Source organism: Schistocerca piceifrons, chromosome 4 (genome assembly GCF_021461385.2).
Source record: "Schistocerca piceifrons isolate TAMUIC-IGC-003096 chromosome 4, iqSchPice1.1, whole genome shotgun sequence".
NCBI classification, from domain to species: domain Eukaryota; kingdom Metazoa; phylum Arthropoda; class Insecta; order Orthoptera; family Acrididae; genus Schistocerca; species Schistocerca piceifrons.
The window spans coordinates 141,563,633-141,707,811 of record NC_060141.1 but is presented as its reverse complement, the minus strand read 5'-3'; the positions used below and the strand labels follow the sequence as shown (position 1 = coordinate 141,707,811).

At 39.6% G+C, this 144,179-nt stretch overlaps 2 protein-coding genes across 3 annotated transcripts; one reads left to right on the top strand and one right to left on the bottom strand.

The window, feature by feature from the left end:
- Nucleotides 1-6,428: 6,428 nt before the first annotated feature.
- Nucleotides 6,429-7,208, bottom strand: LOC124795678 (secreted RxLR effector protein 161-like). Its single transcript, XM_047259758.1, has one exon. The coding sequence runs from the start codon at nucleotides 7,206-7,208 to the stop codon at nucleotides 6,429-6,431; it is 780 nt and encodes a 259-aa protein (XP_047115714.1).
- Nucleotides 7,209-35,059: 27,851 nt separating this feature from the next.
- Nucleotides 35,060-124,389, top strand: LOC124794973 (diphthine methyl ester synthase). Of its 2 annotated transcripts, none has more exons than XM_047258704.1 (5): nucleotides 35,060-35,487; nucleotides 35,563-35,796; nucleotides 92,753-92,873; nucleotides 113,031-113,171; nucleotides 124,077-124,389. In XM_047258704.1, exons 1-5 carry the CDS (start codon nucleotides 35,353-35,355, stop codon nucleotides 124,280-124,282), a joined length of 837 nt encoding a protein of 278 aa, XP_047114660.1. In that variant the 5' UTR covers nucleotides 35,060-35,352; the 3' UTR covers nucleotides 124,283-124,389. The 2 variants fall into 2 exon arrangements, with proteins under 2 accessions (XP_047114660.1, XP_047114659.1); XM_047258703.1 differs by having other exon boundaries at nucleotides 35,063-35,487; nucleotides 124,074-124,389.
- Nucleotides 124,390-144,179: the final 19,790 nt, after the last annotated feature.

Genomic DNA, 144,179 nt, shown 5'->3' with positions numbered 1-144,179 from the left:
TGTTTAAAAGGAGAAGCTATCACTGTCAGCAGTCCCTCACTCACAAGGATCAGATCTAGATCTCCAGTTGCACTAAAGAGGAGACATCATCTTACATTGTCAATTGAATCAGCCCAAACAGAGTGGTATGAGTTAAAGTCTCCACAGAAAAGGAAGGGGGATGAAGCTCATTAAATAATTGGTGCCAGATTTTGCTACTGGTCATGGCCCTACCAGATTTGACACATGTACGTTATAATGAAGTTGCCATTTGAGGTTTCTATTTCTGTCACTGCGGCTTCAAACCTCTGATTTTAAGTTAAATTTTATTTTGTTGTAACTGAAGTTGTTCTTAATTAAGAGTGCTGCTCTTGTCTTTACTAAATTGAATCCTTTGAAATGAACTGGTGTTTGTGTCTTGAATCACGTTTGTTAATAGACACAGTGACGATATTATAATTATTCAGTTCTTTTTCCAGGATTTCCGCATTAAAAATTATTTACCTACAATTCGTCACAGCATATTAAGGGCCATCTTGAGATGTGTAGATGCATCTCTCTGACTGTTGTCCAGTTTTAGTTTCTGCATAAAGCTGGTGCAACTATATTCTAGTTATCTGCACACTCTATATTGTCTTTATTAGAAGTAGTTAACTGTGTTGTTAAATTTAATATATCTGTTGGCGATGCACGAACAATTTATTTCGTATGTGTATATGTGCACAGTAAAGCGTACTCCACAGAATTCAATGGGCCCCTATGACAGTGTTTTGTGTAATCTGGGATGTTATCTTAACAACATACTGTAATGTGTTCTACATAGTTAAAATATCGCTGCCTTGTTCCTTTATTTTCGTACTGAGAATTAATTATTTCATTGCGCTATTTCCAAGAACAGCAGCTTTTCGATCGGTGCTGTTGACTAAATGTTTGTGACTCATGAGATATAGAGACAAGTGACCATAGAACATAAGGATTCTGTGAAACTGGAGAAGCGGGGACATTTACGAGGGCTGGGACTTAAATAGTGTCAACTACTTATTCACAATCAATACAAAAGAGTTACATTTTTGCACCTGTTACTGTTCTTCAAAGTAGTCACCAGGGTTGTGTAGAACCCGTTGCCAGCGATGTGGAAGACATAGTATCTGTTATAGTTCAATTGTTTTATCTTGGCGGCTCGCGCATGCCCGCCCAGACGCGGGAGATTGCTGCATTGCCAGTTGCACACGACGCACGCGCCAATAGAAGCAGCGCCATAGTATAGCATAGTTCGCCAGCTTACGTTTAGGGGGGAGCGCGCAGTTCATGAAGTAAAGCTACCACGGCCGCATTAACCCTTTCGCTGCTACAAAGAAGTGCTCCCTGCATTCCGCGCTGTGCGCGATTTTGTCACTGCACTGCTCGCCTGTGCAGACACATCGTGTTCCGACTGCTTTGACACTCTTATCAATCGATTCCACAAAACCAATTTGGCCCAAAAATTAGATTTTTACACATCTTCTTGACTGATACCTTCCCCCCATAAATGACTTAATTTTGTTTCGATGTTCAACACAGTTATTTTGCAGCTTTAAATATAGTAAACCATTGCACGAAATTTTGAAGAGTTTGCAGAGGTAAAAGTCCATAGAGTATACAGTAAATTTTATATGAAATTTAGGTATCTTGTCCACATTTCATTCTCAACATTGTGGCAACTAAAATCGACCATACGGAAAGTATACGCTATGGACTTCTACCTCTGCAAACTCTTCAAAATTTCGTGCAATGGTTTACTATATTTAATGCTGCATAATAACTGCGTTGAACATCGAAACAAAATTAAGTCATTTATGGGGGGAAGGTATCAGTCAAGAAGACGTGTAAAAATCAAATTTTTGGGCCAAATAGTTTTTGTGAAATCGAATGATAAGTGTATCAATGCCGTGGGAACACCATGTGTCTGCACAGGCGAGCAGTGCAGTGATGGCAAAATCGCGCACAGCGCGGAATGCGGCGAGCACGTGTCTGCAGCAGTGAAAGGGTTAATAAAGAGACAAGGCACTAGGAATTTCAAAAAATTGCATTCAAACGAATATAATTCGTGAAGTAAGGCACTTCGATATTGTTTTTAAATAATGAAAATATTAAGCACCACACAAGGTTGAACCTTTCGCTTAGCAGCCCAACACCTTTACCGTTACGCTAACGCACCTCGTCTAACTACATACCGTCATGAGTGAGTACATAACGCAATGAGGACTATAATACGTAATGCAAAATATTGACAAACATTGTTGGTATGACTACGAATTACTCACGCTTCATCGAAGTACAATAGGAAATAAACAATTACCGCTGTTCTTTATTGCGAAAAAGCGGTTCGTGAGAGCGATACAAACACCTACCCTTGCTATCGCCTGAATTAGGAGTCTTATTGCTTGTTTGGTTTAATTAATTAATAAAATATGAAGCAATTGGTATAAAGAATGCTTTTTCCAAACTTTCTATAAAAGAATGTCTGCTATCAAGAAATTGCTTTTGTTCTATTACTTTATTTATGACTGAACGTTTCTAAAACTGAAGACACTCGTCCATGCTCTGCACTGCAGTCGGGATGTGGCAACGTTGTTCTCTGTTCATTGGCTGACTGTGTTTTGTGACGTCAGATGCGCAGAACGAACCTAAACTCGGCCGCCAACATAAATGACGCGCACTTTAGCAGAGCCTGTTCTGTTGATAGTGTGAATGGAGTGGTCTACTGCCTGTAGAATCTCTGGAACAGTTCTGAAGCGAATGCCAAGAATTGGTTCCTTCATCTTTGGAATCAAATCAAAGTCACAAGGACTTAAGTCCAGGGAGTATGGTGTATTGTGCAGTACTTCCCAGTCCCGACGACTGAACAGAGCAGCCACAGCTTGCACTGTAGGCGCCCACACGTTGTTGTGCAAAATGATGGGTGGGTTGTGTAGAAAGTGTCGCCGCTTGTTTCGCAAGTAGGTGATGCTCCAAAAACGAGCAGTGATGCTGTGCATTGATGGTCTGCGATGGAGGAACATAATGCGTTAGGATAAAACCATAACAATCATACACGAGAACCACTACAACCGTAGACCGCTCCATTCACACCATCAACAGAACAACCTCTACTAATGGTGTACTGAGCCTTCCACATCACTGGCAACGGGTTCTACACAATGCTGGTGACTACTTTGAAGGAAAGTAACAGGTGCAAACATGTAACTCTTTTGCATCAGTTGTGAATAAATAGTTGCCACTATTTAAGTCCAGCCTTCGTACATAGATCAAGATAGGCTTTGTAGGTTTTGGTCTATTAGACTGTGAAACCTTGAATCTTTGATGTGTGTAGTGAGGGAGAGAAAATTCCTTGTCCCAGACCAATCTACTCCTACAGTGGTTTCCTGCCATTACATTATATGGTCTGTGATGTACATATTCTTCAGCTCCCTTGAATGAGTTGTTGAGGGTAGTTGAAGTTTTTTGAACCTTCTGCTATTTACTGTACATGGGACAGACTTTGTCCTCCGAAGTGTGATTTCCTTTATAATCAACACAACAGGTTATTTGAATTATACATTCTATTGCCTCATGGTTACCTATACATGATACTGATTAAATAAGTGACCGTATCTAAAATATGCAAGCACTATCTCGTTAGTCGAATGTATCATGTAACTGTACATTGCATACCATAAGTTGTACCATAATATAACAAGAAATGTGATGCAAACGTGAGAACACACGATTGTCAAGGAATGTTACTCATTGTGCCTGAGTGATTTAATCCTATGATTATCTCATATAAAACTACATATGTAACTGAAGTTGTAGACTGTATAGCTTCCTTCAGCTCATATTCTGACAAATCAGTGTCTATATTTCTCATAACTCCTTGGCTGTGAGTCCTGTTGTTTGGTGTATATGCTATCATCTGTTTGTGATGTAGAGTGTTGTCTTCCACAAATCTATTTGAAGCCTCCCTTGTGACAGATTGCTTCGGATCCTATTCTGTAAACCTTAAAATTGGTGATTTTTGTGTTTATTTCAGAGCTTGAGGTGAACATTAATTTCCCCAAAGCAGTGGGATGGTATTTACTTACATTGCTGTTGATTCCACGGATAAACACATAAAAGGGCCATCTTCTTCAATCTGATACCTGTTGGTACCCTACATTGTATTCATATTTGAGTTGTGATTTTTACTTTGTACAGTTTGTATTTCTTTCAGATGTTGTTCACTTGCAGAATTAACACCCTTCAATGGCACTAAAGTAAACATGATTTGACTTTTATTTGGTCCTGTTGATTACATATTGTACAAGTGTACTAGTTATATAGTACAGTCAAGTGAAATTGTGCAGTACTACACATTCACATACTTTATATCCCATTTTATTTTTAAGAACAATTATTTATTGTAATATTAGAATCCACAATTTACTAACATACATTTAAGTGAATGATTAAAGTAATAAAATAAATCAAACTACACATTTTATCCTAATGGCATATATAAATAAATAAATTTACATTTTTAATTTAAAATACAAAATTTCTCTTGTGAGTATTTATTTTGAGCCTAAAGACGTAAACAAATTTACATTTATCATCGTTATAAAATTAAAGTAAAATATTTGGTCTTCATGATACAAGTGTCACATTTTTTCTTTTATGGCTGTTGTTTTATCTAAGTGGTTTTTCTCTACTATTACATTAAAGTATGCCTTATTACTCTAATAATTCATTCATTTTATAAAATATTTTTCTATGAGGAACATTTTTAATTTCCTATTGAATACAAATATTTATTAATTTCCTTTCTTATGTTGATAGGAACGTGATTGTATACTTTTATACTTGACTCAATACTGTGTACTTTCGTGAAAGTAGCAGAGCCTCCTTGGAAATTTTTCTCTTGTCTTGTGTTGTTGTAGTGAATGTCAAAATTTGTCTGAAAAAATTTCCTGCTGTTGGCTATAAACATCATTAGGAAACATATATATTGATTTGTAACAGTAAATATCCTGACAGACCTAAAGACATCCCTGCAGGATGCCCTGTTAGGGGCCAACTGCACAGTTTAAATTCCTTAGGAAGATTACAGGAGATCCTCATTGGGTATCTTCTGAAATTTAGTTCACCTAGAACTTCATCTGTTAGGCTAAACATAGCTCTCTTTGTGGTGAATCGATTATGAAGGCCAAACTGTGTGGGTGTGAGTAAACCATTTTGTATACTGTGGCTATAAATTCTATCATAGACTATTCTCTCAAATGAACTGGCAGTAGAGAGATGGGCCGATAGCTGGATACATCCCTTGTTCCATTTTTGCGGTCTGGCATCACTATTACATGTTCTAGTCTGTCTGGAAATATCCCAATTTTCATTGATTGGTTACATGAGCACAATGTAATTAAGTCTGCACATGATTTTAGAATCCTACTTTGTTACAGCATTATGTCCAGAAGATAGAGAGCTTTTAACTAATTTTGTGATTTATATCAGTTTCTTTATGAGCTGTGCTTTTGAAATGAAGCACTACAGTTGGAGTGATTTGCATGTGATTAAGTAGCTCTATAACTTGTGTGGGAGACTGTTTATTATGGTTCCCAGTTTTTTCAGCTACAGTGAGGAAAAATGTAGTGAACTCTGAGGCTGCAACTTATTCTTTTCTGTATCATCTCACTTTTTATGAGGTTCCATATAGTTTTTACTTAATTGTTTGAATTTCTAATTTTCTGTAAATAATTCATGTGCCTGACCTTCCTTATTGTACATGTTAGAATTTTACAGTATTTTTGTAATGTAATTTCGCTGCTGGGTTTGTACTAGTCCTCTGTTCTATATGGAGATTCCTCTTTTTGGCACATTATATGTTAATGGCTGTTGTTGACCACTCTTTCATTCTGTTACCAGTTGGTTTGATTTTAACCTGTCTTCGGCGGAAGCAGCTTCAAAATATTTGATGAATACATTCAGGAATGAATTTAATTTCTCATTGTTCTGACTGCCTGGTAAACTTTCTCCTATAGTTCACGATGTAAGCAATACCTGGACAAGCTAGTAGATTCGGTTTTTATTGTTCTAACGTGTTTAACTTGAGTGTGGCCATTTCCTGTTTTCCTGCTGACGAGTTTTAACGTTATCTTTTGACCATCATGATCACACAGACCATTTATTACATACTGAGTTTTTACTTCACAATAATTTGTGGGGCCAAAAAACTATTAGATATTGACTCTATTTAGTCCTCTGTGAGATTATAAAGTTGACCTTTTAATCAAATACGCAATACACCATATTTGCCAGGGACACATTTTTTTAGAGACCATTAATTCAGCGATGTACATAACGAAGATCAAGGAGAATACATAAACTACCATACATATAACACACCAAAGAGTAAAATATGAATGTTCCCAACACCCCCACAAGTTCTCAAGATGTCAATTCGTGAACTCTGAAAGTCCCACAGCTTGACAGCACCACTGATGTTTACGTTTAGGCAGTACCTTTGTCAAAAAATCAGCTTGCTGCTTATCAATATTTACAGGTTTCACACTGAATTTTCGTGTTTTAATTAAATCACGAATATAGTGGTGCCTCACGTCAATGTGTTTCGTTCGAGGGTGATGCACACCATTGTGACACAGTGCAATGGCATCTCTATTATCACAGCATACACTTACTGACTTTTCACTATGCGTAACACACAATTCACGAAGCAATCCTTGAAGGTATACCGCTTTTTGCCCTGCTGCTGATAGCGCCATATACTCAGCTTCTGTAGTTGATAGAGCGACGGTTTGTTGTCTTTTTGAAGTCCAGGAAACTGCTGTCCCAGCTAACTTGAAGATATAGCCGGTTGTTGATAGCCACTGATGGAGGTCTGATGCATAATCAGCATCACAGAAACTTTCAATTTCAGTTGTTCCACTTTTTCGGAAAGTTTGTCCTACATTGACTGTGCCTTTAATATACTGCATAATTCGTTTCACAGCTTCCCAATGGATTTTCCGATAATTAGAATTGAATCTGCTTAGAACCTCCACAGCATATGAAACGTACGGTCTTGTGCTTTGAGCTAAATACAGTAGTGATCCTACGGCTTGCTGATAAGGAATGCGATGTAACACAAGGTTTTCCTCATCTGTCAATTTATTTTCACATTTTTGCAGGTTAGAACCAGGTTCAAATGGATATGCAACCGGAGTACAATGTTCCATACCAAATTTCTTGAGTATGTTTGTTGCATATTTGCTTTAATCAATACTAATCGTCCCTTGTTTCCTGTTTTATTCTCATGCCAAGACACCAACTAAGTTCACCAAGATCTCTCATATTAAACTGATTCATTAATCCTTTCTTCAATTCTTTCTTCCATCTATTATTTCTATTAGAGAAAATGATCATGTCGTCTACATAAACAGCTATAATTAGTATATTTTGTGTCTCAATTCTGAAGTAAATGCAAGAATCATATTATGCCTTCTGTAGGTTCATTTTATGTAATGTCGCGTCTAATTTCATATTCGAAACGCGTGACGCCTGTTTTGGACCATAAATTGCCTTCTTCAGCTTGCAAACCTTCATCTCCTCCCCCTTCTTCAGGTAGCCTTCAGGTTGACGAATGTAAACTTCTTCATTGAGATCACCATACAGGAATGCAATTTGAACATCCATATGTTCAATGTCAAGATCAAATTCAGCTGATAAAACTGACAGGATGCGAAGTGAAGAATGACGAACGACAGGCGAGAACGTTTCTCGAAAGTCTATTCCTGGTATTTGAGAATAACTTTTTGCTACAAAACGAGCCTTATAACGTTCAATTTCACCATTTGATATTTCTTTCACCTTGAACATGTAACCTCCGCGTGACACAGTACTCGTTAAAGCCTGTACTATGGTGAGCGGGGTTCACCTTATGAGAAAGGAATTTTGTATAGATATCGACTGCATGTACCTGAATGGTGGCAAATCAGACTTACACCCACTCTGTAATAACAATGATCCATCAAGCAAGTTAGAAATGCAATTACACGTCAGAATGGACCAAAAGCAACACTGAAGATGCCACCAATTTGATAATAATACGGTCGCCAGCCTAATTAGGCATTAACTGAGTTTCTTCCCTGTACAAGTTGGTAGATATTCATGCAAAACAACAAGTAGTAACACTGCATAATACAGAAGAATTTTAGAACCAGAAAATCTATTGAACTGATAGTTTCACATTCTGTACTGATATGGAAGAACCATGAATACATAACACTACACTATAATGTATACTACAAAACTATATACTCTCTATTAATCTGATTAAAATCGGGGATAGGTTACCCTAGAAATTGCACTTCCGTGCCACACACACAAAATGTCAATTTTGATAAAGATAAAACACTGATAAATTTTGACTTTTATATTGACTTTAACTTTTGCTGGTCAAACCAATTTAGAACACTTCAGAATTCAAATGAATACAAAAAGGGGGGACCCTGAAACTGTTATGATAGCTGTATTAAAAAAAGTGATTACTGAATTTATTATGCGTTCAAGATTTTCAGTATATAAATTACTACTGTTTTCATCTTATTTCCTGCTCATTTAAATGCCTTTAAGTCTGTCTCGAAATAATAAACTCCATTACTATATCAATACTAAAGTTATCTTTCAACTTCGTTAGACCTTTGTTATTCATTTACTGGTTCATTAACAAATCATTTCTTTAAACACTATTCTAACATAGCTAGTTCTGCAAATAATTATTATTAACACAAATTTTGATTTTCATTTTGGGACACTCAGATTGCACAACATTTGGAAAGGACCCTGTCTAGGTTAGTTGTGAGGATAATTAAATGATGGGAGAGTTTTGGTAAAATTTAGGTAATTATTGCACAGTTCACGCTCTGATCCATAAGAATACAGTACTAAAGGTTTCAACCTGCTAGTATCGATGTGGCAGTTGGCAGGCAGCGAGATGGCAAGGCACAGAGCACACATACAACCTGAGGCTCTTGTTGTATCGGCACTTTAATTCTTCTTAGCGTCACAATACTTTTCCATTAAGTGCCTGTGGAATTTTGACATGCTGTGTGGGCAATGGAACGGCATACCCGAGGCTCAGTGAAGCTATGTCTTCCAGGAGAGCCTCCGTGCTCCAGAAGGTGTTGCTCAAACCAGTGCCAAACTCCAACTCCAACTGCTGAGCCCATTGTGCTGTACAGTGCCCGTGCGCATTTTCCCGCATTCGCCTGCCATCCACCTTTTACTGCTCCCTGACAGACCGGGTATTCACCTGAGGGTTTGCATTCTACATATCCTAACACATTGCCTACATATGGACCAGACGCACAGTAACAATTTTAAACATCTTACAACAGTCTCAACACTTGTTACATTTCAATTCTATTAGAATATTACTTGACATTTGACATCAACATTAATATTCACATTGAAACTTGTTTACAGTTTTCTTAACACAATGGCATGAAACAAAAAAGAAATGAAACAAGAATATCAATTACACAAGTTTATCGAAAAATCAGAAGAAAAAATATTATTTATATATACAATAGTACAGCATCATTGTTGTTAAGATCACCCATTTCGAATTATTTACCTTCCTGTCTGTTGGTAAATCAGTCAAAATCCATGTTTCATTTTCAAGTAAAGATTTATATTCATTATCTAAGGCTTCCTTCCATTTTTCACAGTCATCACAATTCTCTGCTTCTTCATACGAATTTGGTTCAGAAATACAAGCAAGTCAAGTAAAATCATCATTAAAATATTTAGTATCTGGTTTTCTTTCAAGTGATGATTTTCTAATTTCCGGTTGCATTTCTGGCTACGCAACTTCCGTGTGACTATGTACGTTGCTATTTGCAGTTTTCTCAGTGTCACTTTGTGCTAATTCAAGATAAACTGCATTTCTGTCAACTTCAGCAGGTTGTGTCAGTTCAGTTGCCTCTTCAATGATGTTAGATGCTGGCGCTAGTTGATGACTGTCTATACGATTATCGTCAATTGGGTTACTGTTTGGAATACTGTTTCCACAAGTGCACTTAGAGTTTTCGATTAATTGCGCATCATGGGCTTTCACAGTTGTCTTTGGTGAATTTGGATCAGTCAGACGATATGTTTTAAAATACTCGCAATATTCAATAAAGATAAGTTCCTTAGATTTGTCTTCTAATTTCATCCTTTTTCTTTTGGTATATGTACAAATGCTCGACATCCAAAGATTCCTAACTGACTCAGATTTATCCGAAGACCACTCCATAATTCCTCACGAGTGACATTCTTAACAGCTTTTGTTGGAGATCGATTCTTCAAATAAATTGGTATGTTTACAGTTTCAGCCCAAAATTTTCTACTTTCTATGAATGTATCACAGACTTCTGTTGTTGATTTTAGGATATAACCAAAAGATATTCTTGACATAACATCCGTAAAAGTGAGAAGATATTGTGATCCTCCCCACAAAGCCATGCTCATTGGTCCGCAAACATCAGGATGCACAATGTCAAGTAGATCTGTTGCTCTTCTGCTTGATGTTTAGGAAAAGTTTGTCGAGACTGTTCACCTTTTATGCAGGGAATACATGGATCTAAATTGACGTTCATCCAGTTCAGACCATCAGCCATTTTTTCTTTTAATAAATACATGCTTACACGATTCAAATGTCCCAATCTTCGAAGCCACAATTCATAACTGTCAATTTCTACAACATTTGCGTAATGATGCACTTCATCTAATCGATATACCATTTATTTGAGTTGCAGTTGCTACTATTGTTCCAGAAACAATTACATCACTTTTAGTGTATACACCACACTGCACATTGTCAAACAATACACACAATTCACGTCTTGTCATCTGCCCTAACGGACAGTAGGTTGCAAGCAAGGCTTGGAACATACGCAACATCATTAGCAGTTATCTATTTATCCTTGTCGTCACAAGTAACTCGAATATGAACATCGCCTGAAGACTGCTATTATCTGCTACTGTCGCTTTAGCAGCTGTGGTCGATTGGAAAGTGTTGAACGAGTCTCTTTGATTCATCATGTGTCGTGAACACCCGGAATCCACATACCAGCCATCACTATGATGCAAAGATGCAGTTAGAGCCATTAACACAGTTTCGTTTTCAGTTCTCACTGCATTCGCAGAATTTGAAAATTTACTTGGTTTCTTCTTTGTTCTACACTCATTCGCCTTGTGACCAGGTTTCTGACATTTATAACACTTAAAAGGCTTGATACTTCGCACAGCACGTTGGATATTCGTCTTCTGGTGTTTAGTGTCCTGCTTACTAGCTGCCAGCGCCGAATCTGTGGTCTCATTTCTGGATGCAAACTGAGGTTTCGTCGATTCTTGAATTAAACGCTGACTTACTAAATCACTAGTAATCTTGACACCCAAATTCTCAATTGCCATAATCAAGGGTTGGAAGTCTGCTGGAAGTCCAATTAGCATAATTGCAGCTTGAAATCATCGCCTATTTTCTTACCAATGCTTCGAATTTGTTGAGCAAGTGACATAAGTTTCGGCAAATACGCCTCCATATTTTTCTCAGAAGCCAATTGTACATTCATTAAGCGTTGTAACAGCCCAGTATAACTAGACAAACTTTTATCTTCAAATGCAGATTGTAAATTTTGCCATGCTTCTCTAGCAATCATTGCTCCACGAAGTTTTGGATACACAGATGAATTTACAGATAAACATATTTTCGATAATGCTTTCTGTACATTCTTCTCATCTTCGTCAGTGCCAGCAATTGTGTCCCACAGTCCCTAATGTTTCAGGTACATTTCCATTGTGAATTTACAGTTGTTTTAGTTTGTCATACCGGTCAACTTTTCAAAATTAAACAGTAATTGTCCACCAAAAACCATCTTGAATACGTTCAGATAGTTAAACAAATAAATCCTGAAAGTTTCTCTGCCAAACTAAAATTATGGAACCTTGATTTATCAGTTTATTTGTTTGGTATGGAAAGTTCACTAATCTCCACTGGGCCCATAACCTATTAGATATTGACACTAATTAGTCCTCTGTGAGATTATAATGTTGACCTTTTAATCAAATATGCAGTACACCATATTACCAGGAACACACATTTTTAGAGACCATTTATTCAGCGATGTACCAAACAAATATCAAGGAGAAAACATAAACTACCATACATATAACACATCAAAGAGTAAAATATGAATGTTCCCAACAAAAACATTTTATCACCACCCATCTAGGAAAAGAAAAGTGACAGTCGTATCTGTGTTGATAGATGCCTGATTCGTCACCTAGTTTCTTTGTTATTGAGGTATTACCTCTAGTCTTTTCTGCTTTAGTTAGTCGTTTCTTTCTAGCATATGTATTGCCGTGAATCTCGTAGATTGATCGACCTTCATAGCCATGTTCAGAAGAGCTTCAGCACACTGTAAATCACGAGTGTGTAACCCACGTCAGGGGAGCAACCACCTCCTTTCACGAAAGGTCCACTGTCCATATCTAGTGCCCCACCAATTAGTTCGATTATGTAAACTTTTGATCTTTGTATAAAAATTGCCCTCCCGTGACTTGTTCCTTAAGTGACCTTTCTTCTGTATTTACTACTAACTAAACTTGGGAATTCATCTATGGTAATCCTGTTTCTTCAGTAGCTACTCAAAGATCTCCTGCATATATTTTGTTCTAGCGCTACATGCGTTTTGCTCTGTTTGAAGAACAATCAATACGGTAGTGCAGAGATCATTCCGCCAGTCTCACTGAATTACACTAGAAGATTATAACTGAACTTCTTTAGCAATGCATAATACAGAACACTGTGCTAATAATGACATAGTTGGAATCCATCAGTTTAGTTATCAATATAGCTGCGAGTAGTGCAAAATGGCAGGAATGTCGTATGAATCTTGTCATAACCTTAGCTAGTTAACTCTGGGTACATTTCAGTTGATGTTAGAACGATTATTGGCGTTTCATATATGTACGTAGGTTATCCGTCGCTATTAGAAATATTATCCTCGCAGATCCAACAAAGTACACGGTACTTCGCCACAGCACTCTTTAAGTAAAATGTTAACAACGTGTGTTTTTAAGTATGAAGTAATATGTAAACTGAATAATGAAGGTTAAATTCGAAGCTTAATTTCTTGTACTGCTCACTTAATAGAATAAGTGTACAGCCTTGTAATAAAACAAAAAATATACGTAATGTGACAGATTCGTTTACTCCTGTCTTGTACAAAATAGTCTTATTGGGGAAAGTGTGAGTATGCTAATCCAAGTTTTATGTGAGATTTGGAAAACTGCTCGATTTATCCAGCTACAGGTTGACAGTGTTACATTTCTGGGACTAAACTCGTTGACAAATTCAATTGGGAAGGGCATAGCACAAAACTGATAAAGCTCCTAAACAAGTCTGTATTTGCAGTGAGAATGATGTCAGATGTAGGAGACATAAACATAAAAAAGCTTACATACTTTCATTCTATTATTTAATAAGGGATCATACTCTGGGGTAACTCATCAAACGGTGCGAAAGTTTTTAACATGTAAAAGTGTGTAGTAAAAATCGTTTGTGGTATAAATTCAATAACATCATGTAGGAGCCTGTTCGTGGAACTTCGTATTCCTACCACTGCTTCCTAGTATATCTATTTCTTAATGAAATTTGTTGCAAGTATTTCCAACCAATAGCTCAATACATAATATCAACATTAGAAATAGGAACAGCAATCTACATAAAGACCTAAAATCACTTACCTTGGTCCAAAAAGGGTCCAAGGTACAGGAACAGTCATTTTCAATAAACTGCCAGCAAGTCAGCAACCATTAAAAACCTGGTTTTAGATAAAGTTCGGTTTTCAGAGAGTTTGAAAGACTTTTTGATACAGAAGTGTCCGATTCTACCCGTCTACTTTGACCTATGACGTCACCAATATAGCGGAAATGGCTATTCTTAAGTGTCACCTATGACGTCACTACAAACGCAAGGCAACAAAAACGCAGATACATATAAATAAGACAATAACATCTCACTCCAAAAATGCAATCAAACTAATGGGACAACTGCAGGAAGTTGGGTGTTTTAGGACGAGGACAAGCTAAATATAATAAAAAAAAACACACCTCGATCTCAAAACACAAAATGACGAACAAAAAGAAAAAAATTAAAACATTACGCCACATCAACAAAATCTACAGGAATTGGACACTTCCCTTGAACCATATAGGTCAATCATAGATGACGATACCAAAACACCAATACCTAAAACTAAAACTATGCAAATTGGAATCAGACATTTCCCTTGGCCTATAAAGGTCAACCACAGAAGACGATACCAATACACCAACACCTACAACAACGAAAATTGGAATCGGTCATTTCCGGTGAACTATATAGGTCCACCACAACTATTGATGCCAAAAAAACCAACACCTAAAACTGTGAAAAATAAAACCAAAACCACAACCTAAAAAATCCACAAATCAAACATCCCTACATAAATTAAAACACATTCAATACTCCATAAATACACAAAACATCACAACTAGAAAAAAAGTTAATTACCATCAACATATTCCAGTGCTGCAAACTAGATCGGCCAGCCCAACTGCCCCCCTTCCCCTCCATCTCCCCCCCCCCGCACACACACACACACACACACACACACACACACACACACACACACACACACACACACATTAAACGTCTTACCGCAATACAAACAACAAACCAAAAACGCCTAACGAAAACGCAGAAAAAAACCTTGATAATTCATTGGAAAAACTTCCAAATCTTACGTTTGGAATTACAAACACGGCCGTCAATGACTTCATAGATCCAACACCAAGGCTCAAATAACACACACACACACACACACACACACACACACACACACACGCCAGAAGGCACCATGAAACACAACAAGGCGACATCCACAAACACAACCTACTCATAAACACCATGTCGTAATGACATTCATGCACCAGAACACCTTTATGTCAAAGCAGATGAGTGGAATCGGACGCTTCCATTGACCCCTCCTCCTACTCTGTAGATGAATATCTTAACAGAGACTGTTAGACCAGCTTAAGTAAAAATTTTGCTATATTACGGATTTGACAGCACTTGGTCACAACAGTCAAGATCAGGTACCCCTGTATGATAAATTTATTAAAAGTGCATAACTATGTTTTATCTTGAAAGTGTATCAATTCTGTAAATATTAGCAGTTACTGTAATATATTCACATATCTTGTCACTCTACTGACAAATGATGAGGATAATAATTATTATATTCAAATGTTTTATGTTATAATTTATGATATGTTATTTGTCATTCACGATTTCCAAAGCAGTACGAAAATATTTGTTCGCTCCAGTAACTATCCTCTCTGGAAATATCACCGGTGTCTACGACCTTTGCCTGGAGTCACCGAGTCAGGAACACAGACACGGTTATTCCATTACCAACTTGTGGGTTACCTGTAGAGAGAGCGAGAACTGTGAGCCAATAACGATAACTGGCACTGAAAAATACCAATTTCTGACAGTTATTTCCATAGTCGGTCGAATTCCTTATCGTAACTCTCTTTGTACTACCCGTCCATGCTAATTTGAAGTATAAGGCGCTGGCTCAAGGGAACGATCGGACTTCTTAATGCCTGTACTTCAGCTCCTATTAGCCACTGCTCTAACATTAACTTAAATTGTTTGTGCTAAAGGAACGAAGGCATACGAAATAGTACACAGTTTGTAAGAACAGATGGCGCGCAGTCTCACAGTTATTCCCCTTACCTATAGAACGTCTTCCAAATGGTATATCTCTCTCCTTCGTAGCCTGATCTCCGATAAGTTGACGCGAAAGCGTAGTACGATATTCGGTCAACAGATGTCGCGATACACTGTTGGCAGTTATTGAAATAACTGCCAGTATCAGATGAACGGTTATCGCAGTAACCGTTACATCTCAGTAACCGGTGATTTTTATCAGTTATTTTTTGCAACCTCTACCACAGTTTAACATAACAGTCGCGACAGTCACTGCTGTAAAAGTTGTTGCCGTTTGCCAGATGGAGCGACACTAGCGCTCCAAGCGGCAGGTAAGGTGAACGTCAGACGCGTCGTAAGCATAATGTTTGTTTGCATCTATTTCCTACGTAATTTCCGAATTATTTGAGTTATTTTCTTGCCTCCAAGGGGTTGTGTAGTATCAGAAGGCATATATGTTTCTAAAAATGATTCTAAAATAAGCGCAAGTATGGACAAAAATCATGAATAGAGTGGCAAGCTACAACAAATTCGTGAAGGAACACTTGTGACATTGGACAGAATTGCAGCTCACCACGTTGATATCAAAAGAATATAAACACACAGATTCACATGTAAGAAGCACAGACATGTACCACTACAAGCAAAAACGATCGACAGCTCGTTTATCTTTCTGTAGGCCTACTGCGTTTGTCATTGTCGCCTGTTGCCACAAGTACGACCTTCATCTTTATATTCATGGAGGTAAGAATAAGGGGAGGTGGCGCTACGTATCCCAGCCGTTCTACGTTTTGAAGCCATGGGGGCGTGGCTTGCTGCCATGAAACTCTGACCAAAACATTGCCAGTGTGCTATAGCGCTGCGAGTATTACAGTCGCTAATTGCACCATATACGCATGTAACGTCATCAGATTGGTTGTTTCAAAGTTTTTGTTTAAAATAAAATCTCGTAAAGGCGAAATTCCGCGTCTCTTCTGATTAAAAATAGTTTTTAATGTAATATTACGAATAGCTAGTCTTCAATGTAAACGATACAATTTTGTTAATTCAGTAATAAACATGTATCACAAAGTAAATAATAGATACTGAAAACTAAGTTAACTATACCCTCCCTCCAAAGCCCCATAAATACCTCTTGTTTGTAATACGTACTGGGACATTTCAGTTACGTTGCACTAATGGGAAACACTGTTCATTACCACCAATATTTACTGAAATACGGTACATAGAATGGCAAATCTACACAGTGTCCTGTTTAGGCCTGTGCTTTGGCTCTAAGCACTATGGGACTTAACATCTATGGTCATCAGTCCCCTAGACCTTAGAACTACTTAAACCTAACTAACCTAAGGACATCACACAACACCCAGTCATCACGAGGCAGAGAAAATCCCTGACCCCGCCGGGAATCGAACCCGGGTGTGGGAAGTGAGAACGCTGCCGCACGACCACGAGCTGCGGACAGGCCTGTACTTTACGCCAGTTAATGTAGTGTTAGCTTTTAATTTGGTACATGATGAAGACAAAGTGAGTTACTCAACACTTCGATTATCGACGATATGTACGTATTATACTGAAACGTGAACTTGAAAACTAAGAATTTAATTCTTTGAATTAACGTACCATTTGCAAATGTTTTTTGTGTGTAGGGAAAACTGATGCTACAGCATTTTCTCGGAGCCTTACTGTTGAAAGGGAAGTTCGGTCTATGTCCTCTTCTCGGAAATGCTGAGAACATATAGTGCTCCATTTAGACGCACGCCAATTCTTCCTCCTCACGGCATTCTCCCACAGAGCTTTCCAACTTTCATTTTTGGAAATTAAAACCATACAGGAGAAAAACACGCTATAGTACAAGAACCGATGTAGCACACGTTCATTCACAATGAAGTTGTAAAATCACACTTAACGAGACAACTTACACATGAAATGTTATTCCCTTCGATTTCGCATCACTATCAGAACGATTCTTACATCCGAACACCACACAAGTCACCATAATAGCGCAAAATCCTTCCAAAAGCGAACGACAAGCCTATGCACACAAGCTTACAGCAGCAATGTTTTGGTCTGACTGAGATGGCTACCCTCGGCTTCACATAGCTTCACAGCTGTGACGTCACGGCGTCTCCCTCTATTCTTACCTCCATGTTTATATTATTCTAAGTGGGACAAGCAACTGCCAAATAGTGAGAGAAATATGCTGAAAACATTATAATGAGCTGATCACACTACATTTCACGAAAAACCAAATATTTGAATAATTTTCAAACAATCTGTCAGTGAACAAGGTGCTGACAAAATAATGTCATCACACGAAAGAAGAAAGTGAAATTAAATGACTAACAACAGAAGTGAACGAAATACATACCAAAGAAATCAGCAGCCCAAATGAGCCAACTTTTTCAGTTTCTTATTTGCTTTCTTGTTGTTAGAAACTAAGTCTTGATTCCAATATTTGAACCGGTAAACGAGTATCACTTTAACAAATATCTTGATTAACAGCAGCTTAGTTTCTTCGCAACATCCAGGAGGAAAACTTGGGACAGCCATCAACAAGTCCACATATAATTCACCACAGTTTTTCTTGTGAGAATGTTCATCAAAAACTGAAGCCATCTGATTTTCACAATCCCTCAAAAATAAACAAACATTTTCACTGCAAATAACCAAGCTTCCAAAATTGTCTTCATAACTTCTGAAATGGCAATAAAATTTGTCATTTGCATCTAAGTCCTGGCTGTTGTCTATAAGTAGATTCCTGCACTTGACACAATTATGTAAAGAAAAAAGTTTCTTCAATATGTAACCAAACACATATCTCATACTGTTTTGTTCTCCAAGGTCTGCTGGAACTTTCACATTTGGTAGCCTTGTTGCAGAACTTGTATCACTAATGCATAACAAAGATGAGACCTTTAATGTTTGACCAGATTTCATGTCCAGTATTGCTTGACCCCAGTCAATTCCTTCACAATTACTGCTTGCCACATTAGAAGAGTTTATCAGTTTGCTAATGTGCAGTTGTTAAATGCAGCACAAAACTGTGTTGGAGATGGGTTGCTGCAAAAACCACCTCTCTGCCTTATAGTTGAAAAAAATTTTCCAATGTGTCTTGGTTAATTTTACGTGAGAATAAGTACAATTTTGTTCCAGTCAGTACCTCAGCAGCAAGCATTTCCACAGCACATATATTGCTTAGAAGCCTCTTTACACATTTTATCCTCAGGGAGTAATCCTTCCCATCACAGCCTACAAATTTCCAAGAGTGAATCCATGGCTTCATCACATGTAGAACATCCAGATGATCTGAATCACTCCTAATACAGTTCCTTATATGCACAGGCCCTTTCACACTATGTATTAAAGATATCAAGAATGTCATTAACTTTCTGACAAAAGTCTGAAGTGCAAATTGCAGATAATGGCATACTACCACAAAATACAAGTGTGTCAATACCAGCTGTCACTGTGTGGCTTAACACACGAACTGTAGTACCCACTTTCATTTTTGAAAAAGCTGGCAGTTCGACAGCTTTTTTTTTAGTCAGCTTGGGAGCTAACTTGTATTTCCTGTGCAAGTCATTTGAATAGAACTGCGAAATGTCCTTCCAAAAAGCAGTACCAACCAAACCATCATTTGATGTATGAATTATATCATACCTAAACAGGTTGTTTCTGATACTCTTAAACAAATGTGGGGTGTCATAGAAGAAATAGATCTTCTGCTCCTCATATACCAAACTTGGATTCTCTTGTGTAATTCCCAGTCTCTTTCTCCACTCCACAAATTTTGAACCCTGATTGGTCACACAGGTCTTCACAACCAAGCCAATTTCGACAAGTCTTTTGACTACTTCATAAAATATAGCAGTCAAATGCATAGCTCTCACTGTTCCTTTACAAAAACAGTACAGCAATGGTTGTTTGAAACATGAAAAAATGCCATTAATCATTATCACCAACACACTGTTGGCAATTTTAGCTGTGCGTGTAAACCACAAGTCCTCAAAACCAATAACAGTGTCAGAAGTGCTGTCATACGTCAAATTTGCCATTAGAGACATTTCATCCAATGACACATTCACAAGTTTATCATTATCAGAAAAATGTTGCACCTTTTGCTTTAAAAGATGGAATATATTGTCACTTATCCCACATTTTATTTGTATGCCTTCCACATACCTTTGTAATGTACGCACTGATGGAAGCATAAAACATTCTGACAAAAACCTGTATGCCTGAGTGCTGTAATATAATAAATTTAGAGCAAACAGCTTATTTCCGTCTTTCCATCTTGCAGCACGTTTCTCTTTCAATGGAATGCTAATCTGGCTTAACAACAAGTCTAGGGCATCTTTTTTTAAATATCGGGATCCTGTAGTCTACAACATTCATTTGTCCTTTTTCACTTGATCCTTCCGATACAGTTTCTCTCGCTGTCTGTAGGCAGTTTCCTTGTCCCGTAATAGTTTCGCTCGAAGTCTGGAGATTTGCACATTCTGACACTTCACACGCTTTTGTAAGAGACGAACAGCTGCACTTAATCTAACCACTTCATCGTCAAAGCAGGTCTGCGTTGATGATTCACACGAATCTGGCACTGATATATGGAGAGTCTAACCGGCTGCTTCTGTCAACGCACCGCAGTTAGCAGTGCCATCTGTTGAGCAAAGTTCATACTACGCTATGCGCTACCGAGTCAAACTGCGATTTCTGTGACCAATCGCAACTAAGATTGGCAAGTAGCAAGTAAAAAGCGCAGTTAACATTCTTTTTCTAGTGGCATCCGTTGACTTCGTTATGAGAGCCTTGTGCCTCAAGAGATCGATGTGTTGTGTGTGCATATGAAGGGCTTATTTCAATAGTGGTACAAGTCCATTTTTGTTCATTTTGAGATACAGAGTCGTAAAGTTAAATGAGCGCTGAAAAATCTGCAGTTGAGATACCAGAAATATTCAAGCATATGGCTTCTTGCTAGAAATGAACCTTTATTTATGTTTGTTTGGATCATTAATTTCAGAGGCATTATAGACAGAAAAGTGGAGGTAATGGACTTGTACCACTATTGATATAAGCCGTTCATATTATACGACGACATGCACATTCAGCATCAGTTATGGTTGGTCAAACACAGCTGTGACTCTGAATGTATTATATTAATAAGAAGCAACATTGCCTTTTTCTCCTGAAAATATCAAGTAACCTAACAAATGTGTTTGATTCTGCTTCCAATATGACAGTTTTGGTTAATACTCTGCATACCTACAGGACTTTGCAATGTTAACACAGCAGAACTCAGACATCTGTATAAGTGTAGTGAAATGAAAACAGTATTATTGAGTCATATGAATGCCTCACTTTTGTTCCGACACAGTTCAAAACTCGGGAGAAAAGTTTTACACCTGGTGTTCTGTATGGCAACTTCACACACAAGAACTTTTTGCCGACACTACTACCACCTACATAAGTAACCTTTTCCTGTGTGTTACTTTCAAGTAATGCACTTAAGGTATTCCTGATTTAACTGGTAGATCTGTACTTCCCACTTTCATATCAACAGCCTCAAAATGCATACTGTAGACTTCCAGATATGTTACAGGTCAGTGTCACACCAAGATTGTGGAGAAAGGGGGGGGGGGCGGCATGTCACACTCCAACAAGTGTTTACCAATAAATAAGTGTCGGAAAATTACGAGAATAGGACGGCTTAACATGTGGAAAATGAGATTTTCATTATTCACTCACTGTATTTAACATTTATTATTCCTTTAAAATCACACAACAACTTCAATAAAACACAGTTTAATCACTCATCTGCACAATTATGTCACTTTTAAACTGCAAATCCTCTAAGAGCTGTCTTGAATCTTCACGAGTCTCTCTCAACAGCCTTGATGTGGATAGATACGTACAGCAACCAGTGATCAGACTCAGAACAGTGTCTGCAAAATCACAAGGATTATTAAACAATTAATGCTGTCACTAATTACAAGCAACTGACAGAGTAGTATTACTAATATTTGCTGTAATGAAAGCCACTCAATGGGGTATATTTCACATTTGCAAGAACGATCTCACTGAAGTAAGTTCATCGAAACACTTAGAAACTAACCTCTCGTCTGACGAAAACGATCTAAAGACGCAGTGGCAATTTCTCCAGATCTGTTGACGATGATATTTTGAGTTATCACTTTACTGAGTGAAATGTAGTTCGGGTACCTGTGAACATAACAATATGTTAGAATTCACTTTCTAAACACGAACTATTAAGGTACTGTATGGCTATTTACATATTAATTACACTATTAATATTTTCACAGTTGTTTCTTTAATACAAAATTAAAGCCAACGGAAGATCAAACGTAGAACATACTTACCAATGACAGGTTTGTTGAGATGCAATTTTGTGTGGACACATGTAACTTTTTCATACGGTGGTAAATCGCAGAAGTCACAGAAATCGCAGAAGTTGCAGAAATCACTGAAGTAGCAGAAATCGCAGATGTAGCAGAAATCGCGGAGGTAGCAGAAATAGCAGTGGCGGAGGGACACACGACCTAGGTTCCATAACTGCGACAAATCACAGTTAAGAATAACAGATACTGATAAGTAGCATTCACAGAAATCACTGATATCGGAAAATCGCAGTTAAGCCCATCACTACTACTTGTGACTCTTAGTTGCGACTTGTCACGGAAATCGCAGTTGGACTCGATAGCGTGTCGCAGAGATGAGCGTAGTACCAACTTTGGCCAACAGATGGCACTGTTAACTGCGCTTTTTCAACGAGTTAAAATTTTTAGTTGCTACCAACGAGTTAAAATTTCATAGAGTGGCTATAGGTCCGCCATGTGTGAAGCAAATTGAAGTTCTGTCCGCCATGTTTTCTTTAGTCAAGGCATTCGTCTGCTGTGTCCCGCCCCCTTGTAACTGCGTTTGACTTACTTGAAATAGCCCCTACTAGCTTTATTTTTTCTAAAACAAGCAATAGACAGCAGTGATTTCAGTGTACACTGACAGCAAAAAGGGATGCTTTTGTCGAAATATGCCTAAACTTTTCGATGTAGATAACACTACAAGACAACTCAAATAAGTCTGTCCAACGTTACTTGTTGCCCATAAATTAATGCAATTAGAGCAGGTACCACCAGAATATTACGGTGAAACTCCTAAACACGCTGTGGTTAACTATTAGAAACAGTAATGGGCGCAGAAATGCGATATTTTTGTCGCTATTTCAAAGTAAACAGTCAAAGCCTCAAAAACCAGTACACCTTGAACGAGAATATTATTTGAAATATGTGTTACAAGTAGTTAACACAAGCATAGTAATTCAATAATAATTATAATCTACAAGAAAAGTAAAATAATTTATTTATATTTAATTTTTACAATGTTTTAACTGACATTCGTATTTTTTCGGTCTTTTCACTGACCTTTAAATAAAATAAGCTTCGTGTATAGATGTCTCACAACTTTACCTCTCTGCTCAGATGATTTTGATTTGCATAAGTGATTTATTCGACATACAAAAAAATGTTTGAGCAGCAGTTTTATCAGTTTAACATGATGGGTTTCTTCACCAAATTCAGTTTCTGTAAAAAGATGTTCATTGTTTATAAATAACCTCAACAAAACGTTTTTCTGACATTTCAGGATTATGTCCTCATTATTTCTGAAAACCTTCTCAGCAACATTACAAAGTTTAACAACATCATTAGCTGGATTGATTAAACTGTTTTTCACATCTTTCACTGCAATCAATCCAGTTCTTTTAGCCTCAATACAAGCAAAAATACCTTCTAAGCAGTCAGTACAGTTAATTTTGTTTGTCACCTGTCTCACTATACACAGCCTCTTATTTTTTCCCCATCCCAAACAAGGTCCTTCTTAATAGCCATCTCATCAAACATCAATGTTGCAAAAATTTGGGTTGTGCTATTCTCAACTTCAGAGCCAATTTTAGTGAAACCCTCCTCAGTAAAACCTGGATGGCCACCCACTGACATTGCCCAACGGCGAAGCGTTCTTAGGTAGGGTAATTTCACAAATTTTCGTAAGTAGCTGTATGCCTTGGCAGAATAAATAGTGTAGGGTCAGGGCAACTTTCCTTATTTGCTGAGAATAATGGCATACTTTAGCAATGCACTGAAGTTCCAATAGCTCCTTCAACAAACCAACTACATGTTCACTGTTTAACATATCAGAAACTGAACTACATAGCCTTCTTCTCAAACCAGCAACTAAAGTCTGTAACTGCACTATTCTTCTTTTGTGTCGTACACTAAGTTGCTTCATTTGCTTTATCCGCTTCTTTAGTCGCACATTCTCTACTTGTACTCTGTTATAGTGTGTTTTCAACTTCTTAGCGCTTGGTAGACAGTAATTGTGATCAGCAGAAACAGATGTGGGTCCGACAGGCACTGAAAGAATGCAGTTACATCATAAGTTTAAAACAGAGTTACACCATAAGATTATAATAGAAAGTATGTAATTCAAAGTAATAAGAACACCGAGTAAAATTAAATTATTGACTTACTTTGTGCTAATGATGTCACTGTAACAGCACTATCTTGCAAATTGTCGAAAGATCGCTTTCTGGGTTGTGGTCGTAATACTTTATCTTGCTTTTGTAAATGTGATGGAAAGTTAAAGATAGTAGGTACTGCTTTTGACAAAAGGCGCCTCTGGACATTTGTGTGGTACATATATTTCTCTTCAAAATGAGCTGAACAGAGGTAACTGGCTGTAGTAGGAAACCAGTTTTCTCGCTTCATATTTATAACCCATCTTTTTGTAATTTCCTTATCTTTTAAAGGAAATCTGTAATCAACGATAAATAAATCACTTTCCTGCATTTGTCTTAAGCATAATTACAGTTCCAATGCAAATGACTCTTTAATAAACATTCAAAAACGTGTGTCGTATTTCGGTACTAATATACTTTTTTATAATATGAAATATTTATTGTTTTATCGCTGCGATTTGTGCAGTTGAACGCTGAACACACTGCAGGCATGTTGACTTTATATTTTGTAACAAAAAAGTCAACTAGAAAAGTTAAATATTGCAGTAATATCACAACAGCTGACACACTTCCAACACAAACAACAGTGACGCTCTCCTGATGTTTTGACTAAGGAGAACATGGCGGCCGAGTTAGCGTTGGTTGCCGCTAGGAGCGCTGTAACTAGTATCTCAGCCAAGAAGCGTCTCGCGGGCCCTGAGGAATCATGACGTCACATCATGACATGACGTCGTCTCTCACGCTAGCCAATATCGCTGGTAGTTTTTGTGAGAAGCGTCTCGCGGGCCCCGAGGAATCATGACGTCATATCATGGCATGACGTCGTCTCTCATGCAAGCCAATATCGCTGGTAGTTTTCGAAACGCGGATATTCTTTGAACATGGCATGCTGATGCCTTGTGGATTTGTGTATGATGGCGGGATTTGTGTGCGTTAAAGCTTTTCAATCACGGAAAAAAATTGAGGAAATACAGAAGCGTCCGATCTTACCCGTCGGCTTTGACCCATGACGTCACAAATGTAGCGGAAACGACTATAAACGACAATTCCAATATGGCGGATATAAAAACATCGCATACGTATCATCCAATATGGCGGATATAAAAACATCGCATACGTATTATAAACACTGAAATACACAAGTTTCACAAAAAGGCTAATGACTCTAACGGGACAAGCGTGGGAAATTGGGGGTTTTTGGGTGGGGACAAACTAAATATACACAAATGTAGCCACCGACCGCCATACAAAACCACGCAAAACAACGAAATAAATCAACATCACAAAACTGACCAAATACCAAAAAACACATTCCTATCCAGAATCGGACACTTCCCTTGACCTATGTAGCTCAACAGAACCTACCGATCACATCCTCCAATACAAAAAAAAAAAAAAAACGAACACTTCCCTTACACCTACATACATTTACAACAGCTCCCAATCACATAAATTACGATCGAACACTTCCGTTGACCTATATAGCTCAACAGAACCTACCGATCACATCCCCCAACAACAACCTAAAAAACCAACACTTCCCTTACACCTACATACATCTACAACAGCTCCCAATCACATAAATTACGATCGAACAAAGATAATAATAAACAAGTGGTACTCGAGGCCAGGCAGGGGGGTGCTGCGCCCCCCCCTGACCCCCCCCCCCCCCCGCCAAAAAAAAACCTCCCAACCTAACCTCGTATTCAGGGCTACGCTACAGATCAATGTGTAGGTCCCTAACGTCACGGGTCAAAGCCGACGCGTGAGATCGGATGTTTCTGTTGACACAAAACACACATCAAAAACAAAAAAAACGGAACTTACCTCAAAAAAGTTCCAGCCCCACAAACTAGATTGGCCACCACAATCACACACAAATGCACCCTAACTAACCACTTTCGGCCTATACATTTTACCCACAGCCCTTAAAAAAACCCGAAAAATGCAATAGGCCTCTGGGACACTCTTCCGCTAACAGTACTCATCTAAATGAGACTGAAGGTTGGAAGAGCGCCTCTTCCCCCTCCCAAGAACTGACTTAACCGCCCCCCACATCCCCTCAATTGTGTTAGTGCAAGCCCCAGTATCATAATTCTTAAATTCTAGACTGTGGTTCACTACTAAATGATTAAATCCCCTGTCACCCAACCCAACCCCCTATAAGAAGAAAAAGCATCAGAAACTATTGTGGACCCGGGCTCTACATACTCCTCAATTAACCCCACTAATTCAGCCTTCGACCTCCCCTCCACAACCCTAAAAACACATTCAGTACCCCCACCCCCGTGAACAACAGCCCCCCACACCCAAAGACCAGCCACAGACTTCCCCCTCCCATACTTCCTTTTACCAAACTGCGACTCGTCCACCTCCACAAGCACCCCATGCCCACCCAACTTACCCCTGTACTTAATAAATTCCGAACACACTTCACGACAAAAGGAATACCAGTCTAAAACAGTCCTCTCACTCACACCAGTCTCAAACCCCCTCCCAAGAACTGACTTAACCGCCCCCCACATCCCCTCAATTGTGTTAGTGCAAGCCCCAGTATCATAATTCTTAAATTCTAGACTGTGGTTCACTACTAAATGATTAAATCCCCTGTCACCCAACCCCCTATAAGAAGAAAAAGCATCAGAAACTATTGTGGACCCGGGCTCTACATACTCCTCAATTAACCCCACTAATTCAGCCTTCGACCTCCCCTCCACAACCCTAAAAACACATTCAGTACCCCCACCCCCGTGAACAACAGCCCCCCACACCCAAAGACCAGCCACAGACTTCCCCCTCCCATACTTCCTTTTACCAAACTGCGACTCGTCCACCTCCACAAGCACCCCATGCCCACCCAACTTACCCCTGTACTTAATAAATTCCGAACACACTTCACGACAAAAGGAATACCAGTCTAAAACAGTCCTCTCACTCACACCAGTCTCAAATGCGCAAAAACTCTGTGGGCATCTATAACAAAAATAATATGTAATAAGCACAATCTCACGCATGCCCAATCTAGACTTCTCGAACCAGGTACCACGCCTTATAGAACGCCATACGCCATCTTTCCGGCAACACCACATGTATCCGTCGCTGGTCCGAGAGGCCGGAACTTTAACCAATTTCATCCCCTCAAGGCAAAGAGAACACTTAACAACTTTGGCGATTAAACCGAATAGTTGTAAGAACTTGATAAGTTCTAACGCTGTCTCGCCCATCATCGCCCTCAACCGAACACTATTAAGGTGGTCTTTCATATCCATTCCTAAACAAAAAACCACAACCAAATACACTCAATAACAAACTCACCCGACATACAGCAATGAGCATTAAATTAAAACAAACGAAAACCATGAACACACCACCAGAGAGCACCACAAACAAAAACAAGACTAAACTCCGCGCCTTAATGACGTCACACACCACAACACGCTTACGTCGCGGGTCAAAGCAGACGAGTAAGATCGGAGGTTTCTGTTGACCCAAAATTGATAATACTTGCTGCAAAAGGACGTGTTTGCAGACGAGAAAGGATAGTTTATATTCCAGACAATGGATGGTAAGTAACTTCCGTTAGTAATCTTATCATGCGCAAGAAAAGTAAAATGTATGGTAAATCTACAGAAATTTCATTCTTTGTGCCTATAGTATTCTGGTGCATTATGTTACTCAGTAAAGTTTCTTTCAATGCATCTATGTGGATTATTTGTGATAACGGCGTATTCTCATAACAAATGGCTTCGGTATTTAAGTTGCAATCATCGTAACTTTTTTCTGATCAAAAATTGTGTAGTAACTGTATTCTAACAGTAACCTGCACATTTGAAAACTTTTGAATGTTCACAATTAATCATTGTTCATAGTCAGTATTTTTGACAGTAAAATAGATATGAATTGCAGTGACTGAATCCAGGTTTGTGCGTGGTGTAATGTGTTTTTGTAATGGATGTTTCAGAGTTTCTGAAGTGAAAGTCCAAGGAAGAGAAGACAACGAGAAGTAGCTTTTTTGTCTGTTTCATGGTTTATAGGCCTACTGGGGAAACTCGCCATGTAAAAAAACGAGTAACGCATCCAGCTTGGTACCTCCATGGTGATGTGGAAATCCGAGCATTGTTAATAAAGAAATTAAATCTGTGTGTGTCTTTCCTTTGATTCCTTTATCATGTTGCTTATAGTAGACCAAATTTAATTAAAATACCCAGGTGATAATTTCAACATAAATTGGACTATGTGTGTAGCTGCTTCTCACAGGCAAAGTATAAATATTCACCATCCCATGGCATGCGTGTTCACTAGTCAGTTATGGCAAAAGAAATCACTGACTCAAAGCATAATTTTCTTGGTAGACATAATTGGAAATGGCCTTTTTAGTTATAAGTTTACATTATTAGATTATAGCACTCCCTGAGAGATTATCTTCTGCATTTCTTGGCCCTGACATGATTGGGTCTGGAATACAGCATTAAGTGTGCTGCTCTGCTGTCAGCAGCATGGTAGTCAATGTGTTAAGCAGTCGTTTAGGAACTAGTGTGAAGTATATGCATCTGTACAGCCTTGGCTAAAAAGATACAGCTAGAATGCTAATTACTGTTTCAGGAATTATCCTTTACACAGTTAAATATATTATGTTAAATATGTATCTAAAACTGAATTCATGAATAACTTTGTAGTCATTTAAATAAAAATACCGCAAACCGAAAAATTGTCTTGAAATGGTAAGGGATATATAAAATATAAGTAAATATTTTTCCTCGGTAAGATTAAAGTGTAAAATTGCTGATACCTGGTTGTTACCATGAGATCAGTGCTGGCCCCGGCAGAGCAATCTGCTGTGACCACCGGCACCTTCATGCCAGCCAACGGGTTAATACACAAAACAGGGCAGTGCGAGACTTGGTCCGTAATTGTCATTGGTTGAAGCAACTAAAATTAAATTTCTGAGGTATGCTGCAACTGTGTTATTGGTATATTCCCCAGCATGATTTAAAATCTTTGCATTGAAATGGCACTGACAGTGTGTAATATATTTTGCAACCGAGAATAGATAAAAATTTATGTGGGAATGTATTTCAAGAACCCCTTTCAAACCAAACCTGACAATTATATTGACACACCAGTAAACCCACCTGAATGGCACATTGGGTTACACAAGCATTAGCTGTAGAATAGGTAATTTACACAGAAAACTTTTCATACAAATTTTATTGTAAAGCACACTGAAGTTAAGGGGAAGATGCAATGCCTAGATGAGATAAATATGGACACACAATAACTCGTTTTGCTCAGATATATGGAAAATTAACTGTAGTATTATATGATGTATAACATATATATATGACATATAACACATCTGAGGTGCCAATTTGTGGAGAGGAGAGATTACATTGAACCTGTTGTGTATGGTGCATATTTTGTTGCAGTGCTGTAACTAATGATGTCATCCAGATTTCAAAAATAGGCGTCTTGTAATGAAACTCTCATCAGTTTTAATATATAAAAATAAAGATGCCTGAAAATGGAAGCTGAATAGGACTTTAAATTAAATAGCAAAAATTATCTTGTTTTGCACATTCACTGCAGCTGACACTTAAAAGCTCGTGGCTAGTAGCTCTTATTGACCTTTGTGTCAGCCACAGTGAACATGTTGAAGATTTTGAAGTAACAAAGTAGTTGTTGATATTCTGGTATTAATGGATGGCAGCAGGAAACACAGCAATGAAATAATGTGAATGACTTAAACCAGGAATTAAACAAGTCTACATAGCTTTGAACACAGTCATTTCACACTTCTTAGTCACTGCATATTTGTGTGCTGTAACTAATACAGCAACCTTTCATTTTCTCATCTTTGATCTGGGACACATGTCACATCTTACTTATTTTCTTAGGGCAACTCTAGGTTTACTAGATCCACATTTCAGAATTCTGGTAATTGTAGTCCTACTTCATGCTGAAAGTGTGGGTTGATAGCTGTCTCTTCAGATATGATCTCATCAATTGCCATTTCAGAAACTTGAAGGAAAAATGTGATTATTAAATTTTCTGTCAGTGATGAATATATCACTAATGTATATACCACACAAATATTCATGATGCTATAGAATAGTGCAGGGCCATCTTCTGGAACACCTGCTGGGTAGACTAAACAGTGCACTTCGCATCCAGTGCATCAATTTCTTCATAGGTAGTGTCATAGTACACTACTATCTCAGGCTTGATTGTTGCGATGCTCAGTGAAACAGCATTATGCCTTGAAGACACTAAACTAACAGCCTTCTTAAGTTTTTGAATGAAGGGTATAAGTAAGTAATATATCCAAAAACAATTAAGTTTTACATTTTGCTGTAAAAACTCGTTTTGAATCTTTCCTTTTATTATTATTTTGTACATGTGTGACCTTTTTGTGTCCTCTTCCCAGTTTGACAAGTACATCTGATTTACTTAATGAGCATATTTATGGTTACAAACAAAAAAAAAGAAAAAACATGTGACAATGCAACCTGCGAACAAAGATCATCTTCCAAAACTTTACGAGCCTAGGAAGTAAGCACAATGATTTGGACATAATAGCATGTTTTAATAAACCAGATGTTTCAGTTATTACTGAGCACTGGTATACCAAAAAAGAACCTTATTATGCACCAATTAACAAAAAATTTCTGCTTGTCTTTCAATAGGGATATCAAACCTTATGGTAATGTTGCAAAAGTGCCAATAGTTGGTGCTCAATTCCTTACATGTTGAAGGTGTTACTGAACTTTTTGCTATAGATGGGAAAGCTAATCTCTATCAATTGCCTGTAGAGAGAGATAGTAAATACTCTGGGAAAACGGCTGGGTAATAATACTGATAATTGTTCACAGTTTAATAAAACCTTATCTAACACAAATCAGTTTTCACTCTTAAGAATGGCGAGTAGCATACACTGATCTAAAATTACTGATATGTAATACAGGCTACCCAGGACTTTGTACTGGGATACTTTCTTTTGTCGATTTATGTAAATGACAAAATACTGCTCCCCAAATTCAAGGATAGTTCTGTATGCTGATGCTACATCTATTGCATGCAAGTGTAAAGGTCATGAGCAACTACAAAAACTATGAAACTGTATTACAAATGAAATAATTCAGTATTTCTATGAAAGTCATCTCACTGTCAGCACAAGATAGCAGCAGTAATGGATTTTCACCCCACAAGACAGATTTTGAAATTCAGTTGTGCACTGGAACTGATATTGTCATCAAAGAAAACTGCTGCTTGGTTGCAGTTAAACTTTCTATATTTAACATGTTATAATATGGAAACTAATTACTGTACAAGAACACAACTTGGTAGCATTAATGTCAAGGACATGAGCAAGAGAAATAATGCAGAATCAATTCAATTGAAACACTTTTAATGTTTCCAGAATGAGAAACATCCCCCAGGCTGTGGCTAAGCCATGTCTCCGCTGTATCCTTTCTTTCAGGAGTGCTAGTTCTGCAAGGTTCGCAGGAGAGCTTCTGTAAAGTTTGGAAGGTAGGAGACGAGATATTGGCAGAAGTAAAACTGTGAGTACCGAGCGTGAGTCGTTCTTCGGTAGCTCAGATGGTAGAGCACTTGCCCGCGAAAGGCAAAGGTCCCGAGTTCGAGTCTCAGTCGGGCACAAAGTTTTAATCTGCCAGGAAGTTTCACTTTTAATGTGCTGCTACAGTACACCACACCAGTACCATTACTGGTAACGGTGATGGAGGCTGCTATGAAAAGCTTGCGATTTTATTCAAATCTGATGTGGCAAGTTAACAAAACTTTTTATCCATGTGAGTAAAATTATTGTGTAAAATTGATAGCGCAACGAGTCTTTTCAGGGCCCTTCGGAGTCTTTCACTTACATGTCAACATATTTACTCCCTAATAGTATTTGTTGTTCATAATAGGGGTAATTTTACTCTGTTCAGTGAAATGAACTTGCAAAATTCTGGAAGTAAAACAATGTCCATGTAGACTATACATCCCTGCCTACGATTCAGAATGGAATATCACATTCTGGTCGAAAGTCTTTAACAGGTTGCTGCTAGACATCAGGCAGAAAACTGAAAATCCTAAGGTAATAAAAAAATACAAAGTAAAAAAAAATATTTTATTAGCTTCTCCTTCTATAATTATAATTAAACATAATGTTTCGGCTCACGAATGCAATTGCTAGTTAATGTTAACACTAAGGTTCAAATTAACAGGATTTTAATGTTACCATTATATGTACAGCTGACAATACTCATTGTAAAATTATGAAATGACTTGTACAAAGTATGAGAGAAAAACAGCACTTGAATTAAAAAAAAAAAACACAACCTTTCTAGCTTTCAGGGTTGTTACTTCCTTCCTCTGGGAAGATGAATATAGTTTGTGACTGGAAATGAGGGGAAGATCACTTACACCACCCATATAGAACAATTATGTGACACATTCATGAGTACTGCTCCAGTGTTTGAGATCCAGGTCAGATTTAAGCAACACATTGAAGCAACTCAGAGTGTGGATGCTATATAGGTTACCAGTAGTTTCAAAATATGTGCGAGTATAATGAAGATGCTTGGCAAACACATGTGAGAATCCCTGGAGGGAAAATAATGTTCTTTTTGTACAACGCTATTGAGAAAATTTAGAAGGCATGAGAAATCTGGGCTCGGGTGGTAGATAGCCTTTCTTCCCTCTCTCTATTTGCGAGTGGAACAGGAAAGAAAATGATTTGTAGTGGTACAAGGTACCCCTCCACCAGGTACCATTTGGTTGCTTGTGTAGTATGTATGTACATCAAAATACGGAAGAAAATTGTGACTGCCTACTACATTAACAAGTAATAGTTGAACTAACCTAAGCTTTGTGATTTACTTCAAATGTTTTGTCCCACTGATACACTCTGACAATCAGTGACTTGCATCTATAGCAGTCTTACAATTTGGAGATGTCAGTAGGCTTACTGCTTAGATCTATTAATATTCCCTCATTGAGCTCTTTTTATATTAAGATCACATAAACTGGATTTTTGAGAAACTATATACAGGGAGATGTGATTGGCATATAGCTGTTTGTTTACAGAAAAACAGCGATCAAAATTTAAGCATATCGATAATGCACACTGGGCAAGAGCACATATCTGGGCTAGAGCACTATACTGGATTTCCCCCCCTATCCCTAGAAACCTTGGCTGGAGTAATAACTATTTGTAGCATAGTCTGAGGTGTACATTAGGTTGAAAAGCGATAATTTCGTCGACAGTTGTGGAACACAGCGAATGAGAAATAACGGTCGTGATAACAGACAGACGTGTGGCTTTGCCTAATATTCGTTTGCGGCGTATTTAAATGCACTTTCCCACATTTAATGCATTTCTCACAATAAAAAAATAAAACTACTGGGTCATCCCCAAAAAACATATATTAGAAAATGAACAATCATCCGACGTGTTTTGATGCATATTACTTACAGATATCGTACACAAACTGGAAAAATGCAATGGGCGTTCCACTACGTATCCTTTACCATATTGGATTTGTTTTTCCGCATTTGCTACTGCTGGTATGGGTTCAAAGACAAATTCGTGCTGCAAACGTCTCAGTGGTAGTTAGCCTACATTGGTAAGCTGCAGTTAATGCGTTAAAAACATTTATACACATTGTCCTCAATGCGTAATATGTGTTATGCTATAAATCACTCTGCCTTTCGACCAATAATTTGTTATCAGTTGGCTTCAATCAATCACGTAAGACTCTAATGTGTAACTTTCACTAGGCTGCGGATTATTATGTCACCATAATCGAGATTATTCGCATTCAAACCTTCTTTCTACATTTAATTCTGTTAATGGAAGCTTCATTCAAACAATCTGGATTGATTTGACGTTCCAAAACAATAGCTGATGGCAAGTCTGTATAAACGCTGTGGCCAACGTGTGACGTCTCTTACGTCAACAGAGTTGTTTACAGGTCTAGTCACCAGGCAACGCTGTCACGCTTTCAGCCTTACTGATGACGTCATGATCGATTCCTCGGGGCCCGCGAGACGCACGTATCTCAGCCACTCTATGAAATTTTAACTCGTTGGTTGCTACTTGCGACTTCTAGTCGCGACTTGTCACTGAAATCGCAGAAAGCAGTACGGAATTCGGCCAACAGATGGCTCACGGCGTTGAATGTGAAATGCTACTTGCGACTGCTAACTGTGACTGAAATCGCAGTTAGATTTTGTAAAGTTGTTATTGTGATATCTGTGACTTCTCAGTCACTGTGATTTCTAACAGAAACGCGATTTCCTGCCCACCACTACTTCTGTGTCATAGGACTGTTTTACTGCTTTAGATTGCCTGTCGAATCTTTGTGGCAGTTTCCTCTTCATCGTCAGTTGAGGTGGCTTATTTGGAATGTCAAACACTGTGGGTACTGCATTCCACGCGAGTTTGTTGTTGTCTGCGTTCATGAACTGGTTTTGTTCGAAATGTAGCGAACAAAACCTAGCGTATTATTCATGTAAACTGGGTCTTTCTTCATAAGGTCTTCTCGTCTGCTACTAACAAGCCTTTTTCTGCTCCTAAAAGTTGTGTCTTCTTCCTGTTGTTGCTGCAATTTATTGCGCTACAAACTCTCCCGCCAGTAAAATCCATTGTATAAAACGAAATAAACAACCACTATTCTCTTTCACGATCGCGCCGAACTCACAGTGACGCCGCAGTGTAACCTACCGGCCGCTTGGGGCGCTGTAGGCAACAAAATCGAGGCGAAGTGTCGCGACTCGCGAGTGTTGACTGTGCTTGACTGCTTGTATTAAGTGGCTAATGGCTTCACTGGTGGAAGTCTATGTTTCGTAACCTGAGTGTTCAGAATGTGAATTCATTTGCGCTCTTAGTCAAATAAATAAGTTGTGGTATACTAACAGTACGACTAAGTGTTTGAAGTTCTTTCATTTGTTCATTCATCCATCCGTCCATCCAAGTTTGAAACCTTGCGAGTTAGTCTGTTTTTTAGTATCCTAGATTCTTATATGATCCGGGATAGTATCCAGAATGCTCTACGTGGTTGGTTTGGGGCTGAGCGATGTGAAAGATATCACAGTAAAAGGGTTAGAAGTGGTCAGAAGGGCTGATAGAGTGTACCTCGAAGCGTACACATCTATTTTGTGTGATGGGAAGGAGGCGTTAGTACGTTCAAGTTAATTGTGTTTTGAATGAAACCAGTTTTTGTTTTCTTTGTAAGTAATTGATAAAACTTTGCAGGAACAATTTTACGGCCGTGACCTGATTATTGCGGATCGTGATTTAGTTGAACAACGGTCGTCCGAGATCTTGGAAGCAGCCGATGTTAAAGATGTTGCTTTTCTGGTCGTGGGCGATCCGTTCGGCGCTACAACACACACAGATTTAGTACTTCGAGCGAAAGAAGCAGGGGTTGAATGTAAAGTAATTCACAATGCTTCTATACTGTCAGCGATAGGATGCTGCGGTCTACAGGTACAGCTGTAGTAATTTCTATTTTTCTCGTATATAATGCCCTTATATGAGGATTTTCAGTGGCTCAGGTGGAGAGGAGGTTAAATGATCTTGCATATATTAATTATAAGCAAGTTGGCAATAATAACACACAACATATGTGGGAGTACGACAGTTTGTCATTGAACATAAAGATTTGTTCTGTGGTATTTTCAAAAGGCAAAAAAGAAATGCAAGGATATTGTGAACGATAGATATTGGACACCTTGTATGCACAGCTGCATATAATGTGATTTTCAAGTGACAAATTTGAACATAATACACTGTTGTTGTTGTTGTGTTGTTGTTGTTGTTGTGGTCTTCAGTCCTGAGACTGGTTTGATGCAGCTCTCCATGCTACTTTATCCTGTGCAAGCCTCTTCATCTCCCAGTACCTAATGCAGCCTACATCCTTCTGAATCTGCTTAGTGTATTCATCTGTTGGTCTCCCTCTACGATTTTTACCCTCCACACTGACCTCCAATGCTAAATTTGTGATCCTTTGATGCCTCAAAACATGTCCTACCAACCGGTCCCTTCTTCTTGTCAAGTTGTGCCACAAACTCTTCTACCCACTTCTATTCAATACCTCCTCATTAGTTATGTGATCTACCCATCTAATCTTCAGCATTCTTCTGTAGCACCACATTTTGAAAGCTTCTATTCTCTTCTTGTCTAAACTATTTATCATCCATGTTTCACTTCCATACATGGCTACACTCCATACAAATACTTTCAGAAAAGACTTCCTGACACTTCAATCTATACTCAATGTTAACAAATTTCTCTTCTTCAGAAACGCTTTCCTTGCCATTGCCAGTCTTCATTTTGTATCCTCCCTACTTCGACCATCATCAGTTATTTTGCTACCCAAATAGCAAAACTCCTTTACTACTTTGTGTCTCATTTCCTAATCTAATTCCCTCAGCATCACCCGACTTAATTCGGCTACATTCCATTATCCTCGATTTGCTTTTGTTGATGTTCATCTTATACCCTCCTTTTAAGACGGTGTCCATTCCGTTCAGCTGCTCTTCCAAGTCTTTTGCTGTCTCTGACAGAATTACAATGTCATCGGCAAACCTTAAAGTTTTTATTTCTTCTCCATAGATTTTAATACCTACTCCGAATTTTTCTTTTGTTTCCTTCACTGCTTGCTCAATATACAGATTGAACAACATCGGGGAGAGGCTACAACCCTGTCTCACTCCCTTCCCAACCACTGCTTCCCTTTCATGGTCCTCGACTCTTAAAACTGCCACCTGATTTCTGTAGAAATTGTAAATAGCCTTTCGCTCCCTGTATTTTACCCCTGCCACCTTCAGAATTTGAAAGAGAGTATTCCAGTCAACATTGTCAAAAGCTTTCTGTAAGTCTATAAATGCTAGAAACATAGATTTGCCTTTCCTTAATCTTTCTTCTAAGATAAGTTGTAGGGTCAGTATTGCCTCACGTGTTCCAACATTTCTACGGAATCCAAACTGATCTTCCCTGAGGTTGCCTTCTACCAGTTTTTCCATTCGTCTGTAAATAATTCGAGTTAGTATTTTGCAGCTGTGACTCATTAAACTGATAGATAATACACTAAGGACACATACACTATCAAGATAACGGGGCTATTCTCATACTCTATTCACTGGGGTTTTTGATGTGGAAAAAAACCAGTTTACATAAACGTGACTAAAGTCACCTCGAGCAGTATCAACATGCTTCATTCAACAAGTTATAACTAATTCAGTACTCATTCTTGCCTTAATTGAACCAGTACTTCATGTTACAGGGTTCATTAAACTGCTGTTAATTCATTGCAAGTTCTGCAGTGTAATTATCAAATTCCAAATGTTGGTGCTGGTTAATAATTGTAGGTCAGTACACATGGTAGTAATAAGATTCACAATTTCCTCTCAAGATGATGAGGAGGAGGAGGAGGCTTGCTGGATCATACCCAATGTTTCGACCATGGCACAGCCAGCCATCAGGCACGTTGATGTACTCCCATAGTTGTGCATGGCAATAAGGCTTATTCTGTGATCAAAGTATTGCCTATGTGTGGCCTGGTGATCAGTATATGAATTAAAACAGCGTTGAGTGGAGTAGCATTTGCTTATAATGAATGACTTTCCACAAAAATATGTGAGCGCTGTAAAGAACGAAGTGTGGCAAGAAGTTCTTGCAAAGGTAATGGTCTGCCATACCAAAAGATATCAATTTTCTTTTAACATAAATACTGTGCACAAATTTTATATGACCAAGATGATACAATTGTGTTGATTTATGAAGTAATGTAATGAGGTTACTTGAATAGGTTAATATTTTATTATGTTGACTACTACAAACACAGTGATTGATGTTTCACCGCCAGGCCCGGCCATGGTGCCAAATGTGAGATCCTGATGGGGCCAGTGATGGCAGTGAAGATGTTAAGTAAAAGTGTTTCCCATGACTAGGCTAAATACTTATCCTAGCACATTTTCCTTCTTTATGATTTGTCTTCCCTTCTCCATCCCCTTGTCTTGATCTAGCCAGCTCAGCTCTCTGCTGGTTATTTGTTTAATTTAATTTTTTGCCTTCTCCTATTTTCTTTTCCATAACACTGGGTTACATCCAGCTTCTCAACTAGGTGTACATTGCTTATTTTACTGTTATTCCTCAATAACCTAGAACAACTGAATTTAACTTATATGATGTGGCAACCACCATGTTGAGTAATTTAAGGATTTTAGCTTGATCATCATCAGTTTTGATGGATTTTGCACTGAATATATCTAAAAGACTTGCATAAACTTGAGCTGATTTTCAGGTCCATATATAAATTGGTGTAGATCATCTTCTGCTGAAGCACTACAGTCCTTGGAGAGCCTTGACTTTATCAATTTTCCACCATACTTCTCAGTTTTTTCAACTGTTTTCTACCCTTGGACTACCATACTGGTGAGATTTTCTATTACATCATCAATCAGCTTTCTTCTAGGTCTCTTTTCACTAAGCTGGATGGGTCACACTTCTCATCATTTTCTTAAATTGTATTCTATCTTCCGCCATTCCTTTCACGTGCCCTGGCCATCATATTCAGTATAATTTGACAAATTTTACTATATTTCTTCCTTGTATTAATGCCTATAGCTCAGTAATATGATGTATCTTCCAGCCTTCTTCCTCCTTTATTGGACAAGAAATTTTATGTAATACCTTTAGTGCAAGGGTTCTTAAAGTATTCCTGTCATCTTTTGACCCATATGTGACAACTGTGTGAACTCGAGTGTTAATTATATACTAAGAGTTTCATCCTTTTGGAACAAGACTGGTTCTGAAGGGATGTAAATAAGCAAAGTAAGCTCTGTTCTCTGACTGCAAGATATTAAGGACCCCAAGTAATTAAAAAAGGACAGTCCTTTGAAACACATCCTATTTATATTTATCATCATCAAATCATCCTGAATTCTTTTGTTTCTTCTCACATCTATTATTTCTTCTGCAGCATCATTAATTGTTTTTATCAATCCCGCTCCACCTTGCACCTAATCCTGCTGGAGGCTCTTCATTGCTCAATTTAGTGTTAGTTGGTATTATTTTGATTTCATTGGGAGTTTTAAGTTTTTCTATATTACATTTCATCCTCGTTTTTGGTTCTGTTTTTGTTTAGCAATGGTAGTTTCTTTCTCAACCACAAAGTGATCTGAGTTACAATTTGGCCCTTTGCAGTTCTGTATGTCTATCGTTCAGGTGGATTGGCTGGGATTCACTAAAGTATGGCAAAGCTGGTTGACTATTTCAATGACTGCAGGATTTCATGCACACAGACAAATCCTTTTGTGTGGGAAGCAGGTGCTCTTAATTATTGTGTTATTCTTTGCTGCAAATTGGCACTGTAGAACTCCTTTCTCGTTGTTTTCTTTGTGCTATGATTGTCCTCCAGAGACTCCTTGTTGTTGCTCATTATTCCCTATTTTTGTATTGGAATGACGTACTACTAACATCAAATCATTCTTAGGTACTACATAACAAACTTTTTTCAGGTCTACATAGAGCTGCTTTTATATATATATATATCTGGTGCATGTGCATTTATTACTGATATGTTCCCAAATTTCCCTTTTATTGGCTGGCCACACACGAACAAATTTAGCAGTGGGCTAAATATATTTTCAATGGATTCTTGAACACTTGCAGCCCCTAACTGTGTGTTAGTGGAGACACGACCCTCCAACCACCTAGCCACAGACTCTGTTGCAACTTCTGAAATCTGTTGCCGATGGCCTCTAGCCTGTTGAACATGCACCACAGTCATGGGTCCATGGATAAATTGTGGAAATATGGCAATTTGCCCCCACACACAAATGGACCTGGCCTGCGGATGGATTGGTGAGACTAGATCCGACAGGCGGGGCCTGTACATTAGTGGGAAATAACAGGCTTCAGATTGCGTGGCCAAAGCCATCAGAGATACCAGCATTACAGGCCCACAGTTCTGACCCATCATAGAAATCCACTTGTGTGTGGCCAGCTGCTCCAAGTTTGCACATTCTTTTATTTATGGGTTCAATTTCTAATAAGCCTTTCCTAGTTTTCTTCACTATTATAAACCCTGTTCCAAACTGGCTGATTCTTTCCTCTGGCCCACTAGATACCAGTGAGTTCTCAGGTTTGTCAGTCTGCCCGATCCCATGCCTTTTTATTCCTTGTAGCTGTACATCATACACACAAACTGAATGTGAACCAACTGCATGTACAGTTACACATTACCTGGAATATAATTCACAAAATTATGAAAATCCAATTTCAGTCAATTTATTTTTTAACCAATAAACACTTTTTCATATAGCTCAGTAGCAAGTAATGTTCTCTCAGAACTTTTTCTCTGTCTACTCTAATGGAAATAGCTCTTTCTCTGTGGACAAATTTGACTAAGTTATTGAGCTTAATAAATTTCCAAAATTCAATGCCAAATGTTTTAAGCCCACTTCTTTTCATGCTTTCCCTTTGCATTGTCCCAGTCAGTATTGCTTTTTTTCTGTTTCATTCCTTTGTGAAACACAAAATTCATCCAGTCTTTTTCATGGACCAGTCCTGGGGAATTATGGTCAAAATAGGATTCCTGTATGATTTGTATATAACTTTTAATTTTTTTATCAGCTTGCAATCGGTTGCTACAATTCACTATGATCAGGTCCATGAAGTTCATCAGTTTTCTTCATAATTGCATTTTCAACATGATGCATATTTTACTTTTTAGTGGAGACTATAATAATAGAATCTTCAACATGAGGCAGATTTTGCATTTTAGGGAAGACTAGTGCTTCTTGATAGAAGCATATACACTCCTGGAAATTGAAATAAGAACACCGTGAATTCATTGTCCCAGGAAGGGGAAACTTTATTGACACATTCCTGGGGTCAGATACATCACATGATCACACCGACAGAACCACAGGCACATAGACACAGGCAACAGAGCATGCACAATGTCGGCACTAGTACAGTGTATATCCACCTTTCGCAGCAATGCAGGCTGCTATTCTCCCATGGAGACGATCGTAGAGATGCTGGATGTAGTCCTGTGGAACGGCTTGCCATGCCATTTCCACCTGGCGCCTCAGTTGGACCAGCATTCGTGCTGGACGTGCAGACCGCGTGAGACGACGCTTCATCCAGTCCCAAACATGCTCAATGGGGGACAGATCCGGAGATCTTGCTGGCCAGGGTAGTTGACTTACACCTTCTAGAGCACGTTTGGTGGCACGGGATACATGCGGACGTGCATTGTCCTGTTGGAACAGCAAGTTCCCTTGCCGGTCTAGGAATGGTAGAACGATGGGTTCGATGACGGTTTGGATGTACCGTGCACTATTCAGTGTCCCCTCGACGATCACCAGTGGTGTACGGCCAGTGTAGGAGATCGCTCCCCACACCATGATGCCGAGTGTTGGCCCTGTGTGCCTCGGTCGTATGCAGTCCTGATTGTGGCGCTCACCTGCACGGCGCCAAACACGCATACGACCATCATTGGCACCAAGGCAGAAGCGACTCTCATCGCTGAAGACACGTCTCCATTCGTCCCTCCATTCACACCTGTCGCGACACCACTGGAGGCGGGCTGCACGATGTTGGGGCGTGAGCGGAAGACGTCCTAACGGTGTGCGGGACCGTAGCCCAGCTTCATGGAGACGATTGCGAATGGTCCTCGCCGATACCCCAGGAGCAACAGTGTCCCTAATTTGCTGGGAAGTGGCGGTGCGGTCCCCTACGGCACTGTGTAGGATCCTACGGTCTTGGTGTGCGTCGCTGCGGTCCGGTCCCTGGTCGACGGGCACGTGCACCTTCCGCCGACCACTGGCGACAACATCGATGTACTGTGGAGACCTCACGCCCCACGTGTTGAGCAATTCGGCGGTACGTCCACCCGGCCTCCCACATGCCCACTATACGCCCTCGCTCAAAGTCCGTCAACTGCACATACGGTTCACGTCCACGCTGTCGCGGCATGCTACCAGTGTTAAAGACTGCGATGGAGCTCCGTATGCCACGGCAAACTGGCTGACACTGACGGCGGCGGTGCACAAATGCTGCACAGCTAGCGCCATTCGACGGCCAACACCGCAGTTCCTGGTGTGTCCGCTGTGCCGTGCGTGTGATCATTGCTTGTACAGCCCTCTCGCAGTGTCCGGAGCAAGTATGGTGGGTCTGACACACCGGTGTCAATGTGTTCTTTTTTCCATTTCCAGGAGTGTATGAGCATATCCAAACATAAATCACCTTGTCCATTAAGCAGCTGTTGTTCTTCTAAAGAAAATTCTTTTAAGGTTTTGTACACAGTTAAATGGCAAACAGAATTTACAACATTTTCAAAACTACAAGAATTTAACTGGTCTACTTTAATTCCATACCACAAATTCACTTCTGACATTGCTATGACAAGTTTCAAGTCACTACAGGCAGTAACCGTTTTTTGGAATCTTAAACTCAATGTATAGAATAATTCATGACATCAATGAAGCCGTAAGGCAATACTGCTTCAAACACATTTTGCAAAAGAAACAGGAGTCAGGCATGAGTTAACAAACAGTATGTAAATGTACAGATAAAAGCCCAATACTTGAACAAAATTTCAGATGAGGTGGCCTTGGAACAAAAATAAGCGTTTCACGTAGATGTAAATGAGTTCTTTTCAGCACTATTAAAAATTAGAAAATCAGAGGTGACAGTTTTAAGATACATGGTACCAAAGATAGGCAAAATTGGTACTTTTGGCATTTTTGGCTATATTTGGTATCTGTTAACAAAATGGTAACATGTGTCGGAAAGTTCATAATTCATTAACTTCCTGACTGCAGAGAGACACTACCCTGACAGATGGTCACGTTTCCGGTGCCCTTTAATCCCTACTTAGCTGTCATTAAAATATGGGGAAAATTTTTAAGCAAGCCTCAAAAGAGATTTGCCATGAGCATTGCTTTCTGATCTTCATATGTGTCTGCAGAATGAATTTTCACTCTGCAGTGGTGTGTGCGGTGATTTGAAACTTCATGGCAGATTAAAACTGTTGTGCCAGATGAGACTCAAACCCTGGATCTTTGCCTTTTCCATGCAAGTGCTCTATCAACTGAACTATGTAAGCATGACTCGTGTTCCATCCTCACAGCTTTACATCCACCAGTACCTTTTTCCTGTCTTCGAAACTTTGTGGGCGTTCTTGTGCATATCTGTGGGACTAACAATTCAGAAAGAAAGGAGTTTTCATCCCTTCCAGAAATGAAGACATGAGGCTATGCTAATGCTAAATCTATTACCACAACCTTAATTTTGTATTCTGCAACTCAACCAAACTGTCACTTCCGAACCTAACCTTGACTAGTATTAGGTTATCACTACAACAAAATTTCAGGGAGGGGGACTATCGCGCACTAGCCCAACTTTGACATTGGGAATTTTCTCTGTAGCAGATACCTATAATTCATCTGCATATTCTTAAGTTTTAAGTTCTTATATAATCATGTGTCCCATTACTCTGTTTGCTTGCTTTCTGGCCTTGTTTCAATGTTACATCTATCCTGTCTTGTCTGAGCCTCCTATGTTAGTTGTATGTTTTCTTCCTCTGTCCCAGTTTCTGTTTGCACATGGTTGACTGTTTTGCTGTTTTCTGCCACATTCCGGTTTTTGTGTTTGTGTATGAATTTGAAGAATGTTATCCTTGCATTATTTGTAAATGTATGCACCATTGTGTTTGATGGGTATGGAATGATGATAATTAAAAACATGATGGAGTGCAAAGTAATGCATATATGAAAAAAACGTACTAGTGAAAAATGTGTTAACGTTAGGTGTGAAATAGTGTGTCCCAGAGAGAGAGCATGGCATCAGTACTGTAGTAATGGAACTGTTCGTAGGAAAATTCAGTTTAAAATTAAATAATAGCAAGAAAGAAATCCAATAACAGTAATTTCATTATCTTCCATAAACATTTCCATCATATGCACAGTGCTTTAGAGAGTAGTGTTTGTGATTGATAATGGTATAACTTACTATAATGTAAGCACTCACAATCTTCTAAAGGTTTTGTTTAATTGATAGGCACATAAAAAGGAACTACTCCAATATCAGTTTTAAACAATCTTTCAGTTCAGTTTTTCATGTCCTATACAGAGTTTTTCAGTATCACAGTGCTGTTACATGATGTTTTCCAGTGCAGATAATGAAAGCTGGAAGTATAGTCATTGAAAATAATTGCATAACTTGAAAAGTTACAGCTGTTATCAATTTGAAGATTGGTTTTTGCATCACAGTGCTTTAGTAGGTGTGATCTTATTGGTGGTAGTATGCCTTTGCTTTCCTTAGACCTCTGTAAAACTTATCTAGCCAGTTATAGTGAGACCTACAGTGTGATATGGTCCCTGAATGCAGAGATCTTCCTGCCCTCGACTACGCCATGGTAAGGATTTCAGATCAAAAGATGAAGAGAAAAGTTGTTTGCCAAGTATTTGGTGTGCTCTAGCGTGGGCAAAGACTCCTTTGAGATGAGTAAACCATTGTTCTTTATTGCATGCACTGAAGACAAGTTTTTTGTATCTCCAGGTACTTGAAAGATGACGGTGAACATGATGAACAGTCTAAGATGTGTGTCTTTCATCAAGCTTTGCCATGTACTGGCTATAACTATGCCTGAAATAAATCCAGAGGCTCATCTATGTTAGGGATTTCATTCTACGAATGACGATGAATTGCGCAAAGTCCCATGGTGTGAACTTCATCTCAACCCTCCACTATCACCATACACACATAAAATGTTTGAGGTTTGGGCATATTTTTTCATACTGTACCTGTGAGCCCCAACTATGTGGACTACGGAAGGATAAATACAAGAGGGAACTATCTTCTGTGTGAATTAACTGCTCAGGAATGCACTCACATGGATCACCAGCCTGTCCTGCATTTGAGAAGGAGAAAGGGATGCAAAATAGAAAATGATCAACTGTTTGATATACCTAGATGATGGAAGGAAATCTAAAAGACTTCACCATTTTGTAATCTCATGTAGGTGAGTTAATATTGTGACAGTCTTTGACATAATCTAGGTAAGGTGATCAATACTTTACCTCCAAGTCCTAGTGCCATCGCCACACAAACAACTCATGTAATAGAGAAGACATCTCCTCTAGGGTCCAAAACTTAACTATCATTTAAAACCACCTGATCACTGCAGCCAGATAATCACAATTTTTCTGTGGTATCCCCAGAAGAAAGATCCCCCAACTGTGGTTCCTCCCTTCGAGATCCACAAAAGGCTCATACCAATGCACTTATCTTCTGTTTCTGCATTGAAAGGAGTATAGCTGTCACATCCATGATACTTTATAAGCCACTCTTCCTCCCTTGGGTGTACGAAGTCGTGAGGACATAGGGAAACTTGGTCATTTTAGGGTGGGTATTCATTCAGTAAAGCCTGGGATTCCAAGGCTGGTGAAGACTGTCTTGTATAATTATAAACTCTGGATGTGCTTCAGCAATTACTTTGTGCACTTTGGAGTATTGTTTGTCACAAGGATAAAGGATCTTAGCTTGTTGTTGTTGTTGTTGTGGTCCTCAGTCCTGAGACTGGTTTGATGCAGCTCTCCACGCTACTCTATCCTGTGCAAGCTTTTTCATCTCCCAGTACCTACTGCAACCTACATCCTTCTGAATCTGCTTAGTGTATTCATCTCTTGGTCTCCCTCTACGATTTTTACCCTCCACGCTGCCCTCCAATACTAAATTGGTGATCCCTTGATGCCTCAGAACATGTCCTACCAACCGATCCCTTCTTCTGGTCAAGTTGTGCCACAAACTTCTCTTCTCCCCAATCCTATTCAATACTTCCTCATTAGTTATTTGATCTACCCATCTAATCTTCAGCATTCTTCTGTAGCACCACATTTCGAAAGCTTCTATTCTCTTCTTGTCCAAACTAGTTATCGTCCATGTCTCACTTCCATACATGGCTACACTCCATGCATATACTTTCAGAAATGACTTCCTGACACTTAAATCTATTCCCTTAACAGATTTCTCTTCTTCAGAAACACTTTCCTTGCCATTGCCAGTCTTCATTTTATATCCTCTCTACTTCGACCATCATCAGTTATTTTGCTCCCCAAATAGCAAAACTCCTTTACTACTTTAAGTGTCTCATTTCCTAATCTAATTCCCTCAGCATCACCCGACTTAATTAGACTACATTCCATTATCCTTGTTTTGCTTTTGTTGATGTTCATCCCATTCAACTGCTCTTCCAAGTCCTTTGCTGTCTCTGACAGAATTACAATGTCATTGGCAAACCTCAACGTTTTTATTTCTTCTCCATGAATTTTAATACCTACTCCTAATTTTCCTTTTGTTTCCTTTACTGCTTGCTCAATATACATATTGAACAACATCGGGGAGAGGCTACAACCCTGTCTTACTCCCTTCCCAACCGCTGCTTCCCTTACACGCCCCTCGACTCTTATAACTGCCATCTGGTTTCTGTACAAATTGTAAATAGCCTTTCGCTCCCTGTATTTTACCCCTGCCACCTTTAGAATTTGAAAGAGAGTATTCCAATCAACATTGTCAAAAGCTTTCTCTAAGTCTACAAATGCTAGAAACGTTGGTTTGCCTTTCCTTAATCTTTCTTCTAAGATAAGTCGTAAGGTCAGTATTGCCTCACGTGTTCCAGTGTTTCTACGGAATCCAAACTGATCTTCCCCGAGGTTGGCTTCTTCTAGTTTTTCCATTCGTCTGTAAAGAATTCGTGTTAGTATTTTGCAGCTGTGACTTATTAAGCTGATAGTTCGGTAATTTTCACAGCTGTCAACACCCGCTTTCTTTGGGATTGGAATTATTATATTCTTCTTGAAGTCTGAGGGTATTTCGCCTGTTTCATACATCTTGCTCACCAGATGGTAGAGTTTTGTCAGGACTGGCTCTCCCACGGCCATCAGTAGTTCCAATGGAATATTGTCTACTCCGGGGGCCTTGTTTCAACTCAGGTCTTTCAGTGCTCTGTCAAACTCTTCACGCAGTATCATATCTCCCATTTCATCTTCATCTACATCCTCTTCCATTTCCATAATATTGTCCTCAAGTACATCGCCCTTGTATAGACCCTCTGTATACTCCTTCCACCTTTCTGCTTTCCCTTCTTTGCTTAGAACTGGGTTTCCATCTGAGCTCTTGATATTCATACAAGTCGTTCTCTTATCTCCAAAGGTCTCTTTAATTTTCCTGTAGGCGGTATCTATCTTACCCCTAGTGAGATAGGCCTCTACATCCTTACATTTGTCCTCTAGCCATCCCTGCTTAGCCATTTTGCACTTCCTGTCGATCTCATTTTTGAGACGTTTGTATTCCTTTTTGCCTGTTTCACTTACTGCATTTTTATATTTTCTCCTTTCATCAATTAAATTCAGCATTTCTTCTGTTACCCAAGGATTTCTACTAGCCCTCGTCTTTTTACCTACCTGATACTCTGCTGCCTTCACTACTTCATCCCACAAAGCTACCCATTCTTCTTCTACTGTATTTATTTCCCCCATTCCTGTCAATTGCTCCCTTATGCTCTCCCTGAATCTCTGTACAACCTCTGGTTCTTTTAGTTTATCCAGGTCCCATCTCCTTAAATTCCCACCTTTTTGCAGTTTCTTCAGTTTTAATCTACAGGTCATAACCAATAGATTGTGGTCAGAATCCACATCTGCCCCTGGAAATGTCTTACAATTTAAAACCTGGTTCCTAAATCTCTGTCTTACCATTATATAATCTATCTGATACCTTTTAGTATCTCCAGGGTTCTTCCATGTATACAACCTTCTTTCATGATTCTTAAACCAAGTGTTAGTTATGATTATGTTGTGCTCTGTGCAAAATTCTAACAGACGGCTTCCTCTTTCATTTTTTAGCCCCAATCCATATTCACCTACTATGTTTCCTTCTCTCCCTTTTCCTACACTCGAATTCCAGTCACCCATGACTATTAAATTTTCGTCTCCCTTCACAATCTGAATAATTTCTTTTATTTCATCATACATTTCTTCAATTTCTTTGTCATCTGCAGAGCTAGTTGGCATATAAACTTGTACTACTGTAGTAGGTGTGGGCTTCGTATCTACCTTGGCCACAATAATGCGTTCACTATGCTGTTTGTAGTAGCTTACCCGCATTCCTATTTTCCTACTCATTATTAAACCTACTCCTGCATTACCCCTATTTGATTTTGTGTTTATAACCCTGTAGTCACCTGACCAGAAGTCTTGTTCCTCCTGCCACTGAACTTCACTAATTCCCACTATATCTAACTTCAACCTATCCATTTCCCTTTTTAAATTTTCTAACCTACCTGCCCGATTAAGGGATCTGACGTTCCACGCTCCGATCCGTAGAATGCCAGTTTTCTTTCTCCTGATAACGACGTCCTCCTGAGTAGTCCCCGCCCAGAGATCCGAATGGGGGACTATTTTACCTCCGGAATATTTTACCCAAGAGGACGCTATCATCATGTAATCATACAGTAAAGCTGCATGCCCTCGGGAAAAATTACGGCTGTAGTTTCCCCTTGCTTTCAGCCGTTCGCAGTACCAGCACAGCAAGGCCGTTTTGGTTATTGTTACAAGGCCAGATCAGTCAATCATCCAGACTGTTGCCCTTGCAACTACTGAAAAGGCGGCTGCCCCTCTTCAGGAACCACACGTTTGTCTGGCCTCTCAACAGATACCCCTCCGTTGTGATTGCACCTACGGTACGGCTATCTGTATCGCTGAGGCACGCAAGCCTCCCCACCAACGGCAAGGTCCCTGGTTCATGGGGAGCCCAAATTTGAAAGTAGGTTGCAGTGGTTTTTGGTTGCCGTTAACTACTAATTCTAACCTCCTGCCTTTTATTTTACTGATTAAAATAATAGTGTGTATTTCTGCATCATTGCAAACTACCTCACCTCTGCAACTTATCCTGTACTGGCAGCTATGAAATATTCTCAAATCCAACTTTCTTCTAACCAGTAGAATGTCCTCCTTCATAGACATGAATGTATTGAGCCTTGTTGTAAAGCATGCAACTACTTCATGTACAATGCACATACAGGCATAACCCATTGACTCTTTCAGATGTACAATTTATCCAACTCTGTATAGACCTGTCAAATTAATGGTATTTTCTCTTCTGTGACATCACCCTGTCATGGTCTTACACTATGTGATCAAAAGTATCCAGACATCTGGCTGAAAATGACTTTAAAGTTTGTGGCGCCCTCCATCGGTACTGATGGAATTCGATATAGTGTTGGCCCACCCTTAGCTGTGATGACAGCTTCCACACTCACAGGCATATGTTCAATCAGGTACTGGAAGGTTTCTTGGGTAATGGCAGCCCATTCTTCACAGACTACTGCACTGAGAAGATGTCAGTCGGTGAGGCCTGTCATGAAGTTGGCATTCCAAAGCATCCCAAAGGTGCTCTATAGGATTCAGGTCAGGATTCTGTGCAGGCCAGCCCATTACAGGGATGCTATTGTTGTGTAACCACTCCACCACAAGCCGTGCATTATGAACAGGTTCTCGGTCATGTTGAAAGATTCAGTTGCCATTTCCGAATTGCTCTTCAACAGTGGGAAGCAAGAAGGTGCTTAAAACATCAGTGTAGGCCTGTGCTGTGATAGTGCTATGCAAAACAACAAGGGGTGCAAGCACCCTCCATGAAAAACATGACCACATCATAATACCACCGCCTCCGAATTTTACGGTTGGCACTACACAGGCTGGCAGATGATGTTCACCGGGCATTTGCCATACTCACACCCTGCCATCGGATTGCCTCATTGTGTACGCTGATTCGTCACTCTGCGCAACGTTTTTCCACTGTTCAATCGTTCAGTGTTTACGCTCCTTACACCGAGCGAGGTGTTGTTTGGCATTTACCGGCATGATATGTGGCTTGTGAGCAGCCGCTTGACCATAAAATCCAAGCTTTCTCGCCTCCCACCTAACTGTCATGGTCTGGATAGATGTCTACCTATTACACATTATGACCCTCTGCAACTGTCAGAGGTCTCTGTCAGTCAGCAGACAAGGTCATCCTGTGTGCTTTCATACTGTACGTGTCCCTTCATGTTTCCACTTCAATGTCACATTGGAAACAGTGGACTTAGGGATGTTTAGGAGTGTGGAAATCTCGCATGTGGGCGTATGACACAAGAGACTCCAAATCACCTCACCACGTTTGAAGTCTGTGAGTTCTGCGGAGCACCCCATTCTGCTCTCTCAGGATGTCTAATGATTACTGAGGTCTCTGATATGGAGTACCTGGCAGTAGGTGGCAGCACAATGCACCTGATATGAAAAACATATGTTTGTGGACGTGTCCGGATACTTTTGATCATGGCACACAGCACATCTCATAGGTGGGACATTGCAAAAACTGCTCTTGTAGTCCCATCTTAAACTCATGTGGCATCCATCTGCATCAGAATACCCTACATGCACAAATAGCAAAAACTCTCAAACAGTGTGTCCTCCTAAATTACTTAACTAAAATAAAGAATACTTACATGGGTAGCACTCATCATTCGTTGATGTTGTCCAACACATCACTTTCATTGAGTGATACATTATAACACATATCTCTCTCCTTAGGCAAATGATTTGGAAAATTGAAAACCATTGACATGTGCCTTTTATACTAAATGTTGTTTCGTGTTATTCGATTTTAAAGTCTTAAATCACTACATAGTCATTCCATTTCTTATTCCTTACATTTGAATCACCCACAAGGAATTGTTAGTGACTGTTGTCATGTAACTGACATGGAGTTATTTCTGTCAGATTACATGAACATGTCAACCAGGTAAATCCCTCATTTGATATGCACCGAATGAGGTGGTGCAGTGGTTAGCACACTGGACTCACATTTGGGAGGACGACGGGTCAAACCTGTGTCCAGCCATCCTGATTTAGGAGTGAGGTGGTGCAGTGGTTAGCAAGCACATTGGACTCACATTCAGGAGGACAATGGTTCAAACCCGTGTCCAGCCATCCTGATTTAGGTTTTCCGTGATTTCCCAAAATCACTTCAGGCAAATGTTGGAATGGTTCCTTTGAAGGGGAACAGCAACTTCCTTCCCCATCCTTTCCTAATCTGATGGGACCCATGACCTCACTGTTTGGTCCCCTCCCCCAATTCAACCACCAGCCATTTGATATCCATATCATCCACTATTTCTTTATACTGGGTGATCAAAAAGTCAGTATAAATTTGAAAACTGAATAAATCACGGAATAATGTAGATAGAGAGGTACAAATTGACACACATGCTTGGAATGACATGGGGTTTTATTAGAACAAAAAAAATACAAACGTTCAAAAAATGTCCGACAGATGGTGCTTCATCTGATCAGAATAGCAATAATTAGCATAACAAAGTAAGACAAAGCAAAGATGATGTTCTTTACAGGTAACGCTCCGGATGTTGTCTTTCAGTATCCCTAAAGATATCGGTCGATCACGATACACTTGCGACTTCAGGTAACCCCAAAGCCAATAATTGCACGGACTGAGGTCTGGGGACCTGGGAAGCCAAGCATGGCGAAAGTGGCGGCTGAGCACACGATCATCACCAAACGACGTGCGCAAGAGGTCTTTCAAGCGTCTAGCAATATGGGGTGTTTTTTTTTTTTTTTTTTTTTTTCTTCTAATAAAACCCCATGTCATTCCAAGCATGTGTGTCAATTTTTACCCCTCTATCTACATTATTCCGTGGTTTATTAAGTTTTCAAATTTATACTGAGTTTTTGATCACTCGGTACGTATGGGCTAGCCACAAAGAGGACTGTCAAACATTTCACAGCTCTATGATTCCAGATAAAGCACAGTTTAAACAGAGTTTGAAAGACTTTTTGATAGGCAACTCCTTCTACTCCATAGATGAATATCTTATTAGAGACTGGTAAGCCAGCTTACGAAAGAATATCTCTTAGATTTCAGTTTTGATAGCACTTTGTCACAATGGTCACAATTAGGTATTTTGTGTTTGATAAATTTATTAATAGTGCATAACAATGTTTCATTCTGACAGTGTGTTAATTCTGTAAATATTAGCTGTTCCGGTTTACCGCATTGTATTTACCTATTTCGACAGTCTCCTGACAGATGATCAGGGTACTAAGTATTATATTCAAATGTTTTATGTTATACTTTCCGACATGTTGCACACCCAAGCGAATCGTCTCATTTTTTGAGTCTGTGGAACGAAAACTGAATCTAATCTCTAATCTAATCTAGTTTAAATTATCATCTCTTCAGTTACGCAAGAATATTCATCACACTCAATACCAAATATCCTCTCCTGTTAACCAATTTAGTATTACCTTAACTTCATCTGGTTAATAAATTTCCAAAATAAATTAGGCATTGTTATCTGTACCTCTTACTTGGTTTCACCTTCCCTTTTAATAAGCTAAGAAGGAAAAAAACATATTTACAAGTCAAGCTAGCCTCTTCTACCAATTTTTATGGACCCAACCATGTAGATTTAGGGTACCAAAGAGAGTATAAATTCCCATAGTCCAAAACTCATATGCATACTATGCATATATAAGGTGCCAAGGAGATCCAAGTATCTTTTTTCAATTAACTAGTTTTTCACCAGACATGTCTGGAATGCATCACGGCAGATATAGGTGTGTAACACTTGTATCTGTTGTATGATTACCGCAAACCAGAGGAGTCATGCACTGAGGTAACAAATGTCATGAGATACCTCCTAGTACTGTATTTTTTGGACTGTGAGATGCACATTAATTTGTAAGCAATTTAAAAAAATAACGTTTTTACCGTTTTTATTATTACACTGCAAAACCAGACTAAAACAAAATTCGTTGTTTATAAAACTGAACTGACCTTTAAAAGCCTGAAAGTGTCATCTGAACTTACTCCTCCTCCTCCTCCTCCTCCTCCTCCTCCTCATCATCATCATCATCATCATCATCATTGTTGTCCTCTTCATATATAAGATGGTCTTCACTGCCATCAAGAGTGTTACTTATGCTGAACTTCTTAAAATATTTAACAATAATGTTGTCTTTCACTCTAGAAAATGTCTGTTTTATCCTCTGACTCACTTGTTTGATTGTAGGTAATTTTAGAGCTGCTTTTGGCTTGAATTCATGTTGTGTTTCATCCAACATCAATTTTTTTCCTTTCCTCTCCCGTATACACTTTAAATAGTTTATTTATCAAGACATGAAGAGGTTGCAATTGTGAAGTAAGTCCTCCCAGAATACAGATTGCCAGATAGAGATAGGTTTCCCATGGCATTGAATTTATGGCCATTTTTAAAACTGGAAGTAATTTTAAGTCAAACATGGGACATTTTTATATTAATTTTGAGTATAAGACTCCTTAATTTTGACGGCAATTTTTCAAAGAAAAAGGTAAGTCTTATAGTCCATAAATACGGTATTGTGTCGGACCACCTTTTGCCCACTACAGTGCAGCGACTTGACATGGCATGACTCAACAAGTCATTGGAAGTCCAGTGCAGAAGTATTGAACCATGCTGCCTCTACAGACATCCATGATTGCGAAAGTGCTGCCAGTGCTAGATTTTGTGTATGAACTGATCTCTAGGTTACGTTCCATAAATGTCTCGTAGGATTCATGTAAGGTGATCTGGGTCACCAAATCATTAGCTTGAATTGTCCATAATATTCTTCAAACCAGTCGTGAAGAGTTGTGACTCGGTGACATGGGACATTGTGATCAATAAAAATTCTATTGTTTTTTGGGAACATGAAGTCCATGAATGGCTCCAAATGGTCTTCAAACAGCTGAACATAATTTTCAGCCATTGATTGTGTAATCTCTCTGCTCTTTCCTATTTCAAGCTATTGTTCACAATAAGCAAAGTCTTTTCTGAAGATTTGAGAGGAGTAAGATTACAATAAACTTTTTAGTTTACTTATCTTTTCTTGTAGAGTTGGCTCCAGTTATTCTTGTCTAGGTGTCTGATTCTTGAAGCTGAAATTCTCATGTTTTAGGTCCTCGTGTTTGACTTGATCTACATAATTTTGAAGATTGTTGATGCAGAATTTTTGTTTTTACATTAGTATAGTTTGTCACATTTTAGTATATCATACAGTCTTTTTAATGTTCACTTTAACAAAGTTGAAATTACATTGTTGCCCAAAATACAAAAATTTGTCCGATCACATCAGAGGCATGCTTACTACTACTTCACTCTCTGTGGTAATCATCATATTCCAAAGGGTGTACAGTTTTCTTGACAAATGAATTTCTATTAATTTTGATTATTATTTCATAAATGAATCCAGAAATAAACAGAAATTTTAAGTGTTCCACACAATTCATAATTTCAAATTGTTTCGTTAAAAAAAACTATTGTAACTGTACATTCAGAGCTAGTGCTTATTGCTAGTGATATCCAGAAATAAAGTAAACCCTTTTCATAAATTTTAGCTTGAAATATAACATATTGTATATAAAATTATATGAAACTTTTCAGAAAAGCAGCAGAGATAATATTGACCTGTCCAGAATTCGAAAAATAATGGTGGTATCGACAACTACTGTATCGTTACAATATCCCCCTATAAGGTTTGCCACCCCCATGAACCATAGACCTTGCCGTTGGTGGGGAGGCTTGCGTGCCTCAGCGATACATATAGCTGTACCGTAGGTGCAACCACAACGGAGGGGTATCTGTTGAGAGGCCAGACAAACGTATGGTTCCTGAAGAGGGGCAGCAGCCTTTTCAGTAGTTGCAGGGGCAACAATCTGGATGATTGACTGATCTGGCCTTGTAACAATAACCAAAACGGCCTTGCTGTGCTGGTACTGCGCATGGCTGAAAGCAAGGGGAAACTACGGCCGTAATTTTTCCCGAGGGCATGCAGCTTTACTGTATGGATAAATGATGATGGCATTCTCTTGGGTAAAATATTCCGGAGGTAAAATAGTCCCCCATTCGGATCTCTGGGCGGGGACTACTCAAGAGGATGTCGTTATCAGGAGAAAGAAAACTGGCGTTCTACGGATCGGAGCGTGGAATGTCAGATCCCTTAATCGGGCAGGTAGGTTAGAAAATTTAAAAAGGGAAATGGATAGGTTAAAGTTAGATATAGTGGGAATTAGTGAAGTTCAGTGGCAGGAGGAACAAGACTTTCGGTCAGGTGAATGCAGGGTTATAAATACAAAATCAAATAGGGGTAATGAAGGAGTAGGTGTAATAATGAATAAAACAATAGGAATGCGGGTAAGCTACTACAAACAGCACAGCGAACGCATTGTTGTGGCCAAGATACACACGAAGCCCACACCTATGACAGTAGTACAAGTCTATATGCCAACTAGCTCTGCAGATGACGAAGAAATTGAAGAAATGTATGATGAAATAAAAGAAATTATTCAGGTAGTGAAGGGAGACGAAAATTTAATAGTCATGGGTGACTGGAATTCGGTAGTAGGAAAAGGGAGAGAAGGAAACGTAGTAGGTGAATATGGATTGGGGGTAAGAAATGAAAGAGGAAGCCGCCTGGTGGAATTTTGCACAGAGCACAATTTAATTATAGCTAACACTTGGTTCAAGAATCATAAAAGAAGGTTTTATACATGGAAGAAGCCTGGAGATACTGACAGGTTTCAGATAGATTATATAATTGTAAGACAGAGATTTAGGTACCAGATTTTAAATTGTAAGACATTTCCAGGGGCAGATGTGGATTCTGACCACAATCTATTGGTTATGAACTGTAGATTAAAACTGAAGGAACTGCAAAAAGTTGGGAATTCAAGGAGATGGGACCTGGATAAACTGACTAAACCAGAGGTTGTACAGAGTTTCAGGGAGAGCATAAGGGAACAATTGACAAGAATGGGGGAAAGAAATACAGTAGAAGAAGAATGGGTAGCTTTTAGGATGAAGTAGTGAAGGCAGCAGAGGATAAAGTACGTAAAAAGATGAGGGCTAATAATAATCCTTGGGTAACAGAAGAAATATTGAATTTAATTGATGAAAGGAGAAAACATAAAAATGCAGTATATGAAGCAGGCAAAAAGGAATACAAATGTCTCAACAGGAAGTGCAAAATGGCTAAGCAGGCATGGCTAGAGGACAAATGTAAGGATGTAGAGGCTTATATCACTAGAGGTGAGATAGATACTGCCTACAGGAAAATTAGAGAGACCTGTGGAGAAAAGATATAAACTTGTACGAATATCAAGAGCTCAGATAGAAACCCAGTTCTAAGCAAAGAAGGGAAAGCAGAAAGGTGGAAGGAGTATATAGAGGGTCTATACAAGGGCGATGTACTTGAGGACAATATTATGGAAATGGAAGAGGATGTAGATGTAGATGAAATGGGAGATATGATACTGCATGAAGAGTTTGACAGAGCACTGAAAGACCTGAGTCGAAACAAGGCCCCGGGAGTAGACAACATTCCATTAGAACTACTGACAGCCTTGGGAGACCCAGTCCTGACAAAACCCTACTATCTGATGAGCAAAATGCATGAGACAGGCGAAATACCCTCAGACTTCAAGAAGAATACAGTAATTCCAACCCCAAAGAAAGCAGGCGTTGACAGATGTGAAAATTACCGAACTATCAGTTTAATAAGTCACGGCTGCAAAATACTAACACGAATTCTTTACAGACGAATGGAAAAACTAGTAGAAGCCAACCTCGGGGAAGATCAGTTTGGATTCCGTAGAAATATGGAAACACGTGAGGCAATACTGACCCTACGACTTATTTTAGAAGCTAGATTAAGAAAAGGCAAACCTACGTTTCTAGCATTTGTAGACTTAGAGAAAGTTTTTGACAATGTTGACTGGAATACTCACTTTCAAATTCTGAAGGTGGCAGGGGTAAAATACAGGGAGCGAAAGGCTATTTACAATTTGTACAGAAACCAGATGGTAATTATAAGAGTCGAGGGACATGAAAGGGAAGCAGTTGTTGGGAAGGGAGTGAGGCAGGGTTGTAGCCTGTCCCCGATGTTTTTCAATCTGTATATTGAGCAAGCAGTAAAGGAAACAAAAGAAAAATTCGGAGTAGGTATTAAAATCCATGGAGAACAAATAAAAACGTTGAGGTTTGCCAATGACATTGTAATTCTGTCAGAGACAGCAAAAGACTTGGAAGAGCAGTTGAACGGAATGGACAGTGTCTTGAAAGGAGGATATAAGATGAACATCAACAAAAGCAAAACGAGGATAATGGAATGTAGTCGAATTAAGTCGGGTGATGCTGAGGGAATTAGATTAAGAAATGAGACACTTACGGTAGTAAAGGACTTTTGCTATTTGGGGAGCAAAATAACTGATGATGGTCGAAGTAGAGAGGATATAAAATGAAGACTGGCAATGGCAAGGAAAGTGTTTCTGAAGAAGAGAAATCTGTTAAGGGAATAGATTTAAGTGTCAGGAAGTCATTTCTGAAAGTATATGCATGGAGTGTAGCCATGTATGGAAGTGAGACATGGACGATAACTAGTTTGGACAAGAAGAGAATAGAAGCTTTCGAAATGTGGTGCTACAGAAGAATGCTGAAGATTAGATGGGTAGATCACATATCTAATGAGGAGGTACTGAATAGGATTGGAGAGAAGAGGAGTTTGCGGCACAACTTTATTAGAAGAAGGGATCGGTTAGTAGGACATGTTCTGAGGCATCAAAGGATCACACATTTAGTATTGGAGGGCAGCGTGGAGGGTAAAAATCGTAGAGGGAGTCCAAGAGATGAATACACTAAGCAGATTCAGAAGGATGTAGGCTGCAGTAGGTACTGGGAGACGAAGAAGCTTGCACAGGATAGAGTAGCGTGGAGAGCTGCATTAAACCAGTCTCAGGACTGAAGATCACAACCACAACAAGGTTTGCCAAATGGTGTACAAAATGATGCCAAAAGATAGAATACAGGTGTATAGAAGTATCTAATATATAACATATTACAGAAAATGTAAGAAAAATATCTACTATAGAAGTCATAATTTGTACATATATGAGGACATGGCATTCAGATTTTCACATGTGTGGAATATTCTGTCTCAAGACAAATGATAGAAAGTCGAATCATCAACATTACAGTGCTAAGATATAGAAATAAGTGCAGAGGCAATGTAAATTACTAGAATTACAAATTGCAGGTTTATGTCCATAAACTCGCATCTTCAAAAGCATCAAAAGAGAGAGAGAAAAAAAGAAAAATACAGAGACGAAGTGTACGGCGAGTGAGCTGCTTTTGAAAACTCACGATGACGCGTACAGACCAGAAGAGTATAACCAGTCGCAAGTAGGAGTACAGCACAAAATAAATCTGCCACATAAACCAGAGTATGTAAGGATATGTTGACTCATGAAAGGAGAAAATAACGAAAAAATATTAGATCCTATTTACGGTGTGGGGACCGACCCATGAAGCCAAACTCATTTTTAATATATATATAGGCACACACACACACACACACACACACACACACACACACTATGAATATAATAGACTGAAACATTCCACGTGGGAAAAAAATATATCTAAAAACAAAGATGATGTGACTTACCAAACGAAAGCACTGGTAGGTTGATAGACACACAAACATACACACAAAATTCAAGCTTTCGCAACAAACGGTTGCTTCATCAGGAAAGAGGGAAGGAGAGGGAAAGACGAAAGGATGTGGGTTTTAAGGGAGAGGGTAAGGAGTCATTCCAATCCCGGGAGCGGAAAGACTTACCTCGGGGAAAAAAGGACAGGTATACACTCGCGCTTGCGCGCGCGCCACACACACACACACACACACACACACACACACACACACACACACAAGCAGACATTTGTAAAGGCAAACTCTTTGCCTTTACAGATGTCTGCTTGTACCTGTGTATGTGCGGATGGATGTGTGTGTGTGTGTGTGTGTGTGTGTGTGTGTGTGTGTGTGTGTGTGCACGTGAGTGTATACCTGTCCTTTTTTACCCCTGAGATAAGTCTTTCCGCTCCCGGGATTGGAATGACTCCTTACCCTCACCCTTAAAACCCACTTCCTTCCATCTTTCCCTCTCCTTCCCTCTTTCCTGATGAGGCAACAGTTTGTTGCGAAAGCTTGAATTTTGTGTGTATGTTTGTGTTTGTTTGTGTGTCTATCGACCTGCCAGCGCTTTCGTTCGGTAAGTCACCTCATCTTTGTTTTTATATACAATTTATCCCACGTGGAATGTTTCCCTCTATTATATATATATATATATATATATATATATAATTTTTCCCACGTGGAATGTTTCCTTCCATTATATATATATATATATATATATATATATATGAGAGCATTCAGTGAAATGAATGACTATTAACTGATTAACTGAACAGAGCCTCATTTTATCATATTCTGATAATTATTTACAACATGGTTCATAGAATATACTCCTGAAATTTTTAAGTTTTCACATTTCTGTGTTGAACATAACAAATCATTAGTCATAGGACATCAACCTTCCACATCATTATTTAAAGTTACATAATGTATTGGGAAGCTAATCCCCCTGCTTGAAAAAACATACAATTATGTGGAATAACACTGTCCATAGCGGTGAATTCTTTTCTTAAAAAAATAGTTCCTTGAAATTTATATAAATACAAGAATTTTGCATATAGGATAATTTCTTGGCTAACTATTTACAAATTTCAGGCACAAGACTGATTTATTTGACAAATGCTTGAGTACATTACCCAGCCCTACGATCTCTTTGTAAGTAGAATGGACCAGCAAGGGTGCAGACATCCAAGAGTGTGGGAGTGGATCCACCCACATCTTTCAGTTTCCTCCCTAGATTTCTTTTCACGCAGTCCAATGGATAGGTAACTTCCTGTCTAGCTTTCACATCGAATCCTGAAACATTGTTTTGTGTACTAAGTATGCAGTTCAGTACCTCCCTCACATCATGCAGCATGTGTTTTGCCTACCTATATTGAAAAAAAAAAAAAAAAAAAAAAAAAAAAAAAAAAAAAAAAAAAAAAAAAAAAAAAAAAAGAAAGAAAGTATAATGGCTCACTTCAGAATGGATTAAAAACTGTTCACATATATGATACATTAATAAACAGAGCTATATGCAACGAAAAAATGAACTATTAAGGTAATATACAGAGATATACTAAAGGTGTCTCAAGTAACATCTATTTATCTATTAGCAGATTAGAAGAAATATGTACCCAAGCGAGGCAAGTTGGACTGTGCTGATGCAGCATCCGACAAATGCCTACAAAATGAGGTATGGACCATAGTCTACAATGTACTGACATAAGAATTCTGTGTTTAACATATATATGTGTTCGGTTTGCGCATAAGAAACTTTAAGATTAATGTTCCTAATATGTACAGTACACATGAATAAAACAAGTTTTCACTCAAGTTACCATGACTTTATCCAAAAGAGTTCATGACAATTAAATTTCATTGTTCTTTGCAGAGTACACAGAAAATCTACCCATTTAGTCACATGGCATATATGTATCAATTTCTAACGCACAAATCTATTACAAAATGGAATTATATAGTTGTATGAACCTGCAAATATACCGTATATTTTCTTTCAGACTAGTGATCACTAAGCATCCATGTTCAATGGTCTTGTCGTCTATATTAAAAGTTAAAAGTAACCTGAGATTTTACCAGTTTGCTTTGCTTACCTGTAGCTCCTCTTTATCTTTACACCCACAACAGGCATTTCCACAAAATTCTTGCTTTACTGGTTCTTGTCTCTAAATTGTTCAGATATACCACAAACTGGGCTACCTGTATCAATCAAACAGTTACCTTCCCACTGATCAATCGTAATTTAAATGTGAGGACACCAAAAATCTGAATCATCCTCACTGTTGTCAGACACTTAATACAAAAGATCACTTTAAATTTCATCAAATGCTACATCCACACTGTCTTCTAAAGCTTTTATCAACTGTACAGGTATCGTAACATTACTTTGATTGCTCATGTTATCGGGTAAAGATTGAACACAATGAGTAGATTCCATGGCACAACTAACATCACTTGTTACAGAAGGAACACAAAGCACATTACTGTCGAAATTACGCTTCCTGCTTAGATCCTCTTTCACTTCATTCCACCAATTGGGATAAAAATTCTACCTAACCACAGCTAACTTATTCCAGAATGCACCTTTATCTATATTGTCAACAATCTGGTCCCAAACAAACTTCAAAGAGTTTTCACCTTTATTCTCCAGGCTCACAGATACCTGACATTTACTATTTGGGTCATGACATTAATGAAAAACTGTTTTGACTGGACTGGTATTCCATGACCCTCACTTACATCACATACATCACTTACCTTACCTCTATTGTCAACATCATTTACAAATAACTCTGAAACTTCATTATTCTTAAACATCACAAATAGCTGATACTCATCGTCATAATATTCCTCCAAAATTACTTCATCAACAACATCACTATCAATACAAGTTTCATCTCCATCGAAGTCACTTACCGCACCTACATTCATTTGCAATAAGCCACCATTCTCAAACTTCCCAAACTTAGTTACTTCGAAGCTCTCATTCATATCTTCACCAAAAATATCACCTGGTTCAGATCCAATAGAGTCATCACGTGGTTTACGTATATCTGTTTCCTGACAAAGAGAAAAAATCATTAGTACGTACTACATCAAAATCCTCACTACTCTCATATTCTGGTCTGTGATTATCATTTACATCACCATCATTAAACATAATATCCGAAAACTTTTGATCAAAATGTACATGAGAAATCTGATATTCCTCCTGTTCAATTTCAGATAGATGTGCCATACCATTGACACTGTTATTATTGTCTAATTGCAAGTGTAACTTAAGGGTCCTGTGCTTGTTACATTTCCTCACCCAAATCCATTGGACCTTCATTGATGGGAACTGCTGTTTCCTGAGTAGTTACTTCTGTGATTGTTTCTTCTATTAAAATGCCCATGGTTGTCTCCTTTATTCCTACCCTGCTGATGTTCAGAATTTCTCTCTCTATTGAAGTTTTGATCCTGCTAGGAGTTACCATTATCTCTGTTTGTGTGATTACTCTCATTGTGATTACTATCATTCTGAATATTATGGTACATACTTCTTTCTACTGCTCTATTCAGCCTGTCAACATATCATAAAAATTGTTCAAGACAGTCATCAGGTCCGTGTTCTAAATCCCATTGCGATCTTTCTGGTAATCAACTTTTAAGTGCATCAGTCAAGGTCATTTCGTCAAACGGTTTGTCAAGGTGCGCTAATTTGTTAAGTTAGTTTTTAAAATACTCTTTCAAAATGCCATCCCTATTTCTATTATTAGGACCATTTAAAAAATCCACTTTTGATTCTCCCCTGTTCAGCTTCAGACAAACATTTGTTTAAAAAACTTTTCTCAAAACTCTGATATGTTTACCCACTGACTTAAATTTAAATTTACCCATGATGGAAAATCACCTTCAAGAAATCTTCCAACAAGTTTAATTTTTTGATTGTCATCAATGCCTGACACAGAACTATTTCTGCAGTGGTGCAGAAAATCTGCTGGATGTAAATTATCTGAGGGAAAACTTTTGATAGGAGTGTTAGACCATGCAATACCATTGTTTGCACACAGATTTTTGTGAATGCAAATTTACTGAACTGCTGAAATTTTTTCTGATCCAAAACAGTTACATTAATTTGAATATTGTTTTCTACATTTAAAATTTTTTAGTTTAAACTGCCGATATTTTTTTTCCCCACTACATCCCTCTGTTCAACTCTGATGTCATCAGCATTCTTTGACTGTTTCACTGACTCGGCTACAAACTCATTTTACAAAACAATAAATTTATTTTCTAAAACATCAACTTTTCCATTCACACTTTTGAACCCCTCTGACAGCCCATTTTTTAACTCTGAAACTTGATTACTAAGTTGACCTATCTGATCTTGTACTCTGTCCATTTTGCTGTTGTTTTTGGTTCTTATTTCAGTTAAATGACCATTAACTGCTGTAAATTTGCTATTCTTATCTGTCTTCATTTCCCCTAGTTTTGCCAAAATTAACTGCAAAATATCAGTTTTTATTGTTTCTTTACTGACTATGATTTCACTCGACTCAAACATGTCCTGACGGGATCCTCCAGCTATCGTTTCTACCTCACTTTTTCTTTCGTCCCTGCTCATTATGTTAACAAGCACATGAGTCCACTAACAAATTAACTTCACAATAGTTTGTACTTATCTTTCCTTTTTGATGTCCCTGGTTGTAGTTGTAAAGTCCTCTTCACTTTCATTCGATCCAGTCCATCATTATTGGTAGTAGGGGAACCTGGCCTAAAATAACACACCCTAAGCAAAACTGACTCTGTACTCAATATGTATTTATATTTGTTTTTACAAAGTTTCAAACACGAAGATAACTAACAAACACGTTTTAGTACACAAGATATTTTAAAAAAGAAAATATTTTTTGCAGAAAATTAGCATTGCAAAATTACTTCAGTGTTTCATTTTACCCTAGTTACTGGGGGTAAAATGAAACACGTGTAGGTCATTTTATCGTAGTAAAAAATCATGTTTTAAGTATTCAGTCTTTGCATATGTCACATGCAAATCTCTTAGCTGTCCTAGGAAGACCTGCGCATTCAGCATGTGTCCACATGGCACATTTTACACACGGCAGCCAAGTCTCCCTAGGCTTAGAACAACTAAAAAGGTCATTGCAGTAAATACAAGGAGCATCATACTCGTCAGCATCTCCAGCCAAAATATGTGCTTCGTCTTCACTTTCATTCCTGAATGTCAGTTGTCTTTTTGCATTTCTTCCTGCTTTTCTCTCTTCTAATGCTCACTTTCCCACAATCTTTGCTTGTAAATTTAATAGATATGGACTACTGGTTAAAATTTGGGAACCATCCTGTTTTCTTTTGCTTCAAACATAAGATCCAGAAGCTGATGGGACTGGTAATATATCCTGTGGTGAAACTCGGATATGTTGGGTCTTGGAACAGTATGTTTCCCTTAGACCTGGTAGAGGGTTATCTGGACTATTCTCACTATTTTCATTAGAACCATATGGAAGTGTAACGTCATCTTTTGAAGTAGAGTCATTCTGGATACATTGTTCTTCTGAATGTGTTGGCTCAACTATATTCTCCATTGTACTTCTCCATTGCCAGTCTCTTCATGCTCTTCATCAATGTTTGTTACTAAAGAAGGCAAAAATTCTGCTTTGTAAATATTTGTGGGTTGAATGGCCAAATTCCGGTTTTGCTGAAACCACTTAAGGCATTACTAATAGTAGAAGCTTTCCCATATGCCTCACAAAATATTTCAGCTACCTGAAATTGAGTTATCACTCTTCCAGGATGATTTTTAACCACATTGTGGCAGACTGATCATAGTAAGTCTTCAGGGGACCATAGAAACATACGTCTAGAGGTTGCAGCTTGTGTGTGCAATGAGGAGGAAAAGAAATCAAAATTATGCTGTTTTCTCTGGCGTAAGTGACTACTTCTAAGCCTTTACGCGTACTATGTCCATCTAATAGTAATAAAACCTTGTTATCTTTGCTTCCATTTGCACACTTTTGATAATGTTTAAGCCAAGTGAGAAATGAATCTTCCGCCATGCAGCTAGACTCACTAGGCAGCCCTAGTGATCCTGTAGGTGGCCCACTAAAAGCTCGTGCTTCCATCTTTTCATTGGAAAAAGTAGAGTTGGCGGGATAAAGTTTCCTGATGAACTCGTGCGACATACAACAGTAACATGCTGTCCTCTCACTGTACTGGTGATTGTCCCAACTTGTTTTTTACCAGTTGCCGCAAACACTTTTTGAGGTTTCTGCACTGTTTAAAGTGCTGAGTCGTCAACATTCCATACTCTAGCGAGCTCAATTTTTTTTTTTTTTCTGTAATGTTTGTTCAAGAATGTTAAAAACCTTTTCTACTTGCAGTTTGTTAGAAGACTGGGCTCTAGCTGCTGAATTGGGCTCTGGTTTTCTGAGAGAAATGTCTGTATTTCTCTTTCAAAATCCCCTAAGCCAATCCCAGCCTGCCAGTTCATCTTTTTTGCTGAATCTGTGAGGTACTCTTATTTTGCTCTGATAACTTAAAAGCTAATTTTCATGTATTGTTACATGTAAGACCAGACATTCGAGATTCTAAATCGTTTATGTGATCGACCAGTAATGTTCCAAGTCTCTTAGAAAATGTAGGAATGAATCGTCCCAAGCCTTTGCCTGCTCCACTGATACGTTTGTTTTTTCCCATAACTCTTCGACATAACGTAGCTTCTGGAACACCAGATGTCTTTGAAGCTTTTAGCCATCCCATATCTTTTCTTTCAATAGCTTGAATAGCTTGTTTCATTGAGTCTTCATTCCATAACTGATGAATCTGTCTCTCTCTTGTAGGTCCCAACCATTTGTGCTGAAAAGAAGCTGAGTATTAAACATCTATTGTTTTATGATCCTACATAGACAACATACTTAAAGTTAGGCATATGATATTATATTGCATCAAATACTATCAGCCAGCAGTTATAGCCCAAGCCTACAAATATTTCTGTATATAAAACATTTACGATATATAATTTCATCATCTTATTAACACTGTTTTGTTGTTTTTAGTGTTATAATTAATTTTAATACGTAAACACTACAATAAACATTCAAAATATACTATTTATTTGCCAGGGTAAAATGGCACACTATAGATGGGTAAAATGACCCACTGTTTCACTATACCCAAGTAACTGGTGTATCATTTTACCCTGGACAGCCATTTTGTACTCGGAATAACAGATGCATGACCAGCTTATGTCTATCAACAAAACTTTGTAGTCGACAAACAAGAAATACAGTTCCATGACCTTAACTTACATTTTTGATAACAATATAATAAAGCATATGTTTAGAGCATTATGTGACTTAAACCGGTATTACTCTATCTAATTTCTTTGTCAAAGATTTGATCAAAGATGTGATCAAATATATTTGACAAAGATCTTTGACGTAGCGCTAGAAGGGGTATTACGCTGTCATCATATTTTTCGTCAAAGTTCAAGATGGCTGACAACGACAACTTGTTATTAACCGCAGCAGTTGCATGTGGAAGAGAAGCGGGGAGGGTGGGGCGGGGGGGGGGGGGGGGGAGGAAACATACCTGGGTGAAGCCGTGGGTTTTATGATGACACGATAAAAGCATTCAACAAAACTTGTTACGTGAGCTTATAGTGGAGGACGTCAAGTTGTACATCAATTACTTAAGAATGGATGAGCATAAATTTCTGTCTGTGCTCAATGAAGTGTATCCTCATATCACAAAGCACAATGTTCACTTAAGAATTGCTACATCTGCAGAAGACAGGCTCACTGTAGCACTCCGATTCCTTGCTACAGGAGAGGGTTGGGTCGGGTCCGGGTCCGGGTCCGGGTCCGGGTCCAGTCTCCAATCTTCTTAATCAATTTTTGTATTCTGCGTGCCTCACGTTGTAAAGTGCCTCATCAGCTTCATACATCTCTATTAATTTTGTAGTTGTCGGCACACACCAATTGTATTTACCTGCAATGTTTATAAAAACACTACAGACGACAGAATGCTGCAGCGATGCTAGCGCTTCATGTGGTAACATGTCACATTACAGTGAACAGACGACAAGCGACTTCTTTGATCAAATCTACAGCGAGGTTCTAGATTTGATCAAATATTGGACAACATTTAACAAAGTTCCCTATTACACCATCAAATATCTTTGACAAAGATATTGGACAAAGATATTTGACAAAGAAATTTGATAGTGTAATACCGGCCTTACCGGTATTGGATCAGCACACAAGAGGTGCACGCCATCAACACAGTACCACTACTACCAACTTATGAATTGCGCACTACACTAGATTTAAAGCGGAGTATCATGGTATTTGAGAAACAAGTGGTGTGTCATTTTATCCTAGTATTTCATTTTAGGCCAGGTGCCCCTACATTGTCACTGTTGGGCAGCCTTCAGTTTTTGATCCATGTGATTGAAAATTTATTGGTAAGTAAATTTCAAAATTCAACGAAATAAACCACTTTCTGCAACAGAATTTTTTTTTTAATTAGTCAATTAATCACGGACGTCAACCCTACTTGTAATTTCCCCTCTCCTTCCTATTTTCAGCTACTGTCCACAATAAGCAAAGTCTTTTCTGAAGATTTGAGAGGAGTAAGATTACAATAAATTTTTTAGCTCACTTATCTTTCCTTGTAGAGTTGGCTTCAGTTCTTGTCTAGGGGTCTGATTCTTGAAGATGAGATTCTCACATTTTAGGTGCTCGGTTGAACTGATCTAAATCATTTTGAAGATCGTTGTTGCAGAATTTTTGTTTTTATGGTAGTATATTTTGTTACATTTTAGTATATCATACAGTCTTTCGAATTTTCATATGAACAAAGCCGAAATTACATTGTTTGCCCAGAATACAAAAATTTGTCTGATTACATCAGAGGCATGCGTACAGCTACTTCACTCTGTGGTAATAACCATTTTCCAAAGGGTTTACAGTTTTTCTTGACAAATGAATTTCTATTAATTTTGATTATTATTTCATAAATGAATCCAGAAATAAACATAGTAAATGGTACTAGATTGCATAATTAATAAAATAAATTTTAAGTGTGGCAACAGTTCGTAATTTCTGAAACAAGCAAAAAAAAAAAAAAATAAAAAAATAAAAAAGTTGACTGCACATTCAGAGCTTAGTACTTATCGATTGTAATATCTGAAAATAAAGTAATTCCTTTTCATAAATTTTAGCTTGAAATATAATGTGTATAAAATTATATGAAAGTTTTCATACAAGCAGCTGAGGTAATATTGACCTATTCAAAATTCGATAAATAATACTGGTATCAACAACTATTGTTGAGGAGAAGTAATGCTAGAGGAGGATGTCTCGTTACAATTGGTTCAGTTGGACCAGAGAACCCAGTCTATTCCATGTAAACACAGCCCAAACCATTATGAAGCACCACCAGCTTGCATAGTGTCTTGTTGAAATCCTGGGTCCACGGCCACACTCAAACAGTACCATTGGCTCTTACCAACTGAAATCATGACTCATCTGATCAGCCCAGAATCTTCCAGGTCTAACTGATATGGTCGTGAGCCCAGAAGAGGCGTTGCAGGTGATGTATTGTTAGCAAAGGCACTCACATCTGTCATTTGCTGCCATAGCCCATTAATGTCAAGTTTCACCACATTGTCCTAATGGATATGTTCATCATATGTCCCACGTTGATTTCTGTGGTTGTTTCACTCAGCGTTGCTTCTTTGTTAGGACTGACAACTCTACACAAATGCTGCTGCTCTCGTCACTAAGTAAAGGCCCTTGCCCACTATGTTGTCCACTGTGAGAGGTATTGCCTGAAATTTTATATTCTCAGCACACTCTTGACACTGTTGATTTCAGAATATTGAATTCCTAATGATTTCTGAAATGGAATGTTCCACGTGTCTGGCTCCAACCATTCCATGTTCAAAGTGTGCTAATTCCTGTTGTGTGGTCATAATCACATCAAAAACCTTCTGTATGTGATACTACCGCCATATGTGCATGTTGCTATTCCATGACTTCTGTCACCTCAGTGTATACTTAGAATACCTTTATTAGGGTAATCAAGTAAGGTGATGGACTCAATGAGCTCTTCAGCTAATTTTATTCAGAAATCAGTAAAGTGGACTTTTTGCGTCACTTTATGTAGCAGTGCATAGCCATTGAAAACTGCGACATTAAATTAGCATATTTCCTCATGACTTACAACAAGAGTGATTGATCTTGTTTCTTAAAGCCATTCATTGCATTGTTATAATCAATAACAGCCTGTTCTTCTACCCCCCCTCCCCTAGGGGCAAGAATAGGCCTGCGGTATTCCTGCCTGTCGTAAGAGGTGACTAAAAGGCGTCTCAAACGTTTCGGCCCTTATGTGATGGTCCCCTCTTGGGTTTGACCATATTTCAAAATTATTCCGAAGAGCGAGCCAATTGGGGAAGGGCGCCTTACTTGGTGCGTTGTGTCCATCATGCATTGAGACCTTTAGCCAGCTTATTTGTCGTTGCATTGCAGTCCCACTCGCTCTCCATCTCTTGGGCGAAGATACATTCCTGGGTGCAATTTCCACCATGCACTCTGCAGTGTCGCTTTCTGCGCTGACAATGACCATGGACCACTTGCCACCTAATATCCAGCACGGTAGCCAGTCCGTTGTGGTGGGGCCACCATGCACCCTGTTGGTTGTAGCCCCCTGACAATACAGGAATCGCTCTACTGATGCCTGTGCCATTACCTCCACACATATGCCAAGGAGTAGATGCTATCTCCCTGGGGCATCGGGACTCCCGGCAATGGCCATCCTGCCAGGTGGCCCTTGCTGTGGCTGGGTGGCACCCATGGGGAGGGCCCTTGGTCAGAGTAGGTGGCATCAGGGTGGATGATATGCAATGAAGTGTGGCACATCTTCTCTTGCTGGTGGCCAACCACCAGCAGTCTTTAAGCGTTCGAGGGCTCACTTTAATGCAAACATGTATGACCCCAAATCGTTCCCCTCCCTGGCCACACCATAGGAGGAACAAAAGGCTATGAATGACAGTGAGACGTATTCGCCTAAGTATCTAGTCTGTACAAGAGCTGATGGGGAATCATTTGTGTCCATGAAGCCTCAGTTCTTCATAGAGCATGTAGAGGACAAGTTTGGGGAGGTGGAGGGCTTGTCAAAAATGCGGTCCGGGTCAGTCTTCATAAAAACAGCATCCTCTGCCCAGTCACACGCATTACTCACTTATAAGAAGCTCGAGGATGTTTCTGTTAATATCAGGCCCCATAAAATCTTAAATATGGTCCAGGGCATTGTCTTCCACATGGACCTTCTTTTACAGTCTGATGAGCTGCGTGCCAACTTAGAGTGATGAGGTGTCCATTTCATCCGGCATGTCCACCAGGGTCCGAGGGATAATCAGGTTTCCACCGGTGCCTTCACCTGAGAAGGTGAAGGTGGTGGTCTACTGCTGTGATGTCAAGCCATGTATCCCTCCCTCAATGCGGTGCTTCAAGTGTTGGAAGTTCGACAATATGTCTTCCCGCTGTGCTTCCAGCCTCATATGTCGTGATTGTGGTTGTCCATCCCATCCTGATACTCTATGTGCCCCGCCACCCATCTGTGTCAACCGCGGAGAGCACCATCCCCCTTGCTCACCAGACTGTAAGATTCTACAGAAGGAACGGAAAATAATGGAATACAAGACCCTGGACCGACTGACCTACACCGAGGCTAAATGGAAATTTGAACGGCTTCATCCTGTGTGCATGACATCATCTTATGCTGCCACTGTCACTCCTTTTACAGCTACATCCATTGCACCACAAACAGTCAGCTCTTAGAGCTGAAGGACCACACCTGCCCCCTTAATGGTGGGGGGCACTTCCCTCCCTGTTGCTCCCGCACCACCTACCTCAGGAGCAGCACCCCCACAACCATCGGGGACACCGGTCCCCACTTCTAAGCCAGAGACGCATAAGTCTTCTTCGGCTTCTCTCGCTAGGAAGGGATCCCTTGGGTCACTCCCTTCCTAGGTTCCTACCAGTGGCAAACCAGACACCTGCCAGGGGCTGATGAAGCCCCAGATAGCTGGTCGTAGGGCTTCGCGGGCCTCTTCAGTCCCAGAGACTGAATCAAAGAAGCCCTCCCAGCAAGGGCAACCAAAGGAACAGCATGAGAAATCAAAATCGAAGACCCCTAAGACCAAGGAAATTGCGGTGGCACCCATCCTCCTGTGGAACTGCAGCGGTTTTTTCCACCATCTTGCTGAGCTCTGACAACTTCTCAGCCTTCACCCTTTCCTCTGCATTGCTCTTCAGGAAACTTGGTTTCCAGGGATGCGAACCCCCACCCTCCATGACTATTATAAGAAATGGGCAGCTTATGAGAGGGTATCTGGTGGCGTCTGCATCTACATCTTCACTCTCTTTGCAGTGGGTCTGTCCCTCTACAAACACCTTTAGAGGCTCTTGCTGTTTGGGTGTGGATGTCTAAGGCTGTTACTGTCTGCAGTCTCTATCTTCCACCAGACGGTGATGTCCCACAGCATGTCCTGGTTGCGCTAATAGCCCAGTTGCCGCCACCTTTTCTGTTACTGGCGACTTCAGTGCCCATAACCCTCTGTAGGATGGATCAGTGGCAACAGGCCGAGGCAGCATCATTGAGCAAGTATTGGCACAGCTCGACCTTTCTCTTTTAAATACTGGTGCCTTCATACATTTCATTATGGCGCATGGCACATACTCAGCCATCGACCTTTTGATCTACAGCCCTAGCCTATTAACATATGTCCAATGGTGTGTGCATGATGACTTGTGCGGTAGTGACCACTTTCCAATCTTTCTGTCACTGCCACAGCGTCACTCTTCTGGGCGCCCATGCAGATGGGCTATGAATGAGGCTGACTGGGACTTGTTCACCTCCATTGCCACTATTGAGCCTCTTTCCAATGACTCCATTGATGCGGTGGTTCACTCGGTCACCACCAGCATTGTTACTGCTGCAGAATCTGCCATTACCTGTTCTTCTGGGTCCCCTCAGTGGAGGACTGTGCCTTGGTGGTCGCCCGAGATCGCTGAGGCAATTAAAGATCGAAGGCGGGCACTCCAGCGTCACAAGTGGCATCCTTCATTGGCACACCTCATCGCCTTTAAACGGCTCCGTGTGTGAGCCCGCCGCCTCATTTGCCAACGCAAGCAGGAGTGCTGGGAAAAGTATGTCTCCACCATTGTCCTCCGTACCTCTCCATCGCCAGTTTGGGCCAAGATTAGGCGACTCTATGGTTATCGGACCCCCATCAGCGTACCTGTTCTTTCACTGAATGGAGCAGTCTGTACTGACTCTGACACAATTGAAAGCCACTTAGTGGAGCATTTTGCTCAGAGTTCCACTTCTGTGAATTACCCACTGGCCTTCCGCTCCCTGAAAGAGTGGTTAGAATGTCGGAACCTTTCTTATCACACGCGCCACCCTGAATCGTACAATGCTCCATTCAGTGAGTGGGAATTCCAAAGTGCCCTAGCTGCTTGCCCAAATACAGCTCCCGGGCCAGATTGCATCCACTGTCAGATGCTCAAACACCTCTCGGTGGACTGTCAGTGACACCTCCTAGACCTTTTCAACCGTATCTGGGCTGAGGGTGAGTTCCCGTCGCAATGGTGGGAAAGCATTGTAATCCCCATGTTGAAACCTGGCAAGAACCCACTGGAGCTGGACACCTACCATCCCATTACCCTCACCAACGTTCTTTGCAAGTTGCTCGAATGCATGGTGAGCCAGTGGTTGAGTTGGCTACTTGAGTGTCGGTCCTTACGGCTCCATCTCAGGGTGGGTTCCGTAAGGGACGCTCTGTCACCGATAATTTGGTGTGCCTGGAGTCTGCCATCCGTACGGCCTTTGCCCACTGTCAGCATCTGGTCCTCATCTTTTTTGACATGCGGAAGGCATGCAATACGACATGGCGACATCACATCCTCTCTACACTTCATGGTTGGGGTCTTCGGGGTCCATCCCCAATTTTCATACAAAATTTTCTGTCGCTTCGTTCCTTCCACGTGCAAGTTGCCACCTCCTATAGTTCCTCCTGAGTTTTTGATATCCGGTTGACTTGGCTCCCTCATATTCGACAGCTTAAACGACATGCTGGCGGCATCTGCTTGAGTCACACCAGCTGGGGTGCCAATCGGTCTACCCTTCTACAGCTGTACCAGGCGTTAATTCAGTCCCATCTAGATTATGGGAGCCTGGCTTACGGTTCAGCATCACCTTCCACATTGCAGTTGCTTGACCCCATCCTTCACAGCGGTATCCGACTTTCCACTAGAGCTTTCCGGACAAGCTCTGTCAACAGCATACTTGTGGAGGCAGGTGTCCATTCATTGCGGTTCCGGCGGCAGCGATTACTGGCCGCTTATGCTACACATGTTGGAAGCTTGCCCGGGTATCCCAATTATCATCCCCTGTTCCCTCAGTTGTCGTCCATCTTCCAGAATGGCAGCCCCAGTTAGGATGTACGAGCGTGGTTCGTGTCAGAGCTCTTCTCGCTGGGCTTGAGGTTTTCCCTCTTCCACTTCTTTTCCGGACCCCTCTGCATATACCCCCATGGTGCGTGCCCCGCCGATGCCTTCGGCTTGGTTTGTCCCTCCTGACAGTGGTTGGCCGACCATAGAAACAAAAACAGGAAAAGCCAACCACCAACAAATGCACTAAAAACCCCAGTCTAAAATTGTAGGCAAAAGGCCAGACTCAACACACGCTGAGGCCCTCCGCTGCCGCTTTCTTTCAATCCGTGCCGCGTTTCAAGGCTCTGACATTGTCTATACTGATGGTTCTATGGTTGCTGGTCATGTCAGTTATGCTCTTACTCTAGGGGATCATTATTAACAACATTCATTGCCAGCTGGCTGCACTGTTTTCACTGCCGAGCTGGTCACCATATCTCACACCCTAGAGTATATCCACTCCTGCTCAGGTGAGTCCCTCGTTATCTGTAGTGAGTCCCTGAGCGGTTTACGAGCTATCAACCAGTGTTTCCCTCGCTCTCGTCTGGTGATGGCCATCCATGAGTCCCTCCATACTCTTGCCCATTGCGGCCACTCTCTGGTCATTGTGTGGACCCCGGCACTGACCAAACAGGCTGTCTGTGCACCAGCCTTGGAGATTGGCCTTTCAGAGAGTGACCTCAGGTCAGTTTTGAGGCAGAAAGTACTTTGCACCTGGGGTGAAGAATGGCGCACCCTTCCTTCACCCAACAAACTTCGGGCCATCAAGGGGGCTACCACTGCGAGGCGCTCCTCCTTGTAGGTCTCTTGCAAGGACTCTGTTGTCCTCTGCTGGCTGCACATTGGCCACTCCTGGAGAACACACAGCTATTCGTTGTGCCGCAAGGACCCACCTTTATGTCACTGCAGGTCAGCTTTGACGACAGTCCACATCATGTTGGGCTGCCCGCTTTAAACTCCTCTCAGGCAGATGTTTGCGCTGCCTGATACACTTCGTGCACTTTTATCAGATGACATTGCGATGGCAGATTTAGTTTTGAGTTTTATTCGTGCAGGGGGTTTTTATTGCTTGATCTAAGTGTTTATCCTTTTTTGTGTGTTGAGTCTGGCCTTTGGCCTACAATTTTAGACTGGGGTTTTTAGTGCATTTGTTGGTGGTTGGCTTTTCCTGTTTTGTTTCTATGGTCGGCCAACCACTGTCGCACTCGGTGTGATTTTACGAGGGCAGTTCAATAAGTAATGCAACACATTTTTTTTCTGAAACAGGGGTTGTTTTATTCAGCATTGAAACACACCAGGTTATTCCCCAATCTTTTAGCTACACAACACTATTTTTCAACGTAATCTCCATTCAATGCTACGGCCTTACGCCACCTTGAAATGAGGGCCTGTATGCCTGCACGGTACCATTCCACTGGTCGATGTCGGAGCCAACGTCGTACTGCATCAATAATTTCTTCATCATCCGCGTAGTGCCTCCCACAGATTGCGTCCTTCATTGGGCCAAACATATGGAAATCCGACGGTCCGAGATCGGGGCTGTAGGGTGCATGAGGAAGAACAGTCCACTGAAGTTTTGTGAGCTCCTCTCGGGTGCGAAGACTTGTGTGAGGTCTTGCGTTGTCATGAAGAAGGAGAAGTTCGTTCAGATTTTTGTGCCTATGAACACGCTGAAGTCGTTTCTTCAATTTCTGAGGAGTAGCACAATACACTTCAGAGTTGATCGTTTGACCATGGGGAAGGACATCGAACAGAATAACCCCTTCAGCGTCCCAGAAGACTGTAACCATGACTTTACCGGCTGAGGGTATGGCTTTAAACTTTTTCTTGGTAGGGGAGTGGGTGTGGCGCCACTCCATTGATGGCCGTTTTGTTTCAGGTTCGAAGTGATGAACCCATGTTTCATCGCCTGTAACAATCTTTGACAAGAAATTGTCACCCTCAGCCACATGACGAGCAAGCAATTCCGCACAGATGGTTCTCCTTTGCTCTATATGGTGTTCGGTTAGACAACGAGGGACCCAGCGGGAACAAACCTTTGAATATCCCAACTGGTGAACAATTGTGACAGCACTACCAACAGAGATGTCAAGTTGAGCCCTGAGTTGTTTGATGGTGATCCGTCGATCATCTCGAACGAGTGTGTTCGCACGCTCCGCCATTGCAGGAGTCACAGCTGTGCAGGGCCGGCCTGCACGCGGGAGATCAGACAGTCTTGCTTGACCTTGCGGCGATGATGACACACACTTTGCCCAACGACTCACCGTGCTTTTGTCCAATGCCAGAACACCGTAGACATTCTGCAAGCGCCTATGAATATCTGAGATGCCCTGGTTTTCCGCCAAAAGAAACTCGATCACTGCCCGTTGTTTGCAACGCACATCCATTACAGACGCCATTTTAACAGCTCCGTACAGCGCTGCCACCTGTCGGAAGTCAATGAAACTATACGAGACGAAGCGGCAATGTTTGAAAATATTCCACAAGAAATTTCCGGTTTTTTCAACCAAAATTGGCCGAGAAAAAAAAAGTGTTGCATTACTTATTGAACTGCCCTCGTAATTCCTTTTTTCTGTCTGTGTCTGTCTTGTCCTGTGTCGTCTCTTGTCATCTCAATTGTTTGTTATTATTCTTTGCGTGTGTTAAAAGTTCGTGGAAAAAGTGACCTATGGCCCTAGTAGCCTGGTCCCTTCAGTCCCACAAACCAACCAACCTGTTCTTCTGTCAACTGTAACTATTCACCTTTCATTGCCTTGTAAACTATAAATATTTCCTGGTTTTTTCCCTGCATCATGAATAGCTTACAAAGCTCAACAATTGCCTCTTCCTTATTTGTTTATTAAATCTACATAAATAATAGACATCCAACCTCAGGACTAAGCCTCAAAATTAACAGTATCCAGTTTCTTCAAGAACTGTCAAATACACCTTCTTCCACAGAAGAATGCTCTGTAAACCACAATCCAGATTTAACAGCAGTAATTTCCCTGTCTATATCTTTTCACTTCCATTTTGGTGTAGGTCATCCTGTTGTTTGTACACTGACTCTAATAATTACACAAATTTATAAATAAGAAACAATATCCTGTTTAATATTAAATATTGCTCTACTCTCTCCTTTCCTCTTATATTTTGAAGGGTTCTCTGATCGAGAAGTTTCCTCATCTGCTTTCTCTGGAGTATACCCCTCAACATTTAACGTAATGTGACTAAACCTTAATTTTATTCATTACAAATGTATTAAGAAAACAATGTAACTAGAATAAGACTTCTTTAAGCATTGTGCACAAATTTGTGTACTATTTGGCAAATTTCATTTTCAATAGATTCCTAGCAGAACTGAAAAAAAATTGAGTGATAAATTGTAACTATTCAAATCCACTTTGAAAGGTTTCCTTGTGGCACACTCCTATTCTGTACAAGAGTTCCTCACAGTAAACTTTAACTTTTCCCTGTAATGCATTATTTATTAAAATTTTCTGGTTTTGTGTTTTTTCATTCTTTATTTCTTTCTTTAGAAATTTTCTAAACAGCATTTTGTAAACTGTGTACTGACTCATTCCATGACCAATTAGCTGTGGCTCACATTGTCCCACAGAATCTGATAAATAAATAAATATACTCAAAGTTAAAAACTTCCCTTCTAAAACACTACAACATTCCCTTTAATTGTGTTTTCTTGCAAGGAGTGGCATGGATTTCAGCGTAATTAAGAACACTATGAAATCTTATGAGAATCTGTAATGACAAGCTACAGATTTCACACTGCTGAACATGGCTGTTAGGTACAACTGTGAGTAAGTTTCCAATTAATAAAGTGCACAGCCAGTCAGTTGCTGATTTTTATTTATTATTAATCTTGACTCAGATTTTGATACTACTGTGGGTGTCTCCAGAAGAACAAGGAGTTACCTAAATATAATTATTATTATTATTATTATTATTATTATTTCTTTCCTTTCTCAGACATTATGTCTGGTTAAAAATGGAAAGTGACGTGGACCTTGATCAAGCGTGACTTCCTTTTAACTGTACAGTATATGTTACACTGCATTTAGGAACTTTCGGGTAATTGAACATGTATCAATAATTACAGATTTATGTAGTTGTATATATAAGTTTGGATGTAGCTGTATTGCGTTGATGTACTGGTGGATATTGCGTGGTATGACTCCTATAGTTGAAAGTATAATTGGTATAATGTCAACTTTATCCTGATGCCACATGTCCTTGACTTACTCAGTCAGTTGGATGTATTTTTCAATTTTTTCGCCTGTTCTCTTCTGTATATTTGCTGTATTGGGTATGGATATTTCGATTAGTTGTGTTAATTTCTTCTTTTTATTGGTGAGTATGATGTCAGGTTTGTTATGTGGTGTTGTTTTATCTGTTATAATGGTTCTGTTCCGGTATAATTTGTATTCATCATTCTCCAGGACATTTTGTGGTGCATACTTGTATGTGGGAATGTGTTGTTTTATTAGTTTATGATGTATGGCAAGTTGTTGATGTATTATTTTTGCTACATTGTCATGTCTTCTGGGGTATTCTGTATTTGCTAGTATTGTACATCCGCTTGTGATGTGATCTACTGTTTCTATTTGTTGTTTGCAAAGTCTGCATTTATCTGTTGTGGTATTGGGATCTTTAATAATATGCTTGCTGTAATATCTGGTGTTTATTGTTTGACCCTGTATTGCAATCATGAATCCTTCCGTCTCACTGTATATATTGCCTTTTCTTAGCCAAGTGTTGGATGCGTTTTGATCGATGTGTGGCTGTGTTAGATGAGACGGGTGCTTGCCATGTAGTGTTTTCTTTTTCCAATTTACTTTCTTCGTATCTGTTGATGTTATGTGATCTAAAGGATTGTAGAAGTGGTTATGAAATTGCAGTGGTGTAGCAGATGTATTTATATGAGTGATTGCTTTGTGTGTATTGCTAGTTTCTGCTCGTTCTAGAAAGAATGTTCTTAAATTGTATACCTGTCCATAATGTAGGTTTTTTATGTCGATAAATCCCCTTCCTCCTTCCTTTCTGCTTAATGTGGGTCTTTCTGTTGCTGAATGTATGTGATGTATTCTATATTTGTGGCATTGTGATCGTGTAAGTGTATTTAGTGCTTCTGGGTCTGTGTTACTCCATTTCAATACGCCAAATGAGTAGGTCAATATTGGTATAGCATAAGTATTTATAGCTTTCTTCTTGTTTCTTGCTGTCAATTCTGTTTTCAGCATTTTTGTTAGTCTTTGTCTACATTTTTCTTTTAGTTCTTCTTTAATATTTGTATTATCTATTCCTATTTTTTGTCTGGATCCTAGATATTTATAGGCATCTGTTTTTTCCATCACTTCTATGCAGTCGCTGTGGTTATCCAATATGTAATCTTCTTGTTTAGTGTGTTTTCCCTTGACTATGCTATTTTTCTTACATTTGTCTGTTCCAAAAGCCATATTTATATCATTGCTGAATACTTCTGTTATCTTTAGTAATTGATTGAGTTGTTGATTTGTTGCTGCCAGTAGTTTTAGATCATCCATGTATAGCAAATGTGTGATTTTGTGTGGGTATGTTCCAGTAATATTATATCCGTAATTTGTATTATTTAGCATGTTGGATAGTGGGTTCAGAGCAAGGCAGAACCAGAAAGGACTTAATGAGTCTCCTTGGTGTATTCCACACTTAATCTGTATTGGCTGTGATGTGATATTATTTGAATTTGTTTGGATATTAAGAGTGGTTTTCCAATTTTTCATTACTACGTTTAGGAACTGTATTAATTTAGGATCTACTTTGTATATTTCCAATATTTGTAGTAACCATGAGTGGGGTACACTATCAAAATCTTTTGGTAATCAGTGTATGTGTAGTGCAGCGACCTTTGTTTAGTTTTAGCTTGATATGTCACCTCTGCATCTATTATCAGTTGCTCTTTGCATCCTCGTGCTCCTTTGCAGCAGCCTTTTTGTTCTTCATTTATAATTTTGTTGTGTGTTGTATGTGTCATTAATTTCTGTGTAATGACTGAAAATAATATTTTGTATATTGTTGGTAGGCATGTTATGGGGTGATATTATGCTGGGTTTGCTGTGTCTGCTAGGTCTTTAGGTTTCAGATAAGTTATTCCATGTGCAAGTGTATCAGGGAATGTGTATGGGTCTGCAATGTAACTGTTAAATAATTTAGTTAGATGTGAATGTGTTGAGGTGAACTTCTTTAGCCAGAAATTTGCTATTTTATCATTTCCAGGGGCTTTCCAATTGTGTGTAGAATTAATTGCTTGGGTGACTTCATGTTGCAAAATTATCACTTCAGGCATTTGTGGTATCATCTTGTATGTGTCTGTTTCTGCTTGTATCCACCGTGCATGTCTGTTATGTTGTACCGGGTTTGACCATATGTTGCTCCAGAAGTGTTCCATGTCTGTTATGTTTAGTGGATTGTCTATTTTGATGTGTTTGTTATCTATTGTCTGGTAAAATTTCTTCTGGTTTGTGTTGAATGTTTGGTTTTGTTTCCTTCTATTTTCACTTTTTTTGTATCTTCTAAGTCATTTGGCCAATGCTTGTAATTTCTGCTTCTTTTCATCTAATTGCTCTATCGCTTCTTGTTGTGAGATTTTACCTAACCTTTTTCGTTTTTTGTCTGATATTTCATTTCTTATAAATTGTTAGCTGTCCAATGTCTTTTCTCAGTTTTTCTATTCTAATCTGTAGCCTGTGTTGGCATGCTGGTTTTGTGGATTTCTTCTGTGTGTTGGTTGGTTCTGATCTCTGCCTAGTGTGTATATTTAGTGTAGTGAGTGCTCCCATGTAAACCAGTAGTTGTAACTCTTCCATAGTTGTATTTTCATTTATTTTGTTGTGTATGATTGTGTTGATAGTTGTTATTGTTGTTTCGACTTGTGGGTTATTTGGTGGTCTATGGAAGAATGGTCTAATGTCTGTATTTGTGTCTTTGTATTCTATATATGTCAGCTGAAATTTTTCTTCTATATCTAACCTGTGTGTCACTTCATGTTCTATTTGTGCTTGTTCTGGTGGCTGTCTTAAGATTTCATTTTCCTCTGATTGTTTAATTGATGCCTGGTGTTATTTGTTTCTTTGCTCTGGGATGTTTGAGTCAATTACTGTATTTTCTTCTTCTTCTGATTGCACATTATTTTGTTCCAGTATTTGTTGTACTTGATGTTTGATGTTTCCTAATTCTGACTGGGGTAACCTGTTATTTTTTATTATTACATGGATCTGATCAGCTAGTCATTGTTCTGTTAAAAATTTTAATTCTGGGTATCTGGTAATAAATTTTGTGTATACTTGTGATCTGTATCCAGTTGTGTTGGTTCCTAAGGTTAACTTCATCTGACCATCTCATCCTCTGTCTTTGTTTTCCTTCTAGAGTGGTTGCAGGAAGCATATCCAGCAAAACAACTCTATTTGGATTTAAATCATTTTCCATGTGGCTAGCAGTGTTGTTACCATTGTGGACGGGCATAGGGTTCAAGCGTCGTCCCCGACCATGACAGCGCTTGTCCGAGGCTTCATTACTTCTGTCCTGAACCAACTAGTCACACTAAAAGGGGGGTTAGCCCTATTAGTGGTTTGTTCTTTTCGCCGTCTTTTATGACTGGCAGAACATACCGGAGGCCTATTCTTTTCCCGGGCCTCCATGGGGTTTATTATTATTATTATTATTATTATTATTATTATTACTAGCATTATTATTATTATCATCTGGTTTCACAATATGACATAGCTCCATTCAGCAGTACTACACAGTCCTCCAAAGTAGTACGTTCAGTCAATGATTTAACAATTGCAAATTTCAGGGAAAGCCCACAGCAGTTAGACTGGGATGAGGTGTACCGTGAACCTGATGCCAATTTAAAATATAATTTATTTCATGTGAATGCATTTGAAAATTGCTTCCCCAAGAAAATAGTTAAATATACTCGTAAGAAACCGTGTAACAAACCATGGCTTACTAAGGGTGTAAAAATATCTTGTAACCGGGAAAGGGAAATGTTTCTGACAGCAAGAAAGAGTAGTGACCCAGAAACTATCAAACATTATAAAAACTACTGTGCTATATTAAGAAAAGTTATTAAAAAATCCAGAAGCATGTGTATCACGCCTGAAATCAGCAACTCTGATAATAAAATTAAAACAATTTGGAATATTATTAAAAGAGAAACAGGTCAACCAAGAGCACAGGAAGCCAGTATTACCATGAAATTGAATGAAAACTTTATGAACAAAAAGTCAGAAGTTGAAAATATTTTTAATAATCATTTTCTAAATGTTGTGGATATAGTAGGATCCAGGTGTTCATTAGAAGATGCTAGGCCGTTAATGGAAGAGGCCATACCTATGCAATTTGATACAATTGACATCTCACCCACTTCTCCCTCTGAAATTCGAAAATAATAAACTTGCTTAAATGCAAAAACTCACATGGAATTATGGCATTTCCAGCAAAATACTAAAAGCTTATTCTCAACAGATAAGTAAGATTCTCAGCCACCTGTGTAATAGCTCTCTGGAACAGGGCATTTCCCTAATAGACTGAAATATGCTATTGTTATACCTTTGCATAAAAAAGGGGATAGGTCTGATGTCAACAATTACTGTCCAATCTCCCTTCTAACAGCTTTATCCAAAATTTTTGAGAAAGTAATGTATTCAAGAGTAGCTTCACATATCTGTAAAAATGAAGTACTAACAAAATGTCAATTTGGTTTCCAGAAAGGTTTTTCAACAGAAAATGCCATATATGCTTTCACCAATCAAATTTTGAATGATCTGAATAATCGAACACCACCCATTGAGATTTTTTGTGATCTCTCAAAGGCTTTTGATTGTGTAAATCATGAAATTCTGCTAGACAAGCTCAAATATTGTGGCATGAGTGGGACAGTGCACAAATGGTTTAATTCGTACCTAACTGGAAGAGTGCAGAAATTTGAAATAAGCAGTTCTCATAATATGCAAAGATCAGCATATGCAAAGATCAGCACATAACTGGGGAACTATCAAGAATGGGGTTCCACAAGGGTCGGTCTTGGGTCCTTTGTTGTTCTTAATATGTATTAATGACTTGCCATTCTATATTCATGAAGAGACAAAGTTAGTTCTCTTTGCTGATAGTAATAACACCTGACAAATAAGAATTAACTGATGAAATTGTCAATAATGTCTTTCAGAAAATTACTAAGTGGTTCCTTGTAAACAGACTCTTACTGAATTTTGATAAGACACAGTACATACAGTTCCGTACAGTAAATGGTATGACGCCATTAATAAATATAGACCTTACTCAGAAGCATATAGCTAAGGTAGAATATTCAAAATTTTTAGGTGTGTCCATTGATGAGAGATTAAATTGGAAGAAACACATTGATGATCTGCTGAAACGTTCAGCTACTTATGCAATAAGGGTCATTGCAAATTTTGGTGATAAACATCTTAGTAAATTAGCTTACTACGCCTATTTTCACTCATTGCTTGCATATGGCATCATATTTTGGGGTAATTCATCACTGAGGAATAAAGTATTTATTGCACAAAAGCGTGTAATCAGAATAATAGCTGGAGTCCATCCAAGATCATCCTGCAGACATTTATTTAAGGATCTAGGGATATTCACAGTAGCTTCTCAGTATATGTGCTCTCTTATGAAATTTGTTATTAACAACCAAACCCAATTCAAAAGTAATAGCAGTGTGCATAACTACAATACTAGGAGAAAGGATGATCTTCACTATTCAAGATTAATTCTAACTTTGGCACAGAAAGGGGTAAATTATACTGCCACTAAAGTCTTTGGTCACTTACCAAATAGTATCAAAAGTCTGACAGATAACCAACAAGTATTTAAGAAGAAATTAAAAGAATTTCTGAATGACAATTCCTTCTACTCCATAGAGGAATTTTTAGATATAAATTAAGAAAAAAAAAGAAAAACCAAACAAAAAAATTAAAAAATAAAAATGTTGTTATATTAACTTAATTATGTTGTTAAATTAACTTAATTATGTCATATATTGGAAAATTTGACTTGCTCCACATCATTACGAAATATCATATTCATGATCCATGGAATTAGTATTAATCTAATCTAATCTATCCAAAATTTTTGGGACTGGTGCTGCCATCTGTTGAAAACCTTATCTTTGGACTAACGGTCACCATCACCCTCGAAGTAGTTCCCACCTGCACGTACACACTGGTCCCAGTACTTCTGCCACTGGTCAAATGTCTTCTGGAAGTCCTGTTCTTTGAGGGTGTTGATCACCCCCAGTGATGCTTCTTGAATCCTCTCTAGAGTGTTGAACTGATGGTCTTTCAAGTTGAGTTTCGGTTTTGGGAATAGCACGAAGTCACAAGGTGCCAAATCTGGCGAGTATGGCGGGTGGGGTACAACTACCATGTTGTGTTTTGCCGAAAAGGTCCTGGTGAACAAGGACGTGTGACGGCGCATTGTCATGATGCAACAGCCAGTTCCGTTGATGCCAAAGCTCGGGCCGTCGTCGCCGCATGTTTTCACAGAGCTGTCACAAAACGTCACAGTAGTACATGGGATTCACTGTTTGGTTGGGTGGGACGAATTCTTTGTGTACAATTCCCTAGGTATCAAAGAGAACGATGATCATGCTCGTCACTTTGCTCTTTACCTGTCTCACTTTTTTTGGTCTTGAAGAGTCCGGGCTCTTCCACTGGGACGATTGTTGCTTTGTCTCTGGGTCATAACCGTAAATCCAGCTCTCATCGCTAGTGATAACAGTGGCAAGGTTGGTTCATCAGATGCGGTGCGACAGAGGTCCATGCGCACTTCAACACACTGTGCTTTCTGATCGGCAGTCAAGATCCTTGGCATAAATTTTGCGGCGACACGATGCATGCCCAATTCATCAATTAACATATGTTGACATGTCCCATAACCAATACCCATTTCATCCGCAAGGTCTTGAATGGTTTGATGTCAATCCACACGAACCAATTGTTGAAGATTGGCAACAATGTCTGGTGTTGTGTGGCTAACGGGCCTTCCAATGTGAGCATCATCTTCAACGTGTGTACGGCCGGCCCTGAACCGAGCATGCCTCTCCAACACATGCGTACAGCTGATGCTCTGTCCCCCAAACACTTGCTGAATCATTGCAAGGGTCTCCTTAGCAATTTTCTCGAGATTCGCACAGAATTTGATACACATGCGCTGTTCTGTTCACGGATCCATCGTAAAATCACCACACACCAAACACAGAGTATTATGGAAATCGCTGTGGACGTGCAACACGTTGTCCCAGTTGAATGCCACGCCGCATACTGACTCATCAGATATGCAGCTGTCACCACCTAGCGGTGCAAAGATCTACTACTCCTACTTTCCAGATGGCAGCACCAGTCCTGAAAATTTTGGATTCCACCTTGTATAACATTTTACAATTTCTGGTACGCCAAGATTACATATCAATTTTGATTTTTCATCCTCCATTTATGTCTATCTGTCCATAAGTCTCTTCAATATTTCTCCTTCCGATAGAGGTCTGAATTCCTTGAATCCATACGGTTGGTGGTCCCCCTTCTTTAATGTTTTCAAGCCATTGCTTGTGACTTAAGTAATAACTTGCCACTGTATCTTGTATATCAACATCACTTGCTCTTCGAAAGCATTGTTTTTCTCATATACGTCTTGTAATACTTTCCTTTGTTTTCATGAGACAGCATTATTTCATCAATAAGCTAGTTTACCACTAGAGGGCACTCTTAATTACTTCCAGTAACATCATTTTCAACACTTTCCTTAAAAAAATAGTTTTCAACATTTTCACTAGAGAAACAGGCTACCTCTTTCATCTTAATATGTTTTTCTCCTCATTATCTAATACTGTGAAAAAATGTGGGAGATTGTCCAATTTAAGAATAGTAGTACTTTTTACTCCTTTTATCTGACTTTACTCCATTGCTGTTGAACGTTTTCATATTGGTAGCAACTTAGCATGTTATAATGGTATGTCGCTGCAGGAAAAGTTAAATAATATGTAACTGACAATATTAGGAAAAGGATATTCAATTCAATTCAATTCAATACAATTTTTATTATCACATAACATGCCTTATACAATCAAAGATTGTGACATAGGTGACTTGTCAGTTTTAACACTATATATAACAATACTAAAAATACAATAAACTAATAATATACATGGTGTAACATCTTCAAAGAGGTATTTTAATTACAATTATAATGCATTGTTACCATTCATGAAATCTTTTACACTATAGTAACATTTATCTTTCAGATATTTTTCCAGGTCTCTTTTGGTGCCTTTTACATTTGGGTCATCCATATCTTTCCATATTTTATTTACAAATTTCATGCCCATATAGTATGGGGTTTTTTCATATGATTTTAAACGGTGGGTAGGTAACATGTAGCTCGTTCTATGTCTTGTATCATATTGATGCAAGAAGAAGTTGCCCTTAAAAAGTTGTGGGTTTCTTTTTGTGAAAGTGAGAGTTTCATAGATGTATATGCTTGGAATGCTCATTAGATCCAGTTTTACAAATAAAGGTTTGCAGTGTTGCTTTGGTTTTGCTCCCACCATTGCCCGGATGATTCTTTTTTGTAGTCTAAAAGCTCTAAGTAAATTTGTTTTTTCAGACCCCCAGAAAATTATACTATACCTAATGACTGAAACAAAATATGCATTATATACAGTTTTTCTTACAGCTAAATCAGTAATACTATACAAGATATTCATAATATATACAAGGCTATTCAGTCGACCCAGTATGTTGTCCACATGGCGACTCCATAACAGGTTTTTATTGACTAACACGCCAAGGAATTTGACACAGTCTGCAGTCTCTAATTTTTTGTCCATATACCTTATTTCACTTATAGACTGTGCAGATTGTTTTGTGGTAAAATGAACAATTTCTGTTTTTGTAAAATTTAATGTCAAGTTATTGTTTTTGACCCATGCCTCCACTTCCCCAAGTGTTTGTTCAATATGACGAATTAGGTCTACCTCATTTTTACAACAGACTACAGCTGTTGAGTCATCTGCATAGAGGATAGTATCAGACTGGACCTGACATGGCATATCATTAATATAATATAGAAAAAGCAGTGGCCCTAATATTGAGCCTTGTGGAACACCTAATTGAGTGTTTTTCCAGCCAGAGAGAAATTTCTTGCCGTTGATGTTAATAAGTACTCTTTGTTTTCTGTTTGCCAAGTATGATGACATCCAGCTAAGAGATTTGCCTTGAAAACCATAGCGTGCCAATTTTTGGAGAAGCAGGTCATGATTTACTGTGTCGAAGGCTTTGGACAGGTCACAAAAGATGCCTGACACACGCATTCTATCATCAAGACATCTGCTGACTTTTGTGACTAATTCATTTATTGCATGGATTGTGCTGCGGCCTTTTCTGAAACCATATTGATTGCCTAAGATAATGCTGTTAGATGAATTGTGATTTTCAATCTGATCACATGCAGCTCTTTCAAATATTTTTGAGAAAATTGGTAACAGTGAGATTGGCCTATAGTTGCCCAATTCATCTTGTTTCCCTTTTTTGTGTATGGGCCGAACTTCTGCATATTTTAATCGATCTGGGAAACATCCCTCATCAAATGATTGGTTGATTATGAAAGAGAGTGGATATGCAATACTGTGACGGACTATTTTTATTATTTCAGTGGGGACCTCATCTCACCCCGCAGATTTTGAATTTTTTTAGGGACATTATGATTTTGATGACATCTGAGATGGAAACATGAGAAAACTTAAAACATGTGCAATTACTATCTGTCATATTGGGCTTTGTATTTGGTGGTGAACAGTCACCAAATTTGTTACAGTTTATGAAAAAGTCATTGAATGATTCACAAATGGCACTGGGTTCTGTAACAGCTCTACCATTTATCACTATTTTAGAAGGGCATTTTCTCTCTGCCTCACTGCCAACTTCACTTCTTATAACAGACCAAACAGCTTTTGATTTGTTTTTTTGCATTTGAAATGAAGTCGTTATTTGCAGTACGTTTTGCTAGTTTAACTACTTTGTCAAATGTTTTTTTGTATGTGCTTACATACTTAAGAAATTGAGGGCTTCGATTTACTTTTGCCTCCATATGCAGTTTCCTCTTAGTAGCACTAGACACTCTAATTCCTTTTGTTACCCAGGATCTACTTTTTTGGGACCTGGTCCTCACTGTTACAAAAGGGAAGCATTCATTGAATATACCCAAGAATTCAGTTAAAAAGTTATTGTAATTGTCACTTGTGGAAGTGTGTTTGCTGACTGTCCACTTGGTTTGGCTTAGTTTTTTGCAAAATACTTCCACATTTTCTTGACTGAAATTCCTACATCTTTTTGTTGTGCAGACTGAATTTTGCTTCGGTAGTGATACAAATAGTGCTTTATGGTCTGATACTCCTAAACCTAGAAGAAATTTTTCTTTTACATAATAATTATAACTACTTACAATATTGTCAATACATGTTGCAGAGCTTGCTGTAATTCTTGTATACTGATCGAAATTGAGATTTAGCCCATTTGTGGCTACCAGGTTCTTTAAGTGTGAAGAAAATTGGTCATCAGTCCTTACATCTATGTTGAAGTCAGCACATATAACCACTTTCTTGTACAGTTTCTCACATTTTAATTTATGTAGCAATGTATCAAACTTATCTAAAAATACAGAGCTTATATGGTACCCAGGGGTGCGATATATGCTGATAATTAGTGTGTTATACTCTTTAAGTTCTATACAACAACTTTCAAATGTGCCTTCTTCATTCAGATGGCTAAAATTCTGTCTGATATCATAGTCTACCGTGGAATGAACTAATATGCAAGAGCCTCCATACCCATTGGTCCTACAAAAGCTGGTAGCCAGTTTATAACCTGTAAGTTTATTCAGGAGACTGATATTTTCAGATTTTAGCCAATGTTCATTAAGGCATATTACTTTCACAGATTGTTTCACACTTTCTAGCAAAATTTCTGTATCATAAAGCTTTCTGATCATTCCTTCAGACAGACCTCTTATGTTCAAGTGCATAACGAAATTACTACTGCATATATTATTAGGTAGAGGGTCTTTAAAACTAATTTGACTATAAAGTAACGGAACATCCACCTGAGTGTTGACTGCTTGTTCTGGATTCGTTGTATTGGGCCAAATTCGGATAGAACTGGCCCCCTTCATCAGTTTCCCTGTGTGTGAGCATCTGGATGATGAGTAGGTACAGTTTTCTTGACGATAATTTCAGTCTTTGCTGTATGTTCTGAGGCTGGTTCTGGCACCGTCTCATCTTCTGGACGTGATGTTCCTGTTTGAGCTGGCGCTGTGGCTGCGATTTTGAAATTGTTTTCTCGTTATTGCTACTCGTTATATAGTGGAATGTTGAGTCGCGGACAGGCACTACAGAAAGACTAATAAACATGTAAGCTTTCAGCCAGAAGGCCTTCTTCTGAACTAGACAACTTACACATGTGTATCCTTTTCATAATACTGTCATTATTCCAGCCTGGATTTTCCATAATATATAATGGAGCATATATTATGGCATCAGCCCACGATATGTGGTGCACTCTGTGCTAGTCTATGTAAGTGCTACAGTTAGTTGCTATGTGCTTAGTTTGATGTTTGTCTGTTTAATAGCCATATATCTGTTTTCAGTCCCAATGTTTTAATGAATTTTAATCACATTGTCTGTATATGACTTCAGTGCCTTAGCTCATGATGGAGTTTTAAATAATGTAGTCGAAGTAAGTAATAGTTTTTATTTTCCATTTAGGAATTGTAATCACTTTGTATTCACAACTGGGAGCAATATATCATTTCTTCTTGTTGTTGTTGTTAAAAAAATTTAGGTAACTCCTTGTTCTTCTGAAGAAGATATCCTTAGTGGTATTGAAACCTGGATCAAGTCTAATAATAAATGAAAATCAGCAACTTATTGGCTATGTACTTTATTAATAGGACGCTATGAGATATAGTCTATGACCAGTCACAGTTTGTACTCACATGGCACTTTCTGTCTGTTCCACAGAGCCGCATGTGGGCACAGGATCTTGGGTTGCTAATCTAATATGAGTCTATGCAATAGCTTGGCATAAATGAAATAATTAAATTAACTGGAGGCCAGTAACTTTCATTTGAATAAGAAATTACAAGAACTATAATGCGAACATGATGGTTTTGCTGTAAAATTCACAATTACACTTGAAAATTGACACTGTGAACAGTTTTTATGAATTGGAAGCTACATGAATACGTCACAGACTAAGTGGCAACTACAATTCTTGACATGCAGTTGATCATAGGATTCAGCTGTCACTTTAATCAATTGAAAGCTTTCAGAGGTTTAAATTTTTTATTTGTTCTTTTCCATCTGATTAATTTATACACAGAAATAAACAATTATTCATATATGGGCTTTCCTATGTGACCTTCCTGGTAGTAATTGCTTTTATTAAGAAGTTATTAAAGATATACATATGGTTTCTTCTCATGCAAGTAAGCAATGTGACTTCCTCCTATGCATGCAGCATAGTTCATTAATGATCTGTGCCATATGGTGCAGTTCCTAATGCTTTCTTCATGAAAAGCTACCATTAGCCCTATACCTCAAAGGCATCTAATGGTAGCTTTGATCAAAGGGGTCAAATGCTAACTCATAAGAGTGTCATTTTGAGTTATTGCACATTATATGTTGATTAAATTCAAAAGTAAGAATATTATTGCAATTAAACACATCAATTTAGATATGAGACTGAGCAACAACTCATATTGGACAAGGATTGCAAAGGAAATTGCCTTTATTTTTTTTTAAGGAACTGTACCATTAAATGAGAAAAGAATTTTACTCGTTTTTAAATAATAATGACTCTTAAATATATAACAACTTTCTTTGAGAGTATATAACATTCATGTTCAGAGTGAACTGTATTCACTGCCGCATATTTGTTACATGCTCTCTATAGCATGTGTGGTGGTCAGTGGCATCCTGAAGAGCATTGTGTTGCAGCATTGGTTAAGACAACTGCTACTGTTTGCTGTCCATCTACTGGGAAAATAGTTGTAATATGCCATGAAAAAATGTTTGGTACCCTGTAGGAACTTGCAACTCTTTCTGGCCAAAGTAAATCTATGTAATTGGATAGGGCTTTGTTAGCTGCAATTATCAATAGCAATGCAACTTCCTCTTAAGTTGCAATATTGAATTGTGATACCTCTGAGTTTTATGATTGTAAGCTTACCTTATGAAGTTCTTTGGAAAGCGGATCTTTACTAGATATTGTAGTCTTCACAAATTCATGTTTCTCAAGCTGAGTCTGCTTAAGTTTTGTAGTAGTCTGTATTCAGTATGAGTCAGAGGGTAGGTGCCTAAGGTCAAGTATGAAAACACTGTGCATTGGGAAATAGAAAGAATCTCAAATTAAATAAGTTATAACGAATATTGTGACTATTCAAGTGATATAAATATTGACAGACTGTAAGAAATGGAAATGTGATAAAAGGTTGCATATTTATTAAAGAATGAAATGGAAAGTAATGTGCTGAGAAGTTTTGAACCAAACATGTCAGAAGATTGGTGACTCAGGTGTGCAGGATTAACAATTGTTTAAAGGACATTGTGCCACCAAGCTGTATTTTAAATTATTTTATTTGCCCTATTTGTTTCGGACACTGCCCATTGTCAAGTGGATCCATAGTAACAGATGTCGAATGGACAGTGCCTGGAACTAGAGATGCAAATAAAGTACTCTAAAACACAGCCCAGTGTAATAAAGTCCTCCTTCGAATTTACTGAGGCTGTAGGACCAATCCAGAAGAAACTGATTAATAACTGTGCATGCTACATGAAGAATGATACTTGCCCAAAATGATATTTAGTTTAATATTTAGATAATGCCATAGGAAATGATTTAGAGTGACGATAACCCCAGTGAAACTAGTTTGTAAGATGATCAAGGGTGTGATTAAAACCACTATTGATTAAATTTGCTGTCTAATAAGCAATGACGTTAATTGAAAATACTTCTAATTAATAATTAACTGTAACCAAAGACATTATATTACTATTAAATTTCTATACAGAAATGCTATCAACTATATTACAGATTGAAACAGAGATGGGAGATTTCTAATAGACACACAGTCACAACTGTAAAGCTTCCCTTGTTCATATGTAGGCCTATGTAACAGCTTCGTTTCCAACTAACTAAATTCTGATAGTCTTCATTAAATTTGTAACTAGAAAATGAAAGTGGAGCAGTGTGATATGGTGAAAAACAGTTTCAGCAGTTAGGCATTTTTATGATGACTTTGCAATAAATTTACTACCTTGTGAGTTTTATTGACAACTGTACAGGATTTCTAAAGAACGGTAGCATTCCTAAATATATCACTGGGAACAATACCACCTCCACTATTCGTTACTTAATGTGATGTAGCACAGGAATTATGCAGTAGTTTTCTCACTTCTCAGTGAATTAATCCTGTTCAAATGTAACAAGATGATGATCAGGTAAGACTGAAGCTGAGCAGGCAGTGGACATCTGGGACAATTGTGTCTACAAATGAGACTACAAAATCTGGTAAAACCCCATAGGGTATTTTTTCACTATAAATGGATACTGGTGGAACACCTAGGGAAGTTTTCATCCATTTGGAGGTGGTTGTTATGGTCAAAGTCCTGAGTGGAACATAGGAGAACAGGAGAAGAGCGTGTTGGTCGATCGGAAACTGGAAGCTGAGTGGGCGAGGTGTCTCTGCCATGGCCCTCAGTGACCCACATCCAAGACCCCATGCAATTCCTTCCAACACTCTTATTGGTTGAAAATTGCAACCCTAACTCTACCATAGTGCCCGACTGGTCAGCAGTCCACACCATGAGAACCATGCAAAGGTGAGCAGTGCATGCTGAAACTGTGGCCAGGCTGTGAATGGCCTCCACAGCAACCAAGTCAAAGCATGGAAGTTGAAATTGAAAAATAAAATTTTAAAATACTTTCATCCCATATCCCTGCAAACAAATGGCTTCTGCACAGTGACAACCAAATTCTCTCTCTCTCTCTCTCTCTCTCTCTCTCTCTCTCTCTCTCTCTCTCTCTTCCCGCTCTCCCCTCCCCTCCCTTCCCCCTCCCCCCACACCTCCCTTCTACACACACACACACACACACACACACACACACACACACACACCACACGAGAGAGAGAGAGAGAGAGAGAGAGAGAGAGAGCTAGCTATATTTTTACTAGTACTAGTGTGGCTGAATTTGACTTTACACATTTGTTTACTTTTTACAGCTGTATAGTTTTGGAGAGACAGTATCAATACCATTCTGGACGGATTCTTGGAAACCTGATAGCTTCTACAATAAAATAGTGGAAAATAAATGTCGTGGGCTTCATACTCTGTGTCTCCTTGGTAAGTGATGAATGTCTTTTATCTTTAAATAAATGTAAAGAAGTAATTGATGTTTGTGTACCCTGAATGTAAATAAGACTCCTACACCATTTTATCATTTAATACACAAATGTAGCTTTGCTCCCAGGAATCATTTTGACCCCCATGAGACACACTTCTCAACAATTTACCTAAACATCATCTCCTGTTTACCTGTTAAATTCATGATGCAACATGTTGGAGAGATATGCTTTGAATTATAATTAAATTATCAGAGTGTTTAGAAGGAATATAAGAACAACACAGCGGGAAGAGATTTACAAAGCAAACACAGGAGGAGGAGAAGCCGCTGCTCCTCAAACATAGGCTTAAATCACTACTAATCCTTTTTTCTCCAGAGACAACCAAGAGTAAAATTCCACAAAAGCAACAGTAAAGAAGTACACTACCTGCAGTTAAAGTACCAAAAAGAAGAGTGATTTAAGGGGAGTGACACTACTTTACCATCAATAATTTAAAAACTTCCACTCTATCACAAAAAATGTGTAAAGTGTGCACTACACACCCAGAATGAGAATTGTAAAAGTAAATTGTTATTCAGGAGTATTGTAAAACAGTAAACAGATAAAATTTTTGATACAAATGAGTCATTTCCCAATCAGTATGTGTGACAGAAGTCATTGGTTATGATTTTCTGTGAATAATTCATAGGGGCAGTAAGTGTATGGGGCCTAACAATGAACAGTCAAATGAAGAAAGATTTAGTTAACTTAAGCAGACACTGTATACCTCACTGTAAGGTAGCAGTTTCAGAGATGGGTTCTATTCAGGTAAATTGCTATTTAGATAATTATTTAGATCAATAGGTAATTCAAGAACCCTTTATTCATGGATAAAATGATTTTTCCTCCCAGTGAATACAAATAATTATTTGTTATTTATTTTTCTAACTTTAACTAATGAATAACATAGACTACCATCACATCATCGTCTACTTCTTAGCACTTTCTCATTTATAACTTGTCTGTTCCTGTGCTAATTGTGGTTTCTTTTGGTGAATTATTTATTAGTTCTTTGTACATGTATGTGGCTCACAGTGAGAAAGTGCCAGGTCATAAATCAAATGGTATGGGATTCAACCCTCAGTTAGCCCTATGACCTTTTCTTGTACTGCTCAATCCTTTCACCTCTGCCAGTGATTTGTTAATGGGAAAAATGTTAAGTTGCAATGTGGTTCAGATTCCTTGTTAAAACTGTTGTGACCCTATAACTGGCTGGATAAACCAATTCAAAGGTTGGAAGAAGGCCAAGGACATAATATCCTTAGTAGGACTGTGCACATGAAAGCAGTGTTGTGTTCAAACCAATGTACGATTTGAGTCCAGCTTTGCTTATTTTACAACATAACAGTTGTAACATAAAAATGCTTCGTCGGCAAATGCGTATGTCAGTTACATTTCTCACACAGCCCATGCAATTGACTCTGCACTCAACAGTACTTTCTTTCATTTGTTCCATCCTTCCCCTGCCAACATGTGGAAGCTCTGCTGATATAACTAGGAAAAGGCATAAAAGGAGCCAACAAAGACTAATTTGCAATATCTTCAAATGGAATATCTGTTGTAGTTACTTGTTCGAGTTGCACATCTAAGATTGTTCGAATTAAGTGCTGGTCCACCGTCGAACTTTCTGAGTCACTTAAAATGAAAAAAACACGGAAAAAATTGTGGAAGAATATTGTGCGTATATCTCTTGTTGTGAATAATCTAGGGCAACTCATGTTTGCAGAAGAGAATGTGATGAAAGGTCAGAAATTATTTCGCAAGTTTAAGTCTTCTGTGATCCTATTGTTTGTTGAAATGCTGAACAATTAAAACATTTCTAATTATAGGATAAATATAACTAGTTGAAGGATACGTACTAGAAAAATAAATGAGAAACAAGCGATAGAAATAAATTTATTTATTAATGCATAAAGTAAAACAAGTGTGCATATGCTCGCGCGCGCAACACCCCCCCCCCCCCCCTGCCCCCATCACACACTCACACTCACACACACACACACACACACACACACACACACACACACACACACACACACAGAGAGAGAGAGAGAGAGAGAGAGAGAGAGAGAGAGAGAGAGAGAGAGAGAGTTGTGAACACATGGTCAACCCACAGTAGGAGTTTTTTTTCTTAAGTTTCCCCTCATTGGAGTGGTGGTTAACCTTGAAAGAGTAACCAAAACATTAGCATGGCTAAAATTTTCTGGTGCTCTTACATTTGATAGTGTGGCACAGTGCTAGATGGAATTCACAGAGAATTCACTTTTGAACTCGAAAACAGTTATTGCAACAGTAACTGAGAAATGAAACCAAATTCATGAAAGCCTCTAAAAATTGTCTATCATTAGGTCATTGGAATCAGAGGAAGGTAAGAAATGATAGATGAAGATGATGCTGAAAACTGTGGTAAGAATGATGATCTAGAATGTCAAATGATTTTCTGTTTAGTGGCAACACTGATAACAAGGGATACAGTAGCTGGTTACCATCACACTTTTGATGCACTGTGCTTACAGCAAATTGTTATGCTACAGCGGTTGCTAGTTTTGTTGTTCAAACATTGATTTAAAGGGAGAATACGTAATATTAGCCAAGATGAATCACAAAACCATACTCAAATGTAATGCTACTTGACATCCAAAGTCATCTGAAATAATTGAAAATATTAAGGACAAACTCAAAGTTAGCCTGACATGAGTAATTTGTAGGATGCAGTGAAATTATTTGATCTGAGGTAAGTGTATGCACTTCCATAGAGATTTAGGTCATGGAAAATTTAAAAGAGGCACTAATTTTGAATGCATTAGAATCCATAATATGTTATGCTCCCTTTTCTGACACTGTGGATGTACTGCAAGTTGGAAGAAAGAGGTATTACAGACTTTTAGTACTACATAAAAGGTTGCAAAAACTGGAGAAAAGTTCCCTTGTACACTTCAACCCACTGACAACTTTCAAGAAAATGTCAGTTTGAAGAATTTTTTTGCTCCTCTGCACCAAAGGGATACCATTATATATTGCAGCACTGTCTTACCCATGATTTAAAAATGAATGGGTCACCTGTACTGATGTCCATCATCAAGGGAAGGTTAAAACAAAATTCAGACATATAGTAGTCAAATAAATATGACGAGTCTGAAGATGAGTTAGTACAGAAGAAGAAAATGTTTTTTTTTTAGATTTCAGACCAGGTCTGGGAGGTAAAAGTATTTGCCAAGAATTAGAGGAGAATTGAAGTTTTCGTAACTTTTGTTGAAGAAATAATGATTTGAAAGTCTTAGATCATTATCCTGAAATAAAGGTGATCTTCAGAAGCAGCTGTCTTTGATATCTGTAGAACATGTTTCTTCATACACCACAGTGCCATAGCTTTTGATGAAGTATTTGGAAGAAGGATTGTATAATAGTTTTATAAATGACCAAGGATTCTTTGATTTGAAAGTTGTTTTATTCATATACTCTTACATTCACAAATGGTGAATGACAGTGTTGTATACTGAAAATGTTGGTATGGCATGCAACAGAAACTTATTAGTTGTATGTATAAGTACATATGACACTGCTCATTAACTATGGTTTTATCTGTAGTGGAACTCTGCTCTGCTTTGTCCTTGCACATTCTTAATGAAAGAATTTTATTTTTCAGTGCAGGAAACCATCATTCTGCTGATGACAATGTAGGCAGTACCATTAAAAGCAGTTTATAGAGTTCCACAAGTCCAGTGTGAAGCTCATTTTGATACAGCAAAATTTGTATTTCCTTCACATATTTGGCTTCAAGGTGTTGTGATGTAAACATAGCACTCACTTCAGATTTTAACTAAAAATATCAAAACACTTCCTGTATATTGTTGTTAGGTTTTGAAATGGCTACTCAGGAAACAGTCTACAAAGCTTGAGAACATCTTTGAGTCAAACATTTAAACAAAGTTTAAGCCAGGCACCAAATCAGATCTGATGTTTAATTGCATGATTATAGTATATAACATCTCAAGGCACATCCTCCTCTAGTCACCCTTTACAGATGTTTCTGTGCTGTTTTCTCTTCTTCTCTTCCTTGGAGTATCACATGTGCCTTCAGCCTTGCACCATTTTTTACTCAGAGCCATTGTATCTCTTAGTGCACACTTTTCTTTGAGGTCTTCCAAATCTTTGCTGCAAAATATGTCTGCACAATGTTAAATGTAACATATGTCAATGAAAACATTTCTTAAGACAGAATAGGAAGTTAAACTGAAATCTCCTATCATCATGTGAGATACACATGCTTTATTAATAGCAGTTGGGTTCCAATTTTGTGGATTTTCCAAAATGTACTCATACTAATCTTCAAGTTAAGCCCTATGAATTGCCACAGTTTGTACCAAGCTACTTGAATAACCCCATCTTGTTAGTGAAAGTTTTGGAAATATCTTCTTTGCTATTGTATGTAATTATTTTGTTCTTTTGGAGGAATGTGTAACCTCCCCCTCACTTATCGACCTTAATGACAGTGAAAAATTAAACCGCATGTACCTAATGGAAATTTGGGAAAAAGCAATCGTCACCGAAGTTAATCTGTCGGTAAAGAGGGAGGAAAGGGTTACATCTAAATGAAAGGAAAAATGCAAATGAAACTAGTGGAAATTAATTTTGAAATAGGGATAAAGTTAATAAAGAAAGTAAATGTGCGGCCGTTACGTTAACAATCAACTAGCGGTAATTAGATATTTGAGATTTGGGGGAAATTACGGTCGCCAGTCCTATGGACAATTACTATAATAACTGAAAAAGAAAGGTTATTACCCATATAATTAGCACTAGAAGCGTGGCAACTGAAGGTTGACACGTGTAGTGTGAAAACTGAAAGTTTGTCAGAAGTAATAAATTTTGCTACACTTAATTTAGCAAAAGAATTAATAAAACAGGAAAATCGAAAGTTAATTTAGTGACTGAAGTTAATAGTGAGCTTTCTTTCTGAAGCACATCGAAATTCAGTGAAATACAGTTAGTCTTGGACTACCTCAACAATCATTTCTAAAGCTACTTGAATCTACGCAATTTAGAAAGAAGAGATTTAACTTTGAACTTGAATTAAACGATTCTGAACAATTAACAATAGTAAATTTTAGTACGTACCAAGCTGAGCTGCAGTCACAGCTAAAATACGGTAACAAAACTCGCACTCTTAATTTGTGCCTGTGTAATCTAGTTATTGTAGCCAGCTATGAATACTTAAAGTGAACTTTGAAATTAAAGCAGTGAAATGGAATTATGCTGGCATTTGAATTTCAACGACACTTGGGTTCATTTCGGAAAAGGAAGGGACCCTACTTGGCAATGCAATTGGGACAATGAGCAACAAAGGTTCATGCTAAGTTGCTGTAATTTTGCGAGGCAAATGGAACAATTTGAAAAGCTGAGGTCTGCCATACAGTTCTGAAACTTTATGTGCTTTTGGTCTTCCTTGTTGGTTGATTGAAGGTTTGAAGCCGTCGATCGAGGAGGTGGGGACAGTCACTCATTGTCTGCCGTTGCTGTTGCAGAAGCTGGATATTGGCGCGCCTTCTTCTCGACACGGTCACCAGGCGAAACGGGCTCTTGATGTGCGCTAGCTAATGCTTCCCGTCCGCGACACCATGTCAGAAACTATCATCGCGAGTCGAGCGCAATTACATGCTGCCAAACCCCGAAAGCGCGGCAACTCGCGGGAGCGTCACACAACACACCTGCTCCACTCGCTACTCCAGCCAGACTCCGACAGCTCTGCCCGCGCTCCACGCGGCAGAGTTAACACTACCAAAGATCCTACACACTTTGAGTCTTCACACGACCTATCGATGTAATCATTTGATAGCAGTTTTCCCTAGGCAAGACCCAGCGTAAAAATACAAATAATATTTACGAAACAAACCAATTATACATCGACATAAATGCATAAATATATATATACAAATAGTAAAACAATTACAATATGTAAAGACACAGAAATGTCATATATTCAGGTAACAAAAATAAGGAAAACAAATTATAGTACAATAGATGGAAATAGGAGGATATGCATTTCCGGCGTTACAAATGTACAAACAAATGCTACACAACCACTAAGATCAATAAAAAAACTTTTACATGCACTCATACAAAATACTGCCTGTGATAAAACCAAATTCAATTTGTGGGTGTAACAGTGCATAAATATGGCATCTGGAATTACTTTCCTAACTTTTGAAACTTCCTGGCATATTAAAACTGTGTGTCAGACCGAGACTCAAACTCAGGACCTTTGCCTTTCACAGGCAAGTGCTGTACCATCTAAGCTACCCAAACATGACTCACGATCCATCCCCACAGCCTGAGTTCTGGCAGTACCTTGTCTCCTACCTTCCAAACTTCACAGAAGCTCTTCTGTGAACCTATCAGAACTAGCACTTCTGGAAGAAAAGATATTGCAGAGAAATGGCTTAGCCACAGCCTGGTGGATGTTTCCAGAATAAGATTCTCACTCTGCAGTGGAGTGTGCACCGATATGAAACTTCCTGGCGCATTAAAACTGTGTGCCAGACCGAGACTCAAACTTGAGACCTTTGCAAAGGTCTCGAGTTTGAGTCTTGGTCAGGCACATAGTGTTAATATGCCAGGAAGTTTCATATCAGCGCACACTCTGCTGCAGAATGAAAATCTCATTCTGGAAACACCCACCAGGCTGTGGCTAAGCTGTGTGTCCACAGTATCCTTTCTTCCAGGAGTGCTAGTTCTGCAAGGTTCGCAGAAGAGCTTCTGTGAAGTTTGGAAGGTAGGAGATGAGGTACTGGCAGAATTGAGGCTACGGGGATCGATCATGAGTCATACTTGGGTAGCTCAGTTGGTAGAGCACTTGCCCGCGAAAGGCAAAGGTCCCGATTTTGAGTATCGGTCTGGCACACAGTTTTAATACGCCAGGAAGTTTCGTATCAGCACACACTCCACTGCAGAGTGAAAATCTCATTCTCGATACCTAACTCTTTATTTGCACACCGTTTGAATGTCCCACCCTGGTGGCCATCCAACCATATATTTTTGCATGCAAATTCTTCGAGATTGTCTGTTGCAATCTTTGATGTGGCTTCTGCCAATCTTTCAGTGCTAATGTAAGTTTCAAGCTTTCTGACTTCGTATCTGTGTGAATGTGTAAGTGTAACTTTTCAGTTTATGACTTTTATAATAGCGCAACTTTTCATAGAGTGTTTTTTACCTGACTGTGTACATGATGTAACTTTATGCTGACTAGTAGCTATAGCTAACCATTAATTGTACTGCTTATGTAGCTTCTGTGTTTAAAGTACCCATCTGCAGAGTTACAAACATTACTTGCAATATTTATAGCCACAATGCATCTGACCCTAAGACATGTTAATAACTCTGTTGCTATATAAACTCTATATGTAATCTCAATATGTAGGTTTCCAGTGCAAAACAGTTACACAGCTATTGACCTAAATAACATCAGAAAGTATTTCATACCAGTCTCACTGAACGTAATATGAAAATACAATCACTATTCCAGATGTACACTAAACAGTGCTTAATTCTGGTCCTAATAATCACTTTAGCTTACCTGTGTGACAGTGGTTAGCTGTGCATTGCTTTGTAATCACATTTCACATAAAATTAGGGAAATAAATCTTGCCATGTGCAGTGCGAGAGTGTTACACTCCAGCATAACATGCAGTTAACAGTCAGATCTCATGAACTGCAGTGCAAGCCCATAGTCTGTTTTAAAACTTTTAAATAGCAAGTGGGTTGTAGAGTCTCAATGTTGAATAATTTGAAGTCTTTTAAGTTCCTTTCTGTATTCTGAAACCAGATTTTTTAAAAAATGTGAACATGTATGTATTGTTACAGGCAAGTGCAATGACTTTAAATATTGAACATAAATTCCTTGATATTATAATTTGAAGCAGATTGTTTTACACTGATTACTTTAAAAGAAAAGGGGTTGGGAGTGATACGTTTCTTTCCTGAGGCCAAGCATATTCTGTGTTACTTGAAACAGGGGCACCAAATAGCCAAACAATGAGAGTTATAAAATTTACATACAAAAACTGAAAAAGTTCCCTAAATGCAACCTCCCACTTTCTGCTAAGCTAGTACAAGTGACAAATTACCTTCTTTAACATATTCCAAGTTATAGCAACAGCATTCCAAAATGACATCCCTGCACCAACACACACATCTGCCGCAATCAGTGCTCAACACCAAAGTTTCACTCTTGAGTGAACTAATTATTTGACAAACATATAAACTGACAACTGTCAAACAATGGAAAATCCAGGATGGAATGTAACAATACGAGAGAAGGAAAGTTGCTTCTCACCATATAGTGGAGATACTGAGTCGCGATAGGCACAGTAAAACGATTCACACATTAAGCGCGCACGCGCGCTAGTGCAAGCGCAACTTGGACACACGTCTGCAGTCTCAGAGAGCTGAAACTACACTGCGAGCAGCAGCACCAGTGCATGATGGGAGTGGCGACTGGGTGGGGGTAAGGAGGAGGCTGGGTCGGGGAGGGGGAGGGATAGTGTGGTGGGAGTGGCGGACAGTGAAGTGTTGCAGTTTAGTCGGAGGGTAGGAGAGAAGGTGCGGAGGGGGGAGGGGGTGAGTAGTGGAAAGGAGAGAAATAAAAATAAAAGAAATTAGAAGAATGGGTGTGGCGGTGAAATGACAGCTGTGTAGTGCTGGAATGGGAACAGGGAGGGGGCTGGATGGGTGAGGACAGTGACTAACAAAGGTTGAGGCAAGGAGGGTTATGGGAACGTAGGATATATTGCAGGTAAAGTTCCCACCTGCACAGTTCAGGAGAGCTACTGTTGGTGGGAAGAATCCATATGGTACAGGCTGTGAAGCAGTCATTGAGATGAGGGCTATCATGTTTGACAGCATGTTGAGCTACAGGGTGGTCCACTTGTTTTAAGGCCACAGTTTGTCGGTGGCCATTTATGCGGACAGACAGGTTGTTGGTTGTCATGCCTACATAGAATGCAGCACAGTGGTTGCAGATTAGCTTGTAAATCACATGACTAGTTTCACAGGTAGCCCTGCCTTTGATGTGATAGGTAATGTTAGTGACCGTACTGGAGTAGGTGGTGGTAGGAGGATGTATGGGACAGGTCTTGCATCTAGGTCTATTACAGGGGTATGAGCCATGAGGTAAGGGACTGGGAGCAGGGGTTGTGTAAGGATGGACAAGTATATTGTGTAGATTCGGTGGACGGCAGGATACCACGGTAGGAGGGGTGGGAAGGATAGTGGGTAGGACATTTCTCATTTCAGGGCACAACAAGAGGCAATCAAAACCCTGGTGGAGAATGTAATTCAGTTGCTCTAGTCCCGGATGCTACTGGAAAGACAAGGCACAGGAGATTTGTTTTTATACAAGGTTGGGAGGATAATTATGGTCAGTGAAGGATTCAGTGAGACCCTTGATATATTTAGAGAGGGACTGCTCGTCACTGCAGATGCGACGACCACGGGTGGCTAGGCTGTACGGAAGGGACTTCTTGGTATAAATCGGGTGGCAGCTGTCGAAGTGGAGGTATTGCTGGTGGTTAGTAGGTGTGATATGGAGAGTGGTACTGATGTAGCCATCTCTAAGGTGGAGGTCAACTCTAGGAAGGTGGCTTGTTGGGTTGAGTAGGACCGGGTGAAGCAAATAGGGGGAGAAGTAGTTGAGGTTCTGGAGGAATGTGAATAAGGTGTCCTCACCTTCAATCCAGATAGCAAAGATGTCATCAGGGAATCTTAACCAGGTGAAGGGTTTAGGATCTGGGTTTTTGGGAAGGATTCCTCTAGATGGCCCGGTCACTAACATTACCGATCACATCAAAGGCGGGACTACCTGTGAAAGCAATCATGTGATTTACAAGCTAAGCTGCAACCACTGTGCTGCATTCTATGTAGGCATGACAACCAACAAGCTGTCTGTCCGCATGAATGGCCACCGACAAACTGTGGCCTTAAAACAAGTGGACCGCCCTGTAGCTCAACATGCTGCCAACCATGATAGCCCTTATCTCAATGACTGCTTCACAGCCTGTGCCATATGGATTCTTCCCACTAACAGTAGCTTTCCTGAATTGCGCAGGTGGGAACTTTCCCTGCAATACATACTACGTTCCCGTAACCAGCAGTTGAAACGTACAGTGGATAATGGAACTCCTGGAGAAATAGCAGCGAGAGCAGAAAGGAAAACCATATGCTCTCAGTGTATATGCCTGGGGTCTCATTCAACATACTGAAGATGCTGTACAGCAGCCAAAGGGTGCAGGGTGTAACCAATTGCAGATTGTGGTATAGTTTGGTACGAACGATGCCCGTTTTCTGGATTTTCTTCGATCATTCCAACAAATAAGGTTGAGAATACCACCCATGCTCAGAGAGTGTAAATGAAGGAAAAAATCTACAGCATTGTCGCCAGACCAGATAGGGGTTAACTCTTTCTGAATAGAGTGGAAGGATCGAGTCAGAAACTGCTAAGGTTTTGTAACAAACTAGGCTGCAACTTCCTAGACTTGCACCATAGAATTGAGAATTGTAAGGTTCCCGTAAATGGGTCAGGTTGCCCTATACATCAGATGCTGCTGTCCCCCCAGGGGGTCCACAACTCTTTTGTGGACACGTGCGTAGCGAGCACGGGACCCCGAGCTAATGTGGCCCTCCTTCCTTTCCGGGCTGCATACCTTCCCTTTCCGCATCCTTCCCCGTCCCCCATCTTCGCCCCCCCCCCCCCCCCCCCCCTCACCTCTGGCTCTTTCCTTGCCTTTCTCCCCCTCTGGGAGTATGGTTTGTGCCTACGTCCGGTGACCGACGCACGAAACTGTTCCAAATTCCTTGCTTTCTACACTTGCAAGTCTTTGTCCTTCCTCTGTCCTTCTCTTTTCCTTCCCTATTCTCTTTGCCCTTTTCTCCGCTGCGGCGTTTGAGACCCCTCTTCTTTCCTTTCCCTTTCTCTTTTTTCCTCCCTGTGCGTGTCTGAAGGCCGACCCACGCACTTCCATGCGTAGCCGGTGACGGGGTAACGCGTAATTCCCCACCCCGGGTAGACAGGTAGGACATGTACGTACCCCCTGGTAACGGCCAGGCCCAGGGAGGGGTGATTACCCGAGATGATACCTTCCGAAAGTGCCGATTGGTCCCTCCGTCCGTTTGTCGGGAGGTGTGACCTGAGGTGTGAACAATCGCCTAAGGCGGGAGTGCCCTCAGTGAGGGCCCCCACAAGGGAGGAGCGCGCCATCGGAGACGCCGGTAATCATGGGGGATTCTTCCGCAATGGTTTCCTCACCTTCCACTATGTCTGCTTACAAACGTAAGTTCACTGAGTCTCAGCCACAGACAGTTCTTCCATCGTTGCCACAGTTCCTTGTTGTTTCTCGGTCTGACGAAGGTCACGACTTCTCCACGGTCAACCCTTTCATTATTCAGAAAGGTGTCGACGCAATTGCAGGTCCTGTAAAGTCTTGTTCCAGATTACGGAATGGCACCCTGTTGTTAGAAACAAACAGTGCCCTCCAGGCACAAAAATTGCTGCGTACTTCTCTGCTCCACACATTCCCTGTCCGGGTGGAACCGCACCATACCTTAAATTCCTCGCGTGGAGTCATTTATACACGCTCGCTCGATGGATTGTCTGACGAAGAAATTCAGCACTACCTGTCTGACCAGGGCGTAACGGCTGTTCATAGAGTTATGAAAGGGGTTGACACGAACATCATTCCAACCCGCACTGTCTTCTTGACATTTGACAAAGTTCAACTCCCATCGAAAATCAAAGCAGGCTATGAGATAATTTCCGTTCGCCCTTACGTCCCAAACCCTACGCGTTGCTATCGATGTCAGCGGTTCAATCACACCAGCCAGTCCTGTTCCAATCCGGCCAAATGTGTTATGTGTGGCAAGGATGCCCATGAGGGTGCTTGTCCACCTCCATCCCCTCGCTGCATCAACTGTATGGGTGACCACGCTGCTTCCTCTCGAGATTGCCCTGTTTTTAAGGACGAAAATCTCATCCAGGAAATAAGAGTGAAGGAAAAGGTGTCGACCTTTGCTGCTCGAAAATTATTCGCCAGTCGACAGCCCACCGTGCCTCAGACAGGAAAATACAGCACTGTCCTTGCTTCTTCTCGGCCAACAAAGGAGGCGGCCACGCAGACTTGCAACCTCACCTTTAGTGCCACGGTCGTCAGATTGGCCAGCGCAAAGATCGCCCGTTCAACCTCACCACTTTCGCCTGCCCACTCTATGGCTTACCCTTCGTCGGGTTCTGCTAAATCTCGAGGCCAAAAGTCAGACGCCAAGTCTTTGAAAAAAGAGCATACTCGTGAAGAGTTTTTACATACCACAACTTCACAACCATCGGTTCCTCCTTCATCTAAACATCATACTTCCAAGAAGGCTACAAAGAAACCCAGTTCCTCTCCTTCTCCGCCAAGGCGTGTCCTATCTACAGCACCACCTGGCGGAAATCGCCCTCGGCCGTCTTCTGTGTCGCCGAGGCACACTGCTGGTGGCCGGTCAACCGGCCGATCACTGGGGGCAGGTGCTGCTCCTGACCAACCTATGGATCAGGATCTTCTGCCTTCGCTGAATGCCATTCCATGCTGTCGGTCACAAGCTCTGAGCAGTCGTTGAGTTGACAGCACCCTTGGTCACATTCCTCCATTTTCTGTTCACCCTATGTCCATTATCCACTGGAATATCCGCGGCATTCGAGCCAATCGGGATGAATTGTCGATCCTCTTACGATCCTACTCGCCGGTCATCTTCTGTCTTCAGGAAACAAAGCTGCGTCCCCATGACCGCTTTGTTCTCCCTCATTTTCAGTCCATCCGATATGACCTCCCATCTGTTGAAGGCACTCCAGCCCATGGAGGACTCATGATTCTTCTCCATGATACTCTCCATTATCACCCAATCCCCTTAAACAGTTCCTTCCAAGCTCTCGTCGTCCGTCTTTCCCTTTCTGGATATACCTTCTCCCTATGTACTGTATACATTCCATCGTCCACACCACTGGCACGAGCTGATCTCCTTCATCTTCTTGGTCAGCTTCCACCCCCCTATTTGCTGGTTGGGGACTTCAAAGCCCACCACCCGCTTTGGGGATCTCCACATCCTTGTCCACGTGGCTCACTATTGCTAGACGTCTTCCACCAAGCGGATCTAGTTTGCCTCAACACTGGGGTCCCCATATTTTTGTCTGTCTCCACGACAAATTTATCTCATTTGGACCTTGCGGTCGGTACTGTTCCGCTAGCTCGGCGCTTCGAATGGTTCGCCCTTGATGATACACACTCGAGTGACCACTTTCCATGTGTCCTTAGACTGCAGCCTCAACTGCCATATATGCGCTCGCGATGCTGGAAGTTTGCCCAAGCCGATTGGACACTTTTTTCGTCCCTAGCGACATTCGATGACCGTCGCTTTCCCAGCGTCGACGATGAGGTCACACATATTACCGACGTTATTCTTACAGCTGTGGAACGTTCAATACCACGCACCTCCGAATTGCCCCGGCGCCCCCCAGTTCCTTGGTGGAACGAGGCATGCCGTGACGCAATACGTGAGCAGCGACGTGCTCTTCGCATTTTCTGTCACCATCCTACTTTGGCCAACTGTATCCGCTATAAGCAGCTCCGTGCGCGATGCCGTCGCGTCATCCGCGATAGCAACAAGGCAAGCTGGGACTTCTTTACTAGCTCATTTAACACCTTCACTCCCTCCTCAGAAGTTTGGAGTCGGCTTCGACGGTTCTCAGGCGCGCCTAGTTTCTCCCCGGTCCCTGGGCTCACTGTCGCGCATGATACCTTAGTGGACCCCGTCGCAATTTCTAACTCATTGGGTCAGCACTTTGCTGAGATTTCGAGCTCTTCAAATTACCCGCCGGCGTTTCTCCCGAAGAAACGTGCAGCTGAAGTGCGACATCTTGCTTCCTCCTCTCAAAATCACGAAAGCTACAATACTGTTTTCTCCATGCAGGAACTCCAACATGCCCTCTCTTCTTCTCGCTCCTCCGCCCCAGGACCGGATGGTATCCATGTCCAAATGTTGCTGCATTTATCACCCCATAGTCTGCGTTACCTCCTTCGCCTTTATAATCGAATTTGGACCGACAGTACTTTTCCCCGACGATGGCGGGAAGCTATCGTCGTTCCCGTTCCAAAACCTGGAAAGGACAAACATCTCCCCTCTAGCTATCGCCCCATTTCTCTCACGAGTAGTGTCTGTAAGGTTTTGGAGCGTATGGTGAATTACCGTTTAGCTTGGTGGCTGGAATCCCGCAATCTTTTAACACCTGCCCAATGCGGATTCCGAAAGCATCGTTCTGCAGTTGACCATCTTGTTGCTCTCTCCACTTATATCATGAACAATTTTCTCCGGAAACGCCAAACGGTAGCAATATTTTTTGATCTGGAGAGAGCATACGATACCTGTTGGAGGACAGGCATCCTCCGCACACTGTTCTCTTGGGGCTTTCGAGGCCGGCTACCCCTTTTTCTTCGCGAATTTATGGCAGAGCGCACATTTAGGGTGTGGGTGAACACTACTCTCTCCCGTACTTTCTCCCAAGAAAACGGGGTACCCCAGGGCTCCGTGCTGAGTGTTGTACTGTTTGCCGTCGCCATAAATCCAATTATGGATTGTCTCCTTCCTGATGTCTCGGGCTCCCTCTTTGTGGACGATTTTGCAATCTACTACAGCTCTCAACGGACCAGCCTTCTTGAACGACGTCTTCAAGGATGTCTCGATCGCCTCCACTCTTGGAGCATCGAAACCGGCTTCCGTTTCTCTCCCAGTAAGACCGTTTATGTTAATTTTTGGCGACGTAAGGAGTTTCTTCCGCCCTCCTTACATCTAGGTCCTGTCAACCTTCCGTTTTCAGACGTCGCTAAATTCTTGGGTCTTATGTTCAACAGAAAACTGTGCTGGTCCACCCACGTTTCCTTTCGGCTCGCTGTCTGCGATCGCTTAACACCCTCCGTGTCCTGAATGGTACCTCCTGGGGAGCGGACCGAGTGGTCCTTCTCCGCCTCTATCGCGCCTTAGTGCGCTCGAAATTGGATTATGGAAGCATAGTCTACTCCTCTGCTCGGCCGTCTATTCTTCGGCGTCTCGACTCTATCCACCACAGTGGATTACGTTTAGTGTCTGGAGCTTTCTACACCAGCCCTGTGGAAAGCCTTTATGCTGAGACTGCTGAACCTCCGCTGTGCAATCGACGAGCAGTCCTTCTGAGTCGTTATGCTAGCCATCTGTCTTCCATGCCTGCTAATCCAGCCCATGACCTTTTTTTCGACGCCTCCTTTGATGTAGGGTATGCAAGCCGCTCCTCCTCCCTAATACCCCCGGGAGTCCGCTTCCGTCAACTGCTCCATTCTCTTTCCTTCCGCTTACCTAAAACCTTCTTGACAACTTGGGGTACAGCACCGCCTTGGCTCCGCCCCCGGATCTGCCTGCTCCGTGACCTTTGTTGATTTCCCAAGGATGGTACCCCTACACTTGTTTATCGTCGGGCATTTGCTGCTCTATGTGCACAAATGACGGACGCCACATTTATTTACACCGATGGCTCGAAAACATCGTTAGGTGTAGGGAGTGCCTATATTGTTGGCGACACCCCAAATCACTTTCGGCTTCCCGACCAGTGTTCGGTTTATACTGCGGAGCTTTACACTGTTCTCCAGGCTGTCCACTACATCCGCCGCCATCAGCGGATACAGTACGTTATCTGCTCAGATTCTCTCAGCTCTCTCGTCAGTCTCCAAGCTCTTTATCCTGTGCACCCTCTGGTCCACCGGATTCAGGATCGTCTGCGCTTGCTCCACCTGGGGGGCGTCTCGGTGGCGTTCCTCTGGCTCCCGGGACACGTTGGTATCTGTGGAAATGAGGCGGCCGATATTGCAGCCAAGGCTGCAGTCTCTCTTCTTCGGCCAGCTATTCCATCGATTCCTTTCGGCGATCTACGGAGTGTTTTATGTCGTCGTGTTGTTCATTTATGGCATGCGCATTGGTCAACACTTCCCCATAATAAATTGCGGGAAGTGAAAGCTCTTCCTTGCGCTTGGACCTCTTCCTCCCGAACGCGTCGTCGGGAGGAGGTAATTTTAACTAGACTCCGGATAGGGCACTGTCTTTTTAGCCATCGACATCTTTTAAGCGGCGATCCTCCTCCACTCTGTCCTCACTGCTCTCAGCTGTGGACGGTAAGACACCTTTTAATTGAATGCCCCTATTTTAATCCGTTACGCTCCCGTCTATAGCTATCGCCTGATCTATCGTCGATTTTAGCAGATGACACGCGCTCAGCCGACCGCGTTCTCCAGTTTTAGTGCCAGTGAAATGACGTCAGTCATTTGAAGTTTTTTTTTTTTGGGGACCACCAACCCCTTTCTGTAGTTTATTTTTAAGCCTTCCTTCTGCTTTTAGTTTCTCCAATTTTATGACTTTCGTTCCCATTGCTGCTGGTTTTCAATTTTGGTTTTTTACTGTTTCCTAAGTCACGGACCGGGCGCTAATGACCTTAGCAGTTTTGCGCCCTTAAACCAAAACAAAAAAAAAAAAAAAGAGATGCTGCTGTCCAAATAGCTGACTGTGAGGTGCACACAAGACTTTTCTAGATTAGACAACTCTCCATCCAGTTCAAATAATGGTAACTGTAGGAGACTCAGAAGTATCACTGTAAAATACAAAGAAATGCTCTCCAGAGGCAAGAGTATTAAAATCTCAGTGGCTGACCACTGAAGCATTCGCAAGGAGGTGCAAGAGTTTGAAACACTCCAGAAAGGCAGTCAAGTTGACATAATACTTGGTACAGAAAGCTGGTTGAAACCTGAAGTTGACACCAGTGAGATTTTAGGGGAAAATTTCAGTGTATGTCGAAAGAATAGGCTAATGAGAATTGGAGGTGGCGGTAGATGAGAAACTCATATCTGGTGGCATATCTGCATGTGAGATTGTTTGGGTAAGACTGAGTATCATGGGTGAGCATATAATTATAACTGAATCTTTCTATCAACCAACAGACTCACCTTCTCTTGTAATCAAAAACGTTACAGAATACCTCAGTTTGTAGTACATAACCACACCATTCATGCTGTAATCATCGGGGAATACCTTAACCATCCAACGGTCAATTGAGATAATTACAGTTTTGGTAATAGTTGGCTTCATAAGACTTCCCGTGAAATATTTTAAACGTCTTCCCTAAAAACTACCTTGAACAAATGGTTTGAAACCACATCGTGATGGAAATATGTTACATCTAATGGCAACAAATAGTCTTGACCTCCTTGAAGATGTCCACAAGGACTGACAGTGGATATTGAATGGATACAAAGAAGGGCAACACAAATGGCCGAAGGTTTGTTCGAACCATGGGATCATGTCACAAAGTTACTGAAAGAACTGAGCTGGCAGACATTTGAAAATAGCTGCAAACTATTACATGAAAACCTACTTAGAAAGTTTCTAGAACTAGCTTTAAGTGATGAATGTAGGAATGTATTACAATCCCCTCTTGTGAAATGGAATGTACCCTCTGCCATGCACTTTGCATTGGTTCACGGAATTTGGATGTAATATAAATTTAGATAACCCGTGTTTTACTTTGGTTGACAATCATATTATAAATTCTCTTTGAGACACTAGTGATTCCATGCAGTTAATATTCCATGTTCTTTGTTGTCTTTAACAGAATCATTGAGTTATTGGCAAACCTCAAAGTTGTTACTTCTTCTCCCTGAACTTTAATTCCATTTCCAGATTCTTCCCTGGCAATGCTCATGTCACAGTATGGCATGGAAATGGCCGAAACACCCTTTCATGTGTGGATATTACAACGAAGACATCATTGTGTTATACAGAATAAATGTAAAAAATATAGTCTATCCTTCGTACTAAAGTTCTGCTTTTTATTGTTACCTCCATTATTCTTAACCACAGACTAAGTGCTCTTTGGAGCTTCCCTAATTTTATATCTACTTAAATTTATATATAATATAGCATTGAATGTTGCCATGGAAACTGTATAGTTTCTTGACAAGGCGTCTGCTCATCGTTATTAGGTGTGTTTGTAGGAAGCTGTAATGCCGACCCAATTTATATGGTAGCTCACTAGAAAAGCACAAGCACCCAGAGGAGGAAAGGGGCTGTAATATCACTGCAAGCGAAGTTGACATCCAGTTCTTCCGATTGTCAAAAATTATCTTACCATACCAGGTGGTGGTAACATTTTACTTGCTACCTGTTTGCTTATGAAAGCCAAGATAATGGCTCTCTGTTATGCTTCCTTTGCATAATCAATACAGAGTATATAACAATAAATCAAGCATGGTAGCAGTAAAGTTACAACAATAATTGGTTAATACTCATCTTTCATAATTGCAATTATTCCCTGATAGTGAAATTGAGCAACTTTCTTCTGCAGACTAATATTTCCCTGGTTCTTGTTATGTGAAACACTTTTATAGCACTCTGTTGAAGGGCAAACACTGTTTTAAATTTTGACTGAATGTTGTCAAATTCTTAATAATTTTTCCAAATACAAAACTCTACAGAAGTCAACATAAAACTAGTCTGACAACATTAACAACTGCGAGCTCTGATGCTCATCCATTTATAAAATCTAGACAACTGAAGTTAAAAAATCCTTTGCAGAAAATATAATTTTAACAAAGTTACAGTCACAAAAATTAATTTTAGTTCAGTTAGGTCCCACTATGTTCTACATGATGAAATACAAACACAGATTGATCACTCAAAATTAAAAAAAAAAGGTTGGTAATTATGTCTGAAATTTGTAACATAAACTGATTTAACTATATGTAGACATTAAGTCTTAATTAATCAAAAATTAATGCATTTCCTGGTTTACGATCATTTACAGTGTATTACAACACTGTGTGTTTACAAGTGGTGTTTAAAATTACATGTTAATATGCTGTAATATTTACTTGTCTACTTACAAAACATGTTTGACAAAAATTGTCTTAGATTAGAGTCAATGGTGACAAATTTACTAGCAATAGCAAAAATGAGTTTGAAAATTTGTGTAACAAAACAGAATGTGGTTTGTGTGGTTTTCTGAATACTGTGTCAATCATTTCAATATAGTGTCTCTTGGTCTGTCACATTACAAGGTCCAGAGTGCATACTTCAATTAAATCCATTCTTTCTTTCATACTGACATCATTGACATGTGGTTTGTGCAACAGCCCTTAAAATCCATGTCTTCTGTCAGATCTAATCACCCATGAATTGATATGATCATGTTTCGTACCTTTGTTTTGCATGAGATTATTCATTTAGATAGTTCATGCAACCGAAACTTCCTGGCAGATTAAAACTATGTGCCGGACCGAGACTCGAAATCGGGACCTTTACCCTTCGCGGGCAAGTGCTCTACCAACTGAGCTACCCAAGCACGACTCACGCCCTGTACTCACAGCTTTTACTTCTGCCAGTACCTCGTCTCCGAGTTCGAGTCTCGGTCCGGCACACAGTTTTAATCTGCCAGGAAGTTTCATATCAGCGCACACTCCACTGCAGAGTGAAAATCTCATTCTGGAAACATCCCCCAGGCTGTGGCTAAGCCATGTCTCCGCAATATCCTTTCTTTCAGGAGTGCTAGTTCTGCAAGGTTTGCAGGAGAGCTTCCGTAAAGTTTGGAAGGTAGAAGATGAGGTACTGGCAGAAGTAAAAGCTGTGAGTACGGGGCGTGAGCCGTGCTTGGGTAGCTCAGTTGGTAGAGCACTTGCCCGCGAAAGGCAAAGGTCCTGAGTTCGAGTCTCGATCCGGTGCACAGTTTTAATCTGCGAAGTTTCATATCACTGCACACTCCGCTGCAGAGTGAAAATCTCATTCCAGTTCATGCAACCATTTATGTCCACCCATATTCGGTGTTTGTTCATACAGTGCTCCTATTATAATACCTTTATTCATAGCTATAGTTTTGATTTTTTTAGTGTACTGTATCTTGAGAGAAAAGGGGTAACTAAAGAAGTTAATGTCCTAAGAACTAGCTGACTTATGGTTAAAACAAATATTAAAAAATCAAATGTTTGTACAAAGAAAAAATATTTTTTTTGTTCTTTCCATGTAACAGATATAAAGGTAAAGGAACCTACATTGGAAAGTTTAACGAAGAAGAAGAAGGAATATATGCCTCCAACATTCATGTCCGTTGCTCAGGCTGCAAAGCAGCTGTTAGAAATAACTGAGAGAAATGGTTTTGATGATTCCGCAGGTATGTATATGTATACTAGATTAGCACCCGCTGCTCCACTCACGTAGATGGTATGTCGTGTGAGAAATTTCTTTTGTTTTTATTTAATCGAATTTTTATGTCGTTCAGAAATTGCAACACCTTCTAAGCTTTTCATGCTAATTAAACATGATCTGTTCCGAATGTACATCTGACTAAAAAGCGGTTCTGGTAGCTGATGTCGAAAGTTTTTGTTAATCATGCTTTTGCGTTATTGTGCAGATATTTCCATAGCAACTTTCGTCCCCTAACTAATATTTCTTTATATCTAACTGAGAAGCAAAGTACCAATTTTCATAAACGTTGCTTTAATTTTTTTTAATTTAACAAAAATGTTTCTTAAAAATTTTCATCCCCTATTGCATTCTTTTAGGGGTTGAATTTCCAGAAACAGTGAAAAATATATATATATTTTTCTTAATTTATAACTGAGAAGTCAAATACCAATTTTCATAGATGTAGCCCTAAAAATCCTTTAGCAGTTCTTTTGTTGTTGTTGTTGTTGTTGTTGTTGTGGTCTTCAGTCCTGAGACTTGTTTGATGCAGCTCTCCATGCTACCGTATCTTGTGCAAGCTTCTTCATCTCCCAGTACTTACTGCAACCTACATCCTTCTGAATCTGCTTAGTGTATTCATCTCTTGGTCTCCCTCTACGATTTTTTCCCTCCACGCTGCCCTCCAATGCTAATTTTGTGATCCCTTGATGCCTCAAAACATGTCCTACCAACCGGTCCCTTCTTCTTGTCAAGTTGTGCCACAAACTCCTCTTCTCCCCACTTCTATTCAATACCTCCTCATTAGTTAAGTGATCTACCCATCTAATCTTCAGCATTCTTCTGTAGCACCACATTTCTATAGCTTCTATTCTCTTCTTGTCCAAACTAGTTATCGTCCATGTTTCACTTCCATACATGGCTACACTCCATGCATATACTTTCAGAAACGACTTCCTGACACTTAAATCTATTCCCTTAACAAATTTCTCTTCTTCAGAAACACTTTCCTTGCCATTGCCAGCCTACATTTTATATCCTCTCTACTTCGACCATCATCAGTTATTTTGCTCCCCAAATAGCAAAAGTCCTTTACTACCTTAAGTGTCTCATTTCTTAATCTAATTCCCTCAGCATCACCCGACTTAATTCGACTACATTCCATTATCCTCGTTTTGCTTTTGTTGATGTTCATCTTATACCCTCCTTTTAAGACACTGTCCATTCTATTCAACTGCTATTCCAAGTCCTATGCTGTCTAGGACAGAATTACAATGTCATCGGCGAACCTCAACATTTTTATTTCTTCCCCATGGATTTTAATAGCTACTCCAAATTTTTTTTTTGTTTCCTTTACTGCTTGCTCAATATACAGATTGAAAAACATCGGGGACAGGCTACAACCCTGTCTCACTCCCTTCCCAACCGCTGCTTCCCTTACACGCCCCTCGACTCTTATAACTGCCATCTGGTTTCTGTACAAATTGTAAATAGCCTTTCACTCCCTGTATTTTACCCCTGCCACCTTTAGAATTTGAAAGAGAGTATTCCAGTCAACATTGTCAAAAGCTTTCTCCAAGTCTACAAATGCTAGAAATGTAGGTTTGCCTTTCCTTAATCTGTTTTCTAAGATAAGTCGTAGGATCAGTATTGCCTCACGTGTTCCAACATTTCTGCGGAATCCAAACTGATCTTTACCGAGGTCGGCTTCTACCAGTTTTTCCATTTGCCTGTAAAGAATTCGCGTTAGTATTTTACAGCTGTGACTTATTAAACTGATAGTGCGGTAATTTTCACATCTGTCAACACCTGCTTTCTTTGGGATTGGAATTACTATATTCTTCTTGAAGTCTGGGGGTATTTCGCCTGTCTCCTACATCTTGCTCACCAGATGGTAGAGTTTTGTCAGGACTGGCTCTCCCAAAGCCGTCAGTAGTTCCAATAGAATGTTGTCTACTCCCGGGGCATTGTTTCGACTCAGGTCTTTCAGTGCTCTGTCAAACTCTTCACGCAGTATCTTATCTCCCATTCCATCTTCATCTACATTCTCTTCCATTTCCATAATATTGTCCTCAAGTACATCGCCCTTGTATAGACCCTCTATATACTCCTTCCACCTTTCTGCTTTCCCTTCTTTGCTTAGAACTGGGTTTCCGTCTGAGCTCTTGATATTCATACAAGTGGCTCTGTTTTCTCTAAAGGTCTCTTTAATTTTCCTGTAGGCAGTATCTATCTTACCCCTTGTGAGATAAGCCTCTACATCCTTACATTTGTCCTCTAGCCATCCCTGCTTAGCCATTTTGCACTTCCTGTCGATCTCATTTTTGAGATGTTTGTATTCCTTTTTGCCTGCTTCATTTACTGGTTTTTACATTTTCTCCTTTCATCAATTAAATTCAATATTTCTTCTGTTACCCAAGGATTTCTACTAGCCCTCGTCTTTTTACCTACTTGACCCTCTGCTGCTTTCACTACTTCATCCCTCAGAGCTACCCATTCTTCTTCTATTGTATTTCGTTCCCCCATTCCTATCAATTGTCCCCTTATGCTCTCCCTGAAACTCTGTATAACGTCTGGTTTAGTCAGTTTATCCAGGTCCCATTTCTGTATGACAAGAAATTCACTTTCTTCTGTTAACAGGAAATAGTGGATTTATTCATTCATTAGAATGTGAGAATAATACTGATGCGAGATCATAATTCTGCAGTCATTGGAATCTGTTTCCTTAAAATTCTTCAGATCACACTACACATCATATAGCAAAATGATGGACTTGTATTACAGTGATTGTTGCAAGCAGCCCTTATCAGGGTGTGTAATACTACTGTGAGAGTACAACCGTTCGCTTTATAATGCAGTCACTGTTGCAATTAAATTGCATGACATTGTCAAATAACTAGTTTTCTTCTGTGGCCATCACCAGATTCTCACAAAAAATGGCAAAGAACTTATATTAACAGATATGGTGAAACACGTAGAAGGATTAGAAACATAGCATACCAACTTAGTGTTGTCTTCTTGTTCTGTACAATTCATGTACCACATAAAATTCCAATGCCAAGCTCTCATTGTCTTACTTCAATGTGAGTGTATTGTTGGTGGGATTCATTGGTGTCCTGTATTTCATTAAACACTTCCTTGTGTATCATAATATTATTCAGTGCATTAAAACATTAAGGAATCTTTCTGTATGTGTAGAATTTAAAATGGCAGATTAACATTACTTTTCAGTCTGTGTCTGTTATTTACGAACCCTTTAATATTAAACCCTCCATAATGAATTTAACCAGGGAATTAGCCATTATTAGGTAGTATGGTCTGTAATTAGTACATGACAGGGACATAATAAAAGGTTAAAATATTATACTAGTGCAATGACTATGTGGATGCTCCTGCCGGTGTGACTTCATGGCCTTCGTAACACAATTTCTTTGTGAAGCTCAGGCTGCATTACCTGGCTTCATAGACAGTTACTCTTGTCTGTGTTGGTGATTGGATTGTTTCATCACTAGTTCTATGTAATGACCAGTTGGATGAAGTTCATTAAGTGCAATGGACTGAGATACCACTATTTGTTTGTTGTATCATTTGTTGGAAGGTATTATTGAATCAAAGCAATAAAGTCATGCCACAAGATTTGAACAAAACTTCAACTTCCATCTATGTTTCAATTTTGTACAGTGTTCCGAAGATACAAATTACTTTTCAATATTTTTGTAACATGTGACTGTAAAATTCAGTACACTACCCTGATTTCTACAACCCAGAGTTCATGACTGAAGACTCCACATTAACAACTGTCATACAGGCATGTGTTTGAAAACAAGCAACCATAAAACATATTTTTGAGTCCATAAGTGCTTAACACTTTGATGTACAACCACTCAAAAAAATTTTGGACCCAGGAGACCAACCATTTATACCAATAACTTGAAGTTTTAGTGGCACATTTGCATTTGATACTTCTTGTAAAGGCAACATGCACAAAAAAAGTGTCAAGGTTTATTTTTCATATTTATTTTAGTTCTTTGATAGATTACAAATTTTACAATACTGATGGCAGAAGCTATAATTATCCTTAAAAAGAAAAGTGTGAGACGAGTTCTTGAACAATTTTGCACATAATTGGCTTTTGTATGGAAAAGTCTGGAGTATTCTGGCACGCAGTCAGGACAATAGCAGTTTGTTTGTTTTGTGCTTGTTTTGCCAGCAAATTGGCTCAGCATCTCCAAAAAATCTTGGAGGCTCATGTTGGATGCTGCTTTGTCGTGAGATTCACCTGTAAAAAAGCAGAGATTGAGGCAAATAAAACAGAACTAAATTGTAATTAAAGCAGTAGTATCTGTAGCAAGAACATAAGTGGCAAAAAAATAGTAGCAGCCTGCAGCTTTCCTTACCTGTATATGAATCTTTTTCAGATTGTTCCCGATTACATATTTCTCCCTCCAATCTAGAACCTTTGAATTCTTTGTATGGAGCTTCCAAAATTTCTTGCTCATTCAACAAATGTGACACATTTGCAACATAATTACAGCAGACTGCAAAATCTCATGAGTACACACATGAAACTCGTGACAACATGAGCACGCATGGGCTCAGTCAGTCGTGCAACAACTTTTATGTTCATTATTGTTTCTTTCAAAGTAGTTACAGAGATTGGCAGTAGAAGGCATCAGCATTCATGGGACAGACAGCAAGATGTTTGTACATGGTCTCATATGAAATGAGTCCATACTATATGAATCTGTAGTTTCACAGTGATATGTAGTGATCCAATGTTTCTTGTTAATGGGCTCTGAAAAGAACTGTTTCTGCTATTTAGTTGATATGTCATTGCCATGAGTGCCTCCCGACAAGAAACATACAAGACATATCAGACGACAGCTTCATGACCTGAAAAAGACGGCATCTCCCTCATCAGAGTATGCTTGTCCCTTACCTGTTTCAGACATTGACTCAGGACTGAAGGAACTCAAACCTCTTAAGGCACCTGGGTTCAACGGTATCCATCCAGAATTCCGATCCATATGGGAGGAAAAACTAAGAAATGGCTGGCAGAATTCTTCACTGACATCCTGCTGATTGTTCAACTTCCATTGGAGTTTAAAAAGGCGAAGATAATATCTGTTCTGAAACCTGGCAAACCCAGCAACATGGTAGAAAGCTATCACCCCATTGCCCTACTTAGCTGCTGCTACAAGCTTTTTGAAAGGCTTGTATATGACAGAAGAAGTAGAGCTATCCTAGAGAATGTTCGACTTGATCAGGCAGGCTTCAGATCAGGGTGTAGCTGCTGCGACGAAGTATTGTCTCTCACATCCTTCACAGAGTCAGGATACCAAATGAAGCAAAAAACATCTGTGGTGTTTGTTGATGTAACTGCCGCCTTTGACACTGTGTGGAGGGAAGGCCTTACCTACAAATTTTTCCATATTATACCCTGCAGAACAATGGCTAGAGTGATTAACAGCATGCCAAGTGATCGGAAGTTCCACTGGAAGCAACATTACTAAAGAGAGGAAGCTAAACAACGGATTGCTCCAAGGATCAGTTCTCTCACCATTACTGTTCAATCTATATCTATCTGATCTACTGGACAATTTGTCCAGAAAATTCTGCTATGCCAATGTCCTGGCTCTAGCTGTAAAACACCAGGAAATGAAGACAACAGAAGAGATTCTGACCAGTGACCTGTCTGCGTCAGATAATTACTTCAAAATCTGGAGACTCCAACCCTGTGTGAGTAAAACATAAGTGTGTTACTTCCATTTAAATAATCAGTTGGCGAACATAAAACTGGAAGTAAGTTTCAGAGGCAGAATTCTTCATCATAATTGCAACCCAAAATATCTAGGTGTCATCCTGGGCCATACACTATGCTTCAAACAACACCTTAACTTAGCTCAGAAGTTGAGGACCCGAAACAACAGCCTCCATAAGCTATGCTTAGATGTGGCCACCAGAGTATTAACCACTTTGTCACATCCTCCAGAGTTTGTATTTGTTCTTGTTTAGGTTGAGTAGTGGCAGCAATGGAGTTGTATTGGGCACTTGTGGTGTCGCCAGGAGCCATCATGTGTAGTCCCCAGCCAGAATACCTCACCACCTTTTTTTGGGAAAGTTTATTTCTGAACCTATTGAAAAACAAATTTTGCTTGAACTTATTGTGGTCATGAAACAAAAGTTGTGACTATCTCCCCATGTAGAAGTAAATCATTATTTCTTTTAGGAAATCTAACAAGTGCCCATTTGGAGTCATATTGTAATCCACCCCCTCCTTCCTACTTCCATCTGTTGTCCACATTAAGGTCTTTTATGAAGATTTGAGAGGAGTGAAGATTACAATAAACTCTCTAGTTTACTTAGCTTGTCATATTGAGTTGGCTCCAGTTCTTCTTGTCTAGGGGTTTGATCCTTGAAGCTGAAAAATGTCACATCAGGTCCTCACCATTGGTTTGAGCTAAATAAATCTGAAGATTGTTTTTGCAGCATTTTTTTATTACTTAAATATATTTTCTCACATTTTAGTATGTCATACTGTATTTTGATTTTTCACATTATCAAAGACGAAATTACATTGTTCGCACAAAAATACATCCGATCAAATCAGAGGCATGCTTATAACTCTCTCACTTTGCAGAAAAAACATTATTCCAAAGGGTTTACAATTTTTATTAATAAATGAATTTCTACCAGTTTTAACTACATTATTAATTTCGATTATTATTTCATAATTGAATCCAGGGGATTGAATCCTAGGATTATATAATTAATAATAGAAATTTTAAGTGTGTCAATAATTTGTAATTTCAAATGTTTCTAAGAAAAATAATTTTAACTGTACATTCAGAACTAGTAATTATCAATTATTACTTCGAAACTAAAACATTTTATAAAGTAATTCCTTTTAATAAATTTTAGCTTGAAATATAACACACTGTGTATAAAATTTTATGAAAGTTTGCAGAAAAGCAAGTGGGATAAACTGATCTGTCCAAACATTGAAAAATAATACTGGTGTCGACAGCTACTGTTGAGGAAAATGATACTGTTACAGTATACAAGACCTGAGAGTTGTTTTAAATGTTGCTTGCAACATGTTTACACTATTTATTTAGTTGTTGGCTGTTTCTATGTATACTGTTCTACATGAAAAATCTCATGGTGGCCTCTGGCTGACTCTAGTTACTGGGAAGGTCTTGCAGTATAATTGTGGTCTTGGCTATGTATTATAACGGAAACATACCAATGCAGTCACGCTAGGTATTTTTAACTAGTGTTACATATTGGTCTGCACATAATCTCTTAACATGCTTGTTTCTGAACTGAAATTCCAAAGAAACAAGGTGTCTTGAAGGGTGTGTTATTTTTAGTGTGTGCCATGAATGTGAAACTCTTTGAATCACGCATAGAATTACAACTATTACATTATTCCTGATGTAACAGTATTAGGAAAAGGATAGTTGTTTATGTAAATGATATGCCCTCTACTGTTACAGGTAACTCTAAAATATTTCTGTTTGCTGATGACGCTAGCTTGGTAATAAAGGATGCTGTGTGCAACATTAGCTCGGTTTCAAATAGTGCAGTACATGAACTCAGTTCACGGCTTGTAGAAAATAAACTAACGCTAAATCACAGTGACACTCAGTTTTTACAGTTTCTAACACACAATTCAACAAAACCTGACGTTTTAATTTCACAGAATGGGCATATGATTAGTGAAACTGAACAGTTCAGATAGATAGTAAGCTGTCGTGGAAAGCCCATGTTCAGGATCTTGTTTAAAGACTTAATACTGCCATTTTTACTATTCGAACGGTATCAAAAGTGAGTGATCATTCCGACACGAAAATTAGTCTACTTTGCTTATTTTCATTTGCTATTGTCGTATGGTATTATATTTTGGGGTAACTCTTCTCAGTGTAAAAGGATGTTTTTGGCTCAGAAACGGGTGGTTTGGGTATAAGTGGTGGTAGTTCACGAACCTCTTGTCAACCTCTGTTCACGAGTCTGGGTATTTTGACATTGGCCTCTCAATATGTTCATTCCTTATTGTCGTTTCTTGTTACCAATATTAGTTTATTCCCAAGAATAAGCAGCTTTCACTCGGTTGATACTCGGCAGAAATCAAGCATGCATTTGGATTGGACTTCCTTAACTCTTGTGCAAAAAGATGTGCAGTATACTGCTGCATCCATTTTCAATAAGCTGCCACTCGAATTAAAAAATCTTAGCAGTAATCCACGCACTTTCAAATCAAAACTGAAGAGTTTCTTCATGGGTCACTCCTTCTATTCTATCAAGGAGTTCCTTGAAAAATCTACATCTACATCTATACTCCGCGAGCCACCTTACGGTGTGTGGCGGAGGGTACTTATTGTACCACTATCTGATCCCCCCTTCCCTGTTCCATTCACGAATTGTGCGTGGGAAGAACGACTGCTTGTAAGTCTCCGTATTTGCTCTAATTTCTCGGATCTTTTCGTTGTGATCATTACGCGAGATATATGTGGGCGGTAGTAATATGTTGCCCATCTCTTCCCAGAATGTGCTCTCTCGTAATTTCGATAATAAACCTCTCCGTATTGCGTAACGCCTTTCTTGAAGTGGCCGCCACTGGAGCTTGTTCAGCATCTCCGTAACGCTCTCGCGCTGACTAAATGTCCCCATGACGAATCGCGCTGCTTTTCGCTGGATCATGTCTATCTCTTCTATTAATCCAACCTGGTAAGGGTCCCATACTGATGAGCAATACTCAAGAATCGGACGAACAAGCGTTTTGTAAGCTACTTCTTTCGTTGATGAGTCACATTTTCTTAGAATTCTTCCTATGAATCTCAACCTGGCGCCTGCTTTTCCCACTATTTGTTTTATGTGATCATTCCACTTCAGATCGCTCCGGATAGTAACTCCAAAGTATTTTACGGTCGTTACCGCTTCCAATGATTTACCACCTATGGCATAATCGTACTGGAATGGATTTCTGCCCCTATGTATGCGCATTATATTACATTTATCTACGTTTAGGGAAAGCTGCCAGCTGTCACACCATGCATTAATCCTCTGCAGGTCCTCCTGGAGTACGTACGAGTCTTCTGATGTTGCTACTTTCTTGTAGACAACTGTGTCATCTGCAAATAGCCTCACGGAGCTACCGATGTTGTCAACTAAGTCATTTATGTATATTGTAAACAATAAAGGTCCTATCACGCTTCCCTGCGGTACTCCCGAAATTACCTCTACATCTGCAGATTTTGAACTGTTAAGAATGACATGTTGTGTTCTTTCTTCTAGGAAATCCTGAATCCAATCACAAACCTGGTCCGATATTCTGTAAGCTCGTATTTTTTTCACTAAACGTAAGTGCGGAACCGTATCAAATGCCTTCCTGAAGTCCAGGAATACGGCATCAATCTGCTCGCCAGTGTCTACGGCACTGTGAATTTCTTGGGCAAATAGGGCGAGCTGAGTTTCACATGATCTCTGTTTGCGGAATCCATGTTGGTTATGATGAAGGAGATTTGTATTATCTAAGAACGTCATAATACGAGAACACAAAACATGTTCCATTATTCTACAACAGATTGACGTAAGCGAAATAGGCCTATAATTATTCGCATCTGATTTATGACCCTTCTTGAAAATGGGAACGACCTGCGCTTTCTTCCAGTCGCTAGGTACTTTACGTTCTTCCAGCGATCTACGATAAATTGCTGATAGAATGGGGGCAAGTTCTTTAGCATAATCACTGTAGAATCTTAAGGGTATCTCGTCTGGTCCGGATGCTTTTCCGCTACTAAGTGATAGCAGTTGTTTTTCAATTCCGATATCGTTTATTTCAATATTTTCCATTTTGGCGTCCGTGCGACGGCTGAAGTCAGGGACCGTGTTATGATTTTCCGCAGTGAAACAGTTTCGGAACACTGAATTCAGTATTTCTGCCTTTCTTCGGCCGTCCTCTGTTTCGGTGCCATCGTGGTCAACGAGTGACTGAATAGGGGATTTAGATCCGCTTACCGATTTTACATATGACCAAAACTTTTTAGGGTTCTTGTTTAGATTGTTTGCCAATGTTTTATGTTCGAATTCGTTGAATGCTTCTCTCATTGCTCTCTTTACGCTCTTTTTCGCTTCGTTCAGCTTTTCCTTATCAGCTATGATTCGACTACTCTTAAACCTATGATTTTTATTGTATTGCTGCTAGTGTTTACTTAAACTTATGGACTGACTTTTTTAAGGTTCATGAACATTTATTTTTATCTGTTATTACGTTTATGTTGTAATTTCATGTACTGACACGTTCCATGACCTTGGAGATTTGCTTCTCAATTTGGTCCTACAGAACTTGACGAGTAAATAAATAAAAAAATAAACAAACATGACCATAGTCTCTGGCAACTGAATTCAGACTACCGCTTCTGTCTTCTGGCTTCCACTGCCTGACACTGTGGTCGTGTGGCTTATTTTATGACAGTATTTTTGATGTGCCTATCTGCAGCTCGGCATCTCCACTATATGGTGGTTTAGCAACTATCCTTTTCATAATATTATTATTCCTGATGTGATATTTGGTCTTTCTTAAAATGCTCAGTCCTTATGCAGCCATGCAGTGTAGTTCTGATTTTACCTTCATCAGTTTCTGCACCATCTGTCACCCTCAAAAATCTGTTGCACAATTATTTTTGCCATGGGTAAGAAATATCTGTGCTGCGGCATGTGAGCTGTCATCTGTGGTATACTACATGCACTGATATATATCTGGAATTCTGTTTCAAATAGGTTTTGTCATATGAGAACTGGTATTCTATATGTGACACTGATTGCATAATCTGTCCAGTAAGCATTCATAAATATTTGTTCTCTTTTCACATGAAAGGTGTATTGTTAGCAGGTGCACTGAAGGCAGACAGTCTGTGTGTTGGTGTGGCTCGTGTGGGAAGTGACAGCCAGAAAATGGTGGTGTGCTCAATTGAGCAGATGACAGCTGTTGATCTTGGTCCCCCACTTCATTCTCTCATCATCTGTTCTGATCAGCTTCACCCACTGGAAGCTGAATATCTGGAGAAACTTGTACCCACTGTCAAACCTGTTACATAAGTTACACAATAAAGGGAATTTGTAATTGACTGTTTTGTTTTTATACAGTAAATGGAAATTGTAATTGACTGTTTTGTTTTTATACAATAAATGGAATTTGTAGTTGACTGTTTTGTTAGATTTCAAGCCACCCTGCTATATAATATGTATTTTTTTACACCTTAGAATGAAGATTTGTTGTTGTATTTGCTTAGTCATTCTCGTCAAATGTCATATGCTACTAAAATCTCATGAATGTTGCAGTTGTTATGTATTGGCTTAAGTATTTTGTGTTGTGGACATAATGAAATACGTTAATGCTTCAGTGGTTCACTGGGTATTCTAAGCTCAAAACAGATTTGACTGCTGTAAGTGGATTTGAAAGCACAATGATATTGGAGTAAGAAAGTTCAATTTCATCACAACAGTTGTATGCAGAGACTTTGGTATATATAAAAAAAAAATGAAAAAGGGAAAACAAATTCAGCAATCAGTCGCAAATCTGATCTGTATTTTATTGCAGATCTAGAGGTCAGCTATCGACTATAGACTGGTCAAGCCTGTGACAATTCATTTCACTGTACAACTTTAACACATAGATAGCCAGATTATATCTTCAACTTTTATAGTCCTGTCTTCTTCAGTTGCGTGTAATATTACGGTATATTGATAATTTTTACTTATGGACCGTCTGACAGCAACTGAATAAAACACAATTTTAGTGCCATACACGTTTCGCCTTTATTTTCTGCAAGGCATCAGTGGCCTGGAATATGTACATATGTTAGCTATTTTATTTACATTTTTGTCATTGTGCCTATAGGTTATAAACAGTTCTGGTGGTTGGTATTTCCTATTAAGTAGTAATGTTTTGAACTGTACTTACAGGTTGCGTGGACAATTTCTTACATATTACGCTCCTGTTGCATTTTTGGTGTTGTTCTTCTTCTTATGAACGCCAATTTGCGGTTTTTTTTCCACATTCCACAGCACTATGCACTGAACGCTTGTTTTAATCCAATGTTTTGGTTTCTGTTGCCGACTGTCAAATGTTTTTGCCAAAGATCGAATGTTATTGCCAAACTTATGAGTGTAACTATTGGAGTATCTGTGGTCTGTTCGTGTATGCATTTGTGTGTGCGTTTGTGTATGTGTGTGTGTGTGTTTTTTAGTGTGATATATATATTTTTTGTGCTGTGTGTGTGTGTGTGTGTGTGTGTGTGTGTGTGTGTGTGTGTGTGTGTGTGGCTTCCACATCCAGAAAGCCATAGCAGAAAACAAACATGTGATAAATGAACAAACACACATCAGCACAGGCTCCCTACTACACTTAATAAAGGAAATGATAACATAAAACAAAAAAAACTCTTCCCCCCACACCATTTCATTCGATCTTTGGCAAAAACATTTGACAGTCGGCAACAGAAACCAAAACATTGGATTAAAACAAGCGTTCAGTGCATAGTGCTGTGGAATGTGGAAAAAAAAACCGCAAATTGGCGTTCATAAGAAGAAGAACAACACCAAAAATGCAACAGGAGCGTAATATGTAAGAAATTGTCCACGCAACCTGTAAGTACAGTTCAAAACATTACTACTTAATAGGAAATACCAACCACCAGAACTGTTTATAACCTATAGGCACAATGACAAAAATGTAAATAAAATGGCTAACATATGTACATATTCCAGGCCACTGATGCCTTGCAGAAAATAAAGGCGAAACGTGTATGGCACTAAAATTGTGTTTTATTCAGTTGCTGTCAGACGGTCCATAAGTAAAAATTATCAATATACCGTAATATTACACGCAACTGAGGAAGACAGGACTATAAAAGTTGAAGATATAATCTGGCTATCTATGTGTTAAAGTTGTACAGTGAAATGAATTGTCACAGGCTTGACCAGTCTATAGTTGATAGCTGACCTCTAGATCTGCAATAAAATACAGATCAGATTTGCGACTGATTGCTGAATTTGTTTTCCCTTTTTAGAGATATTGCAGTAATGTGCAACAAAATGCCTTTGCATGTGGTGCACGTGATTTTTAAAGATTTATTTATACACCCAGACAAAGTTCACCTTTTCAGCAAAGCAGTTTCATTGGGAGTCCTGAAATGTTACACAATTTTCATTTTCACATATTGGTTTCTATATTTAAAACAGTTAACAAAAGTATTTTGTAATCATATAATATTCCATGATGCCCTCTTTTACTAAAAAGGTGAAACATTTGTGTGTGTGTGTGTGTGTGTGTGTGTGTGTGTGTGTGTGTGTGTGCGTGTGCGTGTGCGTGTGCGTGCGTAAATAAAATACCAATTCATTCGCAGCATCCAAAAGTGCATCATCTCTTGAACTACTCCAGTATATGTCTAGAAATCTGAACACGTGACTGAAAATGCACTCTGGATATCAACTCATAGATATGATTAGACACAGTGAAATCTTTACACTACAATAAGTACTTGCAGCAAAATAAACTCGATGCAAATTACCATTCTTCCACATGAGCCACCTCTATCCAATCTTCTTAAATCATCCTCTAGCCTCAATTACACGTCAGGGAGCATCTCAATTCTCTGTGCAGTATGTCCACCGTCTACTCTCACTCTGCCGTGACACGACACCCTCTCTCTCTCCAGCCCACAACAACTGTTTCCTTCACTCACTCAAGCTGTACTTGATAATACAACCTCTTGTGGCCAAAGAATATGTATCACTCGTGTTCAGCCTTCAGAGGTGCTCATAGTGGTAAACATTCCAAATAAACTGTCAAATATACCAAAACAAACTGTCATTTATCATGATATGTACACCTTTCGTAATCATTCACATTATAATGTCGCAAAGAAGCTGTGGTGTAGTGGTTACTGGACTATTGCATGGAGGGTCATGAGTTCAAAACTCACCTAAACTGTAAAATTTTAATTTCTATATTTGGTTCAAGTACATTCTAGAAGTAGCCACAAATGTCAAGAATCATTGTACTGGAATGTTCTGTAACTGTTTATATACCGTATGTGATCTAGCCAGAGGCAGTTCGCTCCGCACTTTTGTATGTGCAAGTGCTGAATAAACCTTCGTTCTGTGAAGTTAATGTTCGTCATTCAACTAATTACACCTTCTTCTACGTGACATTATTCTGGTGGAGGTGCTGGGTATTGGAACTTGTGATAGTGCACAATATCACCCACACAGTAGCTACCCTCAGGCCATGACAGAACCGCCATTTATGTGGCGAGAAACCCGAGTTCGAGCCATATTCAACAGATCACAATCTATCGCAGACCGAAGAAGAAGAGGACATTACGATGACAGCAGCTATGTGCCACCACATGAAAAATCCTTCCGGGTTCTCTAGTGATGATGGCCAAGATCCAAACAAGTGGCTGAAGGTATATGGGCATATAGCCAAATTTAGAAATGGGATGACAGTGTGTGTTTGGCTAACATATTTTTCTGCTTGGAAGGCACTGCCAAGCAATGGTATGAGAACAACAAGGAGAAGTTCACAAGCTGGGAAGTATTCCAGGTGGAACTGCACAAGTATTTCGGCGAAACACAATGACAGAAGTGCAAGGCTGAAGATAAATTAAAGTGCTGGGCACAGTGTCCAGGAGAAACTGCAGCATCCTACATTCAAGATGTTTTGGAGCTGTGTAAAATAGTGGATCCTAGAATGAAGGAGGAAGATAAGGTTGCACATCTCATGAAGGCTGTTGCTGAGGACATGTATCAAGCCCTACTCATGAAGGAGGTTTCGACAGCAGGCGATTTCATAAAATGGTGCCAGTATATCGAGACAATGCATCAAAAAATAATTACACTCAAGAAACTTCCTGGCACATTAAAACTGTGTGCCGGACCGAGACTCGAACTCGGGACCTTTGCCTTTCGCGGGAAAGTGCTCTACCAACTAAGCTACTCAAGCACGACTTGCGCCCTGTTCTCACAGCCTTATTTCTGCCAGCACACACAAGAAGTTTGAACGGCTCCCAAATGTCGTATCAATTTTTGTAATGGAAGAAGAAACTGAAGTCACATGTGTTCTTCGTCAGATAGTGAGAGAGGAAGTTCAGAAGGCACTTGGATTGCAAGGCAAGCAAAAAACCGAGATGCTTCAAGAGGTCATAATGGAGGAAGTGGAACAGACATTGCACCCAGTCTCTTGTCCATCATTTCCCTTTAAAACGGTGAAAAAGTCAAGACCTAGGCAAAGTTACATTCCTACAATGCCACATGAGGAACCTGTTTGGGGACTAAGGAAGACTGACGTCTGGAGGACCCAGGCTAACCAACTAGTATGTTTCCACTGCGGACGGCAGGACAAGTGGTGCGCTATTGTCGAGAGAGGTGGCAAATATTCAATGACACCCGTGACAGAAGACAGCAGACTGATCTTAGCTGACGCCAACTCTGGGACAACGAAGATGAACAAGATGATGTGGGTGCAGGGTGACGTAGGTCACCATTGTCACAAGCTAGCCGCTGGAGAGGACACTCGCCAACATGCCGATCAAGGTCTCCATCACAGTTTAGTAGCTCCTGCCGATCACCTAGCTGTTGCAACCTGGAAAACTAAAGGGTGCGACCTTTCTTGGAGGTGAGGCCGCCAAAGAGAGAAATCCTCCGCCCTCGATCACTACAAAAAATGATGTCGATATCCTCATGGATGGCTTACCAGCCCAAGCTCTTGGGGACTCTGGAGCATCATATTCAGTCATTTTGGAGAAGTACCGTTACCAGTTGCAGAAAACTGTTTTCATCGACAACAAAACATCTCTGCTCAAGGTGGCTAATGGGAAGATGTAAAACCTACAGGAAGATGTGGATATAAGTGGCCATACACAGCCCTTAGATTTCGTCGTCTTACAAGAGTGTAGTCATGACGTCATTCTCGGATGGGACTTTTTGAAAGCTTCTCAGGCAATTATAGATTGTGGTCGCTCGAAGATTATGCTAGACGAGATAAGATACTGTGGGCAGGAAGATGAGCATCCGAGTGTGTGGCGACTGTATGTCATAGATGAATTGATCATCCCTGCCATCAGCGCTGGAAAGGTGACTGTCACATGTCGTGCCATACATCAACCCATGGATCTTGTAGTGGAAGTAAGAGAAGCATACCAGTGAAGAATAACTTGGTCATCCCAGGCTCTGTTGTCTTGTTTAAGAACGGATTCGGTGAATTGTGGATAGTTAACTGCCGCTGAGAACCACAGATCCTTCCAAGACGCATGTGCGTAGCATATGCTGAGCTGTTAATTGCAGAACAGCTGAGCGTCATAGAAACCTGCCATGCCAAGTCTGTGGGCGAAATTAGCGCTAGCTCGACTATCACCAGATATCACTAAGGAGCAACAGAAGAAGCTAAAGCTACTTGCCATTCTTCAAGAGTTTTGTGAATGCTTCAATCTACAAGTGAAGAGCAAATTACACAAATCGACGGTGAAGCACCGGATTAGCACTGGAGACCTTCAGCCAATAGGACAGAGAGCATACTGTGTGTTGAATAATTCATGATGAGGTAGAGAAAATGATGAAGAACGACATCATTCAGCCTTTGCAGAGCCCATGGTCATCATCAGTGGTTCTTGTCAGGAAGAAGGATGGCAGTTGGCGCTTTTGTGTTGATTACAGGAAGTTTAATAAGGTAACTAAAAAGGTCATTTACCCTCTTCCACGAATTGTCTGAAGGGGGCTAAGTTTTTCGCAACCATGGACATGAACTCAGGATACTGGCAAATCGAAGTAGATGAGGCTAATGGTGAGAAAATTGCATTCATCACCCCTGATCGCCTGTATGAGTTTAAGGTGATGCCGTTTGCTTTGTGTAGCGCACCAGCAACTTTTGAATGGATGATGAATTATCTTCTAAGTAACCTGAAGTGGACAATGTGTCTTTGTTATTTAGACGATGTTATAGTGTTCTCAGGAGACATTTGATGAACACATAAAAAGACTGAGGGCCGTTCTTAAGTATCTCCAACAAGGTGGACTGAAACTTAATCCAAGAAAGTGTCTCTTTGGAGAAAAAGAAATCAAAATACTTGGACACCTTGTGTCAAACGAAGGTGTGTGAGCAGACCCTAAAAAAGTGAGATCTATAACTAAATTTTCTATTCCTTAAAGTATTAGAGATGTGAGAAGCTTCCTCAGATTACATTCTTATTACCGTCGTTTTATCAAAGACTTTTGTATCAAAGCCAGACCACTCCAAGAGTTGTTAAAAGCTGATGCTAAATTTATCTGGGGTGGTGCTCAGTAAGATTCTTTCGATGTGCTGTGAAAAGCTCTGACAACTGACCCTGTACTTGGTCTGTATGATGAGAGAACACCTACCGAACTACACAGAGATGCCACTGGGCATGGGATCGGTGCTGTTCTGGTGCAAATTTCGGATGGAAAAGAGAAGGTTATAGCCTATGCTTCTAAGGCACTTACGAAAGCCGAGAGAAGCTACTCAACTACAGAAAGAGAATGTCTTGCTGTGATCTGGGCCATGTGCAAATTTCAACAGTATCTCTATGGAAGGTCATTCACAGTTGTTACAGACCATCATTCACTTTGTTGGTTGACAGGACTTAAGGATCCAACAGGATGACTCACCAGGTGGGCACTACGCCTTCAAGAGTATGACATTACCATAGTGTACAAAAGTGGATGAAAACACCAAGATGCCGACTGTCTCTCAAAAAACCCTGTGCAAGACCATCAAGACTTTGATGAAGATAGTGACTGTCTCGCTGCACTCCAGGATTTTTCTTCTGAGAAGAAGAAGGACGCCAAGACATCTCAAATTACGCTTCCATTAAATCGGTCAGAGGATGTGAAAGGACAATTTAAGGTGGTTAATGGATTACTTTCCAAGAAAAACTTTGATCTGTTTGGAAAGAGGTTGCTACCAGTGATTCCTAAACACATGCGCTTAGATGTTCTACAGAAATTCCATGACACATCTGAGGCTGGAAATCTAGGATTTATTAAGACATATGATAGGATCTGCAAGAGATTTTTTTGGCCAGGTTTATTTAGGAGTGTCCGTCACTATGTATTGCACTGTCGAGAGTGCCAGAGGAGAAAGGCAGTTCCTCAGAAACCCCCTGGCCGACTCATACCAATTCCACCAGCCAAAACGCCTCTCCTGCGTGTTGGGATTGACCTCCTGAAACGATTTCCAACGTCTGCTACTGGCAATAGATGGATTATTGTTTGCATTGATTATCTGACATGCTATGCCATTACAAAAGCTGTGAAAATAGCCGAAGCATTTGAGGTACCAAATTCATCATTGAAGACATTGTATTAAAACACGGTGCCCCAAGTTCGTTAATTACAGATCGAGGGCAAGTTTTTCAATCGAATCTTGTGACAGAGATAAACCATCGGTGTATCATTACTCAACACATGACGACTGCCTAATGTCTGCAAACTAACGGGCTTACTGTACGCCTTAACAAGACCTTGGCTGACATTCTATCAATGTTCGTCAGTGTTGAGCAGAGCAACTGCGATGAGAAGCTACCTTTCATGACGTTTGCCTATGACAATGCCAAACAACACACCACAGTATTTACGCCATTTTTCCTGGTGCATGGGTGTGAGGCGACTACAACGATGGACACTGTTTTTTCATTACATCCTAATGACGTGGACGATGACTACATCAGCCAGGTGTTAACCAGAGCTGAAGAAGCTTGGCAGTTAGCTGAACTCCGCACGCTGCAGGCTGAAGAAAACGATCACCGAAGGTATGACGCGAGCTACCGCCCTGTTGTCTACCAGCCTGGTGACCTCGTCTGAATCTTCAGTCCTGTTCGGAAGGTTGGTCTCTCTGAGAAGCTCCTCAGGCGCTACTTTGGACCTTATAAGGTTGTAAGACAGTTGCCTGATGTTACTTATGAAGTTGAAGATTTCAACCCTGACACAAGACAATGAAAAATCAGAGATACGGTCCACGTCCTTCGAATGAAGCCCTATAGGAATCCTGCAACCCAAGGTGAATTCGAAGCTCCAGCGACAGGCAACAAGCGGAAAGGTGACAAAGAGCGTAGTGTCAAAGGAAGTTCTAAGAAGATCACCGACAGGGTGAACATCAGTCATTGGGAGTTGGAGTATGCAGGACCGATGACTTGTTCCTGGACAAGGAGGACGTAAGATCGAGACACTGTTCTCTTAAGGAGGGAGAAATGTCGCACAAGAAGCTGTGGTGTAGTGGTTATGATACTGGACACATGGAGGGTCGTGAGTTCAAAACTCACCTGAACTGTAAAATTTTAATTTCTGTATTAGGTTTGAGTACATTCTAGAAGTATCTACAAATGTCAAGAATCATTGTACTGGGATGTTCTGTAACTGTATATCTACTGTATGTGTTCTGGCCGGAGGCAGTTCGCTCCACGCTCTTGTAAGTGCAAGTGCTGAATCAACCTTCGTTCAGTGAAGTTAGTGTTCATCATTCATCTAATTACACCTTCTTCTACGTGACAGAATGTACACATTTCAAGATTTTAAAGTAAAATACGAATGAGGTTAATTTGTACTTTCACAACATCATAGACATTTTTCCTGAACGGAATGGAAGTGAGAAATGGGTTACAATGAAAGAGAAACAACACGGTATACAGCACAATCAGTGATTTAAAAAAAGGAAGAAATGGAAAGCAACTTACTTGTGCAAATCAAATGCTTTGTAATAACGGAAATCTAAGATCAGTCCTCTATGTGGTAGCCAGCACCCTGAAGACCCAACTTTCGGGATGGATGCCTGTAACTGAGTTACAGAAAAAACTATTCATTACTGGCTCATTCTATTGGTCAGTTGGAAACTAAGACGCAAATGTGGCAGCCACCATTCTCATTACCATTATTTTTATGTTGAACTGAAGCATCATACAAATTTTCGCATTTTTAAGTCTAATATTTAGCGTCTTCAATTTTTCTTAAAAATGTGGATTCGGATTACAGTTTTTATTTAATCGTGTTGAGACTTGGACCAGTTAATTTTGACACACATCTGCACATTATGACCAGTTTCTAGCTGTGTTATTTAGCGCCACATATTTTTTTTTTCTTAAAACGATGTATTTAGGAAAACTATTGATCTAATCACTCTAAGACTCAACATTTAAAACATTATTACAATAAAGTATATGTTGACAAAGTTTGAAAAAGTAATTTTAGCTTTTAATTTTATTCTTAATTATTGTGAAATGCTTTGTGGTGACATGGCGCAACTAGCAGTGAACTGGAGTAATTCCTGGCACACCCACTCGCTTCTGTATCTCACAAACGGTACAGCGCTTGTTTTGCTGCAACACCAACGTCATTCAAAACCTTCAGCAGTGTAGATGTGTGGGTAGGATCTTTTTATGCTAGAGAGTGCTCCTCTACACACTGTACAGCTAGTGAGCTGACTGCTGCAAGGGCATTTTGGTAATGCTAGAATTATCAGCCATAATCTCACTAGAGCCTGGCCATCCAAAACACTTGATCTTTGGCTGTGTGTCTTCTGGATGCGTGGTTACCTGAAAGATGTGTTCAGTGCTCCAATTACGAACTTAGCTGAACTGAAGGTCAACACTGTGCAACACATTCTGAACGTGACCTCCGAGACACTCCAGTCTGTTGTTTCTTGATTTCAACTTGTGGCTCAAAATGGTGGACAGCATACTGAACATGACTTGTATCATTCTCACGACAATTAGAAACTGATATCATTTTGTTTTTCATGTGGTTTTTGGTCCCAGGACATTTAAAAACCGATTTTTCCCATCCTATGTGGTACAGCCTTGCTGTGATGAAGTGGCTTACCTAATTAACAGTGTCACAGCCATTGACTGCCAGACGTGCAGTCATGCACCTTGAATACTACAGGTAGGGTAGAGTGCAGCTTAAAACACAGCCATGGTATTATAATTCCTCTCTCATTCGTAGCTGACCCTACTTCTGTAAAGACACTTACAGCGCCATCAACTACTAAAATTTTTCGTTCAACTTTTTTTTTTTGTTCCCTGATGTTACCCCCTGTGTCCATAATACGCTGTTCAGATTTGATGTCATTCTGAGCAATGATTCTCCTTCTATGGTGTTTTGAAACTGGAACTATAATTATGGACATCCTGCAGATAGACTAGCATTTTCCCCATGGCTTCTCCTCTGTACATGTATGTCACATGTAATGCACAAAGGTCATCCTCTCCTCTCTCTCTGCTCTTCACCTCCTAACCTTTCTATCTCTCAACCTCATCCTCCAACCTCTCTCTGTCCATCTGCTTGCCTCTTTCTTTTGACCTCATCATACAGCCTTTCTCTCTGTCCACCACCTCCACCTCCCTAACCCTATCTGCCTTTAATTCTCCTCCTGCCCCTCTCTCCCTATCCATCCCATCCTGCGCTCCTTGCACCCTACCCATCACCCTCTGCCCCCTCTTTCTCTTCATCCCATCCCCTAACCATTTCCAGCTTTCCTCCAAGGATGCTATTCGGCAAGTCTAGCCCTGCAATAGATGTCATTAAAGCAGGTTGCCCTTCTTCCGCAACACAGCTCTTGTGCAGCACAGCCTCTATGCCAATGGCTTGCACGCCCATTATCCCATGATGTGAAGGCTACCAAGGAAAACAGTATGATAAAGCAGACTGATACTAATCCAACACAACAGCCTGGTCTGCTGGCCAGCCTACACATCAGGGAGTGGAAAACCATTTCTTGCCCCTAAGAAGTAGTTACCCCTGCAGAGCAGGTCGGTTATGCAGTTTGATACTACTCTCACACAACTCTCCAGTGTGCAGGGCGTCCTGTATGGAAGGTGACTAAAAAGAACATGTCTGTATTTCTCTAAATATTACAGATAGAACATTATATTAGACTTTTCCTCACAGCTTTGCCTGCATACATGTATGCCTCCTCCCACTCCCTCTCAGTTCTTACTCTCATCCTCCAATCTCTTACCTTACCTATCCACTCCTTTCACCTTTTCTTGCTATATATCCCCTCCTGCCCCCTCTCTCTATCCATCACCTCCTCCTTATATCACAACTACCCCCACAACATGACTCTCATGCAGCACAGTGTATATGCCGATGCCTCGGAAATCCTTTGTCATCGGCACTGCCAGCCATTGACTGTCATCATCTTTTTCGCCTTCTTTTTAATTTTATGAGTGATGATTTTAGCATGTTTCCAAAACTTTCGGTATATTTGTCATATGTCGTTTTTATCCAAAGTGCATTTCAGTAAATGATAAGTGGTCGTAGTACATTGCTTGACCTAACTTCTGCTTTCAGCTCCTCTTCCAGTCACAGAAGACTTCTAAAGGTCATTCCAGTAAATAAAATTGCAGGCTTTGAAAAGACAAAATGTGATGATGGTGGCAGCCCTCAACTACATACCCTCAGACTCAGAGTTGAAATATTAAAAGTTTTGGCTGATTTCGTTGTCTAAGGGCTGGAATACGTAGTTGCCGCATTACAAGCCAAATACTGCTGAGTCTACAGTATACAATGTGAATATACACATGAATTGAATGGTTGAAGGTTCCTATCAATCAGCAATTGCGAATTTGAATGTAACAGAAATTGACAAATGAAAGATTGCAATTAAATAAAATATGCAGGTACTATTTTCAGTGACTTTAAATGATGAATACGATAGTAGAAGAACCTTTAAGAATGCCATTCATTACTGCAAAACACTTACTGTTGTCAATGGTCCAGTAATTAAATCAAATATAAGTTGAATAACAGGGAAACAATAGATTCCTACTTCACGTAATTAGATATGAACAACAACATAGCTCGCGAAATATTCACTTCTAAACGCATACTATCTCTTCACTGCAGAAGCAATGGAAGGGTCACAAGTGCACAATTCGGCACTGCGAAATGTTTCTATCTCCTGCGACCGTGCGCAGACTTCTCCACTCTCCAAGTAGTTCCTGTGACCGACCGTCGCTGCTTCCCGTCCAGCATTCCTTCTGTCCTGTCCAGCACTCCTCCCCCACTTTCATACAGTCTCCCCATTAATTGGCGCTTGTATAGGTACATAAGGAAAAGCTCCAAAAAGCTACGATAAAAATTTAAAACCAATGATGATAATCATTAGCGCAGCCGCTGTAAGCGCCGGAAAAGATGTAATTTGTTACGCTGGAAGGCGAATGACAAATTATAAAAACTCCATTCAACATTTTTGTCAATTATTACATAGACTCTGTCTTTAGTTCTCGTGGCGAGAACACGAATTTGTTGTGATATAATGTGTTGTCTGAATAATAATCCTACGAAAATATGAAGTCTGAGAGTTCGTTTTTGTGCAAAACCACGAAAGTTTTCTTTTCTTCCATGCATTATCCCAATGTCATGGCAACATAGCTGCCTGCATCAGAAGAGGAAGTCCGATTAAGAATTAATATTGTACACACAGTCAAGAAAGAGAAAAACCTATGGCAGAAGAAGACAAATATAACCAAGGATAACAGATTCAACGTAACTGCACGACACCACTGGCTAACAATTTACGAAATTGTGATTTAAAAGTGAAAGACAATTTATTTGCTGCAAAATTCATAAAAACCAAATATGTCACAACTGGCGACCTGGTGACATGACGTTGAGAAAGCCATGAAACCAGTTGTGTAAATTATTTATGACATTCTATAAGTTTTTTTGTATGTACTAATTATTTTCAAATTTTCATGTGCGACATCACGACTGGGAGCAAAATAACAAGAACCAAAAATTCTTATTTATAAAGTAACCAATTCAAAAGGGAATAAAAAGTGAAACCGGAAATTACAGAAAATTATGGAAATACGCTGTTTGTTTCATCGCAACAAAGGTAGGACCGCTACGCAACTGCGCCATGTCTTCCACACTTAGACGTATTAAGTAATTCAGAGAGGAACATTACCAAAGTAACAAGTGCTAGTGAATTTTCACAGAGTTCTAACTGTGATGATATGTTGATGACAATAGATGAAACTACTTCACGTATCTCCGCGAGAAACATTCTGCTCGCACAGGAGAACATAGAAAGCAAAGATAACATGATTTTTGACTACACTTTGCCGTCACCTATCATACAAAATCCAAATGACAATTTAGAAAGTACTAACATTAGATAGCAACCAAAACAGCGCACTTACCGCTGTACTTCAAAAACTCGATAGTTTGACCACAGAAATAAAAAATACGAACACCAATTTGCGTACAGACATAAATACAAAATTTGACAGTTTGTCGCAAAACGTTACCATAGTCACACAAGACAACATAAAACAATAGCAAAAACAAGTTTTAAAAGATTTTCAGGATACAATCACACAACAGATCAATGCTTTTACTAAGAATTTTCACGAGGAAACGAATGTAAAATTTAAAGTCATGGAAAAACAGTAAAAAGATGTACTTTCCCAAGTGAACAATCACATTACGGAAATAAAACAGAAATTAGATAATCTTAATGAGCAGAATGATACAGTAGAGCAACAAATAAAAGCGATTAAAGACACACACACAGACAGACCTGAAAGCTACACAAGCACAATTAACTTCCACAGTAAAGAACTTTTCTACTGTAGTGATCATACTGCATAAGGATTACGAAAATGTACCAATAGCTATTGTTGAACTCACTTTAAAATAGCATCACTTGAAATCGAATAAGTCTGTGCCAAAAAGGAAAGAGACAAAATTAGTGAAAATTTATCTGATGTAATTTCAAAATCTGAAGCAGGTACTTTAAACAAAACCAGTACCAAAGCGGAAAAAGTTGTGAAGGAATATAGATTAATCAATGATGTAGTTGAAAAAGTTATTCAGCAAAAGGGAAATGACATTGTGGACAAAGTGAACACCAATACGCAACTACTTGGTGAGAATGTTGCAGAGGCACAAGCAGTGCATATAAACAAAGAGCCAGTCACAGCAAACCAAGGTAATGTATGCACACAGATCATTGCAAACCCTACGAACGATGCCAGTACTAATGACAGAACGCAGAGTGTAAGTTTACAATGCATAACACCAGAACCAGTACCTACGAAAAATGTAAATAATTATGACAGCTATGTAAACATAGCACAAAATGCAAACAGCTTGTCCACTATATTTGCTGAAGAAGGTCTATTAAGACACCGTCAGTTCCCAACATTTACGAGTGAAGGTAAGAGGATGAACCCTGTTGTATTTATTAGTGCTTTCTGACATGTGTTTTCTAGAAATTCGACAGAAGCACAAAAGGTCAGGTTTGTTGTTGGGTACACGCAAGTAGCTGAGCGTTGTGTGACATATTTACAATTTGAACGGGCATTACTTGGCAAATACTGGTCAGAAGCCGTACAGGAGAGACTTAAGCGAGATGTTTTTAACCCCGCCCCTTTTAATAGCAAATATGGTAGCTTGTGAAGATACGATCCTATTTCTCGTGTGGGTGTTTTAAAAAAGTCGTTTGCCATCACACATTCGTGAAAAATTAATTACTACACCTGAGCACGACACAGAATATTTTCTATCCATTTTAGATTCGAGTGATCTAATATATGAGGAGAAAGTAATAACAAATAAGGCATCAGACAGCCAAACACCTCAACAACATAACTCAAATGGTCAATAGAAAAAGCCAGACGCGAACATATAGCAAGGCTGGTATGCGCAACCACAAGGATACATTAACCTCGGTAATGGATACGGGAATGGAAATGGCAGGAACATGAGATTTAAACAAAACTTTCCGTATAATATGAACGATTCCCAACCACAAGCTAATTTCAATCCCTATTCTCAAAACTATGCACCGCATGTAAATAAAAACAGTCAGCCATACCAGAGGCCGGTGCACGGCAGCAACATTAGTATGCCACACGCTGTACCACAGCCAACCTTTATGCAGCAAAATCACAATACGGCAACATTTCACAACAGCCATATGAACACACGAGAAGGCATGTCACGAACTGGAAATAATACACACTGGAGAATCAATCACACAGTACGCAGGAAAACCCAAATCGGTCGTAGTTGAGCCCCATTCTATAGACCTTATAAGCAATGGGGCAAATCAGATTTTCAAACATGTTTTGTACGATTCGATGAGCAAGGAGACATAAGAGACAATCTATACCAACATGAACTAGGACCGATGAAAAATACACTAGAAGAAGATGAGTAGTCAGGGTGAAAATGTTTGGTGTAGACACACAGTTAATAAAACTTCCTGGCAGATTAAAACTGTGTGCCCCACCGAGACTCGAACTCGGGACCTTTGCCTTTCGCGGGCATGTGCTCTACCATCTGAGCTACCGAAGCACGACTCACGCCCGGTACTCACAGCTTAATCTGCCAGGAAGTTTCATATCAGCCCATACTCTGCTGCAGAGTGAAAGTCTTATTCTGGACACAGTTAATACTTGATACAGGGTCCATGAATAATTTAATGTCTGAATCCTTTTTCACTGAATTACAAAGACAGAATAAATTTCCCGTTCTGCCAATACAAAACTGCAAGTTACAAACCGCTACCGGCGGCAAAACCAAGTTAGTAAAACATCAAGCCCTTATCACAGTGTACATTGAACAGTTTTATGTGCAGTGTAATTTTTTAATAGTAGCCAAACGTATTGCAACTGCTTCATAGGTATAACACATTTAGAACCTACAAAACTCAAATAGACATAGGTAATGGTAAGTGCCATTTCTTTGTGAAGAACCGAAGATTTTCTATCAGTCTGATTACCACACCAGAGAGGTACAACACAGTAAACCCAGAACCCCATGTCACTGTACAGTATTCATATACCACCATGTATTTTTTGAGCAAATGTGATAATGAACACAATACCGACACTGAAGTTAACCAGGCAGTAGTAGAGCAGAAATTGAATGAATCAAATATTCTAGATGCTACACAATGACAACAGCTTTCTGACTCTTTTTAAATAATATGCATATTATGCAAGTGTTTTAATAAGATTCCAGGAGTAATCAAAGATTATGAACATGAACTTAATGTCTATACTCACGAAACATTTTGTGTTATGTCTTACCCTATACTGTGGGCAAAGTGTGAAGCAGTTAAGCAGGAAATCAATAGAATGTGCAAATTTACGATCGTACAGCCATCATTTTCACCATATTGCAACCCAATACCACCAGTTAGCAAACCTGATGCATCAGTACAACTAGTTTTAGACGCTAGAGGCATAAACAAAATCCTAGTACCAGTAAGAACAAAGCCAGATAATTTAGATGAACAGTTTCTAAAATTCTATAACACCAAATATTTCAGCACCCTCGACCTTAAAAAATCTTACTGGCAAACAAAGTTACATGAGGAGAGTAGAAAATACACTCCAATTGCAGGAGTTATGAATTTCAAGTTCTACCCTCCGGCTTAAACATAAGTGCAGGTGTATTTATACCAACTTTGGACAGCGACCTAGGACCAGAATTGCTGAGTAAGGTTACCATTTATGTTGTCGATATGTCAATAGCCACATCAACTTGGGAGAACACATCAGTATAATGGAAAAAGTTCAGATGGCTCTGAGCACTGTGGGACTTAACATCTGAGGTCATCAGTCCCCAAGAACTTAGAAGCACTTAAACCTAACTGACCTAAGGACATCACACACATCCATTCCTGAGGCAGGATTCGAACCTGCGACTGTAGCAGTCGCGCGGTTCCGGACTGAAGAGCCTAGAACCGCTCGGCCATCGCGGCTGGCATGGAAAAAGTATTTCAGAGATTTACAGAGTACAAAGTAACAGCAAATCATGAAAAATCTAACTTTGGCAAAGAACAAGTAAAATTTTTAGGACATATCGTATCAGAACAGGGTATATTACCAGACCCAAACAAACTAGATCCCAACCCTAAGGAACAGAAAACAATTGAAAGCATATCTAGGACTTACTTCCTTTTCCCGAAAATTTATACCACAGCAACTTATGAATAGCGATGCCCTACTTAACCTGTTGAGAAAGAATAAGCCTTGGTTATCGGATGAGAGATGCCAGGAGGACTTCAGCAAAATTAAAAATACATTAATTTCAGTAAACATTTTGAGTCATCCTGACATGTCCAAAGACTTTTGTTTCAGCACGGGCGCCTCGCGTCAGGGGCTGGGGCCATGTTTGTTCCAGATACAAGAAGAAGAAGGAAAAATCGTACCCAAAGTCATCAGCTTTGCCAGCAAAACTTTATCAGAGGCGGAAAGATCATATTCCGTATCAGAACTGGAAAGCTTAGCAGTAATTTGGTCGTTTAAGAAATTTGATTATTTTCTTTGGAGTAAAAACACTAACGTCTACTGTGATCACCAGTCATTACTTTTTTTTCTCTTAACATGTAAACTGTTACACCAAAGACTAGTGAGGTGGTGTTTGTACCTACAGGAATTCAATTTTGAAATAATATGCCATAAAGGTCAGTCAGAATGTTACTGCAGATGCATTATCCAAACTATCACAGGGACAAGAGGAGTTAAGTGAACTGTCTGAACACGATTCAGAAATCCATACATTACTGATGCAATGTAGTACACAAAAATCTGACTGCAAAAATTTTTGTAAACAAATGGTAATAATACAACAACAAGACAACAGGTGGAAGAAGGTAATACAAAATCTTAACCGGAATGCAAACCACCAGGTAAGTAAATGGTATCAGTTACACAAAGGCGTTTTGTTCCACTGGAACCACGAAAGTTCTAACCATTGGTGTGTATACCTTCCAGAGGAATATATCGACGAATTTATCAAACATACACACGAAGTATGGGGACACAAAGGAGTAACAAAATATACAGACAAGATTTCCAAACTTTGTTACTTTCCTAATTTACGGCGTTTTGTTTCACACATATTAAAAAAGTGTGCTATTTGCCAAAGAATAAAACCATCCAATATGTCAAAGTTTACAGAACTACAACCCATACTAACCAAAACACCACTGGAAATGATTTCCCGGGATATCGCAGGGCCATATCATAGGACAAAAGGTGGTGTCAAGTACATAATAGCTCTTTGCGATATATTCAAAAAATACATCAAAGTTTATGCTATCAAAACCACTACAGCCAGTAGCATCATAAGGAGAATTAAAGAGGATTGTTTATGAAGAGTTGGGAAACCCAAAGTCATATTAACAGACAATGCAGCCTATTTTGTAGAAGAAAATTGAAACAGTTCATGAGTACACAGGGCATTAAACACATCTTGGTAAATTTTTTCCACCCAGAAGCATGTCACGTGGAGAGGGTGTTTAAAGAAGTCAATAGATTTATAAGGACTTGCGCTCATAATAAACATTCATGATGGATTGAATACGTGACTCAATTTATGCAAATAGTAAACAATCTTCACCACTCGTCCACAGTTTTCACTCTTAATGAACTTATGTTAAACACAAAGCAAACTGACGAATGGGAATCACCCATAACAACATTACCTACTAAAGAGTTAACTTTACAGGATAACATCAAACAAGCAGTAATTACACTAGAGAATAGAGCAGAGTACAGAAAGACAATATACAACAAAAAGTTAAAACGACTTACACAGTTTTTCGAAGGGCAACGAGTCCTCTTGAGAACACATCCCAAATGGACAAAGATCGTTAAGTAGAACAAAAAATGGCAATTACTATACTCAGAATGCAGAAGAAGAGATTTACGACGGGTGTATTAGGTACCAAATGAAAAAAACCGGTCACACCTCAAAGAAATTATTTAGTTATTGATATATCTGTATGTATATTTTGGTCATCAAGCAAATGAAGAATAAGAATATACATCATCGCAGTGCAACTACGAAACATTTACCTGTACCTACTGACTACAAAGTACACATAAACACGGAGGCATGTGATCTTAAATAAAACTAATCAATTCATATCGCGCCACATGCGAATATAAACGACGACATTTTCACATAATGGTAAAGACGTAAGCATGACGTAATGCAAAAACTTTCGCATTACAAACACAAAGCTACACGTAAGCAATTATAAGCAACAAAATGGTATATAGTACATGAGTCGTTAATATGTTTTGGTTCCATGAAAAGGGAGTTCCCTGATTAGTGATTTAAGAAAAGACGAATAGCATTTCCTTAGTAATCCATAAACCAGTAGAATAGTATTCCTTATTCCCGCCCCAACGCAGGAGGCGGCGCCAAAGTGTGACAAGTAAGCAACGCGTAAAGTAAAATCCTGATGTACATGTTTTTCTCTGTTTCTCCCTAGGAAAATAGTAAACTCTCGAATAACTGATGCATGCATGACTGGAAAATAAAATGCGAATGCGTTAAATGCACATATACTAACATGATGTAAAAGAATATAAATAAGTTACTTGTATTTATGTACAAAGGATTTTTTTGACGCTAACAAACAAACTATACTAAACAGCTACTGTAATTGAAAAAGGAATTTTGTAATGTTTTAGTATTCAAGAATTTTCTACGTTTGATACAAATAATGGGTGGAATGTCAGCCTTAGATGTAAGCCATTGTAATATGCATTATTATGTCAAAATGTTTATGTGAATTTTATGTGTATATCGAGCCATATGTAAAACATGAACTTGAAAAACTAACAGAAAGGGAAAAAAAACCTCAAGGACTAAAAGCAGTTCTCACGACAAACTGAACGACGAAACATATAGTGGTACCCAAATGCGCGTGCAATAGTGCAAGGAATCAATTGTGGTAATATCATGCTACGCAAAGTCTGATATATTAATCAGCAAACTACAATTGTACAAGCATCACTTCTCTTGATGTCGGGTGTTGATGTGCAGTATTCACCCCACAGAAAATGTGGATACAACAGAGAAATTCCTTCGCGGGCCACATGAAAGGTGAATAATCTGCCACAGCATCGGTTCTTGAAGAGTAAACGCACATGCATCGCACTCACGC

Coding starts and splice junctions, on each gene's coding strand:
- LOC124795678 (XM_047259758.1), bottom strand. CDS start 7,208: ATGGAACATTGTACTCCGGTTGCATATCCATTTGAACCTGGTTCTAAC.
- LOC124794973 (XM_047258703.1), top strand. CDS start 35,353: ATGCTCTACGTGGTTGGTTTGGGGCTGAGCGATGTGAAAGATATCACA. Junction 92,874..113,030: donor TCATACTCTGTGTCTCCTTG/GTAAGTGATGAA, acceptor TCCATGTAACAG/ATATAAAGGTAAAGGAACCT. Junction 113,172..124,073: donor TGGTTTTGATGATTCCGCAG/GTATGTATATGT, acceptor GTGTATTGTTAG/CAGGTGCACTGAAGGCAGAC.